Source organism: Netta rufina, assembly GCF_964035555.1.
Source record: "Netta rufina genome assembly, chromosome: 4".
NCBI lineage: Eukaryota > Metazoa > Chordata > Aves > Anseriformes > Anatidae > Netta > Netta rufina.
In genome coordinates this window covers 1,345,200-1,489,378 of record NC_140127.1, presented here as the reverse complement: position 1 = coordinate 1,489,378, position 144,179 = coordinate 1,345,200, and the positions used below count along the sequence as shown (strand labels likewise).

The following is a 144,179-nucleotide window of genomic DNA, read 5'->3' as shown; positions in this document are numbered from 1 at the left end:
CAGACCTGACTTTGAGAGGAATTCTCAGTTCCTTCAAGCTTGCATCAAGAACAGTGCAGTTTGTAAGCTCTTATTTGTGGGAATTTTGTTTTGTCAATGCAGTGCCTTCTGTGTGATGATTTCCTCTCACTGTAAGAAGTGTGCCTACAACAAGTTAATAGTTTCCAAAATAAAAGGCTGCAGGAGCAGGCTGAAGGAGGATAGAGAAGATGGATTTCTTTTTGCCAGGCTCCATGCAGCTGAAAATGTTTTTTCTTTTTAGTTTCTTCTATGAAGTTGAGATTTTGAGGTGATGACAGTCTGATTTATTTATGTGAGCTTTTCTGTATAGCTTACCTTTTCCTCCAGTTTACTCTCAGCCATGCAGCCTCTGAAGAATAGGAATGAGGCAGTAAGAAACAACAGGTAGTCAAAGGGTCCTTGCTGATATTATTTATTTAAACACAAAAATCTGTAAGCGCTTTATTGTGATGATCGTTAAGCAGGCTGAGAGCTTTAAAACATGGGAAGGCAGAATAAGTAGCTGGATGATTACTGACTAACATGATTCTTTAGTTTAGGTATAATAAAATAATTTAGAACCCAGATGAGGTCTTACTACTTTTTATTTCATTATGCCTACCTTTTTTTAACAGTACAGGGAGCTTTCAGTAGCCCAAACTCCTTTGTGGTGCTTCTGTGTTCTTGCTGTAAATGTCTCAGATAAGACCTTAGCCCTGAATTGCTGTGCAACTGCTGTCTTCTAGAGTGGGAACAGTGCTGCTGCCATTCATCTTAGGACAAAACCAAACTTTTATTTTTTTGCCCATCATCATCCTTAGTTCGTTTCATTGAAAAGAGCAATGCAAAGCTTTACTTGACCACTGATACTATCTTTCTAATTTGCTATTTTATTTCTTTGATCTGATTTTGGTAAAATCCACTATCTAGATTACATGTAACCCCAGTAACAAGGATTCATTTGGGGAAAAAATAGTTTATTTTACTACACTGACAGATACCTTGGATATCATGGAAAACAAAAATAGAGCGTAGGCTATTAGGTTTCTTTTATTTATTTATTTTTTTTTTTTATTTTTTTTTTTTTTCCCCCAGAGGAGACATAGTAGGCTTTAAAAAAGTATTTCTGGAAGCAGAATAAATGGCACAAGTTCATTTCATGTTCAGTGTGGAAAAAGTTTACCGTACTGTTTTGTTGATCCCTGTAGGTTCATTTTGTGGCGAGCAGCTGCCAAAATGTCAGTCAAAGCTTAAGGCAAAGCCTAAAGCAATCCTGATGCATTAAATACAATAACATTTAAAAAAAAAAAAAAAGTTAACCCTTTCAAACCCCGATTCACTGCCCATTGAATTACTAGAAAGACTTCTGTTATATTCAGGGTGTTTTGTTGTACTGGATGTGGCTGGGTTGGGGTTAACTTTCTTCATAGCAGTGTGTGTGGTGCTGTGTTTTATATCTGTGAGTAAAAGGGGGTTGGTAACACCCCAGTGTTTTGGCTAATCATATCCATACCAAATTTTCTAAGATCTGTGAGAGGCCACACAAAATCCTACCACATAAGCATTTTCCCAATAATAATGTAGAAATAATTACTTCCTGTTGGTGGGGTGACTGCACCCACTTTCCCTTTGAAGCGGCAATTGTGATGTAATATTTGAAACAGTATTTCAAGCCATAGATCAAATCCATGGGCCGTTCCCTGCCCTAAAATCAGTGCTTAGCTTTAGGGAAAGAAAACATGCATGATGGATGAGCTCTTCACTTGCTACTTTTGCCACTTTTATTTATTTCGTGACACTGAGCTCATCAAGACCTCATTACCTTGTGTTGCTGGGCCATACAGTCAGTCCCTTTCCTAAGATAACTTAGGTTGCCACAGACAGCTCGGTAGTTGAGATTTGAGGCCATGTCTTTCACACCATAATAATAAGTTCTTGTCTGGTTGCCTTTGTCACACTGTCCCCCAGAAAGAACATGCTGGCTTCAATGTGACACTGCTTGCAATCTGCTGATTATTATCCCCTCCACAAGTCACAAACAGAATCCCCTAATGTCTAGATGTAGTTGAAAAATGGACGGCTGCGGCACATCCAAGTCTGTTGTAAAAATTACTGTCTTCTCAATAAATATTTTCTAGTGCTTCTGTTTTTCAGAAAAAAAATAAAGTATCTCTGAAAGTGAGATGAGAATTGGAATTTTATCCCTTTTTCTAGCCAACTCTGCTAATAATTAGCATGCCAGTAGCTTCTCACAAGTTGTGCTGTCACCCATTAGCAGAGTATCAAGGAGCCTTTCTCCCCAGACTGATACATAAAGGCAAAAAGAGTATTTTTCTTACTATTTATTTTTTTAAATGAAGGAGTTTTATCTCTGATTTGGAATTGATTTCAGTCCTTTCAGCTTCAAGGGAGACCAGATTACACATCTGTTAAGGTAGAGATTTATCTGATAAAACATGAATAAGGATCTGCACAGCTAGGTCCCTAATTACCCAGATGATTGCCCTGTCAATTACCAGCTCCCAGGCTTAGATGGCCGCTCTGTCTCTGGTGATCTGGGCTCACAGTGTTTCTTGCTTGTGTGCTCCTTCTTGCTGCAGTCCGAGCAAACACAGAAATCTTCGCTTGTGCACCCTGACTGAGAACCTTTGTTGCCCAGGAAGATGAACTCACTGATCCCCTTTAGCTCTCTGCTTGCTGATACATTGACCTTATTTAAAAATTTATTTAATTTCAACCACTGACCCAAACCCTTTTTTTCTCCAATTTATGGGAATTCAAGTTGGTTAGCAAAGAGATATACATCCAATTTCTAAGCAGTTCAATCTTTGAAAAAGACTGGGGGGGGGGGGGGGGGGGGAGGAAGGTAATTGCACGACGTTGAGATGGAAAGCTTTAATTTAGTAAATCTTTCTGTGGATACTGATAAGGAGGACTGATGTGTTCTACTCATGTTCTGACTTTCTAACATTGTCAGCAATAAAAAGCACAGAGGGCCTATTTTAATCATTGAAATTGCAGATGTATGTCAGAATACTCAAGTAAAGGGAGTCTTCTAAGTAGATGCAATATTTATGTCAGTACTTTCAAAGTAAAAATTTTTTTTATGGTTTTATCGCTAAAACAATAAAACATCAGGACTATAGCAACACAAATTTCAGCCTTAATTATAACTCAGCTCAATTACAGATACAATGTAAGTTGTATCTCTAGTTTTCTGGCTCTGTGATTAAATTCTCTATGTTGCTGTTAAAAATGTCGAGTGTAATACCTATCTGTCAAGTAGATGAGCTAAAGCAGTGAGAACTTCTGATTTCTCCTCATTTTTTTGTATTTGTAACAAACTACTTAACAGTGAACTACTATAGAGTTTTTATGATTTTCAGTTTAATTTCTCAAGCATTAGCTTAGTTCTCCCAGCAGTGAATTAACCCAACATTGGTGTCTGGATTGTTGGCTGACTAATTATTAATCAAGAAGAATTAATAAAATGTACAGATTTGTCTAGTGGCATAAGATGTTTTGTAGTCTGATGCCTGTAATTTTTACCTTAGTGCACATGTGCAGGTTCTTTCCCTTCTAGAGCAGGTCTCCGAAGCACTACAGAGCAGTGGTGAAGATATATGTGATGTGAACAAAGCTGAGTGCACACAAATTATTGTGGGGTTTATTTATTTGCTTCTAAAGATCTGTGGGAGAATTTAAATTCAATCCCATTAGGTATTTGAATCAGGGCTGAAAAATGTCACTGAGCTCATTGGGTTCTCTTATGAACACTCACGTGCAGTAGGAATGAGAAATGAAAAACAACTCAGAAACCTGACAGAGGGGGAGATCAAGTTGTGTGATTCATTGGCAGTTTCCTTCAAATTCTACCATGCATTGCAAAGACTGGGGAAGTAGTATCTCAGGTTCTGTTTTGGGCCATGTTTGATGTTGTATGGCAGTACTAATAAATATTGAATGAATTCAGATTTATGGCTCATGAATAAACTGCTTCTGATGCTTTTCGTTTACAGAGGAACATGATAACCAGTGTCTGGGCAGAATGGGAGTAGAACCAAAGAGAGACAGAACAGATACATTCACATAGTGTAAACATGCTGCTGAAAAACCCCAGTGGGGCTGTAGGCACACCTTGTCAAGCAGGATACAAGGTCTTGGCCAGGAAGTGGAGAGAGGCCAAAAATTAACTGAGAGATGAAATTCTGTCAGAAATGTGCAATTCAGAAAACAGCTGGGAAAAGAAAAAAAAAAAAAAAAAAAAGCCAACATTTCAGCAAGAGAACTGAGCCAGTTTTCCCCTTTAATAAGCTTTATAATGAATAGCTCATTGTGAATTTAATGTGTTGCCTGTGTTGAATTGTTGCATGTAGATTTATGTCTTCAGAGTTCATACATGCATTTATGATATTGAAAGCAGTGATAGGGAATTGTTGGATATAGATTTTCAGCTGCTTGAATTTCAGTGAATTATAATAAGAGACAGTATAAAAACACCTAGTTGCTATTAGCATTGTAAGTAAACAGTTGTTTCCATAGGAATTCTAAATCTGGTCTGTAAAACAGAAAACAAATGGACAAAAAGAACAACAAAAACAGAGATGAGTTTGTATTGTCCCATGCTATTAAGACATCCTACAGGTAGCATTAATGTATAGATGAGTTAATTCTTTAACACTAAGCTGTACCACATCTGGAGTAGCAGGAATCTTCTCTACCCTTTGCAGAACTAAGCAGTCTAAGATTATACAGTCTAGAACAGCCAGTGAGCAGTATCTTGGTGCTGAATGTAATTTCAGAAAAAATAACCAAGAGACAAATTTAAACTCTGGGCTGTTTTTATTTTCACTGTATCTACTCTAAACAATTTACAGCATTCAAGCAGGAGGATGGTAATGCACTGGTTTTCCTATGTGTAACTAGTTTGGCAAAGAGACAGCTGATTGGAATTAACAAATTTTTTATTTAGAGAAAAACTCCTGTGTGAACTCCAGTGATCCTGTGCTTGATTACAGACCAATGTAATTAATCTCCCGCAGGAATATTGGCTCTTTCATTCCAGCAGGGCTTTAGGTTGTGCTTGACAGTATCCATGTGCTGACAGAAGTATCACAGATGCACTTACTGATTTTAGAAAACTAAACATGGATTAAATGTGGTAAAATCAAGCCTTCAATGGGTAGGCGTTCAGAGGAGGTAACTCATGGGAGAAATGGTATGAGTATGTCTACGGGTAGGCTCTGCAGTGTCCTCAGAGCCTTTCTGTCCAGATCAGGGACCTGTACAAAGTATACCACAGTTCTTTTCTAGCCCGCTTGCCTGAATTATTTTCCAGAGTAAGTCTTGTCACAGAGGACAGCCAGGAAAAGGACTATGTTTGTGTATGCTGAAGTGAAGTCAGGTTACAACCATAGAACGTATAAGGTTCTGGAAGACTGATGTTTAATTGTATCAAAAATCATAGGGTTGAGAAAGTAATTATCAAATAAAAAGGCTAATAATGAACTATCTCTTCTGCAAGGACATCAGAGAGCTGGAATACCAACCCCATGACTTTTTGTTGCTTTAGCTAGTTACTGTGTTGGGGAAGTTACATTACACTGCTGTATTTCTTCACAGAATCACAGAATCACAGAATTTCTAGGTTGGAAGAGACCTCAAGATCATCGAGTCCAACCTCTAACCTAAAGCTAGCAGTCCCCACTAAACCATATCCCTAAGCTCTACATCTAAACATCTTTTGAAGACTTCCAGGGATGGAGACTCCACCACTTCCCTGGGCAGCCTGTTCCAATGCCTAACAACCCTTTCAGTAAAGAAGTTCTTCCTAACATCTAACCTTCATTTCTGTCTGTTTTCAGATAAGCTCCTCTAGCTCTGTCATGAGAATGCGTGGGCAAACCAGCTGCTCACCAAAAGCTGTACAAAGGTGTTCAGGCTGTAGACCCTATGTCCCAAGCTATGTTATACCCCTGCATGCCTTCACCTGAATGTGCTTTACCTACTTGTTGGTGTGGAGTTTTTGTACCATCCTGCTTCAGCATTTTGTATTACTGTTCAGGCTGGTATGAAAAAGATTTATTTCACTTTGTATTTTTGTTTTGCATTTAAGCTTTTTTCAATGTATTTCCTTCCACAGTCTATAAAACAAAGTTTTAATATGGCTTCTACAGGCATATTGAGTAAATCTGGGGACAACAAATGGTTGATTACCTATTCCAGGATGGGTTTTAACAATTCATGTACCTGATTCTTTTCTCATTTATTCCTTTACATGCTTTTGTGATGGAGTTTGAAGCTGTTTCCTTGACACTGTTTGTGGCCATCCTTTATATTAAATATTGCAGAGAACTTTCTGAGATTTTTTTCCATAACTTTGTTTTCAGAAGTCAGTCTCTGCGATTGCTATGCTTTTGTTTTGAAATTGTTTGTCTTGATTCATGACATAAAGCCTTCTCTCTTGTTTTTCTGTATCTTGATTACTTGTACAGCACCAAAAAGAAATTCATGTACTAACTAAATCCATTGTTCTCCAAGGCTTAGTAAATTTTAATTTTTTTTTTTTTTTTGTGAAAGCTTTTCTTTGTTCTGTAATTAGAAAAGAGGTAAAAGCCTTTCTTGTTAGTTGACAGTTATTCTTAGAAAGAATGCTTGCTCTATTTTTCACCAGTCTCTCCAGTTTGTCTATTGCTAAGTTCTGTTACTGATTGGTGAGTATGTGAGTACCAAAGCTGGAACCCTGTGCAGCACTATGCCAGGAGAGTGGAGCAATGGAGCAGTGGTGGGGTGAGCGATGGATAAATAGGTGACTATGGAAATAGTTTCTCCCAGTTCTCACTCAGTATGCATCCAGCATGCACATTCTTTCAGCTGTGCATGCACCATCCAATGTTTAGGGTATTCTTTTGTACTTTTATAGTGCTAATGGTCAGGTAGTCCAGAGGGTTTGCAGTAGGTTTAAGCAGGAGCTTTGGAGTGTCTCCAGTCATTACATGATTCTCTTCCGTGACAGAATGCTCCAGTGGGACCTCCAATAAAGCATCTTCTCAGGCACCGTTTCTCAATCTGACGGCTTGCTGCCCCAGCGCCTATGAGAGGTTTATAAAATCTGTTATCTTTCCTTTGGCAGTAATCAATACCACGAGATGTGTGTGTGGAGGTGAGGAGCAACATGTTTAACTTAGCTGTTTTGCTGCCCTTAGGATTTCAAGGGGACATTACTTCCTCATACCTTCAGTTTGCACTGATAATTATAAATGCATTAGTCCTAAAAAAAGATCTAGAAATATAATTAAAATCAAACATAATACTTCCTGGGGCAGAAATTGGCAGTGGTATTTTCTGTTCCCTAGGATATTTCCTAAACAATAAAAATGAGCCCTTTTTTATAGACAGATGGGAAGTTTCCTGTGTAAGACAGAGGAAAATGTGTGGCTGTTCATACCTTTATCTCACCAAGAGGGACCAAAAGAGAAACATTGCTCAAGTAAAGATGTTCAATCAGCCTTTATCTTCTCTGTGGAAGACAGTTTATCTGTCAGGAATAATTCGACACCAGATGACAAAGAGAGCTAATTTTATCAAAAGGGTGAGGAATGAAGATTCGCCTAATTCTGTTATGTTTACAGTAAAAATAATGCCTTTCCTTTGACATAGCCATTTTAGCATTTATGTTGCAAATTACTAGTATGGCAGCATGATTGAAAAAAGACATAAAGATTCTTCATGTATGCAGCCATTTTGATCAAGAGATAAAAATGACCAAGTTGTGGAATAGCAGTATCTGGGTCATTGAATCAATTTTGCACATATTTATGACCATGCAGGGAAATGAAAATGGAAAACAGACAAATAGTCTTTAAGTCCTGTTAACAAATTATACCCATTACTCATGCTCAACTTTTCTTCAGTTTTCGGGACATGAATGCCATAAGCACAGCTCTCAGCTCATAAATAAGTTCTAAAACAAAAATCTGTGGAGGTCTACAGGGAACATTTACCCAACTGCTGTATAAACCTGCAATGCAGGTGAAGATTAAATGTTATGTCTATAGCCTTAAGACTTTGGAGAGTTTTGGCAAGGATGTTGTCATTTTCATGGTCTGACAAAAGCAGAAATGCAATTTGGTCTTTTCCTCATTAGCCCTTCTAAAAAAAATGTAAGTGCTACTAAATTTCAGCAAGGAGCCAAAGTGCCAATCTACTGAATTAATTGAACCTGCTCATGGGAAGCAGAGATGAGTATTTTATTAGAAAATCTGCATGCATAGTAGATAGTGGTTTCGATATCCTTCTGAGTTGCAAAGAAATTCCAGCTGATAGGCGCTCGATAGGTTCCGGTTGCTGCCTGCTCGTCCGTTAAAGGAAGGACAAGGCAAATCATCCACTGATAGGATAACGTGTTGCCAAGACCAAGATATTTGAGTTAACATTTACTTATATACATCCTAGAAATGTCACATATAAAGTATGTTATTGTGTTCCCCTATGTGTTTATTTGTTTGTTGATACAGTGCCTCCACAGGCCCTGTGAACAATGTTCCTGCTATGGACATAAAGCAAAAGCTTGTTGCTGTATTTCTTTCTATGGGTGCACTCTGTTATTCTGCTAGGTGCCCTGCCTGCTACTCTACTGCAGAACTATCATCTTGGACTGTGATTGCGATTTGAGATGTGCAGAGTGTTTCATGAAATGATGTTGGCAATTTCAGTAGCTTTGCTCTGTGGATCATCACTGAAGCAAGTGCTAAACAGCGCTAGGCGGCTCTGTGCCACCTAGGAGGTGGAGGGCTTCTGTTTTGCAAGAGTCCCAAAAACATTCAAGCATAAAGAGTTTTGCTGAACTGTGGAGTCAATTTCTGCCTATTTATAAGATTTCATGGAGAACACGAAGTATTTTTTTTCTCATTTCTAATCTCACTTGTTGAGTAATGCCTTGAGCTCAAGCTGTCTACATTCCCATAAATAGCGGTATTTCAGCTGTGGTAGAGGTGATTGCTGATTGTGAGCAAAGGCAGATACTGCAGTGCTGACCCATACACAGGTGTTCAATTGTCTGTCCTGAGTGGGATCTTAGAAAAAAAAAAAAAAAAAAAAAAAAGTTGTTTCCAAATCAATGAATAGAATAGTGCTCTAAAATATTAGGCACATACAAAATAACAGGATCTGATTGTGTTATGCAAGATCAACGTGCCAATTCAAGACCCACGACTTCTACCATGTTCTGAAGGCAACTTGGCTGGAGGGAAATGAGAGTGCAGGGAGTTGTGTTTTCATCCCATTGTACTTCTGTACAATAAACAGAGTCCAGCTAGCAGCTTATAATCTATAACTATATCAGCTATCTATAGATATCTATAACGTATCAGCTCATTGCAGTTTTGTCCACAGGGGAGAAGTCTGATCAGCTGGACCAAGGACACCTTGCTGCCAAAGCAACAGTGTTTTGGGAAGGCTGCATCTAGCACAAAACTGGGTGAGCTGTAGGCTCAACAAAAGCTAGTACTACTTTCTGTGGCATATTCTGAGGTTTGTTAAAGATGCATGTCTTTGCACCTACACTGCTTTTTGATTGTTCAGAGAGGAAATTTTACTTCTATTGCTGACATTTTTAAAGTTCACAGTAGATTTTATATATCCTAGCACAGAAACCACTTCCTTCTCTTTCATACGCAGACGTGATTTTGTCCTGGTGGAGCATTTGGAAGGAGGCTGAGGTATAACCCAAAAGGAGAGCCAGAGACAGGGAGCTGTACCAGGGCGATGAAAATGGAGTGGGTGAGGGCTGACAGAAAGAGTTAAATGTGCTGCTACTGGGGAGGAAGAAGCATAGAGTGGCTGACCACCTTGGGTAAAGAAAGAGTTGCTAGAGGAACTGTGGTACAATTCTGACAGAGGTTTCTGACAGATTAACAGTCTTTTGAGAGCCAAAACCTCTATTTGCTCTTTAAAAGGGCAAAGGACACCTGCAGGGAAGAAGGGAGAGAAAGAGTGGGAGTCCTGCAGTCACTTTCTGAGCTGATCTGTCTGGAAATGAGGTAACACAACCTGGCTCACGCAAGTACCACACACCCTGCAAGAAGCTGCTAGGCTGAAGCACACTCATTCTATTTTGATGCCATTCAGGGGTCAGTTAGGTTACAGTTGTAGGAAGTTAATCAGCTGTGGTACCTGCAGGGCCTCTGCCCAGCGATGGCAATTTCGTTCCTGGGACCTCCCACAGGGACGGCTGGTGACCAGTGAGCTTTGAGGCCTGGGGCTCTGCACAAAGCAGGAGTAGCCACTTTCCCGCAGTCTTCGAGGCTGAAGATTTCAGTCTGCCATTACTGCAAAGAGCAGGGCTTTTTGTAGCATGGGGTTGAAAACTTGAGTACTTCTTTTCATCTCCTGCTACTTTCAGCTTTTCCCTTTTACAGAAATTCTGCAAGCATGAAGCACTGTTCTTGTTTTGTAGAGGCAAGCAATATCTAGCCTAAATGCAGAAGGAAGTTAATAGCACAGTGCCCATTGTTCTGGTTCCTCATCACATCTGAATTCTCATAACTTTGTGGTCATAGATCTCAGATATCTATAGATCATGAATGTTTAAAAAGCTGAGCAAATTGAGTGTATTCTACATTTTATTTACATGTAGAACACATGAATCAAGAGTCCTCTTTTCCCTGATTCTCCTTTGAACTCTTATACATAGCCTGCTTCTTCTGTCTCTGGCTGTAGAAGACAGTCTGCTTCTACTGTCTTCTGCAGTATTTGATCCTGCCATTTCCCACCGCTATCACCAACGCAGACTTTGTGTGAGTTACAGGGGAATTCTTCTCAAAGAACTGGTTTAGGAAAGCAGTTTTATGCATGTTAAAAGATCAATCAGTTCCCTATCTATGAGTCCGTAATCAATATATCCTAAAGCAGTTTTGGTATTCTGCTTTAAGCTTAGTGCAGCAGAAACAATGTGTTTTTTTACAGTCCAAATGCAACGCCTAAAGAAAGTGCCCTCACAGGTGACTCTCAGGAACCTCCAAACACAGATCCCAATTACCAGTGCATTTCAATGCTCAAATCATCGGTTAACTTACCTCAAGGGCATGCAGGTGTTTGTGTGTTGGCTTTGTGTGTGTTTGTCGAGAGCTATAACTGAAATAGTGTCTTCACATTGCATGTCATGGAAATGATTTTACTGTGATACGTTAAAGAATCATGTACTAAAGTTAGATACATTAAAGCTATTAGCACTTCCCTCCTTTCTCTTAGAAAATTGTTTATCTTCTGAAAGGCAGGAAACTCTTCATCCTGTTTTCCATGGATTACCTTATGGAACAAATAGCATAAATAATACATGTGATATGAAGCTTTTGGGCTAAAAGGTAATACTTGTGCTTGATTTCTTCCCCCCTTCCCATCTACGTCGTGTTCCACATTTGCATAGGAAATTCATCTCCCCCCCCCTTTCCCATGAGCCTTGTTAGTGTCCTGTTGCACCCTCCCACACAACTTGGCTGATACTAAAAGGCTTTCAATCTGTCTTCAAAAGTGTATTTTAGGAAATATATTTTAGATGGTATTTCTGTTTAGATGAGTTTTCTTGCTTCCCAATTATTAAAGAAATATAAGATAGAGAAGCTAATGCAGCCTCTGATGCTGCTGGAGTATGTCTTTGCTAGAAATAATAGTCCTAGCACTGAGCTGGTGAACTTGAAGCTTAGAGCCATGATGTGTGTATGTGTGTACATATGTGTGTTTGTGTTCAGTTCCAAGGAGCAGAGGAAGGGGAAGGGTAAATTAGGACCTTCACAAGTTCCCTATATACACCAGTGTCGTGGTTCCGCTCGAGTGGGCAACCGAGCTCCACCACAGCCGCTCTCTCACTCCCCCTCCTCAAAGAGGAATGGGAAGAAAATATGTGAAAAGGGCTCAAAAGTTGAGATAAGGACGAGAAAATCACGCAATAATTATTGTAACAGGCAAAACAGACTCAGCATAAGGAGATAGTAAGATTTATTGCTCATTACTAACAAGCTAGAGAAATGAGAAACAAAGGAAAGAAACCAAAAGCACCTTCCCCCCCCCCCATCCACCCTCTTCCACCTCCTCCCCCCGAGCGGCGCAGGGGAACAGGGGAATGGGGGTTATGGTCAGTCTACAGCACTTCTCTGCTGCTCCTTCTCGGTCACTCTCGTCCCCTGTGCTGTGGGGTCCCACCCACGGGATGCAGTCCTTGATGAACTGATCTGGTGTGGGCTTCTCACAGGCAGCAGCTCTTCCAGAACTGCTCCAGATACGGGTCTGTACGACGGGGTCCATCCCTCAGGAGAAAACTGCTCCAACCTGGCTCCCCTACGGGCAGCAGCTCCTGCCAGGTCACCTGCTCCTGCGTGGGCTCCTCTCCACAGGCTACAGGTCCGGCCCAGAGTCTGCTCTGGCAGGGATCTTCCACAGGCGGCAGCCTCCGTCGGTGCAGGGCCACCTGCTCCACCGTGGTATCCTCCATGGGCTGCAGCGTGGAACCCTGCTCCACCGTGGTACTCCATGGGCTGCAGGGGGACATCCTGCTTCACCATGGTCCTCACCACAGGCCGCAGGGGACTTCTGCTCCGGCGCCTGGAGCACCTCTCCCCCTCCGTCTTCACTGACCTTGGTGCCTGCAAGGCTGTTTTGCTCACTCCTCTCACTCTCCCAGCTGCTGTGTGGTGCAGCGTTTTTTTCCCTGTCTTAAATATGCTCTCACAGAGGCACAAAACAACATCGCTTATTGGCTTAGCTCTGGAAAACAATGGGGCTCTTCCCAAACATGGGGCAGCTTCTAGGTCCTTCTCACAGAAACCACCCCTATGGCTCCCTGCTACCAAAACCTTGCCACGTAAACCCACTACAACCACTAAGAAGCAGCTGTTGCTAAGATTTCTGAACCCTCGCTCTGTGCAGTAGCCTTGGACCTTGGCAAAGATTACCTCTGACTTCCCATTCTGACAAGGAGTTAAAAATAGGTCACTAGAGTTTCTTGCTCGCTGTTATTTGTAACGAAGTTATACATACAGCCCAGCTGAAATTGGGGACCAATTTTCCTAAGCGTTATACAGATTCATAAACTGAATGCTTTTTCTCTAAATACAGGTGGTAAATGGTTGTAAAGGCTTTTTTTTTTTTTTTTTTTTTTTATAATTGCCCCAAAAGACACTGCTGGAAACCACAAATAGAACTTATCATTCTTAGACAAATGCTCTCACCACCAGAACAGGCTGTAATACAAGCATATTTTAGCACTCCAGTACAGTGATGCCAATCTCTGTGATTAGAACTCATATCTTTAAATTTGTGATTGCTGCTGTATTTGACATTTTTCTTCAAGTGTCAGTTTCTGTACTCAAGCAGTTGAATAAGGAGTCTCAAATTCCATATAGAAACAGAAGTTTCAAGCCCTCATGGCTGCAGAATATTGCTTGAAAATGGGACTAATCACCTGTTTTACTAGTTGGTTTTGAGAAGGCAGAAGGTTTGCATTTTTTTTTTCTTTTTTAAAAAGCAGCAAATAACTGTCATCAGATATTATTGAAATTTCCAAACTAATTTATGACTGTATGGTCATTTGTTATGGCTAAACTGGTGGGAAACAAAGGCTGAAAGGAAAAAGCATAAAGCTTTTGCACAGTAGTTGGATGTACTTCTATTAAGAGGCAGGAATGCTGAGATGCACTTAACTTGCATTCCAGCTGCAGTAAGGCATTTTCTAATGGTCTATCACAACCACCATACTATCTGCTTATTCCAGGCTGTTTATTCCATCCTTGCCTAACCTCTTTCCTTTCTGCTTTAAAAGCAAATGCATTTTCTCAATCCTGTTGCCATCTACTAAATTATTTTTGAAATCCCTTTAGAAAAAAATGAATTTGGGCTCCATTTTGTCAAATATTCTTTCAGCAGAGCAGCTGTAGATTTGGAGAGAAGAAAATCTTACCAGACAATTCAAGTGCAGAATTAGTTACAGTGTGGTGACAGTGTGGACAATGGATAAACCACCTTGGAGGCTCCTCTCGGTTAATCTGTGGTTAATCATTAACTTGTACAAGCTGCTTAGGTTTTTGCCTGACTTTGAGCACGAGTTGTTATCGTCTTGATCTATATGGAAATGCCTGCAAGTGAAAATGAGGCTAATGCTTGACTTCCTTCTTGAGGTACTTCCTCTTCAACCTATCTGTAGTATTTTATAGTTGTGTTTAGGAAGGGTTTTGTTATTGATTTTAGAAAGATGTATGGATTTTATGGTGGCATAAAAGGGTATATCTTTTCAAACCTCATTGAACCCTTCACTGCTAGTGGCGATTCTGCAGTTCATTGCATCAATTTTACATTTTTTGCCTTTAAACATCCTCCTTGATCTTACCTTATAAGGAAGCGTATAAAAATGCACAGTTTACCTGCACAACACTTTGTGATGTGGTTTCACAGCTTCCCTAAGATGTGTCCTCTTTAATCAGAGCAGTACTGATCTCCTCTTCCCGCAGCTCATTATTATTGTCATTTCTGTTACACTGCAGTGAGTGTTGCACAAACAGAGCAGAGACCAGCCCCATAACTTGTTAATCTTCCTTCATAGGGAAATGCCTGCATTCCTTTAATCATTTTAATCATTCCTCATAGTGTCTTCTGCTCCCCTGCAAACTTCATGTGCGTTTCCATTACTGATGACAAAAAGTGAACAAAAAGTTTTTGCAGAAGTCCATTGTTGATTTACATAACAAAATAACCTAGGCCATTTCATAACCATTCTTAGAGGGTTTGAAAGGAATGGCTGTGGCGTCCTAAGACACCAAAGTGTTTTTGTTAACTCCACTTCAAGAAACTTGCTTTTTGAACCACTGTGGATCAGAGACTGGAGGTTTTCACAGAGCTGTCCCCAGTAGCATTTTTCTCCCTTGCTGGTTTCCCTTGCTGGTTATATATTACTTTGCTTTTACCAACCAGTTCCATCTGCTCTCATGCTTCTCTTTTGCCTGGCTTTCCTGGCTTTTTCCTCTCTTTTGCCTGGCTTTCCTGTGCTCCTCTGTGTCCTGAAAGTCATGTTTGTTTTCTACATGACATAATACCACCACATTTGTGTTGTGCCCATTTTCCAAAAGGTTCTTAACTGTATTGAAAACATGTAGTCTAAAACCAGTATAAAGCCTTATGATTTTCTTTAAACATACACAATTTATGACTGATTTCCATCTTATTTTTCCTCTTCCATGCTGCTCTGAGTGCATTTTATCATTACTGACTTTCACTCAGTAGCACAAGGCTGTGTAGATTTGGGGACTGCTTCTCTTTCTGCCTAATATGGTATGAGTTTCTGCAAATGTAAAGTTTTGGGGTCTTAATTTCAGTGACGAAAAAGAGCTAGTGGCCTCTGTGAGAGATCCTTTGTTACCACAGCTGATTCCATTCTTGTCCTGACAGCCTGATTCCTCTTCTATCTCAGCGTACAGTGTACCATATTCAGGAAGGGGCCTAGGGAGTTAGGTTTTCCCCCAGAAGCTGTTATAACAATACTATTTAAAGGCATTCTGACTGTGTTGATGCATTTAATTTAATGATTTTTTTTTTCCAAATAGTGGAATATACTGTCTGTTCAATGAGCACTGCAAGTAGTTCTTTATTCATAAACAAATTCAGAAGCTGAGTCTGGAGTTAAACACCAGAACCCAGTTGCCTCTTCATTTGGAAGAACTGAAGACCCAGTTTTCCTTGTTTTGTGGCTCAGGGATATTGCTGGTAGACATTTACTGTTTTGTTAACACTGCTCCTCTAGCTTCTAAGTCTCATGATTTTTGCAGGGTAGTCTCCTCACTTTGAGAGGAAGACACCCTTTCAGCAACCTTTGTGCAGGGGACCATGCAGCTGAAACATGGCCTTGCGGGGTGTGCGAGGCAGGCCTGGAGGAAGCTGCGTGTTGCTGGGGCACTGCTAGGTCCAGATGTAGAGATGTAGACAGTCTTGTCTCTCAACTTCTTGTGCCTACAAGTCTGTAATAAAGCACCAGCATGCTGTACAACCTGTGTGTGCTTTGGAAGTATCCCACAAGTAAAGCATAACCTCACATAAGTATGTGTATGCTCGCTTTCTCACTCTCTAATAGTTTTCACTGGGATTCTTGAACAACAGAGCAGATGGAAACCTTATTTAAATTTAGAAACCGTGAATGCCACATGCTGAGCTCATTGAAGCAATTCAAGTTGGTTTCCCTTAAATGATTTTTTTTTAATGCTGGATTCTAGTTCAACTGTTTACAATTGCATAAACACTTGACATAAAGCATTTGAAGATACCTGTATTTCTTACCACATAATGCCTCACTTGTATCTAAGTGTGAAAATGTGTCCTAAACAGATCAACTTTTACAGCTAGTTGTCCTAAAGGACATTAACACTCCATTATTTATTAGAGCCATTATAAAAGAAACTCCTGCACCGTCTCTAAAGAGAGAAAATCTGTCATGGTTCCCAGGAAAAAGAAGCAAGGATTATCCTTGGAAGCAGTCAAAGGAGAGAATAGTTTTTACCAACTTGTCAGTGGAGTTGCCATGGGCACCAGCCAGGAGCCTAGGTTTAAATGTCAGATTTCCCTTCCACTACTGTCTTCTCCTTTTCTTTCACTTTATTTTTGCATTCATTCCATTAGTTTCTTTTTATAAGAATTTATCTACCTATATCCTTTATTCCTAAGGAACAGTTTTGCTTCTTTCTGTGCCTATCCTCAGACATCATGCTGGTCACAGGTAAAGAAATCTGTTTATCACAATTTAAAAGAATTAAGACGGCATGCTCTTGGATGCTCATTTGAAAGTCATTAGCATATTAATATTTTCCCAGCGAAGAATGAAAAAGCAAATAAAATTGTGTTAAAAGACTGGCACAGTTAAGACAGAAACAGCAGTAACAAAACTGTGTAGAGTCAGCAGCAGCCTCACTTCAGCGTTATTGTGCCTGGTTGCTCTGAGCCATGTGGCACATTTCATTATTTGCTAAAATATTACACAGAGGGGGATGGGTGGAAGGAAAAGAGCAGAAGGAAAAAGCTCACATCTGTGGCAACGTCTCTGCAGGGTGGGGGAAAAAAGGCAAATCCTACCATTTGTGGTAGGTATTCATGTGTTGCTGTCTGTCTAAACTGCACATCAATTGAATTAATGTATCCGTTAAATCTAAAATGCTCAAAAGAAGCATTTTAGAAAACACTTTTTTCTATTCTGTTCTTTTTTTTCCCCTTTCCTTAATTCCTCTAAGCTGGAGCAGGACATCTGGGCTGGCTTGTTTTGTGCACTGGGTTTTGATTTGCCTTGTGTGCCTTCACTGTCAAAACCCCAAAACAAGCCCAGCTGTCTTTAAAAAATTAAAAACAACAAAAAAAATCATTTGTGTTTTTGCTTGCTTGCTAGTAGCATTAACATGTAAATGAACAAATCCAGGCTCTAAGGTGACTAACTCAGGAGTGAGCAGGAAGCTCACATCTCTGTTGATGCTATTGTTTGCCTGCCTAGCTGCAGATGCAGTAGGGCAAGAAGAGTACAGCCTTTTGCATAAGTGAAGGAAATATTTGCAAGAAGAAAACATATTTTTTTTAAGAACCAAATAATGTTTTCATCGACTGTGTGCCTTTAACCTCCATTTGGTTGTGGAGTTTGTTCTAGAGAACAAAGATAAAACTGTAGTGCCAGCAGATTTTCTAATTTAGAGCCTGGTTTTAGTCTCAGAGTTTGTTCTCACACTGTGTGCCTAACTATGGCTGTGGAGAGTGTGATAAGTTAGTGCTTATGGTTTTGAAACCACAAGATCTGCCTTCCTATGGTCCTGCCCTTCCTTTAAGAAATGCAGACAATGTTTCTGCGTGAATTATTGACATGCAATTAATGGTGAGTCAACACTGATTTGAAATTTGCGTGTTAATAGAGCTAAAAGGATGCAAATTTTAAGGATGCACATTTTTAATCAAAACCAAAATTCCCACAGTGATTTTGAATGACTTGCTTATTCACTCTCCTGTTTCTATGTTCTTGGCACACAAGCAGTGATGCTGGATGGTGGAAGGCTGCACAATCAGGGAGTTTGGATGATGGTGTCACGAGCAGAGAAATCACTGTTTGGAGGATGAGCCAGAGCCATGAGTCCACTACATGTGGTCTAAAATGCTTCATGCCATGTACAATTCAAAGGTCTGTTACCTTTAGACCATCCAGCCTCTGGAACAAATACTTAGAAATCCTTCTGCACAAGAGGGAAGAGGATGTGAAAGCTCTGTGCCTACAACAAATCATCTCAAAGACTGGGAGATGGTGTTAGTGGCATTATTGAAGAGCAAGAAATGTCTCATTCGCTAATGGCTGACAGGAGGTAACGCTGATGGAAGCAGTTCCTTTGATTTGGGTTTCATATGGCACGCGGACTGCTCCTGCTTTGCCTTGGACATTAGTCCTTGTCATGGGCTGCTGGTGCTGGCCTTGCACTCTGCCCCAAAGAGCCTCAGCAGCTGGTGAGGGCGCTGGGAGCCGGCACATCCCTCTTCCTCCCAGCTGGGCACTTGCAAGGGTGCTGGTGCCAAAGGATGAAGCCCTCAAAGCAGCTCCTGGCAGCTCAGTTACAAGCAGAAACGTCTGTTCCTTCCTCTAAAACTTTGGCATTTTATATAAGCATGCATCACCACAGTCATTTAAAATCTTAAATGTAAAATTACAGCAACCCAATTCTGGCATCTCTGAGACATCTTTTGAGGAGTAAAGACTCTGGTTTCACTAATGGTTTAGCACTCTGTATTTAGTTATTTACTTTTTCTTTCCTTCCTTTTTTTTTTTTTTTTTTCCAAAACATGGCATGTTTCTTTCAGACAAATTTAATTTATCCTGCTCGATAGGATAACTGATTGATTCAGGTATTTTGCAGTCTGAAGCTAAAGTAATCTTGATCTTCCAATGTGATATGAATACTCTTGCCTTTTAATTCCAGTTTATTTGAAAAATCTGTTTTCATGTCTTATTTCATTCCCATTGTATGGTTCTTACTTACTTTTTTCCCAAAGTATGATCTTACTTTGAAATAAAATACATTAAAATACAAATCCAACGAAAATACCTAATGACTTTTTGCCAGAGACTTCCTGTTTCTTTACACATAAATTAAAATCAAACTCTCTATGTTATTTGTGTGTGTCATGCCAGTGAAATCCCTATTAAGTACACTATGCTTGTGCACCAGCCTTTTAACAGAGAGATTCCAGCACTTCTAAGCAAGATATATACAGAGAAATTAAAGTAGATGTTTGGGAGTACATCTTTTAAAATTTTGCAGTACAAACTCCTTTTTTTCTTGTCTGTAAATGAATGTATACTTCCTTGATTATGCATACATGATAAATAATGATGATGGTTGTATAAAATCGGGCATGCTATTATTCCTTTACAGTAAAAAAGTGCAATTCTCTTTTTTTTTCCACACCCCACTAATGTCATCTTGGAACTGCTTAGCTGTGGAGCAAATGACAATGCATGTGTAGCCATACATTAGTTTAGCAACCTTGGCCTTCAGCTATGTGGCAGTGTAAAAAAAAAAAAAAAATGGATTACCAGATAGAAATGTAAAGTTGACATATGAACATAGACTAGTATTTGAAACTTACTACCCTGTTATTAGCAGCAGCCAGAATGGAGAATTAATAACTTGGTCCAACAAATGATTTGATAGGTGAAACCACCTGAAAACTAGCGACTTCCCCTGAAGCATCAGTGGAGGTGTATGTCTAATACATAATCAGTCTTTAGCTGTTACAGTGCAGTTCCATTTACATTAGTAGAAGTTGGAAAAGTAACTGCTAAAATTGGTTTAAAATGGCTGTATCAACAAGTCAGCTTTTCAGGGATGTTACATAGCCACTTTCATCTGTTGTTTCCAACAGCTGCCGTTTATCCTGTAGCACCACTGGAAGCCTTACGTGGTATTTAGGCTCTGTGAAATGTGTGATTCCTGTTCAGCTTTGATTTATTCTGTGGCAGTGTTAGGAATTTTATCAGGACTTGTCCTTACAGACACGATAATGGGAGGTAAGCATAGGGCTTAATTTATAGTGCAGAGCTTCTCACTTGAGGTGCCTGTCCTGGATAATTTTTGATGTAGTATACACCAAATAGCTTCTTCTGGGAAATGCCAGCTGATACCAAGTGCAGATCAAAAATAGTATAAAACACAGGGTAGCTATTCCACTACCTGACGACTGCCCACAAACTTCCTTGTGTTCCATCAGAGAAAATTCATAAGCAGGTGCTTGGGGAAGAATGAAGACGGTGATTTTTTACAATTGTGTCAGCCCTCACCTATTGGTGGCCCTCAGGACTAGTTCAGGTGGATATGGTTTCTGTGTAGTCGGGAACATTTAAGGATTTACATGCACTTTTTCTTGAAGTTTCCCCTCGAGTCCCATTTAACCTTGAGCATTCACAACATCCATACTGGTTGTATGGGAACTTTCTCTGCATGAAGAAGTTAGGTGCAGAGCCATTCATGCAAAAAGATATATGCTATTAGCTAACTCTGAAAATAGAAAGTAAAATAATGCGGTCAGAAAAAGGGAAGCTATATGAAAATGCAAACCAAAATACTCTGATACAGGTCTGCATGGTAACATCTATGAACCTAAATGGACTTCATCGTGTTGGATTCACAATTTACTGTGTCACTGCACATCAGACAACAGTGTCATCGCACTGTAGTTACAATTTCTGTGCATATGCTGTAGAAATTACTAGGAAATTTAATAGACTGCACATGGCAGCTGTCGTTCTTATGCTGACAGTGTTACACACATGAAAAGAACAGAAATAAGAGCAAAGAAAAGAAATCTAAAGTAATGGGGGGGGGACATGGTAGAAAATATGGTTTTATATATACCAATCAATCAAAGTTTAAATATTTCTCTTTTGATGTTGCACACTGTTGTTTGTTTGTTTGGTTTTGTCTCTTTATGAAAGCATTGTTGATAGCAAACCAGGAGGCTATTTTTTTTCTTGTTCACCTACAGAATTTCTGTTCCAAAGCATCATCAGCTTCCCCCTTCACAGTGCAGCCACTCTGTGTTAGAGAGACCAGTCATGAACTCAGATGAGGATTGTAAATCCATCCATTGAAATGGAAATCAGCAAAGATGTTGCACTTTCACCACTCACTTTTTATTTCATTCTTTGTTTTTAATTCCCAGACAAGTATTAGCTTTGAAAAGTTCCACAAAGGATTTTATTCCCTTTCTGTCTTTCCTTTCTTCCATTTTTGTCTGTTCCATTTTACTTTGTGTAAGAAAGATCAAATCCTGTTCCTGGCTGGACCTAGGAGGAGAACTGGTACCCCGAGAGGAGGCTTGCCTGAGGAGTACTGGGGACTCCTGCTGGAGTACTGGGGGGCACTTGCTTTCTCCAACAAATGTATTATAGAAGAGCAAATCATTAATATTCTGTAGAGTGCACTACAAATTGCTCCCGGGTATGGTGCTCTGGTAAGACTGCAGAACGGGAAGTTTTAGCTGAGGTTTTGCTATTTGCCTGTGCCAGACTCGGGTAAGACACAGTTCCCTTCTGCCTTGTCATTCATCTCATCAGGTTATTAATCCTCAGGGGCAGGACTGTTTCTCCTTTTGTGCTTGTCTAGGACTTGGGATAAATTTTTCATGATGGGTCTGTAGAAGCCACTGTAATTCAAATCAACAGTGTTAAGAAGAGTTGTATATGAATGAGTATACTGGATAGGTACACTAATGATGTTGTTTAGCACCTTCTGCCTGTAAATAGGAGAACAAATAGGTTTCACACCATCCCTCATTCTCCTCCCAGATTTCTAGGCTTCCTTTTGATTTCATCCTTTCAATTACTTTTGATTGCTTCCTTTTGATTAAGTCATAACATACTGTTAACGGACTTCTCTGCGAATAAGTCCAATCCAATTGAATTCATTGCTACAAACATTTGTAGCATATTTCACCTGAGGGTTTCTGGTCTTTGTGGATAAACTGCAATTTGTCAAGGATGAGTGTTGCTGGTGCAGCACTCACTGGTTTGCAAAACATGCTGCTCTGTGGTATTTTCTGCAGGTGGCTCTGCTAGGGAGAAATGTTAAGCCTTAGGATTTCATCTCTTCTAAGGGAGGAAGACGGCTGTATGTATCTACCCTCTTTCTACCATCCAAAGTACTTCATAGTCTAGAAAATAGAAAACAACAAATCACATTTACGTTTAATAATGTACTGTAATAATCAAGTACAGATCTTATTACTAAAAACATCCAGTATCTGAAATGGAAGCTTGTTATTAACAGAGGAGGCTGCTCTGAAATTCATTTGTATAATTCCAATTTACAGTAGTTCCTCACAACTGCCAGGTAGTGTATTCTAGAAGAACATCACAGACCTTAACAAAAGATATGGCTTGATTTAACTGGCGTGAGGGGAGAGTGCATACTGGTATCAACAAGAACACTGCATACATAGTTCAGGAATGGATGGTGATAATGAAAGGAGTTAAAGTCCCTTCCTCACATGTTTGTGCCTTTCTGGTTTAATAGAATTTTGAAAAAATATTATTAAAATGTGACATGGGAACATATGAGAGAAACACAGTCAGTCATGTCTGTTGTTTGCAGTAGTGTTTTGTTTAAAAAAATCCCAGAAAACTATAAAAAATAAATCAGTGTCACACCCCAAATGCCTAATCCTCTTCAGTATATTTGGATATTATATAAAACAGAAAATGTTTCATTGCCATATGTGAGGCCCAGCTCAAGGCTGTTCTGCTCCTTTACAACATGCCTATGGCACCACAGCTGGCTTTGGTTCCCTTGAGGCAGCTCATTTGCCTGCAGACACCACAAGGCAGCAGTGGTATTGCCAAGGGCTTTAAGGAACAGACTGAATTCCCAAATCCCTTCTAATGTATCAGGAGCATCCTTCATGCTTCACCATTGTGTTGTGGCAGTTGGAGGTGGTGAGTTTGTTAGCCCATGTCCGATGGGAATTCATCCTCCTCTACAGGACCAGTCTCATCCAGTCTGGTGCAAAGGAGCCTCCAGAGTCAGGTTCTCAGTCTGTCTGGAGGGCTTTCTGAAAGGTGGGATCTCATTTTCAGCCAGCACTGTGAGATAGCTTAGACAACTTCAGATTAAAAGCTGCAAAAGAAAAAAGGCAAAGAAAGCTTTGATGAAAATTAAAGTTCTGTCTCTAAGAGTAGCAGAAACAGTATCAGAGCAAAATCCTCAGGATATCATTCCATATATATTGCAATTGCTCAGTAATTATTTATCATCTGAAAATACGAAAATAAATCAAAATGGCTATTTTACTGTTTATAAATTTCTTTCCAAGTGGTTTGTACTTTAAAGTTGTCTGTTTATTCACTTTTAGAAGTTTGGTTGTGCTTCACTGAAGAAAATACTTTTTTCTCTTAACCATTCTCAGGAGATAAGTTAATTCTTTCAGCCCAGGTATCAGTCACTTTGTTTGAAGAATGATGGATACCTGCCTACAATAACTGTCCTTTGGTGACTTGATGCACAATAACATTTTCACAATGAATTGCCCTTTATTGTAATGTTGTCCTAAAAACATTGGGGATTTCTTCATCTTCTAGAAGTTGTTGTGGTGGCTGTCTTAGGTTGGAGGAATTTACCTCCACTGAATTAAGAAAGTTTCTCCACCTTCAAGACCAAAGTAACAAAAAGGAACTCCCAGCATCTCTGGTTCCAGTAAAGAAAAAATGCAAACAGAAGCAAAGATGTTTCCACTTACAGAGCAAATGTTCCTAAGACATGATTAGAAATGTTCAAGTTTTCAATAATATACATATAACATACTCCTGTTATCTGCAGCATATTGATAGCAAACCTTAAACAGCAGATGCTCCGTGGGACTTTTTTACTGAAGTCCAATCAATACAGGAGAGAGAACTTCTAATGAGACATAATGTAGTTGTGAGACAAGGCATCACAGGCAATTTTCTGAAAGAAAGAGTGAGATTTAATCACTTTGGGCTACTTCTGCAGCTAGTGCTGAGGCATGTTAGCTTCTCTATCAGGGAGAGAGATGCTTGTCAAGATTGTAAGCAAGCTGAATTGCTGCCAACCATTTACTCACAGACAACAGATGATTCTCATAGACCATTTGTTTTATTTCTGCACATTTCATCTTGTGCTTTGCTGTCTTTCTAAAATCCAAGACCTTTTATGTTACAACAACAGGGCATTAACAGTTATTGTCATTAAAATGCTCTATGCACAAGCAAAGCCCCCTCTCTGCCACAGTAGTCATCAGAGCTCAGTTTGGTTGTTAGCTCTGTCAGTTCCAAAAGTTCCAACTCCAACAGGTTTAATTACCTCTGGGAAGTAATTTTACTATTTTTGATTGATAAAAGTAATTTTTCAGCTACTTGGAGTGGACAGTCTTGTGTTGCATTTGGGAATTGCTCCTCCCTGAAAGAATTCTGAGGGGAACAAGACATTTACTGGCATTAGAAGGGGATGGACACGGCTTCCTAACTACTAGGCATGGAAAGATGAGGGAGATGAAATTTGTGTTATCTCAAGAGTCATATTTTCTGCAGCTCACATGAAATGCTAACTGCAATTAGCATTCTTGTTGCCAATCTCAGCTGACATTTTGCTTCAGCAATGTAAAGGAAAAGTCGTACCCTGCAGATAAGCAGCTAGGCAATTACTCGGGTAATTACTAGACACCAATTCCTTATCCAAAGGCAAGACATGGGCTGTCTAATGGTTCATTCTGCCAGCCACTGTGCTGTGTAATGGCTGTTACTCCTCAACAACATCTATCCAGTTTTCCTCATGCCATCCTCCCCTGTTGAGATTATTTGGAGCTTGCATTCTCCTTCTTGATTTCTAGGTTATTTGTAATGATTGAAACTCAGGGCAGATTCGGCAGAAGGACTATAGGAGATAAGGAAAGTAGAGACAGATGGGTAACAGTGACTTTGACCCAATTGCCTTGTCTGAACTAGATGGAAAATTATATCCCTGTCCCATCACTCTCCACGTACCAAATACATATATCTATATGTACAGTATTCCTATAATTAGTTCAGCTGCATCATTTCTGTGGCTTAGGGCTACATAATCCTTTGAAGCAAGCCTGACTGTCACCACTTTTTCTCCTCCAGTACCTCCAGACAACCAACTTCCCCAGCTTAGACCATTGCCACTGGCTAACAGCACTGACTAAAAGGCCCACGAGAGCCCATTGCCACAGACTTTACACTGTGCCATGCATCATCTGCTGTTGGCAGATGTCCTACCTCAGTGGCTGGGAAGCAGTCCTCTACTCTAGTCCAGGATGGTGCAGCAAGAAGTCATGAACAAATTCTGGTTTTATTTGTAATTTCTGGTGAAGGAAGGGGGAGAGTAATAAATTGCACCTGGAAGAAAGTAAAGCTTTATTGCAGGACATAATTCAGGACAATGACCTAACTGTAGCAGTAGCTATTGGAATCTCTTTCCAGGATAAACATCACAGATACCAATATATTCCTAAAAGCCAGTTCAGGTTTTTTGTTTTGTTTTATTTTGTTTTGAAACTGAGAGCAAGACTGTAATCCAAGTGAGTATCATCCTATAAACCGCTTAGTCTTCTCTAGGGCTTTGTCACACAGGAGATTGAAAATTTCCTTAAAAAATAGGCTGCTATGGCAGTGAATAGGGAATGGCACTAGTTTCAGTGGAGGACCAGTGGAAAGAGGAGAGTGTAGTCAAAAGGATTATTGGCCTCAAGATAAAAAGGGATGGTGGGAGGGCTAGGGACCCTGTTTGCCAGAAAACAAGAGATATGTGGTGAGTTTCACGAGAAACTCAGTTCAGCTATCAGAAATTTGTTCTTAGAAACATAAAGGTGAAATAAGAATGCAGAGGCAGTAACCAAATGTGGAAACCAAACTTGTCAAAATTACATGGAAATTAGCATTGGTAGCAAGGGGACTGTCTGTTATTTTACCTGACGTAGTTGCAGTCAGCTTTTGAATTTTGGTTTGCTTCCTTGTCCAAGAAATCCCTCTGTTGATTTCCATGAGATTTTGATCAGGCTATCAAACTGTCAGGGTATCCTTAATTGTAGAAGTAATGCTTTGTGATTGACTTTTTTTTTTTTTTTTTTTTTTAACAAATAAAGGCACATGCCATTATAACAGTTCACAATGAGGAGACCATTTTCTCTGTTGTATTTAATACAATTCTAGCACAATATAAATTAAAATGTGAGCAAGATGCTTGTTTAATATATCAAAAGCAAATTAAGTCTGGATTTGAAAGGGTGTTAAAGCTATTCCTTTCATAAAATAGAATTAGTGCTAATTTGCTTATGAAGTTTAAACTGAAATGAATTTATTGTTGAAATATAAACCAATAGTGTAAATCCAAGCCTAACACAATTAACAAAATGAAGAAAATTCATAAGGTTCACATTAATATTACTGTTATGCTTGCAAGCTGCAGAACAAATCATCATAGCAATATTGAAATTGTTAGAGCTATGATAATTGATAACCCCTGAACCTTATGACTGTGGGAGAGACCAGGAACAGGAAAATAAAGAAATACACAAATACAGAAGATTTTTAGTAAACTCACACATGTAAATTTTGACAGTTGTTTACGGTGAGTCGTTAGTAATATGAACACATGATCTGAAGTCCAGTACTGGATATAAATACGGAATTGCACTGCAGAGATATCTTATTTGGGGGTTACAAATTCTCTCTTTGTGTGTTTACATCCTTTTCTGTCTGCTCTTTATCCTATGTACTAAATGAGTTTAGTAAGCCAAATGTGCACACAACTGGCAAATATAATATATAAACATTTGTCTAAATTGCTGAAAACCAATTTTGAATTTGGAAATATGACTATTTGCTCAAGATGCTAATTCAGTGGTAATGGAAAAACACCATACCAACCATCAGAACTAAATGATCAAATACAAACTGAAAGCATCAGATAGCGAGGCCTAAACGAGAGCCTGATTTAGAAAATGTTGAAATTTGATAATTAGGTCACTCTTTAGGGCAGCTGATTCTGAACTTAATCATAAATTTTAAGCATCTGGTTTTGGAGAGGTTTGATCTCTCAGCCTCAGTTTTTCTTTTTGTTAAGTGGAAGTAGTGATATTTTCTTTTCTTACAGAGATGGTAAGAGGACTTCTTTTTTTTTTTTTCCTTTGAGTATGGAAAGTCCTATAAAAGTGTTATCTAGAAATTTCAGACAGCTCTACTGTTATCCTATTACCCACTCATAGAGGAAAGTAATGGATAATTGGGTTCCTACTTGCCTTCATTAGATAAGAGATTTCTCACTTAACTCTATCAATAGAAAGATTAAGAGTCCTTGGTACTGCAGAAGAATAAGGTTGTATAGAACAGAAGTGAATAATAGTGAGTATAAAACCATGGCTGTAAACCAATAAATCTGTTGCAATAAAGAAGCTTCAGATTATGAAATACCCTCTCTAAACTTTATGGTCATGCTTCCAATTCAATACACAGAGACACATTATTCCGTATCATGTAAAGCAGAATAAAGTGGCTCATTAATTGCATCAGAAGCTTACAAGTTGACTTCAGGTTTTCACATCTGTCATATGAAGACAGACTACAAGACTCTCCCAGGAGTTACAGCAGAGCCTGTGCAGAGGAGCCCATCTTGACTTCCACCATCTCTTCTGGGTAACACTTATTTATCATACCTATGCATTTTTTTCTTCTTACAGCATTTAGATGTTTATTGGGTGTACAAAATACTTCTTCTACCTTAGAATTCTATTTCAGTAGAATCAATTCTCTATTTGTGACTAGTAAAACCTTTTTTAGAAGTTTGGTTAAAGGAGAATGATAGAAATTAAGTTTTCAGCCTAACGTGTATGTGCCAAGTTCATAACCTTGTACACAAAGTGAGACGCCATTAACTTCTGCTTGTCATAGCCAGTGGCACAACGGAACAGGCTTTCCCATTGGAAAATATCTGATGTTGCTAGCAGCTGGTACTAGACCTAATATGTTTTCTGAAGCCCCAAAGGTGGTTTATTCTCTGCTTCTATGAAGGCAGAGTTTTGATACAGGGTAGCAGTTAGTTCAGAGACTCTTTTTGCTTTCTTTATCCTCTTTTATCCAGAAAGCACTTTGAAAAGTACTTAGCCAGCTTTCTGGCAAAGTTAGTGATTCCTAACCATGCCTTTTCTATAGAAAGCCGTATCTGAAAGAGTCTAAGACTGTTTTTCCAAGAGTCACACAATATTTCTGAACTATTCTCTTTATTTATCTGTACTGACCTTACAAAAGTAATCCATCCTTATGACTACAGAGCTTAATTACTGTAATGCTGCTTTTGTTTTGCTTTTTTTTTTTTTTTTTTTTTTTTTTCTGCCTCATACAGCTTTAGAGTATCATGTATCAGCACTCTTATTCCTTGGAATAAACGAATGTAACCAGTTACCATAGGGTGCTGCTTGTCTACAAAGCAGCAGGTAGACTTTAACTTGCTCTGTTATTTTTAAAGTCTGTAACAGGGAGACAATATCATATTATAAGGCCACCTTTCTGTGTCACCCATCTAAACACTCTCTTTGTTTTGATACTGTCCATATTTCTCAGGTTTCCACTGTTCTTTCTGTAGCACCCAGTTTTCTGTTGCTGCACACATGTAGAAAAAGTGCTCTTCTTCTGGGTATTTCTTGTCTACCTTGAGATCCCAAGAGGGAAACATTTCTCCCAGTATACTACTTAAGGAGCATGGTATTTGGATAGTGCTGAGGTTGATATTATCTGTGTCTACATAAATAGCTTATTTATTTATTTGTTCATTTTTCCTGACATACATGAAGATACCATACAGTCAACAGTCCAGGTATTTTAAAGCCAGTGCTGGGCAACTGATACCTCAAATACAAGGTATTCATGAAGGTGGTCGTGTCATAATCCATGATCATGCAAGTTAGTCAGGACTTCGTGATGACCTAGTTTCAGTTAGGATAGAGTTAATTTTCCTCCTAGTAGCTGGTAGGGTGCTATGTTTTGGCTTAGGATGAGAAGAGTGCTGATAAAACCCTGATGTTTCAATTGTTGCAGAGCAGTGCTTACACCAAGCCAAGGACTTTTCACCTTCTTGCTCTGTCCTGCCAGCGGCAGTCTGGGAGTGCAGCAAGAGCTGGGAGGGGACAGACCCAGGACAGCTGACCCAAACTGACCAAAGGGGTATTCCATGCCATCTGGGGTCATGCTAAACAATATATAGGGGTGGCTAGCTGGGGGGGGGGGGGGGACAACTGCACAAGGATAGGCTGGGCATCGGTCAGCGGGTGGTGAGCAATTGCATTGTGCATCACTTGTTTTGTACACATTATTATTAGTAGTACTATTATTGTTGTTGTTATTATTTTTCTGTCTTAATAAACTGTCTTTATCTCAACTCACAGGCTTCACTTTCCTGTTTCCCCCATCCCAGAGAGGAAGGGGGAGGGTGAGTGAATGGCCATGTGGTGTTTAGCTGCTGGCCAACTTAAACCACAACACTTTCATCCTTCCTTTGACCAAGCATACATGCTGTCCTTACATCTCATGTCAAACAACAGGCATGCTGCCCAGGTGTAAATGCTCCAACATTCGATTTGCTGGAGAGTAGGTAAGATACAGACCCACAGCCTCCTCCCTGTATCCCCATGTTGTGTCCATTGCCTGGCAAAAGATACACTCTTTCCTCAGGCCCCCGATAAGCATCTCCACACAGTCCCAGCTGTACCTCTGCTAAGACCTTATTTATTCCTTCCTCCTTTTAGGGTGTTTACTTTGCAGCAACTTCACTCCATTGTTTATAAATTTAAAAATAAACCCTGTCAGTCTCTGAAGTACGGATTGACTATGTTTTTCATGGCATACTCACATACCTTTAAATAACTGGGCCATTGTATTGATGATGACAAATGAAAGCATTTACATAAAGAACAGCTTGCCCAACATTATAATTTTCTTCTTCAATAAAGAGAAAAATAATGCCTGTGGATTCTCCTTGGACAAATTGTAATGATTATTCTGTGCTATTATTTGATATGAATATTTGCAATAAGAACATAGGAAAAGCACTGTTTGTAATCATCTCATAATGGAAAAAAAAATCACATGGGTCAGGCAATGTCAGGAAGGCTGGGATTATATTGGTATGCAGCAAAGGTCACCAAGGTACAAAATACATAATTATGGTGTGGCCTGTTTCATATCCATGGTTAAGGAAAAGTAGTCCAAATGCAAAATCTTGGTCCTTTTTTATTTTTCTGATGTTATTGTAAATGTGTTTTCCTGCAATATTTGTACGTCAGTCTTCAAAGTAGGAATTGTTGAGGAAATAACAGTGTGCTTACAGTGCAAGGATTGTGATAGCAACCATGAGGAAGTATATTAGACAGTGAAGGGAAAGCACTGTAAACCCAGTTTCTGATTTGTAGCAATTTAATGATTTTCAAAGAAAAGAAAAAAAAAAACTTTGAAAAGTGTATGATGGTCCCTGAAGGAGGTTTCCTTCACTACAGTTCCCTAACATAGATTATAAAACAGAAAGAGAAAGTGTGGTTCAAAATAGTGAACAGTTTCAATGGCATCTGTCAACAAAAAGCAATGACAAAATGAAAGGGAGGAACATGAACAACATCAGCTAGTGTTATTACATGCAGAGAACAAGAGAATACACCCGCCTTAGGCTTCCCATTACCATAAAGACACATGGGCCTGAGCCTCACTAGGGAGAAATGATCATATTTTATGTACCAGGTACAAGCATGGACTAGTTCACATTTCCCAGACTTCACATATTGAATTATACTGTTTTTCAGCTGTAATCTTTTCAAATTTACGAACCAGACATGATGGGGAAAGAGACTGTTAATAAAATTTGCAGGTGATACTGAGGTGAGAGATTACGTCTATGGGAATAGAGACGTAATAGAACAAAAAAGTGCCTAGTGAGAAATATATATGTGCTGGAAATGCAAAATGAGAATCAAGCTGGAAAAAATGCAGGCAGATGTCTCCTGAGGAAAATAATCCTGAGAGCACACATTCAATGAGCAAGAGAAAATTGGGAAATAGTAATGATTAAAGAGACCCTGAGGTGAAGCTAGTCAACAAATTAGACAGTAGTAACAATATGATATGGATAAACAACGGGGCAGTTTGGGGATACATCCTGTCCCAGAGATGGTCATTTCCTGCTTGGAGGAGTGGTGCAAACCCTTGGATAAGAAATAAACTGACATTTTACCTCTGTGGTGTGGGGAAGCCCTTATTCTAAGATGCTGCATGGGTAAGATGCTGCATGGTTGGTCGAGTCCCTTGGGAGGTGGTTCTGAAGGGCAGAGGAGTCCAGGAAGGCTGGGCGCTCTTCAAGAGGGAAATCTTAATGGCGCAGGAACGGTCTGTCCCCACATGCCCAAAGATGAGCTGGCGGGGAAGAAGACCAGCCTGGCTCAACAGAGAATTGTGGCTTGAGCTTAGGAGAAAAAAGAGGGTTTATAAGCTTTGGAAAAGTGGGCAGACCACTAGGGAGGATATTGTGAGGCTGTGCAGGGACAAAATTAGGAAGGCCAAAGCTCATCTGGAGCTCAATCTGGCTACTGCCATTAAAGATAACAAAAAATGTTTTTATAAATACATCAACACAAAAAGGAGGCCTAAGGAGAATCTCCATCCTTTACTGGATGCGGGGGGAAACTTAGTTACAAGAGATGAGGAAAAGGCGGAGGTGCTTAATGCCTTCTTCGCCTCAGTCTTTAGCGGCAATACCAGTTGTTCTCTGGATACCCAGTACCCTGAGCTGGCGGAAGGGGATGGGGAGCAGGATGTGGCCCTCACTATCCACGAAGAACTGTTTGGTGACCTGGTATGGCACTTGGATGTGCACAAATCGATGGGGCCAGATGGGATCCACCCAAGGGTACTGAGTGAACTGGCAGAGGAGCTGGCCAAGCCGCTTACCATCATTTATCAGCAGTCCCGGCTATCGGGGGAGGTCCCAGTTGACTGGCAGCTAGCAAACGTGACACCCATCTACAAGAAGGGCCGGAGGGCAGACCCGGGAAACTACAGGCCTGTCAGTTTGACCTCAGTGCCAGGGAAGCTCATGGAGCAGATTCTCTTGAGAGTCATCACGCAGCACTTGCAGGGCAAGCAGGTGATCAGGCCCAGTCAGCATGGGTTTATGAAAGGCAGGTCCTGCTTGACGAACTTGATCTCCTTCTATGACAAAGTGACGCACTTGGTGGATGAGTGAAAGGCTGTGGATGTGGTCTACCTTGACTTCAGCAAGGCTTTTGACACCGTTTCCCACAGCATTCTCCTCAAGAAACTGGCTGCTCATGGTTTGGACTGGCGTTCATTTCTTTGGGTTAAAAATGGCTGGATAGCCGAGCCCAGAGTCGTGGTGAATGGAGTCAAATCCAGTTGGAGGCCAGTCACTAGTGGCGTTCCCCAGGGCTTGGTGCTGGGGCCGGTCCTCTTTAATATCTTCATGAATGATCTGGATGAGGGCATCGAGTGCACCCTCAGTAAGTTTGCAGATGACACCAAGCTAGGTGTGTGTGTCGATCTGCTTGAGGGTAGGAAGGCTCTGCAGGAGGATCTGGATAGGCTGCACCGATGGGCTGAGGTCAACTGCATGAAGTTCAACAAGGCCAAGTGCCGGGTCCTGCACCTGGGATGCAATAACCCCAAGCAGAGCTACAGGCTGGGAGATGAATGGTTGGAGAGCTGCCAGGCAGAGAAGGACCTGGGAGTGATGGTTGATAGTCGGCTGAATATGAGCTAGCAGTGTGCTCAGGTGGCCAAGAAGGCCAACGGCATCCTGGCTTGCATAAGAAACAGTGTGGCCAGCAGGGCTAGGGAGGTGATCGTCCCCCTGTACTCAGCTCTGGTGAGGCCGCACCTCGAGTACTGTGTTCAGTTTTGGGCCCCTCGCTACAAGAAGGACATTGAGGTGCTCGAGAGAGTCCAGAGAAGGGCGACGAAGCTGGTGAGGGGCCTGGAGAACAAGTCCTACGAGGAGCGGCTGAGGGAGCTGGGCTTGTTCAGCCTGGAGAAGAGGAGGCTCAGGGGTGACCTTATCGCTCTCTATGGGTACCTCAAGGGAGGCTGTAGTGAGGTGGGGGTTGGTCTGTTCTCCCACGTGCCTGGTGACAGGACGAGGGGGAATGGGCTTAAGTTGCGCCAGGGGAGTTTTAGGTTGGATGTTAGGAAGAACTTCTTTACCGAAAGGGTTGTTAGACATTGGTACGGGCTGCCCAGGGAAGTGGTGGAGTCACCATCCCTGGAGGTCTTTAAAAGACGTTTAGATGTAGAGCTTAGGGATATGGTTTAGTGGGGACTGTTAGCGTTAGGTCAGAGGTTGGACTCGATGATCTTGAGGTCTCTTCCAACCTAGAAAATTCTGTGATTCTGTGATTCTGTAAGATTCACTCCTGCTGATTGATGAAAATGGAGATTAATTTCTTGTGATGGGAAACACAACAGCAACTTTCCTAATTATTATTTTCAATCAAATCATTGTGATTTTCTTGTGAGAATAGAAATAATTAAGAAAAATAGAGGCCTGAACCACTACATTGCTTTTAAATGTATTCAGTTCATACTTTAGTCCTGGAGAAGAGCAATCATTTCTCTTTGTATTCTGATGGAAAACTTCCTCCTTCCTCCCCACTTCACAATTTTTTAGAAAAGAATTTTTAGCATGATAGTCTAGAAGTCATCTCAATAGTAAAAAATTGCAATCACCAGTATTATCTTTTAAGACCAAGGCTGACATGCTCTGATTCAGTATAAAGGGATGAATGCACAAATGCCAGAATGATCCCTTTACACTAATAAACTCCCTGGTTCCAATAGGAAAAAAAAAAAAAATACAAATTGAGTTAAAAAAAAAAAAAAAAAAAAAAAAAACAACTCAAATGTCATCCCAGTACTTTATTTTCAGCCCTTCTTGTAGCTCTGAAACGTGTCCTAAGCCAAAGCCTGTTAAAATGCATTAGTTCAGGGAAGTTCTTGAGTATGCACTTAATTTTAATGAAGCACAGAAGCATGTTGGGCTGAGCTGTGATAATCCCTTGAATGGAGGGCTCGTTCATGTAGTGATCCCCTGTAGTTTCAGGGGTAAGGACCTCCTCAAGAAGCGACCAGGTAAAAGCAGATGCTAACAACCTGCTCAAATAATAATCTGCAACCCCTCCAATACCCCAAATATATTTTCTTTCCTCAAGAAATATGTGCTTAGACATTGGCAATCTCTTTCAAGTGAAGTAAATAGGAATTAAATTTTGTCCATGACTAGCTTTTTCTTAAATTTACAAACTGCAGGAAAAAATAGGATGTAAGCACTGAATTTTTGCTTGCTCCTTTACTTTGGGCTGCCGGAGCCCAAATTATGCTAGGGAGCCCGTTCCACAAAGCTTTGCAGAAATGTTAGTAGTCGAGAGGCTCAAGATAAGTACTCGGACTTTCAAGAGCTGTATTTACTTATCTCTAACTTTTCCTCAATTCTTATTTTGCAGTGAAGAGCTGTATGCATCTCTAATTTACACTTCTTTTTTCCTTTCACAGAAAAAAAGAAAAGAGACCCCAATCCACATTTTGATCCCATTACCTCAATATAAATCTCCACCAAAATAAGCAGAGTCACTTTGGAAGAATATTTTTCTACTGCCTTTGTCTCATTTTGGATTTATCCTTCCCTGCCATTTCTGTCACTCATCACAGCACATTTCTTGTGATGCGGGTCCTCAGTAGGAGAACAACAGCTTCCCATAGAGCCTGAATGAGCAACATGACATTCGATGTTTTTTTAATTAGCTAATACAGTTCACTGAAGAACTGTGAGCCACAGCTGATAAGTGAAAGTAAAATACAACCCTTGCTCTTTTAATCCTTCTTACTTATTTTACATAAGAAGGGAGTCTTTGTAAGTTCCATACTGGAAGCTAATTATGCAAGAGGAATAAAATTCAGTTCCTTGTTTTCATGTTACTGTTGTTGGAGACATAGCCCATATAGGGATCTCAACTATAAAGAAGCCTTAATATAAAAGAAAGAAACGACAGGATCAGGGACAAGCTTAATTGGCTTTTTCAGATGTTTAAAACATGAGGCCCGCATATTCATGTATGTAATGTACATGAGATGAGTTTCTGATAAAGAACTAAATGAAGGATCCTATAATGGTATACAGAATATGTGTGAATTTCCAGGGTTTGGTTCGGGGCTAAGACATTATGTTAGGGTAAATAATCCACAGGAGCTAATAAGACCAGCTGTACAAGGAGCACAACACATCTGCGGTAGTGGTGGTGAGTTTTGCTCTAGTCTAACAAATCCGGAAAAATCTCATTATGTAGAGAGAAAAAAAAAATGTTATCTGGGATTCAGGAAGACCCCCAGAAAGACTTACCCTTGGGTTGCAGAACACAGAGCCTAGATTTCTTTCCATAGGATGCATCATCTGTCAGGCAGGTGAAGTCTGTCTGTCCTCTGGTCTGCTTAAAGGCAGTAACGCGTGGTCAAATGCTGCTCTCATTTACACTAGTGTCCATCACATCCTGCAGTTACTGAGAGCTTTTGCATGGGTTTTGTACCGAGAGGGCTTGGGGGGCATCCTTCAGCCTTCCATTCCCTGCCAGCGGGCACAGGAGAGGCAGATGGTAGTGGAATGTGGTCCCTCATGAAGTCACTTGTCTGGTACCCAGCCCAGCGGCTTCCTCAGTGTCACTACAAAATCCAGCTTGAACCACATTTCTTCCTGTTTTCTTGCCGGTTTTTACATCCTGAATAGAGTCCTGGAGCTTCACAGAACCCTAATCTTTTTGAGGACGCTGTTTTTCATCTACCCTGAAAAAGGGTTATTTACAATTGCAGAATAGCCTCAATTAAAGCCACAGCAGTTCTAACAAACATTAATTCTACTTTCCAGTGCTTACAATTCATTTTTTGTGGGCTTCTGAATCAAGTTGCCTTAGCATAACATTATCTGAGCAGCGGGGAATTTGACATTTGCTCACTGACACTCAAAGATTACGATCAGCTTCAGTGGATTTTAGATGATCCCTGCTATAGAAAAGAGTCAGAAATGTAACAAAGGTGGTTCAAATTGTAATGAAGTAATTGATTCTCTAAAAACATGCCTTCCTATCTGTGTAAATTTGCACTGAGCTCAGCAGATTGTTTATCCAGAAAATGAAATTCTGAAGCTCTGAAAATAAAATACGAAAAATGTTCTTCATTTCATATTTATATCATCAGATTACATTTACTGTCTCTTTAAAACAATGAAGAATTGAAAATATAATAGCAAAGTCAGTTGGGTGTGTTGTGGTTTAAGCTGGCCACCAGCTAAACACCACATGGCCGTTCACTCATCCTCCCCCTCCCTCTCTGGGATGGGGGAACACAGGAAAGTGAAGCCTGTGAATTGAGATAAAGACAGTTTATTAAGACAGGATAATAATAATAATAATAATAATAATAATAATAATAATAATAATAATAATAATAATAATAATAATAATAATAATAATAATAATAATAATAATAATAATAATGTGTACAAACAACTGATGCACAATGCAATTGCTCACCACCCGCTGACCGATGCCCAGCCTATCCCCAAGCAGTCCGGCCTCCCCCACCCTGGCTAGTCACCCCTATATATTGTTCAGCATGACCCCAGATGGCATGGAATACCCCTTTGGTCAGTTTGGGTCAGCTGTCCTGGGTCTGTCCCCTCCCAGCTCTTGCTGCACTCCCAGACTGCCACTGGCAGGACAGAGCAAGAAGGTGAAAAGTCCTTGGCTTGGTGTAAGCACTGCTCTGCAACAATTGAAACATCAGGGTTTTATCAGCACTCTTCTCATCCTAAGCCAAAACATAGCACCCTACCAACTACTAGGAGGAAAATTAACTCTGTCCTAACTGAAACCAGGACAGGGTGATAAAAAATAAGAATTGTTTTGGGTCAATTCACAAGTTTGTTGTTTGTTTAGCTGCTAGAAAATATCCCAAATCATTATTTATTCTTAGGTACTGTGACTCTGACTACAGTTTGGGTACAGGCCTGTACCATTTGTGAAAATAGGACCGTTTGCTATATGAAGCCCCTGTTTTTTGAACCAGACATTCAGTCTGTTATTCCTCAGGAAAGTTCTGTTAGAATCAGGAGTACTTTTTTTGAATAAGTTTACTTGCTGCGTAGCTGTTTAATGGACCACATTTGCAAGGTTTTTTTTTGATTAATGGGAAAAAAAAAAAATTCTTAAACCAAGCTGTTTTCTGGGTGCTTCCTGAGTAATACCTGAAGTGTCAAATTAAAGCTAGCAATACTAGGAAAGGTCAAAAACCCATTTCCAGAGCCCTGGTCTGAAAACTGTTACAAATTCTCTACAGCAGGCTTTTATTGCACATTAGTTTTAATAGGATATTATTGGTTTGTGAATACCCTTTTCCCAGCTGCCTACAAAGTATTTTTATTGCATAGCACTTTTAATATGATTTTACTGCTTTATAAATACACTTTTCACCATTCTTTCCTTGAAACCATGGATATACCAATATGCTTGCACATTACTGTTACATCTTTCTTAAAATCAAGGTTAAAGCAATCACAGTAGAGCTTTGCAGAATGAATGATAATTGAAAATGCATCTAGCAGGATGCTCTTGATATTCCATAAATAAACAATGCAGAATCTTTATTCATTATTTATCACTTGTTCTTTGTGACATTTCTTTAGAAGATGTATCAGAGTAAAGCCAAAATATATGTCAGGCCAGATGCATACATTTACCTGTGTCCTTTTCTCCCACCTTGATTCGGAATCTCATGCTCTATTTTGGTTCTGTCTGTACACTGAACCAAGTGGTCCAGCACTATCAGCCATGGACTTGTTTCAACTTGCAGCATGTTGCTTTATGGTTATCCCACTTGTCCACTCCTCTTCAGTCCATGTTAGGTTCTGTGCTCACTGTTAAACAGCTATCTTGTTCTCCATCCAGCTCTTCTGCGTCTCACTCAGCAGCCCTTCTGCCTCCACGAGCACATGAGGATTGAAGAGTTTTATACAGATCTGACTCATGTCTACTTTTGTAACCAGCTGAATTCTTGGCTAACACTGTTTTGTTTGCTTGCTTTTCTCCAGTAGGGATGAAGGTAAAAATTAAGCCATTAATTTTCTTTGCAGCTCAAAACACAGGGGCCTAGTTCAGAGGAGTATAAGTAAATGCATTTTTGTCTATCTCCATGTTGTTAACCAAAGAGACTATTGGACTTACAGTCAAATATCTGAAATTCGAAAAACAAAACTGTCAATCTTTTGTTAAATTAAAAGTGTAACTAATCATGTCTCTCCATACCTATTTTATTAAGTTGCTTTTACTGCCTATAGATTCTGATTCCTTTGTACTCTATAGCCTCCTTCTCTCCCCGATTTTGATTTTTTTTGATTTTTGAACATTGCTACATCCAGCTTTTCCTTATCTAGCTAGTCACTCTTAAGTTAAACTTCAAGTCTTCTGTCTTCCTTTGCTGATAAGTCTTCTATACATCTTTGAGGGAGTCATTCTGATGGCTTATCTGAACAGCTGTATGCTGTAACCCATTTTTGCTTGCAGCTGCAGCTCAGATGTCCTGATCGCCAAAAGGCAATTCACCTGACTCAGTTTTCACCAGACTGTGTTTTTATATGGATTCACTGTATTTGCAGAGTGTACTATGCAGAGTTTTTAAAATATTGGCACAAGATTTTGGTACCTTTATATTCTATCTACGCACTGATATTACAGCATGTATTAAAAATTAGTATCAATAAAAATTGACAAGACAAAATTTTAGAATTATGAATAAAATAGTCTAGATCTGAATAAAATGCTTTTATTCCTCTTGGTTGTGGTGTAGAATCCTCTTAGCTACTGATGGACTGGAAAGCACCTGTTCTCAGATGATATGGGTGCACCATCCTGTTTTTTTCAACGTTCAAAAGAATATTTATGATGTACTTCCATCTGTTCTGCATTTCTAGTAACAGCAGTACATATCTTCCCTCTGGTCACTGTACCTTTTAATCTTTGTTCTTTAACAACCCATGTGAAAATTCTATACTTTTTAGCCTGTATTTTTTTTTGGCATCTGTCTATTCCTCGGGTATTCCATGCTTAGAACTAGGTTTTATTTTTATTGTCAGCTGTATTTCTGAAGCAGAAGTTTCCTGCAATCCTCTCCATTTATAGCAGTTTTGATTTTAAATACATTTTATTCATATTTTTCTTTATAAATTTTCTTCCCAACCCATTTCTCTCACGTTTTCTGCCAGCTTGGAAAAAATAACCCCTTTGAAATACATGTAGGGAAATAATTCCAATAGGTTGGTATTATTCTCAATATTATTCTCAAACTGGACCTGGAAGGGTCATTCTGACTGCTCCTCAAATGACTACCAGTGTTTTTAGTCCAATGATCTTTTTTTCCTCATGCATCATCAAGTTACAACAGACTTAGCCCATGTGCCTTGTGGAGCCTTTTAGACAAGTAAGACCCTTACTGAAGTTGGTGGAAAAATGCCTGACAATTTGAATGAGGCCTGAGTGTAGGACTACTCTTTTTGGCATACCAGTCCATCCAAAACAAGCCATCAGAACAGTTTTTTTTTTTTCATATTCTTTTTTTTCTTGATCGGATTTGATTGGGGGTATAGCTTTGCAATTCTGTGAGGAGTAATGTCTTGTTGTCCTTTGCTCTCTCTTACATAGCAAAGCATGCTGGTTTAATTCAATAAGATTCTATGTACTTTTCTTCTGATCTGTGAAGAAACTAATTTAATTCCAAATTAACTGCTCTCAAAAGTACTTTTTTTTTTTCCATTTTAACACCTTGCAAGGCTACAAGTAACTGTAGTCCAATTTTAATGAGCACAGTTGAAGGAAATACCATAGATAAATGTCAGTGCATGTCAGAGTTAGGATTTCAGTGATGAAAAGATTGTTTCTTCCATTGATTTGTATATTTTCACCCTATGTAAATGCTTGTTTATTCAAATTTATTTTTATTAGGTCTAATAAGATGTATAGCTTCATGCAAGTGAAGTTCTTGTGATGGTAAGTCTTATTTGCAGGATATCTGAAAGGCATTTGAATGATTATGCAGTACCTCTAATGCATAGTGTAAATTAAAGTACAACACAGCCTGTTCATCCTGATGCTTCAGAAAGAGTGTTTCTTATTTCTGTGGGTGAACATACTACCAGTGACTAGAGCAGGTGACCACAAGCCCAGATCTTGTGCAGAATGTGTAAATTCTTTTTCCCTATACTGTGTACACTGTGTGGACCTATACAGAATCCAGTGACTGGCTATTACAAACCACTATTATTATATTAGAAATATTAATGTAATGCATTTCAATCTTCATGATTGTAATTCAGACACAGGACCAGCTGTGGGTAAGGACAAGGTAGGCAGTTCCCCTCGGGCAACAGGCTAATGGCAGCAGCAAGGAGCCATTCTGCCCATGATGGAGGAGGCAGGGGACTTACCTGTTTGAGCAGCAACTATTTCCTAAGCAACCAGACCCTGCTTTTCCTCTACATGGTTAGACATGGCCATCCTGCTTCCTTCTGTAGTTCCTGCCTCCACTTAACACAGCCACAAAGAAAGAGGCAAGAACGCAGCTCTTGCTGGGAGGAGAAGATGGGGCAGGGATGCCCTATTACAGATGGCTGCATAAAGGAGTGAATGGGAGTTGGGAAAGGATCCTAGAGGCAGAGATGTTTCAAAACCAGGCTGGTTTCCTGAGGAAGGAGAGCAATACTGAAATCCCACCTGTATTTGTAAATTCTCTCCAGCTTCTTACTGCTCTTCAAAACCCAACTGATCTTCACCTTAGCTTCCTCAACCCAGAGTCCCCCAACTTTTGTGATCCTCCTACTTCATCTCCCTCAGTTATTTTGTCCTTAATTTTGCGTGCATGGCTTGAAAGCATTAAAATCACTTCAGACAAGTTTCTTTGTGTGCCCTTGGTCTGTCTGTATCCATCTCTTCCCTGATATTTGTATTCTTCAGTAGAGAGAACCATTTTTGTTCTGTGTTTGTCCAGCAGTTAACAAAGTGAGGGGGTTCAATGTCAATGGCTTACAGGAAATAATTTTGGCAATAAATATTAGGATAAAGTGTTCCAATATTTCTGCACCAAGATTCCTTGCTAACTCTGACTTTGCTATGAGTTTAAACACAAGCATTTCATCAACTTGTTACTTAAAGAAGGTTTGCTGTCATGTTCAGTAGGGGTAAGGCAAGATGCTTAAGGTATCCACAGACATCTCTTTTGAAGAGATGGTCATATATTCTGTTTTCTGATTTTCTGCGTGAACATTCTGTACCATGTTCATGCAGCCTAAAGGAGAATATTCCCAGCTTTGAGTAAAAAAAAAAAAACAAAACAAAATAATAACAACAATAAAAAACTGGCTATATGCATAAATCACCAACCCTTCACATTTATTATCTTAATGAAGTTTGTAGTTTTTGTTCCTTTCTTCTTCTTCTTCACACAGCCAGTGTATCTTAGAGGCACTGTCCCTACTCACTCATAGCAGTAGCCCATCCCAAAATGCTAACAAGTTGGAGAGGTAGAATTTTGTACTGTGCAACAAAGAAAATACCACAGTGCGCATACTTGTCACATGAATACAAAAACTGATTGCATCTCTTTGCGAGGCATGAAAGCGCAAGGATATTGAACAAAAAAAAAGTTGGTGTTTTGTAAACCTCTCTATATTGACCTTAACTCTGAATTGTATATATAAGAATCAGTTATATGTGTCATCTTTTTCACTCTACATCTTATGTAGAATGCACATTCCTTTGTTAATATTAACAATAAAACCAGGATAAATAGCTTTTTGACCTTCAAAACAGTTAACTTTCTTGCTTAGGAAAAGCAGGAGTTTTTTCACAGCCACATTCCCAGGTATACCATTCCCACAGACTTTTCCCCAAAAGAGTGACATGAAATAAATTAATTTTAAGGACAGTTATATATATATATATACACACACACACACACATATATTCATGAACAAGAACAAAGACTCTCATAATACTTGTCATAATAAGACCATAGTAGTAATCTCATTTCATTTTTTGCAGTGACCATTCTTCAGGCTTCATTTCTTGAGTATAGGTCAAGTGTCAACCAAAAAGAGCAGTGCTCAATTTCAAATTATGTGAATAATGAAGGTCAAGAGAATAGGCAAATAGGGTTTGGGGTTTTGGTTTGTGGTTTTTGGTGGTTTTTTTGTTTGTTTGTTTGTTTTTCATTGAATGTAATTCAGTCTGATTGCTTCTGCATACAGTGACTTGAAACTAAGGAAAAGCTTTATTAGCATCATGACATATACTTGTGCCTGTGTTCCATAATTCTTTCAGGTTTGACAGAAAAGACATGCTCCTTGGTCTCAAGGATAGAAAACTAATTGAGTTTTCTTTGGAAATGACTGCAAGCTTCTCTGAAATGAGTTGGGTGTTTTTTTCTAGCTTTTGAATTATTTCCAGTCGCAGCATAGTCTAAAAGTTACAGACCAAGAAAACTGTACTAAGCAGAGCAGAACATTCCTGTAAGAACATCTTCTGTGCCTCAGATAATTTGTTTGTATATCTGCTGGTAATACATTTTGTACTTATCCTCAGCACTACAGTCTGCTATCAAACCGAAGCAACTTGTAGCATTCAGCAGTTGCCAAGGTTGGTTAACTTGATACATCAGAATCCCACCCATACCTGAGAGCACAGGGGCTGTATGACTGCTGACATAACACCAGTCTAAATTCAAGTATGTAGTTTTTGCTTTTAATCATATCATCTACCAGCAGAGCAAATGGCTTTGCAGTAAAAGAGTTGTAAATTGTATATTCTTACACTGTGAAGCATAAATAAACTGCAGGAAGCACCATAGGTGATTTTCCTCTAAAAATGCAATTTGACAAAAGAAAGGAAAAGTTTTATGGTTTTCTAGGGTTCATACATAGAGTAATTATTACAGCAATATTATCATTAAAATCAGTGGAGGTTTTGCCTCATTGAATAACGTCTACAGGAGCAAGATAATGTAAGAAAAAGTAAAGAGTGTATGGAGAGAATGAGAGAACTAATTTGTTCTCAAGCAAGTCAGACAGCTCACCAGAGACTATAAGAGAAACTGAGAAACTTTAAGAATTCAATTTAAGACATTTGGGGCAGAATTCCATCACTGCAGCAGGAAGTATAGAGTAAAATCCTTTGGCTTCACAGAATCACAGAATGGCTGAGGTTGGAAGGGATCTCTGGAGGTCATCTGGTCCAACCCCCCTAGCTCCAGCAGGGTCACCCAGAGCAGGCTGCCCAGGCTGCCCATGTCCAGGCAGCTTTTGAAGATTTCCAGGGATGGAGACTCTAAAATCTCCATCACCCACACAATAAAGAAGTGCTTCCTGGTGTTCAGAGGGAACCTCCTTTGCTCCAGTTTGTGCACATGGCCTCTTGTCCTGTCACTGGGCACCACTGAGAAGAGCCTGGGTCCATCTTGTTACATCGTCCCTTCAGATATTTGTACACATTGAGGACTCCTCCCTGAGCCTTCTCTTCTCCAGGCAAAACAGTCCCAGCTCTCTCAGCCTTTCCTCACACAAGAGCTGCATCAGATACTCCATAGATACGCTCTGGTTTGCTTTGGGCATTCTGCTTTTGCTTTCTATTACTGCTTTTATACAAAGTCTGATCTGGCCCATCAGTAGGGAGTGGGACAGAGATGCAGGTTCCGGTAGGTCAGCAAGGTTTCTACCTACCAATTTTATAGAGGTAATGTCTTAAATGCATGCATATGCATGTTAGATCCCTTGCTGTTCTCCTAAATTCCCTTAAACTCCATTCATATAGAAATGTGTCTCAGATAAAGTAATTTGTGTGCCAGAGAACTGGAGGAAAAGGTAGCAAAGTTTAAGTTCTGTTATTGGTAGGCTGAATGCGATCAACTCCAAGAGAACCATGGCAACATTCCCAACCAACACATTATGGGGTCACTTTATGACCCCTTATATCTGCATCCAAGCATCATATTTTTGAGTCTTATCACTTGCATTTAAAAGAGGAATAGAAAGTGTAATAATATACCCTATTAGCTGGAAATCCCATTAAGAAATTCAGTATTTTCTCATACAGGTAAATGAAATTCAGCAGCATCCTGGAGATATATTCTGCTCCTTCTAAAGAAATAACCATACTGGATGTTGCAGAAGGGTTCTGGCAAGTAACTTCTGAAAATCGTACAGGTGTTCTTGCACAAACGGCACATGCTGACAGAGAAGCTTTCTCCTCAGACTTATGTTTCATTTGTATCTGACACTTGGGGTACTCTGGCTATTTCTCTGGGAAGTAACATTGCATTTTTTATGGTAAGGAGATCTGAATAACACATTGCATAACTGAAAGTTAGCAAAGTCAAAGTATGCCTGCAGGTCACCATAAGGTTGTTTGTATGTACACCTTTGTCTTAGTTAACTGTTAGCTCTCAATTGCTCTTGCCAGTAATTTTGGTTTGGAAAGGAAGAAGTACTGTTGGATGCTGTGACTTTAGAAAGGCATCCTTCTGAACACAGATGTCTTTCTGGTTTGTCCTTTTTCTTGTACTTTACATTTTCCAGCCTGTCTACGCATGTGAAACTGTTGCTATTATGCACTGTCAGTTGGAAGAGGGCACAGAATAAAGCTGAGTTCTTGCATTGATCTTGGGCATTGAGTGATCACTGAACACCCACTGGAGAGCTCACACAAAGTTTCAGTAAACCCAGGACCCCAGCTAGTAGTCAAAGCACTCCTCCCTTTTGTACAAAATAAAAGTACCAAGTGGCAGTTCAAAAAATGTGCAATTACTAATACCAGAAGAGAGATCACTTGTGAAATCCTACTGCTTTTGGTCAGCAGTTGAAGAAATGAATTAAGCTGAACAGGCATTTAAACACCTATTTTGTCCATGACCATTTGAACATGAGGTGGCAGGAAGGTTAATGTGTTTTAACTTCTCCCAGCTCTCCTATAAGGATACTACTTACCTGTCACTTTAATGCAGAAGGAGCTGCATTTTCAACGTGGTGACAGTTTCGCAGCTCTTGAATAAGCATGAGGTTTTTTTCTTCTTTGTTTTCATAAAATAGTTTTAAAGACAAAGCTCATGGCAACTACCTGATTTCAAAACATAAAACTAAAGTACTGTGTTTGTTAATGACTAGGGCTATAAAAAGAAAAAAAAAAGTCATATTCTGGCTGCCATAATAAAATTAACGCTGCATTATACTAACTCTTGACTTGATTTAAAATTTGTATTGCCAGCTGTTATATAAAGTTGGATTTCTGTTCTGGTGGAAGTTGTACTGTATATGGTGCATCTAATTCAAAAAAGAAAAATGAAAAGCTTACACGGACAACCACATGAACAAGCGAATGCTTCAAAGTTCAATTAAGGCTGAAAGAAAAAATGCTGCACCAGGGAACATCTCCTGCAAAATATAAGGGAAATTTTCTCTGCAGTCTATAGCACAATAGTCATATAACTTCTCTGAAGAATACTGGAGTTGTCATCACACTCAGTAGATTGTGTTGAGAATGCAGCCTTTGCAACCTTTTGATCAGATGGAAAAATGCTATACTTTTGATTTAAAGGGGTGGGGAAAAGGATGGAATTCTTTATTTTTAAAATGAAGGCCAGTATAACAAGGTGCCTCAAGGACATAGTTATGCTCACAGTTTTTTTTTATTTTTATTTTTTGCTTCTGGAGCTGCTATTTCAATCTGGCTTGTGTCCGCACCAATTGGAAATCGCCACCATCTGAGACCTGTTCCTACATTTCTTGGCACACAACAAAATCCTCTTAAGTCAGTGGTAGCTTTCTATGCACAAGGAATTCATAATAAACCTCCTGTAATTGCTATTCAGTGGCTTTTGTGAAGTGAGAATTCCCTGTTCAGTTCCCAATGGATGGCTTTGGCAGGGAGAATAACCAGCACCACCACAGCTAGTTCTGTCTTAGCTGGGACACAGCAAATGAACAGGTAGCTACCCACTTGCTGCTATCTGTGACCCTGCAACCACAGAGTACTGCGTCTTGCAAATTGAGCTGTACAGGTTTGCCTCTCCATTATTCCAGCAAGTGGGCAGTGAGAAGCACAAAAAGATTCATTTGCTGAAAATCTTCTCTTTCATAAACAGTATGTAAGTTAAAAGAAAAAAATAATAATAAGATGAAGTAAAATAAGAACATGGACTGTAATTAAAAATCTCTACAAAACATTTTTCTGCTTGGCATAGGGAAATTCTTCACTAGCCTCAGGCAATCCATTGCATAGCTAGGCAGAAATATGTTAGTCTCAAAACCAGCTTTAAAGCAGTGGTCACCACTGGACTTCTTAGCAGTCCAACACTGTGTTTTAAGTATCTTTCATAACGATTAATATTAACATAGCACAATACTAGGAGAGTATCCTTATGCTTCACTGCTTGGAGTGTTTCTGAGCACAGACAGCTATTTTTTGAAAGAAATATTAAAACTCCAGGCAGGTACCTGGTTTTGCCTGCCAAGTGTGCCCTTTTGTCCTTTCCTAATGCTGTACTCTGTTTGAGTTTTGTATCATACTGTTGATCCACCATCTGTCTGGGGGACTATTTATACTACATACATGGCTGCTGTTGGTGTAGGTGGGTTTGACTTCTTGGGTTCAACCTCTTGGGTTCGACCGAGGTGGTTCCTTGCCTTCTGAGTACAATGAGTCACTCCACTTTGGGGAGTGTGATGTGTGCAAAGGGCGACAAGCCAGGACGCCTTTCTGCAATGCAAGCACTGCTTCTAGCTGTTCCTCCTCTGGCCTTTCAGTCTCTGCTTTATTCCTGGACCATCACTGAACCTCTCCCTTGCTATTCTTCTCAGTAGGTAGAGAATGCCTGGGTAATTATTTCATCTTGGGATGTGTATATTCACACAATAATAACAGTAATACCCCAGATCTCATTCTAAAATACTAATGGAAATTTGAAAACTACTGAAAAGTATTGCAATATGCCAGCCTGAGAACTAAGAGGTAGTGGACATTCTTTGTTACTTCACTAGTTCTAGAAGATTTCTGAAAACGCTTATATAGAGACTGATTTATTAAAAACTGTGATGCAGCTTGTCTCACATGAATGCTGTTGGTATGTTTCTTTTGGAAGAAGGAGCTTGAAAATCTATTTTACTCAGTATGTACATGGGTACAAAGTAAGATACTGCGGGAGGAGACATTAAATTTGAGTTTGCTTCATTTTGAAAAATGAAGAAAAAAAAAGGAGAAGGAAAATATAGCTTATATGTTGTTAATTTACTGCTTTGTTGGTTTGAGCAAGAGCTAATATACCTGTCCAGTGAGTTCAGTGCAAACTGCTTTGATACCAAATTAACACATATCAACAATATGTGCTTTTTCAAATACAAGTTTTCTATAGAAAAAAATCATAAATTACATATGATAGCTGTGCATGACTTTTCACAAGATGCAAGCTCTAGGCTTTCTGTCAAATAGCAACAAAGCTAAATTATTGATCTGTATGTAAATTGTCAGACTTGTCTCTGCAGTGTCTACAAAGGCAGAGAGTACTGTGTCTATAATAATGATGGAGGGAGAGAAGGAGAGAATTAATTCCTTTGCTTAAATAACATCATCAACAGCTGGCAGAAATTGGGAAATTACATCTGTCATAGAACACGACAGCAGCATCGTTTGTAAGTGAGGCAAAGAGCTGCATCTTGCAGCCTGCTAGCAATGGAGCCTATTTCAGGACTCCTTCAGGGCCACATGTAGTGTGCATCACACAGCAGAAATCACCAAATGGAAAATAGCAGCAACATGCTAAAATACATTTTCAGACAACATGAGATTAAGCACTACAAATCTACAAAGATGGATTTTTCAGAAGAATGTGTCCCTATCCAGTAATTTATCTTCATCTAATAAGATATAGAGCACTGTAAAGTATGCATAAATCATTCCTTGTTTGTTCTATTTGTACAGTTCGTGTATGGGATTAGAGTACTTTGGACACTGTTCATGTCAAAGAGAAGAGATATTGCAGTGTTAAGATAAAGGAGTATCCTCCTGTGCTACAGGCAAAACATACACCTCCACCAGCATGCAATCAGGAGCAAGCTTCAAATGGCAAATAGCATCTAGAAGACTAAAAAGGCTACTTCTAGCCAGTCAATTTATTTGAAAACAGTGCCCTGTACGATCTAAGTGGGTGTGGTAGGGGTAGGGTAGTGCAACTCTCTGAAAAATATCTTAAACAAAAATATGTTGCAGTGGACGCACATTAATAGGAATCAGAGCCCTTCAGCTGATCCCCTGACTCTGCCACTCAGTCATTGTGAACTTGGGCTTTTTATTTAAACTCAGAGTGCCTCATGTTTCCTGTGTGCCTTATGGCATTTAATAATCTTAAAACCAAAGAGGTATTTTGCCTGTTTACTCCAGTTGAGTACTGTATTGAAGGGAAAAGTATGGGCTAAAGTTGCGCCAGGGGTGTTTTAGGTTGGATATTAGGAAAAACTTCTTTACTGCGAGGGTTGTGAGGCATTAGAATGGGCTACCCAGGGAAGTGGTGGAGTCACCATCCCTGGAGGTCTTTAAAAGATGTTTAGATGTAGAGCTTAGAGATATAGTTTAGTGGAGGACTTATTAGTGTTAGGTCAGAGGTTGGACTCAGTGATCTTGAGGTCTCTTCCAACCTAGACAATTTTGTGATTCTGTGATTCTGTGACTCTGCTATCACAATATTATTTGTCTGAAACACAAAGGAGACCAATAGACTGAATATTTAGATTCAGGAAACCTTCAAGCTTTATCAACATGTCTATGACCATAGCAAACCATTGTGTTCTTAAGACTGAAGGTCATTCAATTGAACAGGGGGATCAAGCCCATCCACTGAATAGAATGAGGAGCAGAGAGATCAGTAATTAGCCTCCAAACATCCCAGTGGTAGAGATGCACAATTGCTAATACTTCCAGTTGTTCTACTGTACCTTTTTCTTATGCTGGAAAATTACAACCTGTCCTCTAGCCTATGGACATTCAGTTGTAGGATGTTATAGTGATATTACTAAAATTATAAAACTTCCGGCTCTCATTTTCATGGAAAGTAAATGAAATGGTGGAGAAAGGGAGGGGAAGGTCAGTCACCACAGTAAGATTTATCACAGCGTAGTATCACTGACAACTTCTGAAGCGAAGGATTGCTAATCACATAACTTAGATGTTTTAGTAGGGAATAACAGATGCTAAATTTTCATTTGTGTAAATTGGCATATAAAAGTTGACAATGCTTCTGTGTATTTTTGGAGCACCACTACTACAGGGTAGATTTTGTCTTTTTTTTTTCATGTAATAATAGGCTTGCTGATATCAATATTATTGTAGTTCTGTATAATGTGTGGTTTTGTTTTGAATATGTAGACCTTATTTATCTCTGGCTTCGGGAAGGGAAGGGAAGGGAAAGGAAGGGAAAAGGGGAAAAATTAGGAAAATCTAGAAAGGAAGCGGGAAAAGAAAGGGAAAGGAAAGAAAAGGGGAAAAACTGAATCCTTTCCCTTACTATCTAAGATCCTTACCTATTTGCAGCCCTTTTGAAGAGGAAACTTAGCTTCAGGCCAGGGGGACAGTGTGCTGGTAGAAAAGGAAACCAAGGGAGAAGGGACAATTCCCCAAAGAGGCAGGGAGATTCTGAGAGATGAGGATGTAGCTGCTTTGCTGATGTCCCCTTCACTGGTATGAGAACACCGTGACTACCTCACATTCAGTTCATATCTGAGCTCTGCCCTACTCACACCAGTAGCAAATGGCACTGCCTAGCATACAGAGAGATGCATTTGCTCCTTGTGATCACATTGCAGGCCCGCCTGGCTTTGGTAATCTAGCCCTTCTGAAGTGCCTCTCGAAGAGAAGAGGCTTTGAGAATTAATCAGGTCTTTCACTGTAGTGGGAGAATACTTGAGGAAGTACAAGACTTGTAAGTAGCTTGTTATTTTTGCTTGAATTCGTTCTTTAGTTGATAGTGACTGTCTCTAATGTACTCGCAGCCCTTTCCAGCCTCCTGTGCTGGTAGGTCCTGCAGAGCAAACCAGCCCCACAGCAGCCATCACCAAAACCCAGCTTTCATTTAAGTCCAGAAGCAGGGGATGCAGCAACGCAGCATGCCACCCTGAATGTGCTTCAGCCCTCTACAGCCATGAGAAGAGACAGTAGCCCCCTGACCCAACCCATAAGTTCCTTACTGGTGTACCAGAATTATTTGTACTCTCATGTCAGTCCCACAAATCAGGCATGTAAGCCTGAGGCATCATGAGGGAAGAGGGAAGGGGCTGACTCAGTAGTTGAGTCCAGTCCTTGTAATCTGAAGTCCTGCAGAGCCCACTCCTATGGGTGCCATTCAGTGTATGGTTGATTGGTTTTTAAGACCAAGACTTTAAAAAACAAATTATGTTGGAGAATACAGAATAGTATTACAGAACCACCGTAGTGTTGTCATGCAACAGAGATACCGGTTGTGCTCCCCCTGCTGAATTGAAGACTGTTAGTAGTATTGCTTGCTGTTAGTATATGTAACGTAAGGTGTGTTACACTTCTGTGGTGGTGTCATGCCGACGGCTAACTAAGCTCTCCACACCTCTCTCTCACTCACTCTCCTCAAAGAAATGGGGAGAAAATATAATGAAAAAAGGCTCAAAGGTTGAGAGAAGGACAGGGAAATCACTCACCAATTACTGTCACAGGCAAAATAGACTCAGCATAGGCAGATTAATGTAACCGCCTCTCACTAACAGACTAGAACACTAAGGAACTGAACGCAACATAACAATGCCTTCCCGCCACCCACCCTCCTCTACCTCCTCCCCCAGAGCAGCTCAGGGGAACAGGGAATGGGGGCTTTGGACAGTCTCTGATGCTTCATCTCCGCCACTCCCTCACAGTCCCTCTTTGCCCCTGCTCCCCGTGGGGTCCCTCCCACGGGATGCTGTCCTTCCCAAACCGAGCCTACAGGGGCTGCCCACAGGCAGCAGCTCTTCAGGAACTGCTCCCACACGGCTCCGTCCCATGGGGTCCACCCCCAGGAGCAAACTGCTCCAGCACGGGTCCCCCACAGGTGGGCAGCAGCTCCCCCCAGACCCCCTGCGTGGGCTCCTCTCCCCGGGCTGCAGCTCTGGCCCGGGCCAAGGCTCCCGCAGGGGCTCTCCATGGGCCGCAGCCTCCTCCAGGCCACATCCACCTGCTCCACCGGGGGCTCTTCCACCCACAGGGGGGCTGCAGCGTGGAGATCTGCTCCATGTGGGACCCATGGGCTGCAGGGGGACAGCCTGCTCCACCAGGGGCCTCTCCACAGGCCGCAGGGGAACTGCTGCTGCCTGCCTGGAGCACCTCCTGCCCTTCTACACTGACGTGGGGTGCTGCAGGCCTGGTTCTCGCTCCTTTCTCCCAGCTGCTGTTGCACAGCATTTTTTTTTCCCTTTCTTCAGTCTGCTCTCCCAGAGGCCCTTCCAGCATTACACACTGGCTCAGTTCTGGCCAGCAGCAGGTCCCTTTTAGATCCGTCTGGAGCTGGCTCTGCTCTGACATGGGGCAGCTGCTGGGCTCTGCTCTTCTTCTGCAGCACCTCTGCTACCAAAACCTTGCCACGTAAACCCAATGCAACTTCATGGGCAAATAATGGGCAATGAGCCATATCTGGATTTTATGTGTCAGCTTCCTTCTTGTAGCTCTTTCTGCATCCACATCCAGTGGAGTTGATAATCTAAAACAAGGCAGGATGCCCATGGGGTGTGGCACATTAAGGTAAATAGAATTAAATGGTAAATCTGACATTTGGGGCTATACTGAAGAATCATTTTCTAGGCAAAGCCCCTAGAGAAGTTCATAGGGAATTACATACAACATTCATGGTATTTTAAAGCTTTATAATTCAGTGCTATTATATGACCACCAGCTGCTAGCTTAAACCTGCTACAATTTCTTCTCTAGAAAAACACAGACTGAAAGGTAGAATTAAACTCATTGTGACTAGAACCACCTTTTTCATGTATTTGCACAACACCTAATGCAGTGCAGCACTAATAACAATGGGAAATTTCAGCTTTTAATTTTAATTTTCAGTGTTTCCAGGTTAGCATTTACATTTAAGGTAACTTAACTTTTTGCATGTAATTATGGTCTCTGGATCTTTGCAAAGAACTGTTTCTCTTGAGTTTTCTGAAGGGAATAAAATGCTCTTATTAGCCTGTAACCTTTTCTAAATCCCTCTCCCATATGATATTCATGTGGTATCACATATTACAATATAGGATAATACTCTGGATGATATGTGCTATCTTTATTATTATCCTTATTATAGGATATTATATATCCTTATATAGGATATTATATATTCTTATCCTTATTTGATGAACTGGGTGATTAAGATGTGCATGGTGCATGATTACATATGGTCAAGCAATTAGTGTAATTCATGATGATTAAATCAAAATGTGACAAAAATAAAAGTCCTACCAGCATATCTGATATTTTAGTCCATTTCATATTTTGCAAGAACTGAAAGGAGGAAAACATTCACTTTTGTTCCAAACAATCAGTTTTTCTCTCTCTTTTATTTTTTCTAACTGTTGACTTCTGGGACAGGTGACAACCTAATACGTTTCCCTGGAGGCTAACATCTTGTGCTCCAGAATTTAAGCTTTCATTAAAAAATTATGACTAGGAAGGTGATGTTCATATTCACATGAACAGAATGCAGGTGCTTTTCTTTACTAGTGCCTACAGACATCTTGAAACAATCAATGTGCCAAAGAAAATACCTCAGCTGTGTCAGCTGATAGTAACTCCAGATGTCAAAGATACGGATTTATTGTCAATGTTGTTGATGTTGATGCCAGCATAATAAAAAATATAGGGTTATTGATTGATAAGATCCTCTTAAGTCATCAAGTCCAATTTACCACTCTTATGAATAATGTCCTGTAGTCTCTCAAGCTCCATCTTAAAGTTAGCTACACTTTTGCCCTTGCTTTTCATAGAATCGGTTTGCTTCATTCTGATGATTTAAAACTTTCTTCTAATTTCCACCCTAACTATATGCATAGTTGTTAGGCAATTATTTCTATGCCAAAAGTCTCTTTCATCTTCAAGAATGGTTAGTTACACTTCTTTGTTTATCCCTTCCCCTCACATGCAGCATCTACATCTCAGCCTTCACCTTGCTTGTCATAAGACAGGGCATGTTCCTCTGCTCATGGTAGCAGCTCTTCTCTCCACCTCTCCCACTTTGAATTACTTTTTCTGAACTTTAAACAGCATTCCAGATGAGGACTTATTGCAGCCTCGTGCAATAGCATCAACACTTTCAACATTTCCATCTCTTTTCCTCTGCAGGCAATTCTGTGGTATTTTCTTATTTTTCACAGACACATCACTTTGGCAGTTGATAGACATTCTCTGACTTTGACTAGTACCCATGTCCTTTCTCACCTCAGTGATTTCCAATTGATGAGCTCCCAGTTTATAGCAGACATTCATGTCATTGATCTTGCAATGCGTTGCCTTGCATTCTCAATAACCTGCAATTCCCGTGCAAACTCCTCTGTTTATTGCTCTTTGTTTGCTGCCTCCAAGGGCACAGGGAAACTAGGCTGTGTTTTAGGTGCTGCATGTTCAAGGAATGCAGAAGGCAAAAGGAATTAATTTATATAGAAAAATCTGAAGGTCACGTGGAAGTTGAAGGCAGTGCTGAAGATGTTTCTGTTCTTTAAAAAAAAAAAAAAAAAATAGCTAAATTAGCCTTGGTCTCAAAGTTACATTTGCTGAGGGAAATCAAAGCTGAAATTATGATGATTTTTCCAGCTGACATTCTGCTTTTGAAAGAGTTTGGATTATTGCTGGACTGAAGAGCTGGGTGTATCAATTTAGTTCTTTTTCTGCTTTGCAAATTAAAAGATTTTTTGTGGACTTTTCTTTCTTTATTGTTGGGAGTTGTTTGTAGGGTAATAAAGCAAGTTCTTCTGAGCCCAGAATACGTCTTATTTTATTACATATCCTAAAATCAATTATTAACAGAAGCTTTAATTACATATTGCTTTAAAAGGACAAAGATACTTTAGAGTGCTGATTGTGCTTATAACAGCTTGGTTTCTCTTTAATTCTTTTCCATCCCCATTATCTATTTCTTCTACCCAATTTTGATATTACTAAGCAGCTTTCGATCAAATTGACATATATTCAAAACAGCTAACTTACATTAATACATTTGAATCTGCGCTGATATTTTTTAATATTTTTAACTTGAAACTTATCAATCTGAAATAATGGAAGGAAGTCTTTCCTCTCTTTTCATAAGCAAATTTCCTGGAGTATTTCACCAGAAAATACTTAGTGCTCCTCATTAATGAATCTGTCTTACACTTTACATGGCATGTGACTTGAGCAGTATCTCAGAACAGAAATACCTAATGATTTCTTCAGCTTCTTGAATTCCAAAGCTTGCTATTTTATCATTCTACAAAAAAGACAATTGTTTCAGTACCCTGATTAAAAAGGAACAAAACATATTTATAACAATGGTTTATTCTAAGCCCAGAGATAGAAATGCTTTTCTACTGCCAAGCAGTCATCACCAACAGCGTGTAATTAGCAGCTTGCCTTCAACTGTTTAAAAGATATTATTACAATGCATGCAAATACTAGGTTCTTCAGGGCAAGGTCTTGAAAATCAAATAGAAACTACTGCAGAGAATTGATAGATGTATTTTCTATCTCAAAGCTGTGATGTTTCAGAGAAATTGCATAAGCATGGCTGGTTTCCCATGTTGTTTGCTACTGAATAATCTTTAATCACTTCAGAAATGAAGGGCATTGGAAAATACAGGTGGTAGGGGAACAACAGTTGGACCAGATGATCTTGGAGGTCTTTTTCCAAGCTTAATGATTCTATGATTCTATGATTATTGTCTTGTATAATTTTTTTTCCTCTGAGATAGCCTCTTAGTCAATTACATTTGACCGCTTATCATAGAATCATTAAGGGTGGAAAAGGTCACATTTTTCTTGTTATTATATGGATGCAACTTGTAAACAAGTACTTCAGTTTAACCAAGAGGAGAAATTAGGTCTTTGCATTTTGACATGGAAAAGCATTCTCTGGCCTCAGACAACGTCAGTTATAATACAGTGTGATAGACCATAGTGCTCTGAACTCAGCCCTGAGTCAAAAACTGCTGACTTCCAATAATGTTGATGAGCCACTGCCCGGTCTTGGGCAATTTCATGGACTAATCTTCTATTTCAAGTATGCATACAGCAATATTGATATCAACACTCATGACAAAACTACCCTGTTAGGAATCATTAGTTAATATTTGCATTTACTTAGAGGTTTAAAGAACTCTAGGTATTGTTGAGATTGAGTATTTATTGGATTTTAAATCTAGTTTCTGATTAATCCGAGAGCATTATGAATCTAGAATAACTTTAAATTTTGGCTAGTAGAATTTATAATAGCTTAAAAAAGCAACCATACAATTACTAATAACAGGCAATTGCCTAGGTTGTCTTTGTTGTCTAATATGTAGGTCACTGTAATGGCTCCCTGCAAGAAAATGTAAACAAAAATAATACAAACAATAATTAGTGTTTGGCTAAAAGATGTATGTACCCAACCTTTGAAATGGCAAGACTAGAAAAAGTATTCCTTTACTAATTGAAAACTGTTGTTTTTATGTGTAACTCCACAACCAATTACCTTTACCTGGTTTATGAAATGATGCCCAAAGTAATCAATCTGTGTATCTTAGAAATAGAAATTTGTGGATGGAGTTGTAGTAATGACAATCATAACAAAAATACCTAAATTTTCCACTGATTTCAGGAGGACTTTGAAGGACCAAGAGATCATTTGCAGACTTAACAGACATTCAATGATCAGAACCATTTCTCAGAGTGAGAGCCTGAAAGAGAGAAGACCACCAGACAAGATAGGACTCAGTACATTTGAGAAAGATTGCTGATTATATGGGAGGAGGAAGCACTGTGGGAAGATTTGAATTTGAACAAAAATATGACTGTGGAAGAGATCATGCATGTGCAGAGGCCAGCAGTAAGGCAAAAAGCTGAGGATATCAACAGGGAAGGTAGGTCACCTCTTTTTTAAGTCTTTCTTTGCTGCAAGAAAACAGGTTTAAAATGTTCCAGATAGGGGATAACTAAAAAGCCAAGCTAAACCGAGATGGAACTGTTGCTGGAGGTTCTCAAACACTTTTTTTTTTTTTTTTTTTTTTTTACTATAATGTTTAATGAAAAAGAGCTTAATTGGAATTACCAACTTCCATGTCTGTGTAAGTGTGCACACATATCTATGTGTATGTAAGACATAAGTAGTCAGCAGTGCTGTCAGAACATGATGTGAATTATATAGATAGGAATTCATTAAGGTATAATTTTCAAAGTAATTAGCTTGAAAATGGCCATTTTATCAGAAACAGGACAGATATTCTAACTAAGGATTAAAGGCCAGATACTGAAAGGCATTTCAGTTCTTAATTTACATATTTCAATAGGTGACTGAAGGCTTGTGTGTACAAAGCATTTTATTTTCCCCAAGTTTAGTTAATTCATGCTGAAATGACCTGTGTTCACATATACTGAAGGCACCCATTAATGGGAAGTAAGGGAATTCATATTTGAATGCATGTGGTATGTCTGTGGAGGAACCTCAGCAGGCTGAGAGAAGTGGGCTGGCACAGGCTGCGCAGAGAGGTTGTGGAGTCTTCATCCCTGAAAATCTTCAAAAGCCTCCTAGGAAGCCTGCTCTGGTGACCCTGCTTGTGCCAAGGGTTGGACCAGACAGTTTCTGAGCTGGTTGCAGCCATTTGGTGATCTGTACTGTTAGCCTAGATCCTAGTGTCTGGAGGAGTGCTTTGTCTGGAATTCAGTTAGTTTGCAGCAACAATCTGAAATGAGCTAAGTATTTCTCTTGGCAAATGCTTCCAGGTTTGGAACAGAAGACAGTTTGCTTCAGTATCTGTTCCATGCTGAATATATGGACACAAGTGAGTACGTACATCTGTGAGACAGGATTCGGTCTCTGTCTTGTGTGACAACAGCAGCACAGATGTTGCCTTAGTTCATGGTGCAGCCACTCAGCACAGACTAGCAGTTGTCTGAAAACACTTTTGTTTTGCATGCAGTTAGTAGTCCACCAATTTTCTTCCCACCTATCTCCTTGCCTGAATTAACTGCTCACTGACCAGTGTGCACCATTTAGTTCTTGAGTGACGCACATTGGATGTGACCTCGGATCCTTACACACAGCCACGATGATGCTATTTGTGGTAGCACTCTGTGATAATGCAACACCACATTGCTACAGCTTGCTTTGTGAGGGACTTGGAGCCAGGAAGAAATTTTGGCCAGGAGCATACTGAACATTATATTAAAGATGTATTGCTGAAAGAATGGCTAAGTGTCATGCCCAGTTCACACTGCAATGACAGCTCAAGAGCAAAAAACGGAAAGTAGCACCAAGAAAGATCAAAGCTGTTAATATTCCTGCCAAAACTGCTCAGTACTGCAGCTGCTGACTCGCAGTGCTGAAGCCCTCAGCTGTAAGATGTCTAGCACATCTCTGTGAGCATCCAGGTGCTTATGAGGACAAGCACTGTGTAACGCTCTTCCATCCACATTGGCCAGTCATTACTTAAACACAGCGCCAGCTACTCAGAAAGAATGGCGGGAGGGAGATGGTGCACATTTGTGAGTTTGAACTCACATCCAAGAATTTCAGTCACTTCTGGATGCCTTCCACCTTGTACCTCATTGTACATCATAGGAAAAAGCCTTCATAATAGAGAGGCCCCAAAGCAAGACTGTATCAGGATATCCATGCTGCAGAGAATCTTAGTGTGGCAGAAAATCCCTTTGTGTGGCATATCATGAGGGCAACAGCATTTGGGATGGACAGCCCTGCAGATTAATAACCTCATGCAGAGCAAGCCCTCGTGTTGACAATTCCTCTGCACATAGGGGCCTGCGACCTTATGCTGCTTTTTAAAGCAAGAGCAATAAGGGATTAGATCATCTCCATTAAATTTTTATGTGCTTTCAATATAATGGAAATTTTAATTGGAACTCTGGCTTTGCAAACTTTTGAAGCTTAGAAGTCACCAGAATGTGAGGAGTTCCTTCAGTCAGTTATGGAAACAGAAAGGAGGGAGGGGGAAATGAAACAGGAGAAAGCAGTTAATCACGACGTTTCTGAATCAAGAACTGTAAATTCTGCCGATGTTTGGAAAAGGATGGAGAAAAAATCCTTCAGAGGACTTCGGCTCTCTTCCGTTCATTTTCTGTTAGGAGCGAGCCACGAGCAGGAGGGCTTGGGCAGACAGCCGCCGGTGCCCGACTTACCGCAGCACACGGGATCCGCAGCCATGAGGTGAGCTAGCGGGCACCGTGCAGTTGCGAGGTAAATTACTCGGATCAGGAGGGCACTTGTGGCATTTATTAATTTCAGTTCCCACCTGCGATGGCTGGCAGCCGGCCAATGCAGTTCAGGCCGGGGCCCGGCGGCTCCCCGGCGGCACCAGGGGAGCAGACACCCCGCCGGGGCGAAGCGGGCAGCCCCCGACCCCTACTTGACGGGGCTGGGGGCGTCAAAATGAAATGGAGAAGCGGATCCGGGCTGCAAACGCCTCGCTCGGCACTCTCACTCCACCTCGGCTCCCGGGGCCGCCGGCCGGGACCCCTCGGAGGCGGTGGCGGCACCTCCCAACCCCGGCCCCTCCTCCAGGGGGCGAGGCGAGCCGAGGGGCGGCTCCCGCACCCCCGGGCTGCCGGCACCGCCGCGCCTTCCCGCAGCAGGCAGCTCCCGGCCCGCCGCGGGGAGGAGGGCGGCGGGCGGCCGCGGCGGCCCCGGGGCGGCGGCATGGCGGCGGGGCGCGGCCTGAGGTAACGGCGCTGAGGGGCTCGGGGCTGCGTCGCGCAAAGCGGAGCGGAGCTGCCCGGTCGCCCCCCGTTCTCCCCCGGTGAGCTCCCCGGGCCAAGCCGCCCGCTGCCTGTCGGATAGCCGGGCGGGCGTTTCGGCTCCCCCTGGCTGCTTCTGCGCGGCGCTGTTGCCCTCTAGCGTCTGTAGGGTGGCAGCGTGAGGGAGCAAGGTGAGCGCCGGGGTGCCCCGGGGTGCTGGTGCCGCCTCGGCGCCGTGCCGAAACGGGGGCCTGTCCCAGGAGAGCTCGGGGAGGCGGAACAAAACTCGGCGGTGGCTGAGCCGCTGCTTTGCGCTGGAGAGCTGCTTGGGGGATAGCTCGTGGCGGGGTGAGTTTTTGCCTTTTTCTTTATTAAAACAGCGGCGGCGTCGCCCCCGGGCCTCTGCAAGGGGCGCCGGTTGCTGCCGCTGCAGCTTCTGCGGCTGGGGTGCGAGGGGAGCGGGGCTGGCAGGGCCCTGCCCTTGGTTTGCCCAGTTGCTGAGGAATAATAGGAATAATCGCAGAAATATTGCGTGAGGTACAAGGTATCTTAAGAATTTTTGGCTGAAAGTATCACAGGTAAAGTAATTTAAAGCTCTAAACCAACTTTTGTACTGAAGTACAGACTTCCAAGACTTTAAATGCCCTATGTTTGATGTTTATAAATAATCTTAAAAATGAATTCTGAAACATTAATTCCTGCCCTGTAAGATACTGGCTAAAGCAGTGCAGCACAGAGCTAAGGGTAGCAGGTACAATAGAAACTGAAAACTGCTTTCACCAAGGACTTGAAAAAGCATCTGTCTGACAGAGTTTTTGTTCTGCGTAAGCTGTTCTTTTATTTTTTTTAAGGATATGTGAAAAAATGTAAGCCCTTCGATATTCACGTATTATATGGGACTTGTTATGTGATACTAAAGAGTATTGATGACTGCTGTCAGCAGTCTGTGTCTCATAGAGCTATCTTCTCGAGTAGCAAATGTGTTCTTAATATCCAGTCAAAAGACCTCATTCTCAGCTTGTGTTTGCTTATCTGAGTTATTACTGCTTGAATACTTCAGTCAGGGGAGTGATGTAAGTTGAGGCACGCAGCATTTGGAGAGCAATTTCCCATTTTCGTAGATGATTTATGCAGACCTGAGCAGTACTGCCCACCCCAGGTGTGGTCATTTTCAGATATGCTTTGCTGCTCTCTCCCCTGTCACTCCTGTATCTGAACAGCTACCTTGTGGTAACTCTGACTTCAGAATACTTCCCCTGAGGCTGTATTTCACACTGGCTGGCCAAAGCAGGCTTTTCTGTTCAGAGCAATTAAATAGCATTCTAATCGCTATAAATTTAAGTGCCCATGTTAACGTGCAGAAGAGGATGTCTGTTTCTTTGCCTCTTCGTGATTTAGATCTTGTCCCTCACTTAACGTATGAGGAGTTTGTTGATGTCCCTGTGGTAGCAGCCACTTTGGGAAGGAGCAGGAACAGAAGATAGTGATGGGGGCTAGTAGGATGGGAGACGTTAAAAATACATGCAGGTATAGCTAACCAGACTAATGTAGTAACTGAATAATATTGTTGATTAATGAATCCTGAATTTGCAGCGCTTTTTGGCCATTCTTGATAAAAAGGTTTTTCTTTAGCCCGTAACAATGTGTTTTGTTTTGTTTTTGTTTGTTTGTTTGTTTTTACTTTTGTGTATATGTGATGCAACTTTGTTGCTCCTACTGAGAGGTCATGATATACAGCTGACTTTGCACATTTCTGAGGTAAAACTAAACCCGAGGGCGCATTCTGAGGTAAAACTAAACCTGATTTTTGTATTTGGCATTAAAAATGTAATTTGAGATCAATTACTCTTTTGTTTGGTTATTTTAGTTTAGCCCATTGTTTTAATCTTGGTAGTTTAAACATTTTTCTTGAACCCACTTATGTTTTTCATAGTTTTAAGTCTGAGTGATATTCATGACACAACTTCAGCAGGTTAATTTTGTTCTAAATATAAAACTGTATGCAGTTTTATGTGTGTGTTTATGGGGATACCTGTTTTCCTATTTGGGCATGTATTCCTTGCAGTATGAAGATGTGAATGTGGAATTGATAAAACTTTTTTCTTTAGTTTCCAAAAGTATAATTATCATTTATGAAATTGTATGGCCAGAGCCATGTTTCTTTTGAGCTACTGAGTCCAGAAAATAGCATGTTTCAGCTGCATGGGCAAGGCAGTTGTATTGAGCCCATGCTGTTGCCTGTGCTGTGCACACCGTGGAAGTCTTGCTGCAAAAATGAAGCAGTGAGGGCACAATGTTTGTGGTGGTGCCGCGACATGCACACAGTGTAGATTTTCAGCAGCTGTGCAGAGCCTGAGCCCAAGGTCTGGGTTCCAGCCAAACTGCAAAGACTTCCCCAGAAGTTGCTTTGATATCATATTAGCTTTACTGCCAGTAAATACAAAAAAATATATCCAATTTCATGTTCTCTGTGTTTGCTAGAGAACACTAATGCATCTCATTAATAGGTGAAATCCCCAGCCAGTTTTGTCTCGTGTATTTCCAGTACGGTTGTTGTGCTGAAATGAGTTGTAGAAGCCAGGGATCTGGTCATTTGTGGTTTAATTAGCAATTAAATAACAAACTAAAGACAGCTACACATGGTAGGAACTCACCGGAGTCCTGTGAGTTCATCGTGGTATTTGTTCTCTCATCAGTATCACCTTGGTAGGGAATTTGGAGAAGAAGGGGTGGTGGGGGGGGGGGAGAAGTTCACGATCTCTGTTCTAGTGGATCTGTTTCATTCTGGCTGTCTGAAAACGCCTGTAACTCTGACTGTCCATCAGTGTTGTATCAGAGTTGTAAATCTTCCCATTAATAAGGTGATACTTATTTCCTGTACCCACAAGATTTTCATGAGAACTTGTCTGGGGCTTTAGAAATCACTTTTGCAGGAGAAGAGAATGATATTGAGCCTTGCTGCATTCAGAATAAAATGGGAAGCTTATTTCCATGACTCAGCTTACTCTTAACAAGATCTTTTGCATAGTGAGTCTGTAAGTTAAAAACAAAATTCTAAATATTCAAATATATATTAAATAATTTTTATTACCAGTTTTCACCTTAAAGAGATGTTTTAATACTTTACACTTGGAACAACAAAATAGATAAAAGGTACTGGTTTTTGGATGGCCATATAAAAATGCAAAATTCTGTAAGATCAAATGCAAATTCTTCTAAAATAACAGGGTTCTAGACACAGAACACTGAGGCAGCTTGTATTGCTTCAGACTGTGAAAAGTACTATACAAATTTTTTTACTTATAAAAACTTCTCTCACTGACACCTTTGTGGACCACTGGGTTTGTATATTACCTGGCACCCCTTTTCAAGATATAGGTGGAACCATGTCCTCCTTTCATGTAAATCAGTGTGGCTCCAATGAAATTAATAAGCTAAGCTTGCTTATTGTGTTTCATTCTCCTTCCTTCTTTCCTTCCTGTTCTCAGTGTTGAGGATGCCAGGTCTGGCTGTTGTTCTGCTGATCTCAGATAATTCTTCATTCCTCAGAGTCAGACCTTGGATCTGTCTTAGCGTTCCCATCCACTCCTACTTGCTGCTGCTCTCTGTAGCCCCAGGAGATACTTGCAATTAGGAGCCAAGGATAAAATGGCATGGGCTTTCTTGTAATAAATAAATAAATAATGCAGGTCTCTGGGCTGCCTCCAAATTTTCTGCTCCATGGAGGTGCATTAGGACATCCTTGCTGCAAATATTTCAAATGCACCTGCTTCTTCCTTTAGCAGCCATTGAGTGTTATTTCCTTGAGTATTATCTCATTATCCCTTCTTGTATTACCTCATAGAAGCAACTGTGTCTACAGCTGCTGCATCTGGTCAGCCCTTTCGTGCCATCAGCTACGGGCACTGTGTATTTTACCTGCTCCAGGCAGGATTGTCAAGTTCAGGTGACTGGTAAGGAGCATAGGCTGGTGAGGAAAGGAACATCAAGATTGTGCTGGTGGGAGCCTCCTGTTGATATGACTTGAGGGGTTTCTGTCATAAGAACAGGAGTATTTATTTAGGGCTGTGTTAGAGGAGCTTGGGACTGAAAGAAAGCACCGTGCTGCTGGTTGTTCGGTGACCAGCTGTTATTCAGGGAAGTGATGGTGGTTTGGTCAGCAAGAGTTTCACTTCGCAGGCTCTTATCTCTCTCTTGTATACTGACCAGACCTAAGCTCTTTGTGGGGTTAAGAAAACCAGGTATGTGGATAGGCAGGCATATGGAGTTTTTCACAGAATGCAGGAAGCATTAATTCTAGCCACTAAAATTGAGTTTCTTGGCATTCAGTCAACTGCATTGGAGATTAAAAAACCAAACAAAAAAACGGTTTTATTTGAGAATCCTTTGTGCTCATAACAAATATCTGTCTGGAAACATGTCTTAAAAAATCAAGTTTTACTCATTTAAGTAAAATGCAGCTGCTTCTTTGTCATCTGATGTTTTAGCAGATTAAATAGCAGAGAAGAGATACCTGAATTGATGTTCCTGAAGTTAGCATAATAAAATTAGACAGCTCAATAATAAAATATTCTTTTGAGTTCTTCTAAAGGTACTTTTGGATCTTTCAGTTTGGTCTTCGTGCATTCTTAAACTTTTTTTGCAGATGCATGCCACCAGTTTCTACAGGCACAAATCACATTGTTTTTGGTTAACAGTGAATAGTGTCTGTATCTCTAGGTGAAAGGCAAGACTGTTGTCCAAAAGCTATGTGTAAAGCTTTGTCCAGCTGCAGGTAAGATTCAAGGCCAGGTTTAAGTCCACCAAAAGCAGAAAGGGTAGCGTAGAAGTTAAGAAGAGTAGAATATGCTCATGAGGTGGGCTTATCTGGTGATACACAGGTTTAAAGGGAGTCTGAATTATGAATGAGTTTACGTATGCTTAATTACTCTTTGTGCTCAATTTTCCTGTTTTGATAGATACGGTGCCATGTACTTTCTCTCTTATCCCTTATCTTATTTTCCTACTCACTTTGTGTTACTTTGTGCTCATTATGTACCTGGCACTGGGAGCATCAATCTTTGGGATTTAATTAAAGTCATGGAAGTTACAAAGGTGCTGTTAAGTATATCATTTGTTTTTAACTTGTTCTGATAGCATAGAGTGAAAGGCCACCTTTTTGACAAGAGCTCCTCATCCTAAATTGTGAAGCAGTTGAATGGCCCAGGTACGTGACAGGTCGTTTGGTTTTGTTTAGTGTTATTTTATCCCCAACTCCTTTATCTTTATTGATTTTTAACTAATATAATACATACTTTGGTCTTTTGGATCACAAGCCTGCCTTATTCTTTGATCATCATTTGCTCCATGATTCAGCACTCAAGGATGCCAGCCATTCTGGGAATAAAAAGTTATAACAAAAAAAGTAAACTTTTCAATGTATAAAAGGTGGTATAGAGCTTGACTAGGTATCACTTATTATCATTAGCTTTGTCAATCTGTATAGAAAAGTCCATATTTGATATGGACTATACCTTTGTAGCTTTTCTACTTTTTGAACCCTGTCTTTTTTATATTTTTTTTAAGAGCAGGTAAGGATTAAGTACTCAGGAAGTGACCATGTTAAATACACGTGCAGTTTATTCCATTGCCATTACAGATTGTGTGCTGCATGGTGAAGTTACAGCTGCGTGTTCTGTATCTTTATTATTTTCCAAAATCTGCTGTTAAGCTTCCTTTATAATTTCTAGTACTTAATTATTTTATGCTTGTCACATCTTTCATTTATTCTATTAGAAACTTTTGACAGCAATTGTACTGTTGGCTTGAAAAATGACTGCTTTCAGTAGGTACAAGGTAGAGCATAAATATGTCCTTAGGTGATCTGCCTCTTAAGTTAGCTGTGGATTTATTACTCTCTTTTCTCAAGTTTAAGAGGTGATTTTTTCTATGCTTTTTTTAATATGCAGAAATACATAGCACTTCCAACAATATACAGAACAAGGTACATTGTTTGGTAAAATGTGATTTTTGTGCTTCTAATGCTGAAGGAAAAATTGTATTGTTTAAAAAACACTCCTACAGCAAATGCAATATATAGTATACCTGAGTGGGTGTATATTGAACAGTTAAAATGTGCATATTGGGTTAAGGACTCTCCAATTTTTCCAAAATTGACGTAAGAGAGAATATATTTAATTATGTAGACTAATGTTCCCCCAGCTTCTTGGTGTTGAAGGAGGAAGATTGTGAAACTTTCTCCATGTTTGGGTTGTCAGCAGTTGTTTATTTGGAGTTCTTTTTGTCTTTGGGTTAAAAAAAAAAAATCTAAAAAAAAATCTAAGGGAAGCAGTAAGTTCTTTGCCACTATGTCTTGTGTTTCAGTGCCTCCTGTGCATAAAACAGGGTTCACAGCCTTAGGGAGTGAGGAGCCTGTGAGATTTAGAGACATTCCAATGTAGACGGCAGCCAGTGGCATTTCTGGAAGGGCCAGATAAGCAAAGCCTTGCTGGACTTCTTTGCTCAACTCTTGGACTCAGGCTTATAGTGCTTGAAATGTTAGGTTGTGGTTTCTGTTAGATTGAAGTGGAGGTTCTTAAAACTTCATCTTCTGTGCTTACACAATTGCTTTAGAGATAGTTTGGTGTTGTGCTATTATTAAAAGCAAAGTGACAGCTGCATTTTTATTTTTTTTTTAATAATGGGGAGCAGGAAGAAACAATGCTACTAATGCAAAAAATCAGAAGAAAGCTACCAAAGCTTTTGAACTGTTCACTTCTAAACCTCGGTTTAGCAGTGATTCTCTTTTCTCCATTAGTTTCAATGTGATGATAGTTTACAAACTATGGTGCTTCGATTAAATCTGTGATTTTCTTTTTTTCTAGACTAGATCTTCTGTAAAGCTTTGTGGAAGATAGATGCGTGTGCTGCAATGGTGACATAAATATTTAAGAGGACTGGAACAAATTGTTGAGAATCTGTTTGTTTTTAATGCTTGGAACAATCTAAGGCAAGTAAACAACATGAGTTTTATCATGAAACTTCACAGACATTTTCAAAGAACAGTTATTTTGCTGGCCACTTTTTGTATGGTGAGCATTGTTATTTCTGCATACTACTTGTATAATGGCTACAAACAGGAAAATGAACTTTCTGAAATCTCTTCAGAAGTGGAATGTGATGATCTTCAACTGTTGCCATACAAGCTGATGGAGATGAAGACCATGAAGCCTATCGATCCCCTGAGAACAGATCTTGTAGTGCTGGTGTTTGTGGAAAGTCAATATTCAACGTTAGGCCAAGATATAATAACCATTTTAGAATCCAGCAGATTTCAGTACCGTATTGAGATTGCATCTGGTAAAGGTGACCTCCCAGCCCTTATAGACAAAAATAAGGGCAAATATGCTCTCATAGTATATGAAAATATTTTAAAGTATGTGAATATGGACTCTTGGAACAGAGGTCTTCTAGATAAGTACTGTATAGAATATAGTGTAGGTATTATTGGATTTCATAAAGGCAATGAGAACAGCTTGCAGAACTTCCAGTTGAAGGGCTTTCCTTTCCATGTCCACAGCAATCTGGGTATTAAGGACTGTTGCATTAACCCTCATTCCCCATTGCTCCATGTGACTAAGTCCTCCAAGCTTGAGAAAGGTCCCTTGCTTGGAAAAGACTGGGCAGTTTTCCAGATTAATCATACAGCTTACCAACCAGTGATATTTGCAAAAGTAAAGACACCAGAAAACCTTTCACCATCTGCTGCTAAAAGTGCTCTCTATGCCACAGTAATTCATGACCTGGGACTCCACGATGGGATTCAACGAGTCCTTTTTGGCAATAACTTGAATTTTTGGCTGCACAAACTGATTTTCATAGATGCCATCTCTTTCCTGTCTGGAAAGAAGCTCAGACTATCCTTGGATAGGTACATTCTGGTTGACATAGATGACATCTTCGTTGGGAAGGAGGGAACAAGAATGAACGCCAACGATGTACAGGTAAATTATGTACAGCAACTAATAGTTGTTAGAGCAAAGTACCTGTTTTTTAATCTTATTTTTGAAGTGAACAGTTACTAACAGTTGCAGCTCAGAAAGGACACAGATCAGTAAGTAGCAATGCAAACTGTGCCTTGAGAGAAAAGCCAGTTTGTCTGGCTTTCAGTGGTCACTGACTCCAGGTGTAGCAGTTCATTCCTCCTCCAGGCTGGAAGAGAGTCAACACAACTTTGCTTCTATAGTTAATAAAAAAAGAAAATATGATGATAAGACTCGCTGGTTAATATCACTTGTTTTCTCTCAAGTAACACAAGACCTTCCAGAGCGATGTTCTGTAAACTGGGTGGTGGGCGCCTCTGAATTACATTCTCTCTACAATAAATGGAAAATACTCTTCCAAAAGGAAATTAAAGATGACTAATTGTGAAGTAACTGTTAAAAGAAAAGGGGTAAGAGAGGTAGTGTTTTCATTTCTCACTGCCCCCTCCCAAACACACATGGTTCTAACTAAATAATTTAACTTTCTAATCCGAAAAGTTGTTTAACTTTCTAATCGGATGATACCTACGACACATGCTTCAAAAGAGCTTGGAAACAGCACAGGACTTCAGAGCTGAATCTATTAGTATGTAACGTACATGTTGCCAGACTTATAATCAGGAAGTAAATGTAGTGAACAAAAGTAAATGTCAACATAAATTTTGAAGAACAGATTGGATTATTAGCTGTTTGAAACAGGTTTCAAATGTCAGGAGTTGGTTGGTTGCAGCATTTCACCTTTCTTATCTGTGTTTTATGGCTCTTGCTTGCAAGCAAAGTTTTTGTTAATGTAGGTCTTAAAATCTTGTTCTGTCACTAAATGACTCAATGTTAAAAATGTTAAATTATCCATTTTAACATTTTAAGTTGGTACATTCCTGAAGGTCCCTTTTCACTCTGCATTATTGTGCTGCTCGAATGAGGTGGTAGGTCAGGGTTGGTAGGAATAACATTATTTCTCACTGTATACCTTGCTTTCTTTTTGTGAAGTGTTGTTACAAAGCAGATGGGGGGAAAAAAGCACCTTGCAAAACTGATACTTGTTTAGAAGGTAAAAGTCTATAAGGTGCTGATTCTTTCCTTGTTTGTACTAGAAATAAGGGAAAATGTTTTGTAAAAACTTTCAGTGTTGAAAGAGGAGTATGGAACAATGAAGGGCACTCCAGTAATACTGCATGCAGTAGATAGCTAAAATTGTAAAAGAAAAAAAAATGCTAGGTTTTCTGTTTTTTTGGTTTTTTTTTTTTGTACTGTTAATATATTTGTCAAGCTGCAGTAGCCCTGCATTTACTGTTCTATTAAACAAAAGACTTGAACTTGTATTTACTTCAATTTGCTTTAAATTTGCAGCATATGCTAGTTTCTGAAATGTCCTTTGCATTTGCAATTAAACGTGCCTCTCGGATAAGTAGGTGTTTTCCTTATGCAAAAAAAAAAAATCATGGGAAAGGGTTGGAGTGAAGATGAAACTCCAATAAAACGGAATTTTTGTGTAGGAGGTGGTGGCAGCGTTTGAGTTAGGTGGGTAAGCGTTCTTTGGGAGTCTTCTAAGGGCAAAGTCAAATCACAGAAGCAAAGTAAGGAAGGTCTGACCCACACCAATGGCTAAACTCCTGTTGTTCTGCAAAAGAAGCAACTTCTATTAACAAATTAAATAAAGCCTGCATAAATTTCCTGTTATGTCTTGCAGTAGCAGTTTGAAATAGTATGTTTCATATTGTTTGTCTCTGTGAATGACACCTGAAGATAATCATTCCAACTTATCCTAAAATGACAAATTGCCAGAATTACTTAGCAGAAAGAAGGGTCTATTGAGACAAATTTGATTAAAGCAGATACAAAAAGATGAACTGTGTTGTTTTGAAAGAATAATTTGCAGTATGTCAGAATGTTATCTTCCCAAAATAAAACTGTCAAATTGAATAGAAATAATATCCAAGTGGAAATAACTTTTAAGTAGGATAATTTCATTTATATAGAACTGTGTTCTGAAACAGTGGAACATGAAAAAGTGTTCCCTTCAGATTCTTCTTCTACTTAAAAATTAAAGTGTTCTATTAAACGTGTTGTTAGGGCTGTCAGGTGCAATGCATCTTCATTACTATTAATACCAAAGGAATTACCCTATGTGGCACAGTGACACCTGGAAGGAATGAAATAAAATCAATTTGTGGTAGTTGAAAATCAGTTACTGTACAGTGCATTTGTGCATAAATGCCATCCTATTAGACATGAGCATTTTACTGAGCTCTGTTGTGTTGACTGTGACAGAGAATTGTGTGCCGCAAGTGTGGAAAGAGGTTGCTCAATGAAGATTGTATATCCAGTACTTGCAATTAACTCATTTCTACTAAGATTACATTTTAAATACTAGCAATATAGGATTGGGTATAATGCTTTTTTGTGTTTTAATATTTTGTTTCCTAGTTTAAATTTTCTGGACATAGACGTGTCTGGTTGTCTGGTAAGACTGAGCAATGTGGATATTTCTACATGCGCTCCATTAACTAATGCAATGTAATCTAGAAAAGCTTCCAACATCCAGAAAAGCTGTGTGTTTGCTTCTGCTAAATGGATAGGGCAACGTTTAGAAACTGGAGGGTTATCACAGATGAAGTAGCAAAAATAATCACTCGTTAGTGATTCAGTACTGAACTCTCTGAAGGCCATGTAGTTCAGCCCCCTGCTTAAGCCTGGCCACCAAGAGCAGACTGCCTGGGACCGTGTCCAGCCAGCTTCTGAAGAACTTCAAGGAGGGAGGTTCTGATTGCAAGTAAGGCCAGGTTTTCAAGGGAATTTCTTCTTCGGGTACTTAAATGAGATTTGCAAAGTGGCCAGAATAGTCAATGTTTAGATGTTAGGCTAAACTGTTTTCATCTTTAAATTTCGTGAATTGGAGTTGAGCATAACTGACAATTGCTGTTGTAAGGTTAAGTGGTAGTTTTTTCAGTAGTATACATGTATATTGGCCTGAAAAGAGGTTGAGTCAAAAGCAACCCCTCTAAAATGAGTGTCTTCTGTATCACTATTAGGCAGAGTGGTGCTACTTCAGATTGAGTATCCGTAGTGTCAGGGATACAAGGTATAAAGAGCCGTTCTGGAAAACATTTGACATGGTTTTTCAATGCAAATTATATAAAACTGATAAATGGATTGTCTTATTAACCAACAAATGAAGCTTTATACTAGTTTTGTCACAGGTTCTTCAGTTTAAAAACAAACAACAACAACAAACCCACCAAACCCTGAAACTGTACTTGAGATTTTTAGACTACCTGCTTGTGATTCAAGTGTTGCTATATAAAACTTAGATCAATAGTACATAGCTCTTCAATGTACCATACTGAATAGCAGTCACTGTATCAGCAACAACCATCCATCTTCATACTTATTTACTTCATCGTCCTCTGGAATAATAGAAATAATGGGAGAGAACATTTTCATAGTCTAATTGCCTCCCACTTTGAATTTAAACACCGTAATGTAGTCTCAGCATTCATTTTTCAGTAGTTCTTTTCTTCCTCTTAATATCTGTCTAGCAGGAGAGACCATTATGCTGTGACAGCATTACATTTTTTCTTTGTGTCTTTTAGTCTCAGCAGTGCAAATAATTCATTAAAATGGACGTACAGAAAAAATCTATCTAGATATCCACAAAGTAAGTTTATCTTAATAGACCATGATTGTCCCCACTGACAGTCTACTAATTTAATATAGTCTCTTTTTGTTAGTTACTCTTTGAAATTTTGAAGACTGTAAAGCACTGAGATTTTTTTTCAAGGGAAAAGCCATCTGGTATCAGGAGGAAAATTAAAAATGACTTTTTTTCCTACTGACTGTACAGTGCTGGTGGAGCATAATAGAGTAGACATAAGTTGGCCAACCTTTTCCTTCATTTCCCCAATACATGCCCTTTCCTTGAGAATTGATCATGCTTTCAAAATGAAAAATTAGAATACTGTGAGGTGCTTTTCTTTTTTTAAAACCATTAGCTATGTGATCTCCTCTTTGTCTGGTCTTTTATGTGCTTTTCAAAAGAGGTAGTTTGAACTGAAGTCAGGAGATGTCTCCACTTTCTTCACGTAAGACTAATCTTTTTCTCCACGTGTAACTCTTACACGTGCTCAGTTTTGGATCAGTGGTGGTCATGTTGTCAGGGAAGATTCTGGTCTGAATGAGTATCTTTGGTCATGTAATGTAGACAAACAGAACACAAATGTGATCATGCTAACACGTGAAAATACTGTGATGGGTGATACTTGTATTTTCTTATTCTTTTATAATTGCCAAGGAAAAAGTTTAATATTAACCATATACATTCGGAGGTGGGGTGTCATTTTTCTTGTTCTGTTTTGTGAGCACTTAGGCAACACATCTGTTAGGAGTCATGCATATGGGAAATACAAGCTTGAATCTGCAGAGTCTTTCAGCATTATACGCAGTGAAGAATTAGACAGCAAGAGCTGTCCTTTGAGTGATTTTCTTGAATATCATCTGTTCCAAGCAGCGCGCTGATAATGGAGAGGAGTTAGCCAGAAAGAATAAATTCATAGTGTTCTAGTCTCCATCACTTGCAGTCTGTCATCTTGCCCAGACTTTGAGGTTTATAATGTACACATCTATGGAAAGACAGGACTAGCTCTGATGTAGTAGACAACATAAACAAGTAGTTCTTTAGGCTGGCAGTGGTTAAGTTAATTGCACCTTAAAAGTACGTATTTTTCTGTTGCTCATAAAATGTTTCTAGAGTGACCAAGATGAAGTATAAACATTTGCTCTTGGTCAGATGAATCTCATTCCATGTTCCGAAGCCAGCATTGTCATCATTGTGATATTTGCTCAGTTTGGCGGTGGCCTTGTCTTTTGTTTAATGCACCAGATTTCTCCCCTAAGAGCTTATTGTTTATTCTGTACATTGCAAATTTGTCCACATTAGTCAGTATAGTTTATTTAAATACTATTATTTAAAACCCATTAAGCGTCTTTTCCCTCCTGTCGAGACACAAGACAGTTCCTGTCACAGGAGAGCCTAATTCTGCAAGTTAATTTTCTTTACCTGTAGGATCACCCAGAAGGTTATTGATAAAGAAATGATAGATATGTCATCAAATGTGTTGGTTACAGAACCGCCGGAGATGCCTCTGTCAATTCAGTTGCACTGAGCTGCAAATCTTTCCTCTGGGGAAATTCAGAAGATCTTTTTAATGACTTCTTTAAATGACAGCATGAATTAACTGTTAGGAATTTTCAATTAGATAAATCATTTTATATTCCCAATTCATGAGCCATGTTACCTTTGTACAGGTGTTCAATGCATTTACTGCGTCTGTACATACGTTTTACCTTAATTTGATCTGAAGCTCCTATGGTATTTTATACTGGCTTCACTGTAATGATAAGTAGAAAGTACATGCCTAAAAAGAGGCAAAGAAAGGGAATAATAGAAACTGATGTTTCTCTAGCTGGCTGATGCCTTAGGAAGTCTGACTTAACTTCTGGAGCATGTTGGTTCAGATACAGTACTGTGGAGTGTGGAGCTCAGACCGAAAATACAACTTCAGGAAAAGTTATAAAATTATTTTATGTATTTTATGGGCTGCAACCAGCTTATGTAACACTTTACCAGTCAGTTTAACATGTGACTTATTAAAGCAATTTGGTTTATGTACCAACTTCTGTGAATCTTAATATAGCAAGGCTGATACAACTGCTGCTCAACACAGGGCAGCATTTGTTTTCAAAGGAGTGCACTGATGTTTGAACAGAAAGCTGTGTAAAACTCCTTGACCAGAGGAGAGAGGCTGCGAAGGAGTGGCAGGAGAGAGGAGAGCTGGGTCTTTCTCACACGACCTACCCCTGGGATTGCCAGGGCAGTGCTGGGCATTTCCGTGTATCCTTGCTCTTCCCTCTCTGCACCTGTGTACCACTAGAAACAACCAAACCCAATGGAACAAGCTTGACACAAATTAATTAATTGCACAGTTTATCTGCTGTATTAAATGCACAAAGACAAAAACCTTGCACAGTAACCACGTGTCTAGTAACCACATAGCCAGGATCTGCATTGCATCTCTGTGGACTGTCAGGCCAAAGGAGTGCAGATTTCCTTTTTTTTTTTGTGTGTGTGTGTTAAAATATTCCTGGTCTATGCTTGATGTTAATATTCATACACGTATTATATCTGGGAAGGACTGGGATGTGGACAGTGCTTGAGTCACCACTGATGTCCAAGCAGTATGGTGATCTGCGGGGCTGGAAATGTTCTTCCTGTTTTTTCCAGAAGGTTCAGACATGTTTGCACAAATGATGCTGCCTGCTTCCCTGGGGCTGTGGGACAAGTATGGTCCTCAGAAGGTGTAGGGTGTGCGTGTCAAGCAGCAGCAGCACTGGCAGCTGTGCTTCTTCTGCCTGAAGGGTAACTGTATTGACCCATTCTCACTATCTGGTTGAACTATTTTGTTCATTTGTACACAACTTCTCAGGCACAACAGCTGTGAAAAGTGTGCTGTGTGTCTAAGCCATATTGCTCTGTATTACAGATGTGGAAGTAAGCGCTGGTTGACCTGCAGATGTTCATCTTTCTTGCTCAGAATCAATTTGTGTTGGTGTTTTAAGCATGAGGAAACTTTAATTTTTAGTTCTGTATCTGATACACAGAAACTAAGCTTCATCCCTCCTGTGAGTTTAGTGTCTTCTGTTAGTTCTGTGTTTGCTGGAATTCATAGCTTGCTTTTGTTTATTTTGCTGATGGGGTTCTGGAGGACATGTCTTAACAGCTGTTTCTATCTGGTCAAGGGGCGAATCTGAAGGTTGTCCTTAGCCATGTAAAAATATCTGTAATGTACAATATAAAACTGACGTCACCTCATTATGGGCCATCCTTTTTCTAACAAATATACAGATACCCTCAGAGACAAAAGGAAGGAAAAAATGACATGTGGCTAAACATAGTTTTCCATTTGATCTGGCTCATGAATTGCATCTTTAGCAACTTGACTGAATACTCATGTACTAAAAAAAACAAATCAAATAATCCGAGAGTGTGGCTAATGAAGACTCAGGATTTTCCGCAGTTGGTCTTTTACTTGAACACACGTGAGTTTTGTTAGGCTATCTATGAGAGCAGATGCTTTTCAGTAGATGACTTGAGACTAAATCAATTTATTTTCAGGAAAGGAATTATTTAAAATGTAGGGCAGAAGAGAAAGGAAGCCATGGACTTCTTGCTATAACTCCTCATTTGTTTGACTGCAGTCGTTCTACCTTTCTTGCTTGCTCAGTGGGTCTTTTTCCACGTGTTCCCATGTAGTGTTTGTACATGGTACTTTCTCAAGTTTTTGCTTATAATGCCATTAGTAAAATTACAGAGATTAAGGAAAAGGAAGTTCCTGATTTTTTGCAATAATCTTCAGATACATGTGTGCTTCCACTGAAATGTTACTTCAATTTAACTAATGTGCTGTGGTTCTAGCAGCTGCCATATGGAAGTAATAGAGAGAAGAAATACGACTCCCTTTTTATAACCAAATGAAGGCGAATGCTCTAAGGACTGTCACACATGACATATGGCAGGAGTGCTTCCTTCCACCCATAGTGATTTGCTGCCATTCAGGAAGCTCATTAGTATTCTTAGGACAAGGTTGTTATTGATCCCATTATTTCTTTGCCCAGAGGTTAAACCACTCTAAGTACATTTAAAGGGGAAAAAAACACTGTGCTTCCTGCCTGCATCCCTGTCAAGTGACTGCTTCTTTGCTTACGTATATCCCAGGTCTTGCAGTTTAATTTCTGTGCAACTGGAAAAAAATGCTGTGCTTTTTGGTGTTGATGTAACTTCACAGCTTTTATAATTAGCACACTTCCTGACTTACCAAAGTAAATTGCTTCTATGAATCTACTGTTGACTTCCCGAATAAGTAGATGTGCAGTAGGGATGCAGTCCTGTATATGTTTCTAGCAGTTACAGTAATCTTTTTCATTTTTTAATTTGCTTTTTCTGTGTAGTGGTGAATACTTTATTCTTAGGCTGAATGAGTTACCTTACTAGCAATGTCTGCATCTTGTAGTTTCATTCCTGTTCTTAACGGAATTGTGTGTTATAAGACCTATTTTATTTAAAATTAGGCAGTTTTGCTCCCATAGGATCAAGTGAGCTAACTGAAAGCTTTCTAACACTGTTTCTGCTTTTCCCTTGACTTGGTTTATTATGCAGAGATTATCTTTACACTTGAGCATAAGGCTTCACTTAGAGAGAAATCCACACCAAATGCTTCTGTCCACCAGGCATGCCATACGCAAGTGATCATGTTTGGTTCGCAGCCATGTTCTGTTGTCTTCTCTCTTCTTAGAAACTTATACTTGAGGAATGTATGTGAATATTTTCATGGATGAGATGAAAACATGTGTAATTCCGCACACTTTACTTTGAGTATTGTCAACATAACCTAAGCTCAGCTCTGTTTGGATTGATCCATATGGCTGTGAAAACAAAACCTGTCATTCCAAAATTTATAAAGTGAAATGTGAGTCAAGACATACTGAAACCTTAGTATGTGCTGTAAGGCGCTCAACTCTGCTGGATAGTTCTCTGCTGAAAAAGCCTTTTCAAAGTTTCAAGATCAGTACTTTCAAAGCTGAACGTTGTTGTTCACTGAATAACAACATCCAGAGAGTAAAAGAAAAATGGAAGTTGAGGGACATCAAAGCCCTGTAAGTACCTTATCAATGTTAATGCACCAGACCTGAGGCAATGTTCAAACTTCCTACGGCATGTGTGGCATCCTAATTCAGGAGTGATTTTGTGCTGGAACTGCTGTCCAGGCAATGTATGCCTTAGCTGCCTTGTCAGTCCCTCTCCTTTGTTATGCATCAAGCTCTCTAGGTCAGAGGCTCTTTTTATTCTGTTTGCACCTTTCCTTATTAAGCCTCTGTGCATGTCAAAGGCATTAAGAAGCACTTAGGTAATACAAATAATAACAATGAAACTACAGCTTATTGCAGAAGTGTACAGATTTATCACTGTATGAGTGACTGCTGCAAGATTTATTCTGGGCTTTTTTCAAATGACAAGTTTGCTGTCAAATTCCTGCTGCTTACAGAACTGAATAAAACTTTCATGACCAAATAGAAACACAGTGCAGACATATAAAAATCAATAATTAACTGTAAAACAAAATCGGGCCTAACATCTTTTCACTTCCTTCATATTAAGAAGGCACAGTGGCAAGAAGAGAAGAGCGAGGAGTAAAAGTGGGACTGTGTTTCCATAGCTGCTGGTACAGTACAACTGCATTGAAAATGTCCTTACTTATTACTTGCTCAGTCTACAAGAAGTCCATGCAACTGCATGACTGATTCTGAATGACCATGCTTAGGAAACCAAGTAAAAGAAACTCAGTAACTTGCCAGTGTGTTTGTAATTCCTTGTGAAATAAGCGCTGTATCTCCTTCCAATTCCCTTTTCTTTGCAAACTTCAGTGTCTTTTAATAAGATAAAACAAGATAAAGTGTTACTTCCTCTTTAAAAAACGTTTGACAGAGCATAAAGATTTAATGACCACTTTTTAAAAATACTTAGGAGATTCCTTCTGACACTTTAGAGCCCTTGAGATGAATTTAAATTGCCCCTTAGAATATAGCTTCATAGTGGGAATAAACCATAAATATAATAGTGTATTGCAAAAAAAAAAGACTATGATACATTTGTAAGTACAAATGGAGGAGAAAAATAAAAGGTCAGTGACTGCAAAGTAGGAATCCATGAACTCATTCTAACCCAAGTCAGTAAATTCCCATGGCAAAGGCCATGCCGTGCTGTACAGATGTGCCAGGTTAGGTCTGAGAACGCTGGTTGAAATTTTGCGGACCTAACAAGCCACATAGCTCTACATCTAGCTCTCGTGCAGGTCTGCTTTCAGTGTTTAACACTCCTGGGAATAGCTCAAGTGCCTCTGCTCCCATTTTAAAACTCACCTGGAATAAAGGTAACTTAGAGTTACCTTTGATAGAACTCTAACAGAACCAAGAAGGAGTTTGGAGAGGTTTCTAGACTGTGCTCAGTTCTGCACCACTTAATCAGAACCATCGAGAAACTGCTTAGACGGAGACACCGGCATAGTCAGGAAGTTTCTGAGCTAAGACTGAAAAAGTAAAGGCTAAAGAACTTGGCAAGTGATGGTGACCAAAGCAAAAAAGCAATAGGCTACAGATGTCTGCAGGGTGTAAGCAATGAGGCTGGATAAACATTATTTGATGTAAGGCACTGAGATGTTTTAAGTGTTGGCTGAGGAACTGCTCGAAGTTCTTTATAATAGCGTGTGGCTGAATAGAGGGTAATATCCAAAAGGAAGTAAAAGGATTATGTAAGTCTTTAAAAATTAGATTCGACAAGAGAGGATGAAACATGCTATTGGAAGCAGCATAATATTGGCAAGGAATTTGTACTAAGATGTACTCACACTTGTACAGTGTAATGAAATGTGGAGTTCAGTTTAGATCCCTGTATGTTGGTTTGAGTCCCCAGATGTGGGATTTTGTCAGTTGGGATATTTACCTGGTTCTAGCTTCTATAATCTTGCCTTTCAGAAATGTGAGCATTCATGCAAAACCAGGAGAGGTATATTAACACTTCAAACTAAATCCTCTCCTTGTGTTTCTCTTATTAATGTCTCATGTTTCACCAAAAATCCTGATTTTTTTTCTCTGCTAGAGTGTTTCTCTTTTGACTCTTACATAATACGTACATGTAGCCTATGAAACTATCCAAACTTAGGTTAAGGTAAATGAAGTTCCTACTATGTCTTTCTGTGTTGACTACTTATAATCATAAAGCACAGGACTTGAGAAGATTTATATGCCAGCTGTTTCATGCTGGCCTTCCTTTCTTGCTTTTTCATTTTCTGTCAATTCTTTGATATCATTGGTGATGTAACAGGATTTTCACTCGACAATCTGGGAACTACTGAAAAGAATAAGGGTTAAAAACAGTTATTTGTGATTCTTAGCTGGTGAGCAGGCTGAATTCCCAGCTGTTCCTGACATCAAACTTTGAGACAGAAAGAGATGATGAAACTTTTTGGTCAAAGATTTTTTTTTTTCTGGCAATAAAGGTGGGAGCACAAATAGAAAAAGCTTTGCTGGGCATCAACTCACCCAAGACAAGAATCAAAGGTGGACAGAGGGGTAGGTAGGTGGTTTTACACAGACTGAGTAGTAAGAGAAGCTCAGGCATCTTCTAGGCTTCATGAGGGGAATGGGGAAAGAAACAAGAAACCTATTTCTGAACGGACTGTAATGTTCATGTTATCAAGTCTTCATTCATTAGTCCCTTACTTGTTCTCCATTATATACAGCTGAACATTAGTACAAATATAATTGTGCTTGTCTAGAAGCCATAGTGTTACCAGGAAAAAAGAGGATAACCTGGGGAACAGAAAAACACCAAAGGATCTTTCTTTGTCTGATACCGGTGTTTTAGACATAGCATGTGATATCCACTTTTTCAAGCTACCTAAATTGCAACCTGTTTTTCCTTAGTCTGAGATCTGAGTTTTTGTGTGGCCACATAAGTTTATTTTGTAATTGCAGTTACTGTGTAGTGATCACCCTTAATGCTGGAAAAATGTAAAATTTTAACTGCTTTAAAGTTTTATATGCTCTGGAAAAATAGATAAATACCACCCACTGTTGAGCTGTGATCAGCTGTGTAAAGATGTAGACAAAATTTCAAATTCTTGTTTGTTTAAACTTCCGCTGAAGAGGAAGCACAAGCTTTTGGGCTTATGGGACAGCTCACTCTGAGTATATCCAGGCTCAGGCACTGAGGTTGAGAATCCTGACGCTGAAGAAAGAAGAGTTTTTCAGAAGGACATAGTCACGGACTGTTGGGGCTTGACGTATACAACAGTGACACTGTATTTTAACTTTCCTTTCCTAAAGAAACCATGCATTTTTAATATTCCCGTTTGCCTTTGTCAATCCATCAGTCTAATGACTTTTGAACCTGCTGGCCAGTTTCAATCAGATGTGACAGATAGGGACAGCTCTTGAGGGTGGTTGAACTCCTCCTGGCTGCTGGGGAATCAGGGCACTATAAGACACAGATACAGATCTGTGCCTGTGCTAGAGCAGAGCTTTCAGAGCGAGCTCTGTGTTTATTCCTTTGCCTTGACCTGCCCCTGGCTGATCAGCACTCTGTGCCCATGGCACCTACTGTCTCTTTTTCGTCTAGATGGAGGGGCTTTGGAAACCCAAAGGGAGGTGAGTCCTACATGTTGGTAGCAGTGTGGGAGAGAACACAGGCTGGTAGGTATGGTAGGAATAGGTTTAGGGGACGAATATCTATAAGACAAGCTTTTCGGAACAAATTTACTGTTTTGTGTGCAGGCCGTGAGTGAGAAGGTGGGCCTGAAATCTAACTTGCATCTCTAAAAACATTGGCATTTTGGATGGGGTCATACAGCCACGGATAATAGCGTGCAAACAGGGCACATGTAATTGCATGGCTGCTGCTGCTTGGTATGTATTCTAGTGAGGCAACTGGGGTCTCTCCTGTGGAGAGATTAAGCCTGGAAATTCTTCGTGTTGAACCTTCTGGGTACGTTCAGCAGGTACATGGAGCCACACAGTGGCCACACAAGCCACTGGTCCTTGAGCCAAATGTTGACTGCTGTGCCCAGTGGTGAAAGCTGGAAGGAAGCATTAAATAAGACACCAAGATGCTAATAATGAATATAGTATTAGGAGCTTGGGTAATACTTCTGTAAAATACAGGCACCCTTGAGTTGAATAGCCTTGATGTTCTAACTTCTTTGACAAAATTCTTTGACAGAATACCATGCATCTTACCAAACCAGGTACGAAGTGCCTCTTGTCTGAAGAGGAGTTGCAAAGGTAGAAATGGTTTGCTTCTGAGTGGTTGAGGCCTGACACTTTCAGTTACCAAGAAAAGTGTCTACATGAATCAATAAACAGCTTGTATACCTTCTCTGCTGCTGATGGGATGTGGTGTAGACAAACACGACTAAGCAGTCACAGCAAAGTGGCCAAGAGGTGGACTGGAATAGGATCTGACCCTAAGAGCGCCCTCAGAGGATCTGTCACCCTAAGAGCTGGTCTGTGCTCAGTGTTGAGGCAGCTGAGTGGTGTGTGTACAGGTTTGCAGTACAGGGTACTTGAATGCTTGCACCGTGGCTAACAGACCTCAGTTTCCAGCTGTACTAGTTCATCAACAATTGCCAATTTACAAGAATTTAACTGGATTAGTATGAGGAGATTTTAAAAGCACTTTAGAGTTACTTTGTTCTTACTTTGATTTGTTATACTGAGAATTTACCTTTTCTTATGTGTTGTTTCACAAGCAGATGTTGTGTTAGACAAAAATGCAAGAACCAACAAGCTTTCCACTGAATTCTGTCTGACCAAAATTCAGGAAAAATATCCTATGCAGTATTAGGGTGTGTGTTAGTTCTACTTCAGTTGGTCTAGGTGTTTTGACCTCTGATTAAAAGAAATGCAGGGCTCTTTTTCTCTTAACTGCAGGATAATGAGATCATTTAGCTGTTTAGTGCTAGTCGCCTCTTTCGTCAAAGTACAGTTTAATTAAGAGCTAATAATGCAGAATCCTGAAAACAGCATGCTAATTACATTACTTTATTAAATACTATTGGCACCAAGTATTTAAAACCTTCAATTTACCTTGCCATAATTAGCTTATTCTCATTAGCTGTTATCTCAACCTCCAAGAAGTGAGAAGTTGACTAAAGAACTTAGAAGTATTTCTTAAGTCTCTTAGTTGTACAAATGCTATATCTAGATGAAAGAGCCTAATTGCTTAAAAATGTGTAATTGGACCATCATCAAGATCATTATTTGTGACAAAAAAAAAGCCTGCAAAGGAAGACCCACTAACGTTAAAACAGTGTGTTCTGATAGAAGACTTAAAATGTCTCAAATGATTTGTATCAAAAGTGGCTACTTGTACATTTTTAGTATGTTTTAGTGGATGTCAAATTCAGATCCCTGTATCAAGCTTGCATGTCACCACAGTTACAGTATTCATGTGCACAAATTGAAGGTGTCTCGCCTGAATTTTTTGACAATCAGGTCTGCTGTGTATCATATTGGACACTGTAAAAATGAGATGCACGCAATCAGGCTTCAGTGTGATACCTCAGTTTATTAACACTTCGAAGAGAAGCAGAGTCGCCACATTATTGAATTTATTGAGAAGGTTTGCACTGACTTCTTTAACTGTTGGGTATGGTCCCTAATATTTACGGGAGGTCTGTTAAGATCCTCAGATGAATGTATGGGGCAAACAGTCCAAGCTAATGCCATCGGTGGGAGCTCTGCCTGTCCTGCACATTAAAGATTTGGGCTCTGAGGTATTCCTGTTAGCTAATTGCTGCAGGTAGAAGCTAGCTGTCAGTAGACCATAATGATTTTTAAGTAACACCAGGGACTTAAACTCTTCCTCAAAGAATTTTGCACACATTTTCTGTTTTAATTTGTACCATGTACTTTGCAAACAGGCATCTTGCTGGTGTATGGTACTTTTCAACTGTTAATTTTCTAAAGGACTTGGCAGACTTTTCAAAATCTGTTTTTAATTGAAAGACTATTTTTTCTGTAAGTCACTGTATCTTAAAGCTTTTTTTCCCTATTTTAATTTTGTTGTACAAAATAGCAGGCACAGTTGTCCTCAGCTCACCTAGAATCTGATGCCTTATAAACTTGAACATAATTACTGTCAGCAGCTTAGCTTTTCCATCCCTGTTTCAACAGTCATCTCTGCTGGATTGTGTCCTCCTGGACACCTTGCTTCTGCCAAACTGTAGAGCAGTGTCCTCTCCATGCTTACATGCTTTAGGGTCTGTTCATAATTCATGGACTCTGCCTGACAAACGCTTTGCTGAAAAGGCTGGAGATTTTTCTAGTTTTCTTCCCTTGCCCTCTCTGTAGCATCAACTCTGTTAAGAGAATTAAGCGCAGGGAAAATGTAAGTGGTCTTCTCCTTTTGTTTGAAGGATATCAAAATATACCCGGTATACCCAAAGCAATTATTCTTTCTCCTGCATAGATTAAATGTTTATGGTAATGGGTGTCAAGATGATAGTCTTGGAAATCCAGGAAGAATAGATACTGAATTTTAATGATGTTCTGAAATACATAATTTATCATGAGGGAAACATTTTTCCTCAGAAGCAAAATAGTCTGTCTAATAAAATAATGACTCCCAGCCATTTGGGAGGGACCCTTATTGACACTGCCTTCTGTTTCTCCTTGCCATGCTGCCTGCAAACACCCCAATTTCTTGCCTCTGCCTTCCCATCTCCTGGTTGCTCTGTCACCGGGGCTCACTCTTAGTCCCTTATCACACTCCTGCAACATTTCTAATGGATCCTTTCAGCTCTCCTCATCTCTCCCTTCCCTAGGCAGTGTGTCTCTTCTTCTTCCTTTTCTGCCATAAACCCCAGCAGTGCCAGAAGAAGCCCAAAGCTGGTACTGAGGCATGGGTTGTTAACCTGGGCTCTGCTCTGTGCCGTGCTGCCACACCGAGCCATGTCTCGCCTCTAACGCTGGACACCTTGCTACTGCTTCAAAGCTTCGGGGCTGGTATGCAAAATATAACGGAGAAACCTCAAAGTCCACATGGGAAGTTTTAAGTAGTGGTTGTTGAACTGCTGGAAAAAAAAGCACAGTGCTCTAAAAATCAGTACTTTTGAATGTATCATAAATGCAAACTTCAGTCTTATGTTACGTTCACTTCTCTATTTCTTCCCCCACTGTCTCTTCTTTTTTTTTTTTTTTTTTTTTCTCTTAAGCAAGTGAATTTGCAATGTGGATAGGAACTTTAGGAAAGGTTGGATGTTGCAGAAAGGAAGGATGGAGGGAGGCAGGTGGTGTGCTTGTACATACCCAGACAGCTTCAGTTGCAGAGCTTTCCTCAGAGCTTGGACAAGCTCAGGAAAGGCAAAACAATGGCATTAGAAGTGTACAGTAAAAGCACATCACATCAGTTACAGCTCGTTAAAGCCCTATATTAAGACCTCCAGTCAGAAGTCAAAGTAGCTTTAGTTCTGTTTCTTCTCTCTTGCAGGGCTTAACATAGGTTAAAGCACTCACGTGCTTTCACACTATACTTACTAAATTGTTTTAGCTTTTCCGAAAATCCTTGCCTTTTAAGAGCCAGTATGACGTAAGAAGCGAAGTAATTCCTAATGTAATATGAAACAGTAAAGCAAGCGTTCTGAAAATGAGACTTTTTTCCTGGAAAAAGGAGGAGAAGAAAGGTCAGACATTCTTGGAAAATTATGAAGCTTTCTTTTTCTTACCAGCATGAAAGCAGGTACTAATTTGAAGTTGAGTATCTTAATGCTGCAGCATTGTGAGGCTATGTCTATTTCCTTGCCAATTTAGTTAAGTGATTACAAGTAAAATTAAGTGTTATGAACTGTTTTGCTTTTCAGGTGTCTAAGTTCTCCAACAGCTCTTGAGGAAGAAAATAGTCATAAATACGTTGGTATGACTACAGAAATACACAATAGTTCCTTTTCTGTAGAACAGAGTTAGCATTCCCAACTTTGTTGGATCAGCCAAGATGTTTGGGTTTGAAAAATTTGTTGATGCTGAGGAAATTGCTACTGTCTGTTTACCAAAGACAAGTTGACACTTCTGGTATCTCTGACAGGCTGTAAAGTGAAATCATACAAGGAGGTATATGAAGAAGAATGGTTTCCTGGCTATGGAGACGGGAAGCAAGTTTGGCAATAGGAGTTCTGTTCTTGGCTTTACTGCTGATTTACGTGAGCAAAAGCTTTTGACAACCCATGTCATCTGTCTGTGTCTCTGTCCTTTCTGCAAGAGGAGACAAATGAAATAAAACTCGTTATTTTGTAAACATAGCTGACATTTCTGAATGAAAAGCGATAAGAAGAGCTAAATATTATGGTTGTCAAGAAAGGAGACCATCTATATACGAGGGCAGGGATTCTCATGCATTTTCATTGTGTGAATATTTCAATTCAATAGTAATTCTCTTGGCTCGTGCTGCTCTGTTTGTGATCCTAAAGCCCATTTTCTCTTAAATTCAAAATTTCATGAGATCCCATTGGCAGTTACAGCAGCTTACATTTGCTGAGCTGATTAATCACCTGAGAATCCGACTTTATTTACAACATACACGATTTCTTATATTCATTTCATTATACTATAAACATGTCAGATGCAAGGATTGGGAGAACTCTAAACTGTCAGGGCAAATTTCATCTATTCATTGGATAGTAACAGGGCCTTTTCTGAGATCGTTTTGGTCTGTTGGAGAACAAAGGGGTCTCTCAGCATATATTGAATTCTCACATTTGACTTCTGCAGAAAGAAATTTCCTAAACCTAATATGTGAGCTAGGAAAAGTTTAAAAGAAAATACTCCATTGTAGTTGTGTACCTAATAGTGATTACGCATCCAGCACTTTATTTTCCTTACAGGTACCAGTGGAAGTGTAACAAATATACTAAATAATTATTTATAAACACGTGAAGATTTTACTGAACAGTTTCTAAAATATATTCTTTGTTACTAGCATATTTATGTAACATCTCATACCTAGAGGGACGTTTCATAAAGCAATCATAAAATAAATATCACCAGCTTACCTTAAGTGTATAGAATAGCATTTAGAAATGAAATTTCAGGCTTTTCCTCCTCCCTGCTTCTCTTTCAGTGTTTCTAATTGAAACTCACAGTAATAGTCCCTGCCATCTGCTACTATATATTTTTCATGAGTTTTAACATTTTGTTTTTAGAACCTGAAAAATGTGTAAAATGTCAAGTCACCAAGAAAATAATCATAGGCATGACAACTCAAATGTTATCTCAGCTTGTCTGTACGGAAAATGGTTCACAGTAGGTTTTTGCACACCCTCTTTGCAGATAGAGCAGGTGAGCAGCTACACCCTTGGTATTAGCTGGTACATTTTCAAACAGCATTGCTAGATTTTAGCAAACCACCTGTTGGTTTTAATGAGAGTAAGGTGGCCAAAAAAACAATAGGCTCTCTTTTGAAGTTCATTCTGTAGCAGGTGAACTCCAGATCTCCGTTACTCTCCTTTTTGTTTTGTTTGTGATGGAAAGAGATCAGTCAGGAGTGGAGCAAGGGACGTCTTAGTGACCACTGCCCTAAAGAAAATGCAGCAACCAGGCAGCTGTGGTTGTGAGAAAGTGATAATTACACCAGTAACACTAACTCCCAGTAAAGAAGTAAACCCTACATTGCATTATCACAGAAACACGGTGGGCTTTTTGCTACCCTTCTCTCACCTTCCATTTGCAAACCCAAAACCACAGCTCTCCTGTCAGCTGGATGGCTGCAGCACGCCTGGAAGAGCAGCAGCAAGCTCTTCCAAGCTTGAGCATTTCCAGCCCCTCTACTTTCTTTTCGTTCTGTTTTTCCATCACTGGGAAGCTGTGAAGATGTTAGAAAAGTAGAGGATAAGACCACCAGCTCAAAAATAAATCACAGTTCCTTACAGTTCAGAGGTTGATGCTCAGGGGCAGTAAACACACCATAAAGAAGAATTTAATTTAAATGTTTTGGAGCCAGAGACTACACACAGTAGTCTTCCAGTTTGCTGGGAAGGGGGCAGATAGCTTTGAGATTTTTTTATATTTGATATTGCACATTTAGAAATAAAGTCATGTTACCAATCTGATCTGTTCATTTGTGACTTTGACTTTATCCTGTGTAACTAAATTTTTACCATAACAAATGTAATTTTTTCCCTAAACTTCTTTAAAGTCACACAGCACAGGAAAATCCAGAGGTCTGCCTCCCTGCTGGATTTCTGAGGAACCTACTTCCCTGCTATGCAAACGCCTTCAGTATGATATTTTTGACGGGTTTCTAAACATCTGTTTCATTCTTCTGGCGGGGTCTGTTGAACCTGACTCTGAGGAGCAGAGCTTTACAGCCCATTCATGTCATCTCGCTGTCAAGCTGTACTCAGAGTCTCTTTCATTTGAAGTTACGTACTGTTAATATAAGAAGTCTATAGCCATAGCATTTACCTCCTACATTTTTAACTGTGCCTCTCGCTAAAAAGATAAATTTTTCACTGAATCAGTTCCCGGCAGCTCAAGGATGGTTTTAATAATATCATCTGCAGATTTGCTACCTTTCATTAGGATAGGGAGCCTCCTCAGTGATCCTTGATCAGTTCGGCTGTGCAAAAGTCCTCGTTATGCTGGTGCAAGATTTCTCACAATATTCCACTCCAGAAGGCTCAAGCTTGTTTTCAAAGATCTCTGTTCTGTGCTTCATTTTACTCATCCCTTTTTAAAGGTCATGGTTTGCAGGACATTTTTCAGGCTTTCCTTTCTATTGGAAGACAATGATCTTTGCCTTACTGCTACTGCTCCATGAAGCCTTCTCTCACTGTTGGTAGAGCTATGTGCTGAAGAGGACAGTGGGAGAGGCAAGATGATGGGAAGCCAATACAATGGCCTTTGGGCACGGGAGGCAGAAATATGATGGCTCTTTCCTAGGTTTAGCTTTGTGATTGATGTAGTTTTAATGCCTAATGCTCTGGTCTGCCAAAATGGAAAACAAGGCGAGTGCTAATGATGACTCAGGAGTGAAAGTGCTCATATTTTGCCAGCAGTGTCAGCAAAATTCAGCTTTGCATCCCTCCAGCACAGGGATGAAAGGACTGTCTCTCCTGTTGCTGCCAACCAGCTGTCTCAAGCACCAGCCCCCCAGAGCCAGGCGGAGCCACAGGTTGCTGAGCTGCTGCAGCCTCAGTCTCAGGGGGCCGTGGCCTCACCCCACATTTCCCCCAGGGCTCCTCTTGTCCCAGCAGCAGTGGAGGGGCCAGGGACAAGAAGCTACGGAGGTGAGGGGCTGTTGTGACAGCGATGAATGGGATAGTAAAGAGACTGGCTGTTGTGTTCCCCTTCTGGCAGTGCTGCAATCTGTCGCTGGGGCCAGGTGAGATACTCAGCGCTGGAAGGGGAGCGCAGAGCAGGGCAGAGGCACCCGCTGTGGTGCACGGGGAGCTCTGTGCCTGCTGCTTTCAGGCTCTAAAGGTTAGTGTGGAGGGCAGGCCCCTGCAACTGGCAGCCTTTGCTGGGCTTTGTCAATGCAGTGTAGATACAGGAGCTTACGGAGGCAGGCTTGACTGAGTTTGTAGATAGAGGTCGTACTTTTATTAGAACTGAGGTAGGTGAAGCCTCTAAAAGACCCAAAGGAGAGCTTGTGTGCCCAGAAGATTGTCTGATAAGGTAGATATCACTGTGGTCTGTGAAACAGGGCCGTATTTTAAGAAACTTAACTGTTTTATGCCTATTTCCAAAGCTTGACTTGATTTCTGTGCTAATATTTTGTTGTCTTTGGCTTTTTGGTTTAAAAAATAAAAATTGTAAGCTGCTAATACAATGAAAATGGTCATAAGGGTCATGTATGTCAAGGCAGAAAATTGTCATTGAATTCAAGGAGTGGGATACCTACTTCACCTTTAAACTTTTGAAAATTTCTGATGATTTTAATATTTCTTTTGTGATTTTAAATACTCACCCCTTTCACAACACACTTTGAGTTACTTCCAACAAGGGTCTTGTTTTTAAGTAGTGTATTAAAACAACTGTGGTATATTGTATGTTGACTTTGAAAACTCGTTTATGACTTTTGATGTACAAATTTTCCTTTCTTTCCAAGGTGTTGCTACGTAGCAGTCAACATGAGTGCCTGGGCATGTCCATGTGCTGTGGCTGGCCGTGTGACTCGGCTGTGCTATGTGCAGTCTCACGAATCTCAAGGAGCCCAATGTGCTCAGAAAGTAGCTACTGTCAGCTCGAGCTCAAGACAGGCTGTTTGGAGGAATGTGTGGTCTGGGCCTCGTGTTAGAGGAGGCTTTTTGGTTTTAAGTTTTGTTCTTGCTTTGCAGAGGGGTTTGGCTTTTTGTATTTTTTTGTATTGGAGAGCTAGATTTTCTCCATTACCCCTGAAAAATTGAAATAGTAAACAACGACAGCAGAGTAGGAGAGTTTGGGAGATAACTCCTTAAAGTAATCTGTAAATCTTGGGAGTGACAGATGAAGGGGTGCATATTGAAATCAAAGAGTGAAGCTGTATCCGATGAGTAATAGCTTTCCCCCTTCTTTCTGCATGCTGTTTTTTTGTTTGTACTAATGTAGTGCGAGTACATTTATGCTGACAGCCAGGATGATAACTGTCTGAGAAGTGAGTCACAGTTTGGGGGTAGCATTAAGTTCTTTGATGTGGAATAGGTTTCATTTAACTTCTTTCTGTCTTCCTGTGTGTTTTTCTTTCATTGGCAGTAATTTCAAAACATGAATAAAATGCTGTGTATGTGCTTGACCTGATCTAGAGAAAAGTAATTCTAATAAATGCTATGCACCCTAGCAAACAGAGCAGCAGTCTGGGACACGAGATCTGAGTTTTGATCCTGGCTGTGTTCCACATTTATTGAGTAAAGAGAAAGGCACAAGCCAGTGAAAATACCTTTGTCTCCACATCTAATGACCCAGGGAGTAAGCTTTTAGTAGCTGGTCACCTTTATAAGAAAAATAATGCGGTTTGCATCCTGTCTTTAATCTTTAAGTGGTAATTAAAATATAACTTCTTTGTCATACATAAACTGCTGCTTTTGTAGAGAGAAAACTGGAAACATACGTGCCTTTAAAAGTATTTATGTTGTTACATTAAATTTCTGTGCCAGATGTAGTTTGCTACAGTTATATGTTCTTTTTCAGGCCCTGCTTGACACTCAGAATCTTTTGAGAGCTCAGATTACAAATTTTACTTTCAACCTGGGATTTTCAGGGAAATTCTATCACACAGGTAAGAATGAAAAACTAAAGCAACTTTCATTTTTATGGTGTTTTTTGTAGTACTGAGGGACATAGGAATGATAGGGACTAACAGTCTAAGTAGAGGGAGTAATTTCCTTCATTTTAGTATAACTGAAAAAAAAAAAGTTCTTTCTTCCAGGTTGCTGTGGGACATAATTTGTGTGATTTATCAAATCATTTTTTTTCTCCTAAATTTATTATTCTGGATTAACCTTTTGTTTGAGCTAAGTCTCTGTGGAAATAATCGTGTGGGCAGAGTCTATAAATACCTCTTTGCAGCTACATTTCTCTCTTAAAAAATTATTGCATTCATGCTTTATGTAATAGTCCAGTAAGGAGAGCAATGACATGGACGTAGGAGAGCCAAGCTGTAGTTTCTAAGCCTGAGAAGACTAAGCCCTTCAGAAAAGTGTCTTGTCAGGCTATTAAGTTTCCTGAGTAAGAGGAACGTTTCCTTCTCCTCCTGCACAGCAAGACGTGCAGAAATGCCAGAGTCACAGGGCCAGGAAGAAAATTTGCAAAAGCAGTCCATGACAGTTTTCTGTATGCTTTGTATGTGTTACATGTGTGTCATTGTATAATACTGAATCAGTTCTGATGGTGTCACAAAAACATCTCATATCATTTCTTCATGCTTTCAGTCAAAGTGTGGGACATGAAATCTCAGCTTAGATGCTTACTACAGGGTCTCTTCTGTCCCAGGAAATGGGGAGAGGGAAGCATGTAGGGTAATGCAATGAATTTTTCTCTGCAACCATTTCCTGAGCACCTGGAGAATTTAGGTAGTAATTTTAGGTGGCTGGAGCATCTTAGGATGAGGAATCTGAAATTTTTAGTAAGTTGTATCACCTGCAGTAGGTGCCTGTGGGGAACAGTTTGAATTCCTCCTCCCCTTTATTAAAATTCAGTTCCTCTTGACCTTTTTTGAGTGGTAAATTCCACTGATCAAATAAAATTTCCTATTGACTTTACTGAGTGATCTTCTGAACTACCAGTTTGTCCGTTTGGATAGTTTAACCTCTATGGTAGCGATACCATAGCAATATATATTATTCATTAAAATAATGTTATACTTAAGCCTGTTGCGAGGACATTTGTTGTCGACGGAAGGAAGACACAGACGCTCAATATGAGTGATCAGTGAACTTCAATTTATTGGATAGCTCAGTCGTCTTTTATCTAATTCAATATAATTAGCTCATACATATTGCAAAAGCTAAGCTCATGATTGGTTAGTGCATTTCTCTATTTTATCAGCTAGTTTCTCACTCCCATTGACCGAAATAACACAGTTAGTACTTTCCCAAACCACCAACAGATATCGTGTCCTTGTGCCTGATTAGCTCCCAGATGTTACGTACTTTCTCAGACTCATATGAGCTGCGTTCGATACTTTTTTAGCTCGCGACCTCCTAGTTGCTCAACATTCGCATGACCTACTTCACTTAACCATTCCTCCACATAAGCCACTGCAGTAATATGAAGAAATAAAGGATAAAGTATTAAATAGGATGTGATATAGAAGAAGCAAAGAAAAAGGTATGCATGCAAAACAGGACAACATGAGAGCTTGGAAGAGAGAGACAGAAGACAATACAAGATAATGTCATAGCTGAGGGATAGTAATATGAAAGAGACAAAGCAACGAGTTAGCTGAAACTAGGAAACAAAAGGCCCGATTCAAAGCTGAAGAAACACGGAACTTGACTGTGCTTGATTCTGTGCATGTTATGTAGCAGAGGGATGTGTATAACTCCTTCTGTGTTTGTGCTCCTTGGTCAGTATTACTTGCCACATGACGAAAAGAGGCAGGGAAAGAATTCAGTTATTTACAACCGATTAGTCCCTCACAGGTTTCTTTTGGGTACAGCAGAGATCAGCTAGACTCGCTAAATGTTTGACCCCTGCCATCCAGGTGTCACCTGCGCAATTCAGAGAGACCAGAGATGCCTTAAATTTTTCACATTCAGTGCATCACTTTCTCCATCCAGTCCCATCCTTTCCTCCTTTCTCTTGCCTAGAATGGCCCAACAAAAAGGTCCTGGCTACCAAGCCTGTCACCTGCCAGTCTCTCAGCAGGCAAAGGTACTTTCCAGCCTGCTTCTTTTGCCTCAGTTGACAGTTCAGATGCTTTGGAGGGAACATGCACGTGGGTTGCCTATTTTTGGTTGATCGGGATTTGGCAAAGGTATTGCATGTTTGTAGTACAGACTGACCCAGTTACCAGCTGTAAACTGAATGAGCTGAGCCTCGCTCTGTTACAGCCCATCTCCTGCTGTGGCTTTCTTCCTTTCTTGAAGAAAAGTTTCTTCTCCCTGACCTGCCTGTTTTATAACCTTTACCCACTCCTGTCACTTTCTTTGGTAGCATGTGAGCATCACATAGGGCCACATGGAGTCCTAAAATCTGATGATCCAACAGATACTGATACGTCATTACATGCTTTTGCACACGTTTTTCCTTCATTGCTTTAGTTCCCTCTGAGGTAAAGGGAAATACACAGCAGTGAAGGAATGTTGGACAAGGTTTGTTGAAGGAAATGAGGGAAAGCAATAGGCTTAGAGGGTTAATGAGCATAAAACCTTACTGATGGAGAAAACACAGGGGCTGAAAAAATGAATAAAAGACAATAGGTATTGCAAAATGCTAAGAGAGAAAAAGGATTTGTAAAGTTGTGTTGACTATTTTGGAAGAAGTAGGAACAAGTAACAAATATGCACGCCATGAAGATTTGTTAAGCAATAGGTTGTCAAAGTTTAGCTTATGCAATCTTTATAAGGCATCCCATTAGGGCTTTGTTTAAATATAGCTGCCTTTGACAGGCCTATCAGTAAAAGTGCATTGGGACTAGGATAAATACCTGAGCTTGGAGGTGGAAGAGCTGGTGTCCTGATCTGTCAGCTCATTAGGCCCTGGTACTTCCCAGCCCTGAGGTGCTGTCAGGGATGCAGGCTAAATCTCTGCTAACTGGCACAGAGATGAGGCCCAGGGCTGAATGCTGAAGGCAGTGGTCATGGCTCTCAGGTTACCAGAACAGTCTCTGCACTGCTCTTGGCCCAGGCCAGCCCCTGCTCGACGCAGAGCCAGGGTGCACCCTGGCAGGGAGTGCAGGCAAGGAGCCAGTCCCAGCAGGGAGCTGGGACCAGCTGCTTCTCTTGCACGCTAGGATTTACGAGCATCCAAGTGGCCAGCTGGCTCGGGGTCAGGCCCTGTTGCTGTCGTATTTCTTCCTGTAGCTGTAGCATCAGAGGTCTAGGGGAACGACACAGCTACACACTGCTGCCTGAGTAGTTCCTATTAATCAGCACACCAGTTAGAAATTGCTGCAGGGTCTATGCGAGGGCACCACATCATTAGGAACAGGCAGGGAGAGCACCTGAAAAGACAGATCTGGGGTCTGAGAATAACTTGGTGGGCTCCAGCCACTCTTTATCTTCAAAGATGCAGATTTCTGGGAACTCCTAAAAAGGTTGTAACTGGAATGCAGGGGAAGAGGAAGCAGCCGTGTTTTGCATAACGTTCTGAAAAGGCTGCTAGAAAAATTAGTTCCACATACCGCAGGTAACAAAAGGAAAAGAAATTCAATTGGAGAGTGAATTTCTTTTGGATACAGAATACCAAAAAAGAGTTGTCAATATTTTCATTTGTCCTCAGTACTAAACAGTCTTGTACACAACAGTCTTGTACACTGCTTCTGTCCCTTAATTGCTGATGTTATTGCTACCGCATGTGAATGTGAGAACATCTTACCATCATTTATCAACAGTCCTGGCTATTGGGGGAGGTCCCAGTTGACTGGCGGCTAGCAAACGTGACACCCATCTACAAGAAGGGCTGGAAGGCAGACCCAGGAAACTACAGGCCTGTCAGTTTGACCTCAGTGCCAGGGAAGCTCATGGAGCAGATTCTCTTGAGAGTCATCATGCGGCACTTGCAGGGCAAGCAGGCGATCAGGCCCAGTCAGCATGGGTTTATGAAAGGCAGGTCCTGCTTGACGAACCTGATCTCCTTCTATGACAAAGTGATGCGCTGGGTGGACGAGGGAAAGGCTGTGGATGCGGTCTACCTTGACTTCAGCAAGGCTTTTGACACCGTCTTCCCACAGCATTCTCCTCAAGAAACTGGCTGCTCTTGGCTTGGACTGGCGCACGCTTCGTTGGGTTAGAAACTGGCTGGATAGCCGGGCCCAAAGAGTCGTGGTGAACAGAGTCAAGTCCAGTTGGAGGCCAGTCACTAGTGGCGTCCCCCAGGGCTCGGTGCTGGGGCCGGTCCTCTTTAATATCTTCATCGATGATCTGGATGAGGGCATCGAGTGCACCCTCAGTAAGTTTGCAGATGACACCAAGCTATGCGCATGTGTCGATCTGCTTGAGGGTAGGAAGGCTCTGCAGGAGGATCTGGATAGGCTGCACCGATGGGCTGAGGCCAACTGCATGAAGTTCTACAAGGCCAAGTGCCGGGTCCTCCACCTGGGGCGCAATAACCCCAAGCAGAGCTACAGGCTGGGAGATGAGTGGTTGGAGAGCTGCCAGGCAGAGAAGGACCTGGGAGTGATGGCTGATAGTCGGCTGAATATGAGCCAGCAGTGTGCTCAGGTGGCCAAGAAGGCCAACAGCATCCTGGCTTGCATAAGAAGCAGTGTGGCCAGCAGGGCTAGGGAGGTGATCATCCCCCTGTACTCGGCTCTGGTGAGGCCGCACCTCGAGTACTGTGTTCAGTTTTGGGCCCCTCGCTACAAGAAGGACATCGAGGTGCTTGAGCAGGTCCAGAGAAGGGCGACGAAGCTGGTGAGGGGCCTGGAGAACAAGTCCTACGAGGAGCGGCTGAGGGAGCTGGGCTTGTTCAGCCTGGAGGAGAGGAGGCTCAGGGGCGACCTTATCGCTCTCTATAGGTACCTCAAGGGAGGCTGTAGCGAAGTGGGGATTGGTCTGTTCTCCCACGTGCCTGGTGACAGGACGAGGGGGAATGGGCTTAAGTTGCACCAGGAGAGGTTTAGGTTGGATGTTAGGAAGAACTTCTTTACCAAAAGGGTTGTTAGGCATTGGAACAGGCTGCCCAGGGAAGTGGTGGAGTCACCATCCCTGGAAGTCTTTAAAAGACGTTTAGATGTAGAGCTTAGGGATATGGTTTAGTGGGGACTGTTAGTGTTAGGTCAGAGGTTGGACTCGATGATCTTGAGGTCTCTTCCAACCTAGAAATTCTGTGATTCTGTGAACAACGTTGTGCCATACATTCAAGATGCCATGGAAATGGGACTCAGTCTTTTACCTAAGTATGGTTATTGCAGGAAAGGGAATATATACTTGGAAACATTTAAAATTCTTAGTAATTTCAACAGTCAAACTTTATTTTGCCAATTTCCTTCTTTTCCAAGTATTTGTAATAATATAATATAAGTAGAAGCTATACTTCAAGATTTTTTGTTTTTTTTTGCAGGCACTGAAGAGGAAGATGAAGGCGATGACCTGTTGTTGAGGTCTGTGGATGAGTTTTGGTGGTTTCCCCATATGTGGAGTCACATGCAGCCTCATCTTTTCCACAATGAATCATCATTGGTAGAGCAGATGATCCTCAACAAAAAATTTGCCTTAGTAAGTAATATTTTTACATTTTATATTGAATTTGATCGTTCAGAAAGCACTTTTTCTATTCTGTAAGAAAATCAGTGCTTGTAGAATTTACTTTAATCCCAATGAATAGAAAAAAGAAATCTTTGATAAAGTGATTTTCACAGTCACTTTGTGGTATAAAAGTTATGTTTCTCTACAGTTTGAATTTCCTTCTCAATTAAAAATTTGAGTTTGTATTTATTTAAAAAAAAGAAAAAAGAAAAGAAAAAATGTTTCAGAGTGAAGAATGACTGTTTTCGAGTCTTGGAAAGGTGCATTAAAAAAAAAGAATATTCTAGTGCAGATTTCTTCTCAATAGAATTTTGTCCAAATAACCTCTTGTTTGGATTAGGGAAAAAAAAAATCTTGATTAGAATAAATACTCTTGCCAGAACACATCAAATGACTGTGAAAACACTGCATGTTAAAATTAGTGAAGTGTGCCACTTTTTCAAAGATGCTTTTCTGTGGTGATATCTAATACCATCTCATATATTCCCTTTAGACCAACTTTTATCAAAACTTGTTTTGAAAGCCATTGCCATTACTAATTATTTATTTACAGCAAAGTTCTGGAAAAAGCTTCAGTGAGAGCAGAAGAAAAAATAAAATCAGATCCTTAGGCCTACTGATACTAAAAAAAGCATCCTAATCTCTTCTCAACAATTAATTGCATACAGTAAAACCAAACCATAACATCCATATGTAATACAGTGTATTACTTGTTTGGATAAATGGAAGATGCTAAATTTAAATTATATTTGATTATAAATATACCTTATTACTTAAACTTATTTGAAAAGACTGGTTTCAGCATTTAAAAGTATTCTGGGGACTAAATTATTTCTGCCATGTGCAAGAAAACTAGATAACATGGTAGAAGAGGAAGCAAATACCAGAAAAAGGCAGTTATATAAAGCACACTGAAGTGAGGTATTATTTGGGGGATCAAAATTATAGATTAAGTAAAATGAAGGAAAATTACCAAAACTGGTAACCATGGAATGACAGTTTCTGGAAAAGCTCCTGAATGCTGGGTAGGCTCTGTGTGCTAGCAAGGAGTAATATGGCCACTGTGGTTCCTTCCTCCCCATTGCTCTGTAAACATTCCATTTTCCTCCCTGCTCCCATCACTGTTGAAGAAGGTACCTCTCTTAGAAGTTAGTGTAACTGCACAGGAGATGTGAGAGAAGAGGAAGGTCTACTCTGCCGCAGAAGCATAATAGTCCCCAGGTTTGGACTTCAAGTGAAGTAGCTCTCCCACAGATCTTGCACTACTTTACTAAGGGAACTCCAGAGGCATGAGGTTGTGTTAAGTAATCCTTCCAGCAGAACAGCTGGGGGGCTCCTCAGCCCATTGATAGAGCACTTCACCAGAGCTAACCTAAGGGAGTTGTAAACAGCTGTGTTCACCTACAGGGCACACACATGGTAAAATAGCTCAGGGAAACACTGTTCTCATCCTTTTGGAGAATATACATTTTAGAAAAATAATTCACACCAAACCTCCTTGTTTTTACAGCTTTTTATACAATTTTAATAATCCGGTACTGTCTTTTCTGTTAGGTAACTGTGAAGATCACTTTTACAGTGACTTGCATTTTTGATTAATGCAAAAAATACATGTTCAGACCACTCTGACTACACCAGATGCAGTTTCCCCCATTAATTGTGTCCATTGTAAGTACAAGTTGGCTTTTGTTGCGTATAGGTGTACTACCAGGTGTTCTGAAGCTGTAAAATTGCTATGTAGAGAATGACTAGCTATTTAAGGATTTTATTTGGAAGACAAGGAGCTCAGAAGTACTCCTATGAAATAAACTGATAATACGTGAGTGTTCTCAATAGAGAAGAGATAAATGAGGAGGCAAATCATATAATTTATCCAAAAAAAAAACGTATACAATGCATGTGAAATGCTCAACTTGGGCATTAGTGACTGAAAAGTAATGGAGGCACTAATACATTGAAGATGATAGGCTCATAATTAGAATGAAAGATTTTGATTACCTATTTATTACAGCATATTGTAAAACCTGTGGGGGAAAAAAGAAAACTTGAAATTCAGACATTTGTTTAGAGCTGAATGAGGAAGATTAAATGAGACATTAGAGAATGCAATTTCTTGTGTTCTATAAAGATTATTCTTTCTGATGTTTATGCATGCTTGAATGAAGTAGACGAGATTAAGATAAAAGGAAGAGGAATTTAAATATTGATGATGGAATTAAATAGTGTAAAGCTGTGTAACGGGTTGTGTAGCTGTTCTTCATCTCCCCAAGTACTGAAAGCCATAGGACAGATCTTGCTCATTCCTACTTTGGCACATTATGCATGCAGCACCCCAGCTGCAGAGCCACAGACGATATCCTCCATGGGTGTAGTGTGATCGGGTGCCTGGATCTTATCAAGGAGCAGCGAGGCAAAGGCTACACCAACCTTGGGGCAATAAAATCTTATGTTCCATTATGTGTTCCTAGCGTGCCATGAATTACCACAGATAAATGGTAATTATGCCAGTATTTTAAATATTAAAAATTCAGGATTCTCCAATGAGAGTAGATGGTATGTGCCTTTACACACACCATTACACTAGGTTCAAAGTAACCCTTAAATTAGGAAAAATTGCCTTTCTTCCCTTGAAGGCTTCATATCTTTTAAGTCTTCTTTCTCATGTTCTTCTGGAGCAGAAGCAAACGCTGCCTTTCATGAGTTTGCTTTGTTCTGAGCTTTTAATAAAGTTGTAATATCTTACATATAACCGATAACGTCTCATATTGAGGACTCAATGTTTAACCTTAGCACAAATGGCAGACATTACGAATGCATAGGTGTGTCTTCATTTGTACATGAACAACATATACCCACATATGGGTACAAAACCATGCAATTTTAACCCTATATGCACTTAATGATACTTGTGACACAAAGAGGATTTACCCCTGTGGTAAGGAAGAGGTAGCTGCTAAGTTTAGGTTGAAGAGCTTCTCCATAAGAGATCTGCGATGAAAACTACAGCAAAATTCAAGAGATTCACTGTTCTGGAAAGCAAAGCACACACTAATTTTACATCATTATACTAGTGGAAGTAGAGGAAAAAATCTCTTACAGCACTTGGGAAGGAAGGAGTGGGTAGCTATCCAGATTTTGGTGTCAAAAACCCCAACACAGTGCTGCTGCTTTCTATGATGTGTCTGGAAACACAGTGGGTGCAATAGGTGTGATTTAAAAAATATTGTGGCTTTTGTGTAAACTACTTGGGTATTTAAATTACTGTATGTGGTCAAAGCGATAGCAGTTTGTTAAGCGTGTTACAGTCCTTATGTACATGTATATTTATTGCTGTAACGTGGACTTCCATGTAATAATCTGCTTACACATCACTTCTGAGTAGGTAAAGAAAATTTGAGTATGGAAGCCTTATTATCAAAGGGCAGAATGGATGTCCTTACAGCGAGAGAACTAAACCTATAGATGGAGACAACTGTCTGATGCTATTGCTCCTGTGCTAGTTCTCAGAGGAAGTTACCTTTTAGATTTTTATTTCTTGAGACCCAGATGGCTCAGAAAATTAGCAAGCACTTAACCTTCTTACCAAAAATGTGAATGACTCATTCCGAATACCAGTATTCCCATTTGCTTAAGCATACCTCCCAGGGGTCATCCTCGTGGGTTTATGTACCAAACCTTTGTGACCACGTGGTGGTGCAAACAAATAAGGCTGTGCATATTCTATACTTCAAGCAGCACAGGAACTTTTCAAATGTAGGCAGATGAAGAACGTCTCTTCTTGCGTTCTCTTCCTCACTGTATTGTGTGGGATCTGTTAACAATCCTCACAGTGTGTTATTAGCACTTCCTACAGAATTCACTTCCTGCTCAGGCTTTTCCTTCTGGTTGGAAAAAACTTCTTTCATTTCTACCTGATCTCCTTTTATGTTAAATCCCTTGTATAAAAATTGGGAAAATTCCCATGTTTTTCAGCACACCGGTTTTTAGTCTACCCTGTTTTCCTCATCTTTGTTGTCCTGTCCATCCAGTACACTTGATCTCACGCAGTAGTCTAGTCCTCCAGAAAAGATGAAGAAGGATTATTTTACAAATGTCATGAACCCACTTTTCGTTAAGAGAAGACTTAGAGTTTTTCAGATTCCTTAATAACTGGTTTATGTAATGGAAGGAACCCAGGTATCAACCATATCTTATCTTGGCACACAAAGTGTAATTTTAAAATGTGATGAAGATGATACAAATATAAACAATCTAAAAAGCTCTTAAACCTAATGCAACGGTTGTGCAAAAGGCAGTTTTTCTAAATCATTCCACCACAACAACATCCTATGTTGTACTAACCAGATATCACAGAAATATCTGCTGTATTCTGTCTTTTGAAAAGTAACCTGAAAGAAAACAGATAAAGTGTCAGAACTCATTAGAGTACATTGGAAACCAGAAAGAAGAGAGTAGAAACTGAATTTCTAGATAAAGTAATACTGGCAAGATGAGTATGTAAACAAGATAAATGATAGAAATCTGCAAAAACAAAAGATACGCTACAAAAGGAGATAATCTAGAACATCTGCCTGTTATCTTCAGGATTTTACAAGTGGCTAATTTTTCTTCTTTTTTAAAACAATACAAAAATAGTTAAGATTTTTATTTTTGAATATGGTTTATACTTCGTTGGACTAGAAGGGAAATCTGGTGATCCTCTGTGAAATTCAACTAAGTAATTGTGTAGGGAAATGTAGTGGATATCACTTTTTTTTTTCTTAATTTTAAATGCCAAATGCTAGCTGTTTTTGTTGCATATGTGCCAGTAGTTTTTTCTGAATTCTTAGTTTGTGAGCATATTTCCTTTTAAGAACTTGAAAGAATGCAGCGGTGAATAATGTATTGATTAAAGAAATCAACATAAAATACATTTGTATTACTTTTTCCTACATACTAATAGAAATATTTTTAAAAGGCCTTATGTATTAAAATCCTGTGTTTTATCTTCACTATTCTGCCTTCATCTCCCTTTTATACCTCATATTTTAATGTCACCATTATTTGTATTTCAGACTTGTTCTCGATCTTCCACAATCAAAGAATTTGCAAAATGCCCAAACGTGAAGTTTCTTAAATTTTTGAAAGTTGTTCTGTTCTGTTTTAGGAACATGGTATTCCAACTGACATGGGCTATGCAGTGGCTCCACACCATTCAGGGGTCTATCCAGTGCATGTTCAACTTTATGATGCCTGGAAAAAGGTCTGGAATATCAGAGTTACCAGCACAGAAGAATACCCTCATCTGAAACCTGCAAGGTATAGAAGAGGCTTCATCCACAAAAATATCATGGTGAGTTGTATTTGTTGTCCATGTTACAAAGAGTCTACCATTTTACAAACTATTTATTTTTAAGTTGAAAAAGCATGTTATCCTGAAAGTTCACTTTGTGAGAAGCACATACTGCTTTGCATAAGTAGCAAGATATATTTGACAGTATCTTGTTAATTAAAACCAGTCTGTTGCTGATGTTATTGCTGAGGGAGGTGGCCTCCAGGAACCTTGCTGTTAACAGTTAACAGGCTGTTAACTGTTCTGTTCCTACTGTTAAGTACTGGTTCAGAGAGCTCACGAAAAAGTCTACTTTGCATCTTTTAACAGAATATTATGAGTTAGATTTTTAGCAGGTTTTAAATTTGCATAGTACCATTAACTGCGGAAGAGCTTTGCCAGTTTATGCCATCTGAAAATCTGGATCTTTATGCATAAATATTTTATCCTCCATATGAACCATGCACAGTTGCCCTCGTTTTCCTTCTTGATGTACAGAAACGTGAACTGTGCTTTGCACTGTGATTTAACCCCTCACCTAGGTTCTGGGCCCAGGTGATCTGTCTGGATGCAAGGCTAACACCTAGAATGGTGAGGGAAGGAAGACTTCCCCTCAGGCTGTGAAACTGCGCAGTTGATGCAGCTACAAATCAAATCGCACACATTTTTCTGTATTACATAATTCATAGTTTAGCTCACTGACAGCGGTATTTGCCAAAAGTGTTGTACACTGCTGACGTGGAAGGCATTACACTAATACCACCCGGTCACCAGGACTTAAGCTATTTCTGAATCAAGTGATGTCATTATTATCTGAGAAGTGTTTCAAAAGAAATTGAAAAAACACTTGATGGCATGTTGTTGAGCTTCTTCTGGAGCATTTAGGAAAGTGGTGAATGGGAAAGATACTACAGTGTGTACTGTATTACACATCTGGATGCACCAACAGTTTTGGAGGGTTGTGTGCCTCAGCACAAGACTGCCACTGAGCTTATAACGTAATTCTGGTATTGTCCTCCAGTTCCCATGGATACCGCTTTTCTAACAGAATAATAATATGGCAAACTTTTAACGTTTTGATCTATATTTGGATGAAGCAAGATGAAATGATCTCCAGACATCCAGGAAAAAAACTGACACCAAGCAGATTCGATCTAATGTTTGTTCTCCTCGAAGCATTAGCAGCATGTAAATAATGGGTTTTGGTTGTGCTCAGGGGTGTAAAGTATTTGTATAAGATTGATTGAGAATCTCCAGAAATCTCTTTCATAACTTTTTGTAAAAACATGCCATTTGAATATACATAATGAGATTTAACATAAGCTTTGAAAGAATGGACACTGCGGCCAAACATCAATTTACTAAGAGAAGTCATATAAAGCCACCTGTTCTAGGAGTCTCAAGCTTTCAGTTCTCCAGGGCAAACACATAAATATTTTACGTCTGCAGGCTTATAGTGATGAATACGCATGCAGTAATAAAATTGTTGTGTAAGATTTGACAGAGCATTTTCCATTCACTACAGCTTCATTCCCTGTCTCAGTGAAGAAATGTTCTCATATTTCATCATCTGAAGGTTTTAAAAAAGCATATGCAAGTTTATAGCAAACACGCAAATTCCATACAGCTTATGAAAACACAGAATTTATGATCTATAGCGACAGCTTTCTGTACAACACTAAAAGATGTTGAGAAATGTATCTGCAAGAAAAAAAAAAAGAGTAAAAACCCACCAATTAAGGGATTTGCATGTTTTAAAAGTTTAACCTATTTTATAATAAATGACCTAAATTGGACTAAAATATTTCAGAACAGTCTCAGTTTAAGAATTATACATGAAAATCAATATTCAGCTGTTGAATTTCCATAAAAATAGCCATAATTGAAATACTCCCCAGCGATTTATTTTCTGAAATTGATAGAAAACATTCTGAAGTTTTACTGGAAATCCAAAATACATTTATTGGTTTTGCTTATTCAAAAGATTTTTTCTTTGACTGTTTTTAAAAATACATGCTTTTTTATGCTACTTTTTTTATTGCAACTCGTCTTACGAAGCCAGCACACTTGAATGAGAAGCACATATTTTTATAACGTGAGCATTTCCAATAAAAATCATCACATCAGCAGAGACGTTCTATTGGTCACAGTGACTAAGCCAAAAGACTTTCAAATTCCAGTTGAAATTTACAGAAAATCATAGAATCATAGAAGGGTTTGGGTTGGAAGGGACCTCAAGGATCATCTAAATCTATCTCTTAAATAAAAGTTGGAACTAATAAATACAAAATAGATTGATATTTCAGATTACATTTCTGTGTTTTTTTTAATGACTTGAAATCTTTGATGAACTTCGAATATATGATATTAGGACCAGGTATAATGGACAGAATTGGTTTGAGGAGGTTGCTGAATTGTAACAGCTATTGACATCAATCTCCAGTTTCAAACAAAGTGTGATGAATTTTTGGACTACCTGATTTAACTGATAATAAAAACCTTGTCTCTTTCTGTGAGCACTATTTATTGATCTGTCAGTATATTAATGAAACTACATCACTGTTGACTTTTGGAACCATGTTGCAATGCCAAATCTACACAGTAGTTATTACAAAGGAACACGATCACTTGTATTACTCAGCTGGCTTTTACTATCTCATAGAAAGTATAAACATTTTTGTTTTGTTTTGTTTTTCACAAATTCAGGTGCTTCCTAGGCAAACTTGTGGCTTATTCACCCACACTATTTTCTATAAAGAATATCCTGGAGGCCCAAAGGAACTAGACAAAAGTATTCAAGGTGGGGAATTGTTCTTCACAGTGGTTCTCAATCCAGTAAGTACAGTGTAATTTTGAAGTGATTTTAGAAAAATAATTAAAGGAGAACTGAACTAATGCTTCAAGGATAATCAGAACTGGTTCTCCAACTAGTAATGATCGTGTAAGCTCTTCTGTCTTTTTAATTGATGAATTTAAGATTAATATTATATATGATCTGTTGTACAAAGATAATCTCAACTTTTTCTTGAATACTGTTTTGTTAGTAATGTAGTAGTAGAAGCCTTTCTTGTTCTGATTTTCTTTTTGCATGAAAGAACTCTGAAGTGTATTTTTTAAGAGAACTCAAGCATTAAGAACTGTATTACCATGAAACAAGTACTTCAGGTAACGTTGATTATCCTGCTCTTCAGAATTCACAAACAGGTTGGGAACATCCATTGGTTTGAGAGGGTTGCGAGCAAGAAGTGCTTGCACTTAAACCTGTTTTGAGAATGTTCCGTTGCTGATTTATAATAGCTTCAAAGAAGAGGTCAAGTAAATGAACCACAGAGTTAATATGTCTATTTAACCTTTCATTTGCCTTTCCTGGAAGAATAGAGAACAAACTAGAACAGAACAGTACAGTACTTCAAAATGGCACCAAATTAGGTTAGTTGCATCCAAACTGACCTTTCAGACAAACTTCTAGTGATTTTTTTCATCCAACTTTCAAATGAACTGAAATTAAAAGGAATAATGGCAGAAGCTGTTTTGTAGCAGAAACATGTAAATAAATTTTACTGTACCTGTTTTATACAAATTTAATCACTAGGGCTGGGTTTTCTAGAACATCCAAAGAGAAAAGAACATATTTACACTCAAATTCTTTGAAACAATTGCCGAAGTATTTTTGTGCCATTTCTTAATCTTCCATAATTCAATGCAAGTCCAAAGGAAACAAACTACTGCCAGCTACCTTACCTATTTATATGCAGGTCTTTTTTTCCAAGACTCAACTTATTCAAGGCTATCATTTTGATTTTCTAAGAGTAGTTAATGTGTTTTGTTCTCCTTTGTTTTCATGTTCACATAGCAAACTTAGGAAATAAAAACTTCCTCAGCACACATCTGGTCTCCCTGCTAGGGGATGGCAGTAATCCCAGTCCTAACTTTGACGATATATATCATGTCAGGTAAGGCACATAAACAGAGGTGAAACCTGGAGAATTCTTTAGATGGAATTTATTGGCAACTTAGCGGTGCTTTGGCAATGTGTAGATACTAAGAGTTTCTAGCTCAACAAATGAGACTTTGAGGAAACCATATTGTAACACTCTGAGTTAGAACAAATTGTATTCTGTGTTGGAAACACAGCCACAACTTAGCAAAAAAGCTGTTTTACTGTCTTAAAACAGCAGTGAAACAGCAAAATTTACTATGGTTGCTTGAGGCATAGCCCCTTCAAATTAAGAGAATGAAGTGAAGAGAGGGGAAGAGAAACAGTAAAACAATCATGATTATTGATATAGATCATACATATTTCAACATCCTGCCTTACATACTTGAAAGTGTGTACAGAAATGTCTTTCTAGATACTGTTATGGGATCTTCGATTTGTGCATTGCAACGTAGACTGCATGATCAGATAGTTCTGAGAAATACGTTATCCCCAAAACAGTGCAGGCTACAAGAATAGATGTTAAATGCAATATTTTATAAATACAACTGTAAATGAATATCTGGCCAAAATATGGCCAAAACAAATTACTGCAATCCTTTTAAGCACTGCCTTTAAAAAGATGATGCATTGCATTGTAAATATGCACATATAAACAGTTCTTAAGGTTGTAAACATTAGCCTGGCAGGTAATCAATTTAAAAATTGGGTTTTTGTTTGTTTTGTTTTGTTTGTTTGTGGTGGTTTTGTTTGTGGTTTTTTTTTTTGAATGGTTGTTTTTTATTTAAGTATTACATATATTTGTACCGCAATTCATAAGTCAAGGTTTTAGGCATTTGTCAAGTTATGTAGTGGCATATTGCGTTTCATAGGCTTTCCTGTGTTTCATTAAAATTGCTGGGATTCCTTTCTGAATAAATTCACATGAAACATCCAGACTTTCAGAGGATGCAAAAATTCCATTACAAGGCATTTTTTAAATATTATTGCTCACTGATGCAAAACATATGAAGTAGAAACACTACCCAGGAATTATTACGCTGTCAGCCATATAATCTCAAGAGTAAATAAATATTTAGTTTCAAAAAAAATGAAAGTGCAGGTGTAAATTAAATGTAAATCTTAACAAAGGACTTCATTACGCTTACACATTCATTTTGGATTGCTAATATTAAGTGAATATAGTTTGAGGTATAAGTTTTTAGACTGGCTTTAGGAAATAAGTGCCCTATACAGAAATAAATGTCCCTTAGAATAAAATCCAAATTTCCTTTGCTGTCTGGTTGTGTAATGGTAGCTATTCACAAGAGAGGCTCTGCTTCCCTATAGTATGCTAGAATCAACCACAAACTGCAGTATAAACCACAAAAAAGCACTAAACCATATGTGAGTGTGTATGCTTTTGACATGAGAACCAGTATTACTGCCATTTTCCCAGGTCATTCTATAGTCAGAGGTCCTGCAGGTAAGAAGAGCATCAGTCTCCACAGGAAATCCTGCTCTGCAGACACTCTCTACTGGTAATATTTTATCTAGGAAATAAGAATTGGTTTGCTGGAGTAGCTAATCTTGTCTGTAAGCTGTATTTATTTGGTATGCATTTATATGCACACACTGCTGGTTAAGTTGTGATCTCATAGTGGTTGTAAAAAGATTGTGACAGCTATACCATTGTGTTCGTAAAGCATTCAGAATGCTGAAGTGTCACCAAGCTGAAAAAGAGACTAAATAGTACTATAACATGCTATCCACTTTTCCAGTAATGTTTGGTATGTCTGTCTTCTGTTATAGATCTTGCTGACTACAGCAGCCCTTAGGCAAGTTCATACTATATCACAGAATCACAGAATTGAAGGGGTTGGAAGGGACCTCAAAAGATCATCGGGTCCAACCCCCCTGCCAACGCAGGTTCCTCAGAGCAGGCTGCCCAGGTAGGCATCCAGATGGGCCTTGAATATCTCCAGAGAAGGAGACTCCACAACCTCCCTGGGCAGCCTTTTCCAGTGCTCCATCACCCTCACCGTGAAGAAGTTCTTTCACATGTTGGTGCGGAACTTCCTGTGCTCTATCTTGTGGCCATTACCCCTTGTCCTGTTCCTGCAAACCACTGAAAAGAGGTTGGCCAAATTCGCCTGTCTCCCACACCTCAGGTATTTATACACATAGATGAGATCCCCTCTCAGTCTTCTCTTCTCCAGGCTGAACAGACCCAGGTCTCTCATCCTTTCCTCATAGGGAAGATGCTCCAGGCCCCGTATCATCTTTGTGGCCCTCCACTGGACTCTTTCCAGGAGATCCCTGTCTTTTTTTGTACCAGGGAGCCCAGAACCAGACACAGTACTCCAGGTGAGGCCTGATCAGGGCAGAGTAGAGGGGGAGGATCACCTCCCTTGACCTGCTGTCCACGCTCCTTTCAATGCATGCCAGGATCCCCTTGGCCCTCTTGGCCCCAAGATCGAAATACCCAAATCCTTGGTCCAGTCACCACCCCCTCAGCCAGTCGTTCACCTTTCCCGTTCTCCTCCTCCTTTCTGGGTCCTGATCGCCCAGAGGGAGGACAGAGGAGAACATTACCTGCACCCCTGATCCCTTCAACAACCTTCCCAGGGATGCGAAGTCCTTTTTAATATTCCTCATGTTAAAGAAAGTTGCAGCTTCCCGGATCCAACCTGAATGACAACAAGAGGGTAGTAATCCTCCGGTTTAATGAGCTGTGGCAGAGCCTTCCTAACGTTTCTGACACGTGCCCCAGGAAGACAGCACACCTCTCTGGATAGGTTATCTGGGCGACAAATGGGAGCCTCAGTGCGCCTCAGCAAGGAGTTTCCGATCACTAAGACTCTCTGTTCTTTTTTTGTGGCACTGGTTGTGATGCAGTGCTCCACCCGGCCCTGATCCCTGTGCTCAGTACTTCCCCCAATCTTGACACGCTTCACAGGGTTGCTACCCAGGTTCAGACTAGCAACCTTACGAAGTATTGTCAAGATCTTGCACAAAATGTTTTACACCCCACCAAAAAAAAAAAAAGGGGGAAAAGGGGGGGGGGGGAAGCCTTCAGCAGTACTGTATTATTAGTACACAGGTATTAATTTACCCACTTTATCAGTTAGATAATTGACTAACAGGGATGTTATTTGATTTGCACAAATTTAGCCAGAGAAATCTGTAACAAAGCTAAAAAGAAGACATGAATTGTAGAAGTCTTTAGTGAGAACATAAATCCCTTATCCAGTAAGACAGCTTTCTGTCTTTGCTCTATTATTTCACTTTGTTACTTTTTTTTCTTCTCCATTTTTACTTTCTGAGTAGCATTGGTTGCACGTGAAAGCACAAAGATGTTTTTCTCCTTGTTCCCACTGCTTAGTAAACTCTTATAGGGAAGAGCCTGGATGTCAGTGCAAACAGTTGGAAATAAAGAGGTATAACCTACTTTTAAGTGGTATTGATACCACATTAAGAGAAACACAGGGAGAGGTGATCCTGTCAATTAAAAGGAGACCGAATTAAGCATACATTTTCATTTTAGCTTCATTTTGAAATGTTTGAACATTTAATGTTCTATCTTTGCTATGCTTAACTGGGTATCCCAGAGTAAATAAAGCTTACTGCTAGTTTTGTGAAATATGGCATCCCCTTACAAAGAAAATATTATTTCTTTATCGATTTATTTATTTTGCATTAGCTGCACCAGAAATGTTCCAAAATAATTCCCAAATAACTTCTGCAAAATTTAAGTCAGCAAATTTAAGTGAATTAGGAATCTGTACTGATGTTAAAACATCTAGCGAGCATTTTGCTTGACACACTTGTTAGAATCTTCAGTGACTTCAGTTTTATCTATCTCTGTCTGCAATATTCAGTGAAGTTTTTGGATAAAACAGATTTCCATTAAATGTCCTTTATCAGGATTCTGCTAAAGAGAGCACTGCATATTCCCGCATTTCTGCTAATGATGTACATGTTCTCCTGTGGGAGCAGCTATTAGAAATTAGGTATTAGAGCAGCTACTGCCAGGTGAACATTGACAATCACACAGAGCTCAAAGTAAAGGACCACTCAACTTTCCCATGAGGCTGATGGAGGTTACAGAGAAAAAGACAAACAGGTTGAACAGTTCTTGTCCTCCTAGAGGCTGCATGGCCAGCAGCCTCAGTTGACACATGACTATGTTTTTCCTTAGTCTGTGCTACACAGACAACAATGGAGTTATTTCTCTGAAATAACTTGCTTAGAGTGAGTTTGTGTATTTGGTTTCATAGAACATACAATAATTGATAACCATAATATGCTGATCTGCACAGTAAAATCAGTGGGATTTTTCCTATTTCCTTCCCATTGACGTTCTTATCAGTGAGATAAGTATATCCAGGTTCCTTTTCTTTAAGGCACTAACACTATGTGGAAGGAATAGAGTGGAAAATAATGCAGAGATATGTATAATGACATTGTGTAAATCCAAGCTTATCCAATACCCTCAGCAGACTCAGTCTTTTGTGTAAAACTGGAAGCAGTTGGCTGAAGAGGACTACAAAGCAGTAAGTAAAACTCCACTGTGAAGAGAAATCAAAATGATCAAGATTTATTATATTTGAAAAGATATGAAAAAAAGCTGAAATTTCATGAAGAACTTAAACAATGAGTTCCCTTTAGATGTCCTGAAACAGAAAAACAGAGTATAGGAAATTAAATGAGGATGAGAATTTATATTAGAATTGTATCAGGATCTTGCTCCAAGATAACATTTTTGACATTAAGAATTTAGCTGAGATTTGAACTACAGAATTAAATTCTGTCGGATATTCATGGCTGTAATAGCTGATAAGACAAGTTCTGTATAAACTTCCATGCTTTATGTAACCCTCAAGAACAGGGAAGACTTTAATTGAGGCTTGTTTTTCACATGTCTCCCTGCTGTAGTTTGTGCAGTACTTCCCTCATACACATCTGCTACCATCTGCTTGTTTAGACATCATGCAGCACTGGATAGCCTAAATGCAGGACCAATTTACTGGTTTCATTGTTTTGTTTTTAACATGGAAGAGCTTATTTTTTTCTTAAGTACAAAGTTTTAACAATAAAAATTAAATTTCTGAAACAGACCAACGATATTAAATGCAATATCTCTCACCTGTTTCCTACCAGTTCACTAGATTTTATCGCTAGAGTCTATTCACTTAGTTTATCTAATTGCTTTAGTTTTCAAATCCTTATGTGGGAGATGTATTTTGATTCTAGAATCCAAATAATCTAATGAACCCACTTTTTCTTAATACAAGACTGTAACTTCCATAAGAGATATGGTCCAAAGCAATATTATACGCCTCTCCTTTCAATAAAAGTTAAGCTGTACCAGTTTAAATCAGTAGAAGGTATGCATAACCCTGTGCCAAACATCCCATGTTTTTTTCCTGTGAACTGTGGAAGATAAAGATCAGGAGCTTTGCTGTCCTACAAGATGAATGTTTAAGGCAAACAACAGTCCATGAAAATCTTCTATGCCTTTTCTGCCTCCAAGAAAAACAAACAGAACAGAATACAGTAATTGCATTATATGCACTTATGTGCACTTCCTTACAAAGTACTGTGTGTTTGCAGATCTGAAGGAAAAGGAAAGTGCCCTGTGGAGAGAAATTTGGTGAAAGCCTTCAAATGGTTGACAGCCCAACAATGACATTAATGTGTAGCCAGCTGTGTGTTCCCAATAAGGTTACAGCAGTACTGATCAAGAGAAAACTGTTAATGGTTTAGGCCCTGTGCCTGATTGATTTTAAAATAATTGTAATCTATATATGCTTTCACTTCTAAGTGTTATTTTCCTCTATTTTTTACCTCTCCCAAGTTACAGTGAGTAGAACTGTTACTAAGCTAATTGACAGCAAGAGAGAAATTATCTCCTTTAGCACTGAAAATGACAGGGCTTATATGAGCATCAGCATAACCTACTGGATATTAATGTGACCCTGAGCAAGCTGAATAGTCAGGCCTTGGAACTACAGATAAAAATACAAAAACAAAGGGTATTCAGGCTCAAATCTTCTATTTCTTTCTGTCCTGCTTTCCACATCTACCATATTTAATCATACCAACTGCAAGAAGCAGCAAAGACAGCAAATATGTTGAGAAGCACTCTGATGGGCAAGTACCTCCCTGAGTCCCAGTGTGCTGGGGTCATTATAGCCTTTCTACCACAGCGCTATTGGGAGTGTAGCCTGATGTCTCCTGCAGGCTGCTGCCACTCAGCAGGCTCATCCCACGTCACAGGTGAGTGAGGAAGGCAAGAATTTCATCTCTTACACATTCACTCCTGCCTGTTTCAGGAACGCATAGGAACTCCAACAAGAGTTCAGGGAGATGCCATGAGTTGTGGAGGGAAGGGAAGTCAGTTATGCCTGGCATCTGGTTGACTGCAAAGTACTAGTATTCCTTGCCTTTCTGTTCTTCAAAACCCACCCAAAAAAAGCCAGAATCTGGTATTTTTTGGATGGAATAGAGAAAATATAGAAACTAAATGAGCAGGTAGCATGGAAAGTCCAAGGAACAGACAAGCTATCTAGATGTGATTCCATGTAGCAGTATACAGCAAATGCATTTAAATAAAGCTTTGTCTATCCTCAGAATTCTCAAATGGGAAATCCTATAGAAGTCTTTTACAACTGTTAGTGAAGCAAGTCTCTTGGACAGGCTCATAAATAAGACACTATTACCAGCTGTGACTCAGTATTACCATATTGAGTTACAAGCATAGTAAGCAGTTTTTGGAGAATGAAAAAAAAAAAAAAAATAAAACAACACCTTGTGCCAAAGCTGAAAATAAACTCAGGTTTCCTGACTGTCAGACTAATAATTCAGAACTATGCAAAATATATAATTTTGTTAGGTCTTATAAATCTTCCCCGGCACTGTCATATTTATAGAGGAGTCCCTGCTATGCAAATCAAATTCAACTAGTTGCCCTGCTATCTCTGCAAGTGGGCAGATCTGTTGTAGCTCTGAAACTAGCAGTACAGCCTAGGAACAAAGAGGTGAGTTGCAAGCTGGAATCTTTGTGTTGTGGCACTGAACACAGCTTTTCTGGTAGCATACAGGTCTTACAGGAATATGGTTCAACCTATTAAAAATATATATTCCCGCATAGGCTGCAATCTAATTCATTATTCTATCACTTTGTGAGTCTAATGGAGCAAAAACAGCTGTTACTGAGTCTCTGAATACCTGAAACAAAATTCTTCTGAGTAATATGGAGACAATATCAGAACTGCAAACAGAGTGTACACAATGCCAAATTAAGTGGAATATAGGTGTTCTGAGACTTAGGCTTACTCTTGTGGCCTGTAAACATTTGTTCAGTAGCTAAAATAACAGCAATATACTAAAGTGTACATCTGCTTCTTGTGCCTAGTAGAGATCACCTAATTAATTGTCAATCATAATTTTACTTCATTTTAAAATGTTGTGCTTAACTTTATTGGAAGACCTCGGTGCTGCCTTACAATGTTGTTGCACAGATTGGAGGGTGGCACCATGCCCATGACAAAAATACCTTGATGACCGCTTTAATAGTATGAAAATATGAATTAGTTGAAGTGGAATGGCCTGCAATAGATCTGTATTTGGAAAAAAAAAATAAAATAAAAATTGCCCACTCCACAAGAAATGATTACCAGCTTTTTCTTTTACCAGTTTTTTCTAGTTCCAGATTCAAAATGTCAAAATAATAATAAATCTGGTTGTCAAGGCCAATGTCACTGGCAGTCTCTGTCATCCCTCCACTTTCCAAATGCTAGCCAAAGAGGGAACAGCTAACCACCGGCAGGAGTCTCTTGTCTGCTGTGTAATCTTGTGTCACAGTCAGATCCTGCCTGCTTAGTGTAGTGGTCTCCAAAGGGGGGTATGTGCACCCCAGAGGGTAGCCAAGATAATCCACTGGGATGTGGGAAGAAAATCATAGAAATTCAGTAGTAGATGTGTGTAATTTATAAATAAATAAACACTGATAGATGTGCACTTCCAAAGAAGTATGGAGACCACTCACCTAGTGGGCTACTGTTCTCCAGGCTTTTGTGCTGAAATTTGTTTTATCCTTCGTTATTACTGCTACTGAAACCAAATTAAGAAGTCCTTGTGTTGAGATACACTATTAAGGAAGTATAAACAGATAAGGAGTATTAAAAATAGTGAGATACAAGTGAAACCTATTCATCTTCAAAAGGGTTGTATAAAATGGAGTTTGAATATGAGGCAAAGTAAATTTTGCTTATCTGGAGAAATGGAAAGGAGTGGGAATATTCTCAGGTTGCCCAACACAGAGCATGCTGGACATGCTGCTGCTTTCCATAGGAGCAGCTATTCTTGCTCACCATAAATCATTTATATCCCATGTAGAGGGCCTTCATAATTCACCCTTCCCGACCTTTACAGGGACTTGGAAGAGGAAAAGTCTTTCCCACTGTCTTTGAATGGGTCATCTTATCCCCATCTGTTCAGAAGTAGAGTCCCCTTGCTTCTATGTGAGGAAGCCTGAGACACAAACATGCCACAAACCTGCAGCTGTAGGAGCGGCTTCTCACATTTGTGGATGAAGGGATAACGTAATTCCCTTGGGAGGTGGGCTCTTCTGTTTTTGTCAGGAAAACAGCTGTTGTGAAAACTGTAGGAGCTTAGTTAGTAATGTCCTTGCTGTGTGATTTTTAACAGACATTGCGTCCTAATAATACTGATTTTGTGATGATCGATATTTATTAGAATATCCACCCTGCTGCAGTAACAGCCATCTCTAGAAGCTGGGCAACTTGTTGCAGGTGGTTTTTTGTTGATGTGTTGTGGTTTGTTTGTTGTTTTTTTTATTTTTATTTTGTGTAAATTGTTTGTCAAGCTTGTGTTATTTTCTTGGTTCTTGATTCTTAAATGAGATCATGCCAGTTCATCTTTCCCTGATACATGTGATTTAATAACAGCAACTCAATCTCAGTCTAAACTACAATTTGTTGACCTACAAGCTATTGCCTCTGATTGGGAAATACTGTTGAAGTAAGAAAATATGCAGTACAAAACGAGTATTTAAAAGGATAAAAGCTGTTTCTCTTGAATGCTTGTCCTCATTTCCCTGCATCTCTGCAGTAGTAGTCAGAATCCCAAATATCATCAAGGTTAGTAATGGGAAGGAGAGCAGAACAGAAATGCCTTTTTGTTCCGGAGAAGAAGGAACACAGAAGTGCCGAAAAGCAGCTGAAAGGAACTGAGGCTACAGCTGCAAGACTCTGAGGGAAGGCAGAGTACAGGAAAGCACCTCTGCTACTCCGAGCTGAAGATGGAAAGATGGGTGGGAGCGAGAAAGGAGCTGCTGCCCAGAGGCCAGGTTTAGTCCCAAGCCATCATTTTAAATATTGTCTGCATTCCATTTCAGTCCCCTCATGAAAGATATAAAATTCCATGGAGTGTGTGTACTGAAGTACAACTAAGATGATAGTTCGTTTATGAGGAAGAGCTAAAAAGGGTGATCCTTCTTGCACTCAGATAAAGAAAATGCTGAGATGCCCTGGAAGAAATAGTTTTAAAAGAGCACTAAAAATAATAAAATCAAGTAGGCTCTTTTTAGCTGAGAGGCTAAAATGCTTATTAGAATAAATAGAAATCCATTCACAGCTGCTTCCCTTTTGAAGGAGTAAAGAAATATATGAAGCTCTATTTATATTACATGGCATTGCCCAAAGGTGCAAGATTATTGAACAAATATTTTTTTACTAGATACAGCCTTCTGAGATGCCCACAAAGGATTCTTTTTGTATCTCTTGATCTGCAGTTTTAAGAGAATAAATCTTTAATAGCATAGTATGGTAGTTATTAGCTGGGGTGGAAAAGTAATCATCCTCATTAGTTAGGACTTGTTTGAATAAAACTTGGAGTCTGGTATGATGGAACAAAACAACGCATCATGGCTCAAACAGAAGGCAAAAAAATAATGACTGTATTTGCCTAGGTATGAAACTGCACACCTGTGAATGGAAAAACAATTGCATGAGTTCCCATCGTCTGTACTGCCCTACAAACTGCTAAATACTCTTCTTCTGCACAGGTTGGTGGGAAAGCAGGGAGGTAGTTAGAAACTCACCATCCCTGCAGTTAGGCTCACACCAAGGTGAAAACCATCCAAATGGCACTTGGCTGGCATTTTCTGCTGTAGACAGGGAAATGGGAGGGTGAGCTTAGGCATCTCCCTGATGCCATGGCTGTGTAGCTGTTGTCACCAGGCCCTCGGGAATGCCCGTGGAGCAGCAGCAAGCGCCTGGCAAGTTGGCACTGTAGGTTGTGAGGCACCTCCCATGGGAGTCTCCGTGTGCCAACTGTTCCAGCGGCATTCTCGGGAAAATGTAAATACAGCCATTACAGCATCGTGCTCCTGTTGGTTTTACAGGCTGCTAAATTAGCCTATAAAGGAAGCAGGAGTCAGCAGTTCTCAGGTCAGACTGGGTGAATTAGGCCCTGGATCAGCAATATTTTCTTGTTTTATGAAACACAGGATTGTTGTTTGCTAATTCAGCCCAGTGGTAGTGGCAGTGATTGTACTAGGAATTTGCTTGCACGTTAGTAACAGGAGGGGAAAAACTTCCACTCAAACTTTATTGGAAGGTGGTAATCTGAGCTGATCTGAAACATTTTTGATGCTATATGAGTAATGCAGACTTTTTCTGCCGTGCAGGTCATACATTTGGTAACAGTAAATATAGATTTCTTTACAAGGTATAGTTATAAGTGCTCTAAAAGAGCATTTGTTCATCCTTTTGTTGCTGTTGTAAATAATTATCCATAATGTATCTGATGTAAAAAATAGACTGTAAAATGGAACTAAGATCTCTAATATTTCTGCCCTTTATTGACATAGTTCCATATGCTGGAAATGATTTATGATGATGTAGCCAAGCAATTTTTAGCCTCCACTCTCACATTGTTCAAATTACAATTATATTCCCCTCAGGGAAAAAGTACTATATATTTTCCCTGAACTGGCAATCTTTTCAAATTCTCTTCTTTTTTTCTTCCAGTGCAGTGCTGAAGTTGGCAGGTAAGGAGTTGCCAGGAGGTGAACTGACATTAGAAATGTCAGAGGTCAGCCCATGAGTGGGAAAGAAAGGGGTTGTCAAGAAAGCACATTAGCCTTTTTTATGGAAACATTCAGGTTGTATCTTTGTTGAGAATGACACAGTCCTGTGGCTGGGCTGTTCCTGCCTGGGGAGCAGAAGTGAAAAAAGGAAACTTGGAAAGGTTATAGATTTAGTAAAACGCTTGCTGTTGGTTGCCTAAGGGGAGTATTTAAAAAGAAATCTTGCTCTTATCTGAAATGAACGGTTGAATGATTAATGATTAATCGGTGTGTATCTCCTTATTTTACCTGAGTCTGACAAAACGAAGCCCTCTGTTTACTTTGTAGGCCAAAGAGGTGTCACTAAATGACACTATTAATAAAACATATTTCCTGTAACATAATGTGTTCGTTCACTGCGAGTAATGCATAGTGTTACAGTGAGCTTTTGAAAAGAAATTCAAAAGCTTTGAAAGCTTACTATCGTAAGAAGCCAGTGTTTTAAATACTCTAAAACAAAAGGATTAAGCTGTGGTTCCACATTTTTCATCTTTGTTTTTCCTTGTTAAATTGAAGGCTGGAATTCCTTTACAGAATTAATTTCAGTTCCTGAGCAGACTTCAGAGTTCTGGTCGCGATAAATCTTTTTCAAGTGGTTTACTTCAAGTTTCACTTGAAATAGAAATTACCCATTAATGGCATTGGCAGATTTATTTATAAAAAGAGCCCTGTTTCTAATGTTTTAATAGAAATGAGTCTGGAGAATTTGTCATGGGAGCGCTCTCCTATTTAAATATATATATATATATTTATATTTATATATATGTATGTATAATCCCTGCTAGATAAGCAGGAGTTCACAGATGTCAATGTAAGAACAGACTGTTTCATCAGTAAAAATTACTCTGAAAACAGATCATTTTCCAAATCAGAGGTTTCAGTCTTCAGTCCTTCCCCAGCCCCTGAGAGAGCATCCTGACAGGCTGGGTACTGCTGCTGTGCTCAGCACAAAGGTTTATGTGCATCGAAGTCACATTTCTCTCCTTACCTTATGGTAAGGAAACCATAATGGCAAGCGTTGCTTCCAGGTGGAGTGCGGGAGTGCGTTTGGACCTAGGGATGTAGTGGGGAAGATTTATCTGCATCACAATTTCACAGTGAGATAAGAGCAAAATGCATGCAGCCTTGCAATTGACAGGATAGGGAGCTCTTTGTGTGTGGGTGTTTATGTGTAATATTTTATGAACTATTCAAAAGTTATGCTTTAGACTTTTTGTTTCTGCACGTGATTTAACTACCTGCCCAGTTCTTGAGGAGTAGCTATGTAAAAGCAATGATTTACATATCCTCTGAAATTTACAGCTGGACCAGCAAGATTTAAATCACTGTAAGAGGTCATCTCTCCTTTTGGTCTCTGACTTCTTTGCTCTTCTGCTAAAACAGAATTACATTTCTAATATTAATTTCTGTTCCCTGTTGCATATGTATTTCACTTGAACTAAAACTGCAGGTACTGTTTTTGCTGTATTCTCCATTAAGTGAATTTATGTAAAGATTATGTAAATATTATACAACCCCAGGGTTGGATGGCACATCCTAGTTCACACAGAGCTCCTGGTACATATTCCACAGTTTTCTTAAGTGATTCCACTGAGTTGACTTGAGAAGGAGGATGTATTTCAATGAGGAAGATGGAGAGTAAAATCTGCACGGATGTGGTCAAAGTCCTGCAGGTCTAAATCAGAGCAAAATGCAAATCAGATTTATATTATCTGTGGTTACACTGCCATCTAGTGACTTAAAGAGTCAATGTATTTTTTTTTTTTTTTAAAGATTAGCGTCTTCATGACACATTTGTCTAATTACGGCAACGATCGCCTGGGGTTGTACACCTTTGTGAATCTGGCCAACTTTGTTCATACGTGGACAAACCTGAAACTGCAAACTCTTCCTCCGGTGCAGCTGGCTCACAAGTATTTCGAACTATTCCCCGAGCAAAAGGACCCTCTCTGGCAGGTAGGCAGGCTTGCTGATAAGCAGATCAGGAAAAAAAAAAATGGTCTTGATGGTGTTTTTTTTGAAGTTCTTTGTTTCAGTTTCTTGTAAAGTAATATTTTCAGATTTGCTAGTGAGTTTCAATCCAAGCAAATGCTTGGCTTGCTATTACTTTAATCTCCACAGAAAGACTGCAAAATTAATATGTACTACCATGTAGTAGAAATTAATTTGTTTTATTCCTGTCTTTACTTGTTTTTAGAATTGTGGGAAATGAAGGAAAGGTGTTTGGTGTTAGTTCTCGTCTTCTCCTTTTTAAGCGAACAAGACTGAATCATTTGAAAGAGAGATGTATATGCATGTTTTAACAATTGGCCATTAAAGACAAACTTTATTGTGAAACAAGTGTGTGAAGTGAAGAAGGAATCCAAAAAGAGCAAAGAGCACTAAGACCATGGGTACCTTAATACTAAAATCGACTCACCAAGCAGAAATAGATTAGAATAGAAAGTTACTCACAAAAAGCTGAGTGTCCAGGCAAGAACTTGACCAGCACGTCGTAGTACACTGATGTTGTCAACTCTGCTGTTCGATTAGGCCACTCTCCTAAGTGAGCAAATTGAATATGTCAGGAATCTGAAGATAAGCTACAGCTGAAGCCTGCACTACCTTGCAGCTGACGCTTCTTCAGCCAGTGACCCAGTGATAAGAGCACAGTCCCTAAAGAGAAACTGCTGCAGGAACCAGTGACTGTTGTGATGCTCTGTTTGCAGCCACTCGGTGACAGTTCAGTGGAATGCCTCGGTAATATAGATACCTGTAACCCTACCTGGATATTGTATATCCCAAATAATCATCTTTGTGAGGTGACTCAAAATATTCTAGAGAGCAAGCTTTACTAAATCAAACCTTAGAATGAATTTAAGCTTGTTTATTCAAATGTTTTTAAGTGTCAGATATTGAATTGCCAATTTATTAAGAATCTGAGATTGCAAATTTGGCTGTAAATTTACAGCTTGAAATTCATGCTGTTCCTGAATAAAGCATTGAACTAGCGGAAGATATGTTGAGAACTTTGCATAATGTTAAGGGAGTATGAATTTAAAAAATGGAAATTAGCCTGTAGCCAAAGGACTTGAATAATTAGTATAACATAGCACTGACATTTTTGAGTAACAATGACTAACATCTACTGAAAGCGGTGTTTTTTGTCTATAATTCACATAAACATAAATGCAGTTAGAAGAATGGTAATTCCCTTCATCTCAGCAAAGTACTGCCAAAGAGCAGTGTCAAAATTTGTATGCAAGTAGCATTTGTAAAACAAATGTAAACTGATTCAGATGTAAAGCAACACTTGAAAAAAACTGTTACATCAGGACCCACTGTGGACTCAGTAGTCTGTACTGATTTGTACTGGGGGATCAGAAGATGTATATGTGAATGGAAATTCTTCTACTATAATTAATTATTCTTCTACTTTAATTAATTCACCATTTTAGTTTTAAAACTGTGGTATATATAAAGTGATACCCATTAAAACAATGTAAAAGAAAAAGTAATTAGAGAATTCATTAGCAATTTCAAGTCTTCTTAATCTCTATATAATTGATTAATTTTGAATTATAGCCAAATCTACCATATGTTGGATTAGATCTGTCTTTGGCATAACTCTGTTAAATTTACTGACATTCATTTGAGAAATGTTCTTGTCCCAGGGTCTGTTGAGTAGTTTGACTCCTACATATAGGAATGAGTTAAAATGAAAACTGTGTTTCTGCTGCATACTTGTCTGAAAGTGTCTATTCCCACAAAAATAAATTACTGAAATAGTTTTTTCATACATAACGTGTTTTTTCTATCATAAGGGAAAATAGTAGTTTATGGTAAGAATATTTGCATATTGATTACAAATTGTTAATTTATGTAAACAGAATTTAAGAACCATGTCAGGTATGATTATCAATAAAATTCTTAGTAGTTGTTGTTCTCCATTTTAGAATCCCTGTGATGACAAACGGCACAGAGATATATGGTCTAAAGAAAAAACCTGTGATCGATTACCAAAATTCTTGGTTGTAGGACCACAGAAAACTGGTGAGAGTTTATTATTTCATCAAGATAGTGTATGTGTAAGTAGAAGTAATTAGAAGTAAAAAAAATCAGGTTTTTCTCAGGGCGCTCTATATAGATCTTGGTCATCTGTTAGTATTTTTATTTTCAAGCATCTAAATACAGTTTAATAATATAAATTACAACAAAAGACCATATAAATTTTTACATAAATATAAACATTCGCAGAGTTCTGGTGTGCGTCAGATTTTTGTGAGCTTTATTTCAAAATGAGTAATAGTGCTAAGTCAACAAGATTGACAAGATCTTGTCAAAGCTGAGGGAGGGAAAGACAGACATTTTTCCAATCGTGTAGATTCGTAACTGCAAGTTTTTGTCTGTGCTGCAAGTGTCTTTTTTAGAGAAAATTGTTATTTCTTGGAATTTACTTTATGTGAAGAAGTTCCTAATGGAAAGTTTGAATTGCAAGGTTACAATAGTTTGTGAAATAACTTCATGGTTAATTTTCTTCTCTGTAATTATAAAATTGTTTATCTGTTTCCTTTTGTCTTCACCTTTTAAATTAGGTTTGTAACAATCTCATGAAAAGTTATTTTTAATGCAGTTTTTAAAAGCATGAAAAACAACATGGGCACTCTAGTTTCTCTGTTACCTATTTAGAGTTCTTTAAATCCCTTTGATTTAAAAACATAGAAGATACAGATTCATAGGTGACATAAATCAGCATCCCTTCACTGATGTGAAAAAGGAATAAAGTAGGTTTAGTCCATCAGAGGGTATGACCCATAAAATATGTGTGTGTGTGTGTATTTTAATCTTGGATTTTTGTCCCATCTGCAGGTACCACAGCCTTGTATTTGTTCCTGATCATGCATCCTTCCATCATTAGTAACTCCCCCAGCCCAAAAACCTTTGAGGAGGTACAGTTCTTTAATAGAAATAACTACCACAGGGGGATTGATTGGTAAGATGGGTTATTAGTATAAATATAAAAGTTTATATATTGTGAACAGTACAAAAATGGCATTGCTGTTGGTAATGTTAACTGTTTATGCATAGAGAGATTAAAAAAAATAACCTTCAGTGTCCTTCTAAAATAAGTAAATTCAAGTGAATAATAGTCATAGTGCATATCATAAGTGCAATAATTTTTGTGAGGCTTTCTCTTAAATATCCAAGTATTAACGTATGCAGAAAGACTAAAAACGTTAATTTATTAATTCTCCAAGTCTTTAAAGGTAAATTGTAATATATTTCTATGACAGGTAACTTATTCCTTACTAGACATGCTTCTGAAGTTGGGACAGTGTTGTTAGTTGAATACATATGGACGCAAAAAATGTGTTCCTATTACAAATCTCACTTCTTACAAAAAAAAAAAAAAAAAAAAAAGGAAATAGATCAGAGATGCAATTTTTCCTTTACCTACAATTTAGGAATAGCAATCAGGTAAAGCAGGGAGAAGGAGAGACTCTCAAAATATTTTTCAAAGATGTAGTAATTAGCAGAATGTTAATGGCTCAGTAGGATAGGTAAGTAGTGCTAAAAAGGAGTATGTTTCACTGCTGCTATGTTCACTGTGGCTACCAGGGAATCACCAAATGTATCTACACCCAGAAGGTCATTCTTGATTTCTCTTGCCTTCAGAAAGTGCTGCATTATAAAACACTACAAGATGAAAAACAGTAACATCCAGTAGTGGCTGGGGAGCACCATTAAAAGATTATTGATGTTTTGTCTTGTTCTGTTTTTTCCCCAGTCTGAGGGAAAATAGTTTTATTGCCTTTGACTTTGTATTCATCCATAAAATTAGCAGGTTGAACACGGTTCTATGGTCGTAGTGTAGATATGTCAGATCCAATTTCTTTTTATGTCACTTAGTTTTTACAGAATTATAATCATTTCAGCAGTTTCTTACACAAAGTGTGGTGAGTCATCCAGTTAATACCAACTGAGATTCTGGCTGAATGACTGGAAATTAAAGAGCTGAATCTTTGCTGTTAAGCTTTCTGAAGTCAGGGAAGATGACATGCAAACAAGGCATAGTGGATCTATGCTGATGGTGACAGATTAAGTTCAGTGAGCCAGTTCTACGAAATCATCATTTTCACGTGGCAGGAAGACCACTTTGCTGCTTCTCTCATTCCTCCTGCCTTAACCACTTCCCTAACATGCAGATACAGTTTGTCTGCTAGACGTGTGCCAGATTACTTTCATCTTAACACAGCACTGGTGCATAAGGCTCCCAGTGGTCAACTTTATAGACCAGGTACATCATTTTGTCAGGTCTCACTCCAGAGCATCCATCTGGCTATTGTCTATCTGTGCTGCCTACCCCAGTCACCCCTGGCAGGTTCTCACAGGTAAGTCTTCAATATTCCAAGCTACCTTTTGATGCAGTTGTTTAACTCTTAGGTTTGTATTCTGTCTGCCAGACAGATCTCTCAGACCTTCATTCTAACAGAGTATTTTAATGCTGTCATGTAATAAGCTTACCAAATGTTAATTAAGTATATGGTCTCTCCTCATTAGTCCATGAATTGGCTAGGATTCATTCAAAGCAAGAGTTATCACAAATAGCAGTTCTCTAAAACTTTCGCAGCTTTGACGGTATAGAGTTTAATAAGTTGTCCCTAAGAATTAGCTTCTCAGAATCAGATGTCACAAAGTTCAGTTTCTTTAAACCACTGTAGATTCCTGCCTTTTCTCTAAATACCTTGTAATCAGTGGCTGTATGCTAATGATGTGTGTCCCCTAAGGAAAACTGCATGTGCATCAGTCAGTTCCAACCTCTCAAATCTTCTGGCTGTGCCTGCAATGGTTACAATTTCAAAGACAACAAGAGCATGTCATTTATATTGAAAGTAGTTCAATCCTATGAATAGAACAAGGTCTGAGCACTGGAAGAAATTTCAGTACTTAAGCATGACCATCAGAAGAGGTTGTTTTAAATGCCCTTTATTTTATTGATAAAAGGTTTAACTGAAAAATCAAGAAGACCAACATTTCCCATTTCTTCTTTCTCCCCAACAGTAATCAGAAGTAGTCTGAGGGCTAGGAATAAAGAAGTCTGTATGTGACATTTGAGATTATTGGACATGAATTGGAATTTTGTAATAATGTATAAGGAAAGCTCGCAAAGAAAACTAAAAGGAATTCAACCCATGTTTCCATTCATAGAACGATAATAGAAGGATGCTGTCACTGCTTAGAAATGTTTCACCTGGTGAAGCTGTGGTGGTTTTTTATTGGTGCATCTACCTCATATAAACAAGCTATTTTCTGCTTTTTAGAAAAAGCAGTTCCGTTACTAAATATCTATTTATTACAATATTTCACAATAATTGGTGTCTGCAAAGGACCAAATTTGGGAATTTTTTTTTAACTTTTGACATTGATTGATCAGAGTTCCTTCTGACCAAAGAGTTAGAATTCTCTATTCGTAAATAAATACCTGAATATCATAATGTTTTCTTCCACCTATGAAAAATAGCTGCAATGTCTAGTTAATGTAGTGAAGTGAACAAAGCTAGTACCAAGTAAAACATGATCAAAAATACAACGTAAACTTCTTGTTGCTTTTATTTACCAATTAGGCTATTATTTTTATTGATTATCGAAGAATAAAATGTACTTAACAGATTTGTCAGACTTTCTGTGGCTTTCAAGTAATTCTGAGAATGATGTTTCTTTCCTAGGTACATGGATTTCTTCCCTACTCCTTCCAATGTCACCACTGACTTCCTCTTTGAGAAAAGTGCCAACTATTTTCATTCTGAGGAAGCTCCTAAACGTGCTGCTTCCCTTGTCCCCAAGGCCAAGATCATCACCATCCTCATTGACCCATCTGACCGGGCATATTCGTGGTATCAGGTACGCATTCTGAAGAACACAGGCAGTCACAAGTCAGATAAATAAGTCAGGTTTCCACCTTGAATCCACTCTCTATGTTCTTTCAGTCCATATATATATGAAGGGGTTAGACAATATATATAAAGGGCTTAGACAATACAAGCTTTTATTGGTCAGTTCGTGCTCCACATATCATTAACCATAGACTAAGGTATCTGTCCATATAAATCTGAAAAATCTTTTGAAGGTTAAAGTACCAGAAACCACATTTTTGAAAGTCTTGCTAATCTAAGCATATAAAAATACTTGCTCGCTTGATTAATGTATGTAATCAGCACACGGATAAATTAGTTTATACAAACATTGGCATGGCTCATGTTCAAAATATGGGGTTTGTATGTGTCCATGATCTTGTTGTTTTGCACATACCTAATTAAAATAAAAACAGGTGCAGAAATAATAGCTGAATTGCAATTAAAGGTAGAACTTCCATCTTAAATGCATCATCAGCACTGAGTACTTTTTTACTGCAGTACTTTACTTTAATGTTTCATAGCACTAAAGTACTGGAATTCCTTTGTGGTGGTGTTGTTGTTATAATATTAGAAGAAACTATGTTAATGCTGAAGGAGTATTCTGCAAATTATAAAAATAAGTAGATTCCCCATATGTAATTTGCAACAGTTATTCAAAGCAATAGTAAATATTTAGTGGAGTTGAGAACATAGCATAAAATTAAAAGGGATGATTGAAGGTTAGTTTAATACAAAGCATGGCTATCTAGTTTTTTGATCTATATATTATGTTTTTATCTATATTTTGAGGAATCAGGGCAGATTGTGGTACCGATGCTTCTTTTTAAAATATTTTTAAAAGATATTTTAGTAACAGCAACAATGATAAAATACCATAAATTCCATATAAAAATATGATGAAATCCTTTACACAGTGCAGTTGTTGATACCTAGTATTTCAGCAGCATAACAATTGCATACAATTAAAAGCTAGGTGCCAGTTACCTTGGTATAAGATATTTAAAGCACAGATAGTAAGCTATGTTCAGAATAGATTTCTACTTCTCCAGCCCTAGTCCTAGTTAATAGTTTTGACTTAAAATAAGCTATTTTTATTCTTCTGGTCCACATGAAATTGGAAAAATGCAAATACAAAAAATACAATTCCAAAAAGAACAAAGTTCTTATAAGTTTTATGACATATTTTTTGTTATTGTTATGATGAGGAGAAATGAAAGCTGTAAATCCAGTCTGGCCTTGCTTTGAATAGCAGGCTTGACTTAGAAACCTACTGAGAGCTTTTCTGACCTGAGTTATCTAATGATCCTCATAAATACCAATTTTCCTTTCCAATTATTTGCCTTGTTTAAGCTGGAAAAAATAAAATATGAAACTACTAGAAACAGAGCTTCATGGTATTTTTGTTAGTTATGCTAGATTTGTTTGTACAAAAGCTGCCACCCAGTTTTTGAAAAAATAAACATTTATGCATTCTATTTTGTTATTGCTAGCATTAGTCTATCTTCTAATTTCTTTTGGTACAAACATTAGCAGTGTTTATCCCAGCATTTTCAACAAATGAATACAGATGAGGACTTCTTAACCTAAAGTAACCTAAAGCAACTTCTATTCTGGATAATCACTCATGGCAAGGTCAGTAAGACTGACCATTTTTTTCTTATTTTCACAACTTCTGTGGTGTGTAAGACTCAGCAATGTAACTTGTTTTACAGCATCAACGATCACATGAAGATCCTGCAGCTCTAAAATTCAGTTTCTATCAGGTGATCACAGCTGGACCTCGAGCCCCTTCTGAGCTTAGAGCTCTCCAAAAGAGATGCCTAGCACCTGGATGGTATGCTACACATATTGAAAGATGGCTAACTTACTTCCCACCTTATCAGGTGAATAAGACTGTAACTTGACATCCTAAACTTACATATATAATATCCTAAAAGATTACCTTAGTAACAGTCTTGCCTAATGAGTGCTGATCCTCAGGGGATATCCTAGGTACACTCTAACATGCTTTAAGACATTGATTATTCATAGCTGTGTTCTAATTAGTTGACCTGACATTGCTATGGATATTGTGTATTCCACGCAGCTGGGAACTTATGCAAAACAGATCAGAGTGATCTGGAAGTTCAAGAAACTTCATTGGTGCTCATTGAATGCTCTGGTATCCTGAACTGCCTTTAGCTTACAGCTTTTTTTTTTTTTTTTAATTTGCTCATGCTTTGATCACTGTATGTCTGATTCCTTGTCTGTAATGTTGAGGAAAAGAGAATTAAGCGTGCAGTGCTTTGTGGTCTTTTTAGTATCAGATATTCCATCAAGCTTCGCAAGAAAAAAAAAAAGATGGAAAATAATGAGATGCTCCTCAGTAGTATTTCTGTCCTCTCTGAGTGGTAACAAGTCTCATCTACTACCAAGTGATGTAAGCTGGAATTTTGCCCTCTGTATGTGGGAGGGAAGGGGGAAAATCACTCTTTAAAATAGATTTGGCACCTGAAGACTTTGGGATATATGCAATATTTTTTTCCATCTAAAATAAGGAATAACATGAAAATGGATGTGATCTAGTGAAGCTGTAACACTTCAATCTTTAAATGCATCATTGTCTTCACCCAGTCCTTGGTTCTTTCATGCACTGCCACTGTGTCACCCTCCTTAGGCTATGATTATAGTAGTGAACAAACCTGGACACAAACAGTTTGTTGAGTCTGGACATAAACAGTTTGGTTTTGTGGATGAGAGGTTTTAGAAGTGTGGATCCAAGTCATGCTTATGCCATTTAGTCTCAAGAACAAAGAGCTGCCTCTGATTTGTTTTTGTTAACAGTATAAATAAAACTTTTGTGTACATCAATGTGTTTGCCATCTCAGACATCACCATTTTTCAAGATGAAATCATAGTTTGCCTGATGACTTTTCTGTAACTGTTGCTGCTCCTAATCACGTACATTTGGTATCTATTGCAAACTCTGAAAATCCTTGACATATCCTTTGTGTTAAGACCAGTTTTTCTGTCTTTGAGTCTCAGAGGGTGTCTGTTTATGGGCCCAGAGATTTTGGTACAGATGGAGCATAAACAATCTGAAAATTGTATCTCCCCTGTAAACTTCTGCTGGTATACAACATACAGGTTTTTAGTCTATTTCTGGCCCTGTGTAAAATCAGGCCTCAGAAGATTTGCATCCTAAGCCCTGAACATAATCTGCTATACAAAAACAGGGAGACAATATCACATGATCAGTATCTCCTTCATAGATTTATTTCTGGAATAGATTTTTCTGACATTAACAGTGTGTCTGGCACTACTCCTCACCCAACATTTAAAGATAACTTTAGCTGAGGGAGGTTGGCTGCAGCCTGAACCTTCTGTTTAGCCCAGATTTGCTTAGCTGAGACAATTTGGCTGGAGTCCATACCTTCTGTTTTCTTAGAGTGTGCCAAAGAAGTTCTGTAGCCTCTGGTTGGTGTTATTCTTCAGATATTCTCTTTTGGGACAGCCTTGCAGAATTCATGAGATACACAGTACTGTCATATCATGATACTTGTATGAAATTTTCTACAACATATTTTCATTAGGTTTTCTCCAAAGTAACTGATGAGCACTGAACAGTGCGCATCATCAGACAGAATTTTGCCAGATTTTGCCTCCCACAATGATGGTGAAGAACCAGCCCTGATAGCTTTATATTTTCTCTGTTAAAGTATTAGGAGTTAACTTGCATTGCAAAAGCAACAGCGTGTGGTAGGTTATATCCAAACTTGTTAGCAATTTCAGAGAACTGCTGAAGCATGAAACAGTTACATAAGCTAGACCTAAAAACAGATTGGCTTAGAAATATAGCCTTGTAGAGCCTTAGTCAGTAGGCATATAGTAAGTGGCAGAAGTTGCAACAAGGATTGGTAAAGTTCCCCTAATATATTTTGTTTTCTGCTCCCTGAAAGTGTCAAGATTTTGAATCAATTTCCATTGGCAAAACTTTTTCTTACACGTCTTTTTTTTTTTTTTTTTTTTTTCACGTGGCAGAAGCAGGGATGGCCCAGATTTTTCTATTTGTTAAATACTGAAGAAGAAATATCATTCTTTTTCTTTTGGATGGAAATATTCCCCACTTGGGATCTTTTTTGACCGCTGTGCTATGAAGCCTTTCAGACCTTACTTCTTAGTAAAACAGCGGGTTCATTTTTGGACTCAAGCAGTCATAATGCATCTGATTTGAAAGACTTCTGGGATGAGCTACTGATTTCTGAACAGCTTGATACTTCACTAATCCACATCTCTAAATCCACATATGGGTAATTCCAAAGACTGATCTTTCAAAAAAAAAAAAAAAAAAGACATTTTCTTCCTTTTGATTATGCTCTGAAACCTTATAGAATTGCAAACCTAATAAGCTTTATCCAATCCTGGAAGCAAATCATAGCCTCTGTCCTTGCATAAAGAGCAAGCCTCAGCACTGCATACGGAATGAGACCATTGAGCCGTCTGCAGATTTGTTGCTCCCCTCCTTTTCATCACCAAAACGTGATGGAAAATGTAAAGCTGTTTCCATGACAGGAAATGAATGCTTGCCTAATCCATTTCGGTGGGTCATTTAAGCATGATACTACATTTGATATAATCCTCAGATACTGTTTATTTCCATGAAGATTCATGTCCAGGTAAAAGGGTAGCCCTATCTGAAGTACACTGGTGTGAGTGCATATATGATCAAGTGTCGCGTTAAGGGGTGTAGCTGATCAACCGTTACGGGCCTGGTCAGATTCAGGGTACTGAACCAGTCGGACATTCACCAAAAACGCATTAACCATCTGGGGGTCCGTTTGGACATTCACCAAAAATGCATTAACCGCCTGGGGGTCTGGTTAGATTCAGAACACTGAACTATCACGGATAACCACCCTCACCCTCGTTGCACTCAATGAGAGTTATCACAATGCAATCAAGTATGGTTTATTACAGCAAGAGATAATCAGGTTCTTTTGGATTGCCGGCGATAGTGACTGCAAAAGCAAGTTAGTATGCATAAAATACACAGGTGTTATAGGTGTTACAGATGTTATAGATGTTACAGATGTTACAGGTGTTATAGGTGTCACAGGTGTGCAGCCTAGAAATAAGCGCGTTAAAAGGATCAAAGACTCTATAGAGATTTATAAGCAAGTATTCAGATCTCACCCAAAGGCGTCCCAATGGGGGGGGGAAGAGAGGCTCAGCCCGTCGACTGATCCCAGGAGTCAGGAGGTCCTAAGGATGTTGTCCTCGGGATGGTATCTCCCCTGACAGTGGTATCTTCCCTAACATCCCCTCTCTCTTAGGCCAATTTATATTATTTTCTATCTTTTAGGTGGAGCTTGAGTGGCTCTAGTCAAGCATATCTTAGTTATGATTGGTGTAAAGTTTTCCCGTCTCCGTTTAAAGTAATAGGCTCCGAGAAATTCAGAGCGCATGCTCAGTGAGGGGTGGTCGCATCTTGGAGGCGGGTAGCTTTTGGGATGGAGGTGTGTTTTGGTATTATAATGATATTATAATGAGCAAAAAGTACACTAGGGTACAGTATTTGTCAAAACATGACAGGTCTTCGGCTTAGGGTGGCAAAAAGTGCAGCTTTGTGCACAAGAACAATCGAGGCCCACCTGATTACAGAGCCTAGCCGTGGTGTCTCCACTCCATTCTACGCTCCGTGCTCTTCCTCAGAGCTAGCACACCAAGTTTCCCCAGCGCAATAGCATCTAAGGTTGGGAGCCTAGGGAACGCTCAGATAATGCAGTTATGCCCTACCCTGAAAGCCTCTTCAATGCTGTACCTTTTCCTTAAAAATGTGAATGTTAGTTTTATTTTCCTAGTTACTTCAGGCATTTACACCACATCAAGCAGTTACAAAAAGAAGAAATTGCTTTCCAGCACCTGGCTTTCTTAGAGATGTATTTCACATTCTGTATCTACATGCCTGTCATGATGTCATCGTTACCTTCATTGATATTCTCAAGTGTTTTTCATAATATTTTGTATTCTTGTATAGTTTCAGAAGTAAGGCATTTAACTTAACATCTACCTACTATTTTTTGTCTTTTCAGTCATTTCCAGTGACAAGCCTTTCAATGTGACTGTAACATATATTTGTATATTCCCGTATCTGTGAGAATTAATATTTCTTTAGACACTAACAGCTTTTCTTTTTTTCTTTTCTGGACAAGTCTCATTCAGTTTCCTGCAACATTTCTTATATTTCTAGGCCCTTCACTGCTATTTCTCTTTTGCCACAACAGCTTCCAATTTGATATCATTTCAGATTTAATTAACATGTCATTATCCTACTCATTAATGATAATGACAAATAAAACTGGACCAATTATCTAGGGCATTTCTCATCATATAATGAATGACTTTGACAGTGGTAGAAGTTCCAGTTTGAAACTTGACATAATGAATTTTAAATTAAACTTCCATTTATTTTATTTTTTTGTAGTTGCTAATTATTGATGGACAGCAGCTAAGAACTGACCCGTCTACCGTAATGGATGAAGTGCAGAAATTTCTGGGAGTCTCTCCTCATTATAATTACTCTGAAGCCCTAACGTGAGTTAATTTTGTCATCATTATTGCTTGTTCATATGTTCCTAAAATACCAGTTAATCTGTAAATAAGGTCACTACAAAACAAAGCCTCTCATACTTCTCCCCTCATGTAAGTGTAGTAGGATGTATTCATTGGTGTCTGGAAAAGAGCACAATACAGGGTTAGATTTCCTGTAAATCATACACTAAAGTCACTAAATGTGGAGTTTGACTGTTACTGGAGTAGACATTTGACAAATGGACAAAATAAATACGGTGGGGATGACAAACTCCCAACCGACTCTGAACGTGTGCGGGATTTGCTACTCCACCTGGATCCCTACAAGTCCATGGGTCCGGATGGGATTCATCCGCGGGTACTGAAAGAGCTGGTGGACGTCATCGCGGAACCTCTCTCAATTATTTTTCAACGATCCTGGGAATTTGGAGAGGTCCCGGTAGACTGGAAGCTGGCAAATGTTGTGCCGATTTTCAAGAAGGGTCAGAAAGAAGACCCTAGCAATTATAGGCCTGTCAGTCTCACGTCAGTGCCTGGTAAAATCATGGAGAAGATGGTTCTTGAACTTATTGAGGCGCACCTGGGGGACAAAGCAGTCATTGGTCCCAGCCAGCATGGGTTTGTGAAGGGTAGGTCCTGCCTAACTAACCTGATTTCCTTTTATGATAAGATCACCCGTATGGTGGACCAAGGGAAACCAGCTGATGTGATTTTTTTGGACTTCAGCAAGGCTTTTGACACGGTTTCCCATAGGATCCTACTGGACAAAATGTCCACCATACAGCTAAATAAAAACATCATACAATGGGTGAGCAATTGGCTAACGGGCAGGGCCCAAAGGGTTATGGTAAATGGGGCTGTGTCAGGCTGGCGGGCGGTCACCAGTGGGGTCCCTCAAGGCTCCATTTTAGGGCCGGTACTTTTCAATATTTTTATAAACGATCTGGATGTAGGAATAGAAGGTATTTTGAGCAAGTTTGCTGATGACACCAAACTTGGAGGAGTTGTGGACTCGAATGAGGGTGGAAGGGCCTTGCAGAGGGATCTGGACAGGTTGGAGAGCTGGGCGATCACCAACCGCATGAAGTTCAATAAGAGCAAGTGCCGGGTCCTGCACCTGGGACGGGGAAACCCTGGCTGCACGTACAGACTGGGCGATGAGACGCTGGAGAGCAGCCTAGAAGAGAGGGATCTGGGGGTCGTGGTAGACAGCAAGTTGAATATGAGCCAGCAGTGTGCCCTGGCAGCCAGGAGGGCCAACCGTGTCCTGGGGTGCATCAAGCACGGCATCGCTAGTAGGTCAAGGGAGGTGATTGTCCCGCTCTACTCTGCGCTGGTGCGGCCTCACCTCGAGTACTGTGTGCAGTTCTGGGCACCACAGTATAAAAAGGACATGAAACTGTTGGAAAGTGTCCAGAGGAGGGCTACGAAGATGGTGAAAGGCCTGGAGGGGAAGACGTACGAAGAACAGCTGAGGTCACTGGGCCTGTTCAGCCTGGAGAAGAGGAGGCTGAGGGGAGACCTCATCACAGTCTACAACTTCCTCGTAAGGGGGTGTCGAGAGGCAGGAGACCTTTTCTCCATTAACACCAGTGACAGGACCCGCGGGAACGGGGTTAAGCTGAGGCAGGGGAAATTTAGGCTTGACATCAGGAGGGGGTTCTTCACAGAGAGGGTGGTTGCACACTGGAACAGGCTCCCCAGGGAAGTGGTCACTGCACCGAGCCTGTCTGAATTTAAGAAGAGATTGGACTGTGCACTTAGTCACATGGTCTGAACTTTTGGGTAGACCTGTGTGGTGTCAAGAATTGGACTTGATGATCCTTAAGGGTCCCTTCCAACTCAGGATATTCTATGATTCTATGATTCTATGAACAGCATGTGAATTTTGGATGAGTAAAAAGGAATTTTATTTCAGCAAATGGAACATGGAATATTGACATGCATAAGGAGAAAGGAAGAAGACTTAGTTTCTGTTTTGGACATTAGCTGCAAGATTCAACAGTATCAGTCAAGAATATAACATCCACTCTGTATGTCATAAATACACATGTACACAAATTCTTTGGATTCTGACACTTAGATTTGGTTTCCCTTAAAGTAAGATTGATAGGATTACTCTTTTCAATAGGAGTCTATTATCTGTCCTTATAGGAAGCTCGCAGAAAAGAATGTTTTCATTTCTTAGAAATTTCTTTATTTAATGGTTTCATCTAGTTGTATTCTATTCTCTTTTATGGCACAGGTAGCAAAACAGACTTTCATTTTCCGTGAGATGGTCAAGTGCATTGTAAAGACATAAAGGGACAAATGATCCCTGAAGTTGAGTCTATTAAAAACATATTTCATTTGTTTGGCTTTTTGGTTTTTTTTTGGTGATGGTGGTGGTGGCTTGTTTGTTTGTTTTTGTTTGATTTTTTTTTAAATACTGAAGCCTTTGGCCTGGATACTGTGAATTAATCCCATCTGCATCTAAGTCTATTGCATGCATATTCCTTTATGTCAGCCTTTGTACCCAGGTAATGTTCACAGAAATAAAGCAACTTTTTTGATTAGAGTGCACTGATGCCAGTTTGTCTTCTCAGCTGTTACCAGCTTGCTAACACCAGTAATTAATTTGTCTTTAAATGACTTCATTGTCACATGTATTTTTACAAATAATACAAATTATTTTTACTCATAATTTTGAGATTGCAGCATAGCAATGTGAAACAAAAACAAACAAACAAACAAAAACAAACAAGAAAAAAAAAAAAAAAACTTGGATTTGTGTATCATTTCTCCAAAGAATTAGAAGAGTTTTGTACCTTCTGGGTTTGTACTGTCCTGCCTGCAAGGAATGCCAATAGTGTATATTTTATGTATATTGGTATACCAGTATACCAAATTTACAGAATGGGAGTGAAGGATTTGGAAGTGAACTGTAGGCTAAGTATCTTAAGATTCACATTTTATAATTTGGGCAGAGATAACTAAGAAGAAAAAAATGTGCATGGTGGTTACATTGAGCTGATGAAATCAACCTAAGCCCAGCTGGAAGAAGTGTTTTCCGTCTTTGCTGTCAAAAGCTCTCTAAGGGAGAAGTCAAAACCCATTGCTTAGCCCAGTGTAGCTGTCTGGTAAATACATTGCTTTCTGTTGGACTTCCAAACTATAATATGTCTGAAACAACAAACACAGATGTTACCTGTGTGTTGCAAGCAAAAGCCCTGCCTTTTTTTCTGCATGCCTACTCTCCATAGACTAAGAATGTATTCTTGGAAGACATGATGTAATCCTTAAAATGTGCCTAAAATTTGTGTCCAAAGTCTACATGTTAACATATATAGACTGCACATAAGTAATTTTGTTACAGTGATTATGCCAGTACCTCCACCCACACTAAATCTGTCTTCCCCAACAGTAATCTTAATAATCACCTCATTGTATCATACATAGGTACCATCTTTTTTGGTATAAACTTCAGAGATGCATCCTCCTTGCAGCATCTTGTAGCCTTTACACTGCAAGATACAGTCTTTCCAGGATAATTGTTGGCTCCTGCCTCTCTCCTTTTTCTTCTCTTTATTTACTTCATTTGTTGTGTCTGGAGCAAGTTCTTAATGCCTTGCTCCTGTTAACTCTCTTCAGCTTCTCCATTTCCCCACTTGTTTGATGCCTTTTTTCCTGAAATGACTTTTTTTTTTTTTTGAGCAAAAAATAGCTCTTAAGATTAGCTCTTAAGCTCTTATTTTCTTATATTTCTGTGTTGAAAGTGTACAAAATACTTGTTTCAGGTTCGATTCACATAAAGGTTTCTGGTGTCAGCTTCTGGAAGAAGGAAAAACCAAGTGTCTTGGAAAGAGCAAAGGTAGAAAATACCCTCCGATGGATTCTGAGGTAAACCATTATACTCATTGGCATTATACAGGGATTTAGCCATAAGTGAGACACCACAAAGGCAAAATCATAAGAAAGGAAAGAAGACAAAATCAAGTAGCCATTAATTATTTGACTACCTTTCCCTACAAATGAGGCCTTTAAGGTAGTTGTGGAGAGCACCATTTTTTTTAGTTCTTTATATCAAATGTGAAGAATTTAAGTTCTTGTTTGTGTTTGGGTTTTTGGTGTGGGGTTTTTTGATTGTTTGTTTTTGTTTGTTTGTTTGTTTGTTTTTGTGGTGGTATTTTGTTTTGTTTAAGAAAAAAAATAAAAACGAATTTTGAAATTTGGCACCTGTTTGAAAAAGAAACTTCAGTAAATTCAAAGTAGCTGTACCAGCTTCAGAGCAATTCTTAATTTACATGTCTATCTGAGAGCAGATCAGATCCTTTGCTTTGACACCAGTGTTTGTTATGGACACCTTTTGTTTCTTGAAATTATCTGTTAAAGTTCAGATTATAATTGATAAGCTTTAACTTGTATGCAGTAGATATCGTAAAAAAATATATGAATTGCATAGGAGAAAATAAAGTTTTGACACAGGTAAAAGAAACTTTGAAACTAAGAATTCACAGCAATTACAGTACAGCATTTTATTAAATAAAAATATCTGCTTTTATATCCATCAGTGCAGGGCTTTTCTGTCAACCTACTACAGAGATCACAATGTGGAACTGTCAAAACTCCTACACAAATTGGGACAACCTCTGCCATCGTGGCTGAGACAGGAACTACAGAAAGTAAGATAGCATTGAAAAAAAGTCTTTTTAAAATCTCTTCCACACTTCAGTCATCCTACCTAAAGTCTCCAGTAGCTACCAGAAAGTCTTGTAAAATATACCTCTGCAAAAAAAAGTAAAAGATAGAAATTATTTCCATATGCTGGCATGTGGATTGTGAAAATTCATGTGTTTCTTAGACCTCTGGTGGGCCAGATCTTTCTCATTAACATTTCTGGGCCTGTGGACTTGTGGACTACTGTGCACATATGTGGAAGTTAATTGCAGCTGATATAAGCTTCAGAGATACATGACCTGTCCAATTTCACAGTAAATATTTACATTTTTATATATCAGTTTAAAAGTATTGTGTCTCCTGTAGGTTTTGTAGTTCATTGTTAGACTGATGACAGTTTTTCTTTGCATTTGATTATTGTGTCTTGCATAAAATAAGAAAATTTAATGTAGCATAAAATGCCAAGTGTACTTCTGCCATTGGAATCAGCTTGCTAATACCTGAAGTATATACTAATAAGGGTGAGAAGTACAGCCATCATACACAATTTAGGTGTGCACAGCAACAAAACACATGGAGCAAAATCTGGAATCCACAGGCAAAAGCAGTGTAAGCAAAAGAAAAAAAAATACATTTCCTATGATTATAGCCTGTAGTAACAAACCCTTATAATGCGATAAGGGCCTTTGTCCATAATTGCTGCCTAATTTTGCACTGACTGCAGCGGCAAAATACAGAATGTAGCCTGTATCTGAACAGAAATTTATTTGGTAATGTAAAACACAAATGTTGCAATAAAATCCTTATGAGCAGTATTATATCTCAACAACTGTGAGCCAAACTGAAGCAGTGCAATAACTGCCTTCACGCCTGGCTTCTATGAGCAGCCAAATCCAGATACATGTACATTGCTGTGAATCAGGAATGTAGCCACTCAAATGAAAACTGGTAAAGAGCAGAAACAGATCCATACTTAGATTGCCTTAATTTGCACCACTATTTTTCCTTAATTTATTTGCTTTTCAATCTATGCTGTGTGCATTCCAAGAACCCTCAACCTGATCAAAACTATAGCATCGTGCAGTGACCTTCAGTTTGTCGGCTGCAAAAATCTGTCTGTTTTCCAGATGAAAATATTTGGTATTAAATTTTAGAAATAAGCTTTAGGGAAGAAAAAAAAAAAAACAAAAACAAAAACACGGGTCATGGTAGAAAATTGGGCTCTAATAATGAAAAACCACAAATATCCAGCCTTACGTTTTTGGTACATTTCAGTAGCACATCTCATAATATCAGTTTAAGTATGAGATAAACTCTAATAGTACTTAAAAGTTGAGGAAGAAGACTGTTCAAAATTTCAGCTGAGTATGGCCTTACTGTTTCTCCACTGAACTTTGGCTCTCAATGTTTCTAAAGGCATGAAGGGGTAGTGAATACAGAAGATAGCTACAGTACTAAATGCAATGCTTTTTACAGTAGATATGTACTATTATCATAATTTGTTTTAGGATGACTAGATAAAAACATGCATCAGGTGGTGGAAAAACTTCCTATGTCTCAGTGCTGTTTTACAACATTTATGTAATCTCATAATTTAACTTTCAAGTTAATAGAATGAAAAGCAGTCTGTTACTCCCTAAATAGAAAACATATGTTGAGATCCTTACTGTACCTCTAGCTGGTAAACTTTATTATTTATTGATTTTGTGTATGTAATACTTGGTTTTGATAAGCCTGTAAAGCAAAATTCTAGACCAATTTGCTGTATATAACAATATTCTTTATGCAGCACATTTTTGCTAAGGGAATATGCATGATTAATGAGGAGGACCTACTAGAGTAGACATTTTTAAGATGAATATCTTTATTATTTATTAGAGAGAATGAAAATTTACATTTCATTTTAGATATTCACTGTCATACAGATTTGGCCCAAAAGCTGACATGTCTTAAAACACTCTTATTTGATAAAAGAAACACTCTGAATTCTGAATATCTGTAAATGCAAATTCTCTGCATGCTATGGACAGCTCTTTAAGCATTTATATGGATTTGTTACAAGTAAATTGACTAACTGGAGAAAATACTTGGGTTTTTCATCCTGGCATGACTGATTTTACCATTTATATAACCTGATCAAACATTTAAAATAGAAGAAAAATGTATAATAGAAGAAAATTGGAAAAATTTTAGAACTATAAAATGCCTGAGATCTTCACAAATTGAGTGCTTCCTACGTGCTGGAGAAGTGAGCTTCAGCCACTTTCATAGTTCAGACTTTGTTTTCAGGAGCTTCATTTCTGTCTTTCTCTGGGAAACCAAGGCCCCAGCAGAACAGGGACAGTAAGTCCCACATGCACAGCCGTGCCTTGGGTGGACTAGGCTTGGTTTGGCAGCCACACATAAAGGTTGTGCTCTGGCAAGAAGTGCCTTGGTGGCTCTCAAGTCCTGGTGGAGGAGCTGTTGTACCCTCCTAGTGCCCTTCCTAAGATTGAAACAAAATTAATGAGTCCCTAGGCAAATCGTCAATGGATTCCTCTGCTAACTTCACCTGGATCAATACTGTGAACAAAGTAACTTGACCTTTTGGCCCTGGAACTGTGTATCCAAAAAGGGCGTGATCCTGGATGTGTGTTAAGTCAGAGCTCCTACTGAGATGCAGCTGCTAAGCATTAGCATCTCCAGAAGAGGTGCTGGAGGGGCAGCTGCTGGTAGGCTAGGTGGGCTAGGCTCAGGCTCCAGAGCAGCAGAGAAGTAAAGGCAAACGGCTAGTGGTCTTTGCAGTTCTGAGTCTGTCATACTGGGTTATTACTGGTTTATACAAAGAAGATATGAAGCCATGCTATTTTCCTCCAGAACTATTCTATGTAAAGATGTTCTTACATTTAACAGGAAGCTTTAAAAAGCAGAATAACTTTTAATGTGCAGTCAACTTGGTGAAGAATGAAGTCTGAGCAAAGCATGCAGACAAGCTACATGTGTTACCCCCCAGATAACAGGATGCAGTACAGCTGAGTAAGCAAGTCATACAACATGAATTTGCCTGGCAAAGTTTGCCTCTCTGTTTACAACTTCCCTACAATCAGTGTTTGATTTTCAGAAATAAACTATCATTATTAACACTTCTAAAAAACAGTGATTTATCACAACAAATTTATACTTGCTAGTCAAAGTCAGGTGTTTTAATGTGGTTGGTAACACAGCTATGGTTTTTGTTTCCATGGTTGATAACTGCATAAGCAATTCATTTAAGAAATGTTTGATTATGTGAGTTTCACATTTATTTTCATAAATACAATTCTGAAATTTGATTTCCTCAAATATCTGTGCCATTACAAATCAGTGTGTGAGTATGAGTAGAAAGTGACCATTAGGGGGTGTAAACATGGAGTCTGATATGAATTCACTTAACTATTTGAACAAACATTCCTGAAGTACTGTGATATCTTCCCAGTTCTACTTGTGCAGAAAGAATTAGTTTCAATGATTTGCAGACTATCTTGTACAAAATATCCTTTTTCATTGCTTAAAGATGTGAAACTTCCTCAGGAAGAAATTAATTAGATATTTCAGTGTTTATAGATGTAATACTCTTGTCATTCACATTGAATGAAAATTGCTGGAAACATTTTTCTCATTTTTTTTAAATAAAAATAGATATTATTCTGATAGTGGCATGATATCTGAAGTGCAACAATAAACTCTGATAAGAAAATGTACTGATGTGTGGAAGTGATTTTTCTTTTTATAAAAGTTGTCCTTTTCCAGGTTTGTTAGCAGCTTGACACTGAGCTACAACACAAGCCAGGAGCATGGGAGCACCATGAAATGTTTTCACAAATGAAAAATATTGCTTATTCTCTCTGTGAGTGAATGTTACTGCTTTATGCAGCTGCTCATTTTCCTGCTTTTGCTACTCTCTTACTTTTTTACTTCTTGTGCCAGAAATTTCTAATGTGCTATAGAAACATGTCCAGAGCTTGGCTATTTTTAAGAGAACAAGCAGACTTTATTCAAATTATTTGCCTTGGGGATTCACTAGTTGTGCCAATGCATCAGCCTACACAGACATGAAAGAACTTTTTTTAAGGAGAAATGTCTAAATGATGGTACAAATGTCCAAAGGAAATTTTGCTGTTATCAGTGAAATCAGAACAGAAAACTGCAGTATCTAGCTGGGCAAAAGCCGATTAATATCTTCATATAGGTGTAGAGAATACAAGCCCTATGTTAACAAAATATTGTTTTCATTACAGAGAAATGAGGCAGAATATACATTCAGAAGTCTAAGCTTCTTTTCTGATACCCGTCTCTATAATCTCTAAGAGTAACAGAAATGGAATAGTAAAGAAATAACAGAAAAGTACAAAGCAAACAGAAACTATCTTTGCTACAAATAACACCTGGCTGACCTCTGGATACAGTTTATCTGCTTTTATTTAATATTTATTTTCAGTTCTTCCAATCCAAACCTCTCTAAGGCAAAGGATGCCTTCTTTTGTCTCTGGGGACCAGGAGGATGAAGAAAGCATAATAGTCAGCATCAAAGGACAAAGCACAGGAACAGGAAAGGAATTAACAGGTGAAACCAAGGGCTAAGGAAACCTGAATAGAGGAGGAATTTAGACAAATTAAGGGTGATTGATCTGAAAAGCATATTGTGAGTCTGATTATTCTCCAGTCTGCTTTCTGTCAAGTAACTTTTCTGTCTTTTTTAATAGTTATTTTCTTTCTTCAGTTCCCTTCTTCTGTTCTGATCCTCTCATTGTCTAGAGAAATTGAGACAGAAAAGGCTTATATACTTTTAATTGCTCAGCTACCTACGTACCTAGGAGACCTGTCAGTCTAGTAGTACAAGGTCACTACCAGATCTCTTCCAAAAGGTAGGAGTCTTTCCTAACAGATGTGGCCTAGTTCAGCCATAATGTAGGGGCTTCCCATAGCCTTTATTATTCAGATCAGGGAAACAGACTGTTTACCCTTAAAGAAACCTAGTAGTCTGTCTCCTCCATTGTCTCATCAAGAATGTCTCTGCTATTAAGTCTCCTGGTAAAGCTCAATTTACTCTGGTACAATAAATAAATAAATAAATGTGTGTCTAAATGTTTATACAAACACAGTACGTGTATTTCAGCTATCAACTGCATTCTGGAAGGAAAACATCATGACCTAAAGGCAGGAGCCACTGCTGTCACGCTCTTGACAGCGTGGAGATAAGTTTCTGTACACAAACGGTTCAAGGTGAGAGCAGCCGAGGCTCACACGGCACCGGCAGGACTGTTGGAAGTGGTAGGGCTGCATAGGTTCGTCTCCGTACTTTTGTACAGCCCTAGCAGTTATCCCATGGTACCGCCGGACAGCCACGCACTCGAGCTGGTGGTGTTTCCACACCCTGGCGCACAACTGAGGCCAAGCAACCCGGCAGCCCCAGCCCTCAACCAACTTCTATTCGCCTGCCAGAACCGGCCTGCCACCATTTCTTCCGTTATTTCCCAAGTGATTGCCAGACTGGAAGCGTTTTAAACCCGCCATTCGCTGTGAGCAGGCACCGCCCTCCTGTGGGCGCTTCCTCGCGGAGGGCAGGCAGAGGGACAGAGGGACGGCCCGGAGCCGCCCCCCGCCCCGCCTCTTCCTCTGCCTCTGCCTCTGCCTGGTGCGGCGCGGGCGGCAGCCGACCGTTGGTGAGCGCGTGGGGTGGCGGTTGGGCCTCGTGCCCCCCGTGAGGGCGGCGGGTCCAGGGTGAGGGGCGCCTGAGGGGAGAATGGCGGTGGCGGAGGGGGGGGTGGGTGGGGGTGCGCTCCATGTCTCCATGGGGGCTGCCGCCCGTGGCTGTCCCCCTTCCTAGGCATGGCAGAGCAGCTCCTCGCTAATTGGCAAAGCTCCTACCAGCGCGTTGGTAGCAGTCGTTGACTGTAGCGAGGAACACGGCGAGCCTGGCGGAGGGGCGCGGCGCGGCGCGGTGCGTTGGCGGTCCTTTGACTTGTTGGGTTTTCCCTTAAGTGGTCGGAACTCGGGCTTTAAACGAGTCTTTCTACCTTTTTATTTATTTATTTATTTATTTTAAAGGTTTCTTTATCAGCCCGGAGGCCGGAAGTGCAGAGACGCCATTGAAGTTCCTCTCCCCGCCGAAAAGCCACGTGGCCGGGTATGTGCTTCCATCAGCTCTTGGAAGGGAGGTTTTGAGCAAAAATAATACCCTCATACCACTTCGCAGTTTAATCGCTATACAAAAACTAGCAGAGTTTCGACTGGTCAGCATTGAAATCGAGGTATAGGCTTGATTTTTATTTACTTTGATTTTGATTTATTCTGTTTGTTTGTTTGTTTGTTTGTTTAAGCCATACTTGACTCGTGTGTGGATGCTCATCTTTTACTGACAGAAAAACATAACCAAGAGCAAAAGTGTGCATCACTATCTGTGCAAGGGGCATATCTTTAATGATCAGCACATTGCTAATTTAGTGAAGTGAGTGCTTAGAGTGATCTGGAATTGCTGGAGCAGGGAGAGGTGTCTAGATGATTTTAGTAGTTTTGTTTCAGAGCAGCTTACAACTCCTAGGAAGGCATTGTACTGTTCAGTAATGTTCTCTGTCTTGTGTGTTTTCAGTAGCAATATTAAATTGCCTCAAATTTAAATTGCCTCTAATTGCCTTTACAGGGGAAAAACATTCTGGAGTTGTGATGACAGAAGATGGGGTTAAATTCAACGTGTATTTTTGGAGTAGTTGTGACTAGAATTTCAAACTTTTACTTAAGGGTGGATGTGTCTGAGCTTCTAGAATTAATGCTCTTTGCAAGCAGTAGTATTTCTGGTTGTCAAACAGAGCAAGCAAATCCTACTTCTGGGCTAGGTCTTAACTTCACTTCAGACATAAATGAGCTTTTCTAATTAAGGTGAAACCTACAGCCTAGATGTTCTGCAGTCTCTCTCTGCTCTTTACAAAAAGCACAGAGTACCTGGGATCTAGCTGAATGTGCTTGAAATTAGCCTTGACTCTTGCAGCTCTGTCTCAAACACTGTTCACAGTGTTTCGTATTTAGCAACGTAGACCTGCCTGTCCCTGTGGCAAACGCATCTCTTTCTGATTGTCTGGTGCCCAAACAGACTGGAATGCATGGGCCACAAAAGAAAACACATGGAGGAACAGGAAATTGCTTGACAAAAGCTGCTAGCATAACAAGCAAGCGCGCAGGCATGTTGGTCAGGTTAACTTATGTTCACCTACCCTTATGGGGGTGCACAGCCACTGAGGACCCCTGCTGAAGGGCAGTACCATGTGTGGGCAGGAGGAAAATGGTAGTACAGCACCTGCTAACCACGAGATAGCAGAGTTCTCCCCGCCTGGTAAGAGCAGTCTTGACCAATGGTATATACACATGGTTACTGTGTGTGCTTTCTGGTCTATCAAGAATATGCATGGCGATGAACTGGCTATATGCCATTACCCTGGAAACCAGATGGGAAAAAACACAAGGGAACACTATAACAGACAGTACTTTTGCAAGACATTAGGGACCCTCCACACCAGATCACTGAAGACAGCAGATCAACGGAATGCTATGGTGGTGACCATCTCTTGCAACCTGTAAGATCCCTTTGCTTATATTTCCATACTTTTTCTATTCATTTTTTCTTAACTCCCGCTTCTCTTTTGATCCACATATAAAAGTAATCTGGTAGACAACATTTGACCTTGTTTATGTCTTAATCTCACTGTGGGTGAATCACAAACTACCCTACGAGCAATCGGAACAGGACAGCTTTGTCCACAAATTACATCAACCTTATCCCAACTATGTTCTTTTTCTGTGCTGCCTTCCAAAATTTGTCTGCTCCTGCCTTAGGGCCGTCTTTAAATTTTAAGCTATTACAATCTCTCAGTTGTTCAGTGGCTATGCTGTCACATGGCTGACCGTACTGCGGTATTTTTAAATCTGATGATGTGCACCTTTTGATGGCTGCTTTTCTGCTGCTAAATAAACTGCCTTAGAAAGGTCTCAAGGAGTATACGTGTAGTCCAAAAGACAAAGGTAAGTTTGGGAAGTCTAGAAAATGCATGTGAACATCCACAGTCTTAATTTCAATATATGCTATTGTGATGCATTCAAATGTATTAATGAGTCAATAAAAAGACGTTGAGTTTCACTGAAAGTGTTGCTTCTTCCTTACAAGTGTACTGATAACAAAGACTAGACTTGCCCACGAACTTGGGAATCACTGATGCATGTCTAAACATGCTTGTTGTGTGGATACACATCTTGGTAGCTGGGCCTTGTATTTGCAGCTCTGTATGGTTTCAGGCCAAAGTAGTGACTGACTGATTCTGTCTGGGAAACATTCCACAGGCCACATGGTCTTAATCAGACATTACTGCTGCAGGGGAGGACAAGTATTTTGAACATAACCAATAGCTCAGTTCTAGTTGTTGAGGGATGTTTTACCTAATGTGGTTTAAAGAATGGGACAAGATCAAGCTTTCACTTCTGAAATGTGTAAGCAAACTTAGTTGTAGATAATAGCAGTTCTCTGCTAGTTAGAACTTCCTGTGGAATATCTTTGTTAGTAAGGAAATCCTTTGCAAATCATTCCAAACTGAAAAATTGAAGTGGATGGCTCTGAAAGAATAGAAACGATGGGGGGGGGGGGAGGGAAGACATCAAGCTAGAACTGAGATCAGGTAGGCACTGCAGTAAATCTAGTGTAGTTGATGACTGAGGGAGTAATAAAATCCTATTTGAAGTGGATGTGAGGGGAGTTGCAGATTTAAATTACAATGTGGATTAGATCTCAGGAAATGATTTAGTGAAGTTTTGGAATAGGAAAGTCTGGTAGGAAGACCAGGGAGCTGTCATCATAGGAAATTTTTTTTAGTACTGCCATTGATGACAAAATAAAGCTGAATGTATGTTCTGTGTGGAGCTATAAGTGTTACTACACCTGTTTAATTGGTGGTGTGTGGTTACTTCCCTTTCAAGCAGCTCCGCATACAACCCTATCATATAATGTTTCCTATGTAGGATTCCAAATCTGTGACTGCCAAATCTGGTAGCTGATAATCACGAGCACGTACTGTGAATTTCCTCTTCTCTGAAAGTGGACTTCTGCAGTAACGAGTGCTTTCCTAAAAGAAGCTAGCCAAGCTGTTCTACAAGGGCAGTTATTTGGTTATCTTGAACAAGAAAATGCTAGGTTGCTGGTGGCCAAGAGAGGGCTGCAGCTATGCCCAGAACGAGGTGAGGGCAGCAAGGTGCTACAACCCCAGGTGCAGTTGGGATGGCTGGTCTGTCAGGGACCCATCATGTGAAGTGGTTTGCTCAGGTTTTGAGGTCTGTTTTCTGTGACTGGCTTTGATTCCATGGAAAAAGCCAGATGTAGGCAAACAAAATAGGAAGAAGCAGGAGTAGGGTTGGAGATCAGTTACTCCAGGGATGTGAAAGGCATTAAACAGTATTAATAAAGAGTACAAAATGTAAGAAAATAGCATGAAGGTCTGCAGAGAAGCATTTTCTTTCAAGTTTGCTGAAGTGCTGAGTTTAGGCCTTCTGGTGGCAGCCTTTAGCTATGGCACGCTTGTGGCTGTCTGTGTGTTATCCCACAGCCCTTGAATGTTCGTATCTCCTCTTACCAGGCAATAGCTGCCTTTTTTTGATCAATGTTTCATCAGTTTCGGTGTATAATAAGTTGTTTTTTAATTAGTTGCCCTTTGAAAACCAATCTCTCTGGCTCCTGTAACTGAGGATCCTTTTGCATTAGTGCTTGTAAGTCACAGGAGGGCCATGCAGCTCTCCTGTCAGTTCCCTGTGGGAGCCAAATCACTGGTATTTCCACCTGAGTCTCATCATCGGGGGAAGTAGCTTTAAGATTCTTGGGAACGGGTTGTGGCAGGCAGGACACAGGCTGAAGTAACAAGCCTGATGGCTTCACCTGGCCTCCAGGTCAGATATGTGAACATCTAGTTTGGAGCTCCTTTGCTGTATGTTTAGGATTTACACAGTGGGTTTCAATCAAGGGAGGATTTTTTTTTTCAGGGTTATGGTCAAATAGAAGAGTTTGA

At 39.5% G+C, this 144,179-nt stretch overlaps 1 protein-coding gene across 1 annotated transcript; it reads left to right on the top strand.

Annotated features, from left to right (window-relative positions):
• Positions 1–66,110: 66,110 nt before the first annotated feature.
• LOC311208752 (bifunctional heparan sulfate N-deacetylase/N-sulfotransferase 3) lies at positions 66,111–134,138 on the top strand (the record flags this gene model as incomplete). Its single annotated transcript, XM_084285684.1, has 13 exons — positions 66,111–67,091; positions 88,899–88,986; positions 94,434–94,588; positions 99,765–99,950; positions 102,636–102,764; positions 116,777–116,959; positions 118,939–119,035; positions 119,852–119,975; positions 122,710–122,884; positions 124,611–124,781; positions 129,362–129,471; positions 133,245–133,347; positions 134,019–134,138. 13 exons carry the CDS (start codon positions 66,111–66,113, stop codon positions 134,136–134,138), a joined length of 2,622 nt encoding a protein of 873 aa, XP_084141810.1.
• Between the last annotated feature and the right edge of the window lie 10,041 nt (positions 134,139–144,179).